The 144,179-nt window shown below is 44.8% G+C and overlaps 2 protein-coding genes across 4 annotated transcripts; one reads left to right on the top strand and one right to left on the bottom strand.

Moving 5' to 3' along the window:
* Positions 1-6,121: 6,121 nt before the first annotated feature.
* KYAT1 (kynurenine aminotransferase 1) lies at positions 6,122-64,582 on the bottom strand. Of its 3 annotated transcripts, none has more exons than XM_068248509.1 (14): positions 64,444-64,582; positions 63,426-63,455; positions 37,345-37,403; positions 35,419-35,566; positions 32,597-32,746; positions 29,484-29,570; positions 27,848-27,976; positions 23,430-23,550; positions 22,442-22,518; positions 22,259-22,348; positions 19,968-20,154; positions 17,224-17,300; positions 13,972-14,058; positions 6,122-11,621 (listed from the first exon to the last, which is right to left on the bottom strand). In XM_068248509.1, exons 3-14 carry the CDS (start codon positions 37,395-37,397, stop codon positions 11,541-11,543), a joined length of 1,287 nt encoding a protein of 428 aa, XP_068104610.1. In that variant the 5' UTR covers positions 37,398-37,403; positions 63,426-63,455; positions 64,444-64,582; the 3' UTR covers positions 6,122-11,540. The 3 variants fall into 3 exon arrangements, with proteins under 3 accessions (XP_068104610.1, XP_068104609.1, XP_068104608.1); XM_068248508.1 differs by lacking the exon at positions 64,444-64,582 and adding an exon at positions 42,922-43,050; XM_068248507.1 differs by lacking the exons at positions 63,426-63,455; positions 64,444-64,582 and having other exon boundaries at positions 37,345-37,645.
* A 13,931-nt stretch (positions 64,583-78,513) lies between these two features.
* LRRC8A (leucine rich repeat containing 8 VRAC subunit A) lies at positions 78,514-133,508 on the top strand. Its single transcript, XM_068248505.1, has 4 exons — positions 78,514-78,688; positions 91,936-92,048; positions 123,647-125,804; positions 130,903-133,508. Exons 3-4 carry the CDS (start codon positions 123,654-123,656, stop codon positions 131,176-131,178), a joined length of 2,427 nt encoding a protein of 808 aa, XP_068104606.1. The 5' UTR covers positions 78,514-78,688; positions 91,936-92,048; positions 123,647-123,653; the 3' UTR covers positions 131,179-133,508.
* Positions 133,509-144,179: the final 10,671 nt, after the last annotated feature.

The following is a 144,179-nucleotide window of genomic DNA, read 5'->3' as shown; positions in this document are numbered from 1 at the left end:
GCTTTCGGGGACAATTGCAGGTGACAGGAGGGGCAAGCAGCCTTAACAGGTCATAAGGAAGCCCCAGATACGTATGGAACTTGAGACACTTCTCGCCCCAGGTAGCCCTCCAGTATAGGAAGCTAGCAATACCCCCAACAGTTCCAGGTAGCCCTCTAGTATATAGAGCTACAGATAACCCCCACTGTTAGGTAGCCCCAGTATAGATAGCCACAGTATAAGTAGCTAAATGTTCCCTCAATATGTATAGCCAGAGGTAAAGGGGACAATTGCCCCATGGTCCAAGAGCCTATAGGGGTCCTCCAAGATTCCCCCCCCCCAACTTAACTATTGCTCCCTGTGGCCCTTGCAGAGTCTTCAGCGCTGTAGTGTCTCACCTGTCCGGGCTCCGCGCACTCCGGTTTTCATCCACCGCTGGCTAAATCTTCTCTGTGATCTGCAGCATTATATTACGTAATGGCATGCGCCAGGTCGTGGAGGAGACGTGCCCCTGTTAGGATGAAGACAGGAGTGCATGGAGCCACAGACTGACAGAGGAGTGTGCCCCCAAACAGGTGAGATGCTACTCTGCCAAAGACTCTGCAGGAGCCCCATGAACCACAGTTTAGTTGGGGGTAGGGGAAGGGACAGCAGCCGGCTCAGGGGGGAAATTTGGCTTCAAAAAAAGGCCCCTCATGTCTCTTTCCAGTTTAGGAGTGTCAGATTTAGTTTGCCTGGGGCCCCATTGTTACTAGAACCAACCCTGTAGAGGGGCCACCAGTATAGAAAGCCAGATCATGCACCTCACTCTCCCCACCAGAGAAGCCCCCCTCAAGTATAGGTAGCCAGAGTAGCTACCCCAAAGTATAGGTAGCCAGTTTAGCCCTCCATGTGCAGAGTAGCAAGCAGAGCTCCGTCGGCAATCTACCTTCCCCATGCGCCCAAGCCTTTATGATTACAGCACCTTCTCTCGTCACGTAACCCACAAGACTAGAGAGGCACTGAAGTCATGAATATGAGGGTGCTACAAGGAAAGAAGCTCATAAGTGGTACCCTAGAGGTAAGTCACTTCTCTCTAGTGCTCCACTGGCTACTATGCAGATCAGGGGGACCCCTGAATTGCATAGTAGCCAAAAGGAGCCCCCCGGTCGCAGGCCGAGACCACTGGGCCTTCCGTGGTTACAGGCCCCATAGCAGCTGCTATGGCTCCCTATGCCACTGTACAAAGCTTTTTACAACCACCCCCCTCCCAACAAAATAATTTTAAAAAAACACCATAGTACAGTAAAATCCACTTATATTAAACTTCCAAGGGACCTGGTTAAGTAGTTTACTGCATCAGAAGTTTACTATATCAAATTCATCATATATTGGCTTCAATTTACCAACCATACACATACAGAAAATCATACACTGTTCTATCAGGTAGCTGCCACAACAAATATAAAAATATCAAAAATATAGATATTGATAACTTGTGTTCACAAATACTGTATTTTTTGGACTATAAGACTCACTTTGTATCCCCCAAATGTTGGGGAAAAAGTCATTGCATTTTATTGTCCAAATACAGGAAGTTCCTGACTTGTGAACACCTGCCAATATGAACCTCCAACCCACCGCAATTGTGAGGACTCCCTGTACTGTGGCCATGCAGAGGAGGACACAGGGGGACAAATGGAGGACAAAGGGGCATAAAGGAAGACACAAAGGGGACACGAAGGGGCATAGAGGAGGACACAAGGGGGACAGAGGTGGGCAAAAGGTGGACAGAGGAGGACACAGGGAGACACAAGTGGTACAAGGGGGCATGAGGTACAAATGGGGCATAATCCACAAGATGCCCCTTCACCATGGATGCACCAGGTTTAGTATATATATTTTCCCCTCTGGTTTTTGTCCTCTAAACCTAGGTGCATCTTATGGTCAGGAGCGTCTTATAGTCCGAAAAATTACAGTATATAAACTGGGGTAACACTCCCTCTATATTTAGCACCACTCAGTTTTCTTTTATAACCCCACTTCTTTTAACACTGTTAAACACTATATCCTCTTTTAAACATATTTTGTACTTAATGTTATTTATATATTTGTTGTGGTACGTACCTTATAGAACAGTGTATCATTTTATGTATAGGGTAGATTCACCTTCATCCCACATTATTACATGGTTATTGATTTAATCTTGCAAATTAACACAGACAGTTTTACAATATTATGTTGAATATTATTACGGTATATTACATCGGTAGCTTGGGCAATTGTTTTATGCCTCCCAGGTACGGATTTAATTCCCTGAAGAAGCAGGACAGCCCCAGTGAAACACGTTGCACCGTAGAGTAGTGGAATAAAGGTTTTATTGAAATAATACCGACATGTCTTCAATTAGGGAGGCAAGTCCACCACTACCTCACTTTTTATAACTCTTAGCAAATATTGCTTTTATCCTGGTTGGTGCCACTGTTCAAACATTATTAAAACAATTTGGTCCACGACTGTTTTAGATTTTGGCCCAGCCGTCAGGTGATTGAATGTGACACCCCTGCTATAGAGAGCTCTAACAGTCAGAAAGGTAATGAAATATTGCACCTCAGCTGACACAGAACAGTCCCTCAGAGGATCTCGCTATCTAATTCCCTCCAGTGTCACTGCCTTATTCCCCTACCATAGATTAGGGCCAGTTTTGTGGGAGAGCTAATTTTCTGGGATGTAGGAGGAGAGAGGACAAACAAACTTCATGCAAATATAGTTCTGGCCCAGGTTTTGATTTATTTCCAGCTAACTGGGAGTGAGCAGGCAGTTGTAAGTCACTGAGGGGTAGAGAAATTATGAATATTTCAGCAGATAGTTTCCCCATTTTACTTTTTCAAAACTATAAAGCTTTTTTTTTTTCTTTAAAGTATAATTTAAAATAATGTTCTGTTTGACCTTCATCTCATTCAGATAGGCCTTAAAGACCTACCGGTATCTGTTCACCATTGCTTACCTACCATCTTCATCCCCCTTCCTTGGACTTGCACCTCCCTCCCCTCATATGTCCCTCTTCCCCACCCCTTAGATTGTAGGCCTATTTGGCAAGGTCCTCATCCCCGTGTGCTTTTCACCACTATATGGACCTGTGCTATAGTTTTTAAAAAAAAATCAGAATAATGTATTTCACCAAGTACAAAGGGGAGGGCTGTACCCGGGATTCATTTTAGCCCATACAAGTTCTGGATTCTCTGGAGGGGGGTGGGGGGGTTGGATGGTGAGAATAAGGAGGAAAAATGTCCAAAAGCCAAGAGCCGTGGCTGCCATGCTGCGGCGGCACCAGTAACACTTGGCAATCATCTGTTATCCCTAAGGAAACATCGAGGGGGGGTGGGGCAGAAGGAAGTGGAGGTTCAGCAGTGATGGCCCAATTCTTCATGAAAGAAACCTGTGGTGATGAACTGCTGAGAATTCCGATTGCTGGCATCTGGCAGAGCTGGCCAAGGTGTTCCAGTTCAAAAGGTGCCCTAGTGTTCATTGCTGTGGTGGGCCCCGACTCCTGGGCAGCATTCAGCAGGGCTGGTGAAGATAATCTGGCTGTCACAGAAGTGTTCGGCTGCGTGGCCCTTACTTCCGGATTAGCAGCTAGCATCATGGAGGGGCTGAACCAAAGGTTTCCCTGCTGCAGTGGAGCAGCAGAAGCCGATGGACAGATGAAGCCGGCATCCAGTGAGGCTAAAGGTGTCCCAATTGGCGAGGTGTCATCCCTACGTTGTTAAATCACTATTTTGTTTAGCATTGCTGAACGCTATAGTGTCCAAGTGTAACATGGTTTGGTCCTATAATGTCTTCTCTATATATTGTGCATATAATGCATAAAAGTTAGCACATATACTGTACATAGCTGATGACCCGGCATTGCCCAGGTATGTATTTGGCTGGTGTTGGCTCCATCCATTTTTTCTAACCCTAACACACAATGACCAAGTTTGTGAGCATTGCGGTCTTTGGCATCAATAATTTGCATTGAAATGAAACAAATCTGATTGGCTGTTTTTGGCTCCACACCCTTTTTTGAATTTTTACCCCTGTCACCCAATGACCAACTAACAGGTTTGAGGCTTGTGTCATTAACGGTGCAAGAATGGCAGCAATTAAATATTAAAATACTGACATACTTAATTTGATTTGATCCGAGCATTCTGATCCAATTTTCCAATTGATCAGACACTTCGATCAGAATCTTCGAGTTACCACACATATTTTCAAGATTAGGATAAAAGATCTTAAGCTCCCAAAATATTGTAGCAGTAGTTGGGAGTGAAAGCTTACGCCCTAAAAGGTAAAAACACAGAGACCATGGGAGCCCAAATGGTGCAAAGAGGGGATGGCTGAATAATACTCACAAAGGTGGGTTGCAGAAGGGCAACCAACCACAATAGGCAGGTGGAGATGCATAACCCCGACTCCACTCGGGTTTTCAGGTAGCCTGGAGGCAGTCACACTCTTGTAAAAACAACACACACTCTGATAGTGTGGCTTACTTCAATGAAGACCAATTCATATGTGAGATTCATTTTTATTATAAAGCACAGGCAACGCGTTTCGTGGGAAAATAAAATATGAAATATTTTTGGACACAATCTATTTTTAATTGGTAGCAGGAAAAAAGGGCGCCAGCCGAGGGTGGACGAAAAGGGCGCCGCCATAGACTTTAATGCAATTATCGTTAATACGGCAAAAAAAGCAGAAAATAGGGCGCCGCGATAAATATCATTAACAACATTAGAACAATAAAGTTTTTGAAGTATGTTATCGTTTTAGAAGTTTTCAACATTATAGTTTTTTATCCTATTTCGTTAGTATGTACAGATTTTATCATATCAAAGATATTATCATTTCTTTGTGGAAAAGGGTGTTTCTGCCGAGGTAGTGGTTAGGGTGAGGCACCACCAGGAGAAGTGGTTAGGGTTAAGCACCACCCAGGGCAGCAATTAGCTTTAGGCAACACCGGGAGGGGGAGTGATTAGAAATACACACCATTGGGGGTGGTTAGGGTTAGGCACCACCGGGGGGAGGGGGGGGGGTAGTTTTAGGCACCACCAGGGATAGGTTCTGTGTGAGAGTAGGGTTGGGTTAAGCTGTATTGTTGAATTACGAAATGATTTTTAACTTCCATTTCCCATCTGTTTTATCAACGGTATTTATCGTTAACTAAGTTTGACAACAATGTTTATCATTATCAAATTTCATTATACACCGGCGCCATTGCGTTATCCACCCAGGCCCTTTTTTCACGACGTCCTTTTTTCATGCACGCTTTTAAATTTGTGTGTGTGTGGAGTGTTGAATGCAGGGCAATGCTGCAGTGGTGTGCATCTTTTCATCAAACTGCATATCACCCAGTCCCATGCACGCCTCCAGGACTTCTCAAGAGCTGCTCCAACACTATGGAACTCCCTACCTCCACCCATTAGGGCAGCCCCCTCCTTCAACATCTTCAAGAAAGCCCTCAAAAATCACCTTTTCACTCTGGCCTACTACCCCTCACAAGTGCTCTAAACCTACAGCTGAACTCTGGTCCCCTACCGTTCGTGTCCTTACCTCTCCCTCTAGATTGTAAACCATTGGGCAGGGTCTTCCTCCTTCTGTGCCCTACCTGATCATGCACCTCCATTACTGTGAACCCATGCTATGCATCTGAGTGAACCTAACTTGCCTAATCTACATGCTCAATCCAATGACTAAGCATTACCTGGTACTCATACTGTGCCGTGGGATCTGGTTTTCTATTATTCCTGTATTGTCATAGTGCTGTATGTCACCCCTAAATATTGTTTTGTTTAACCTAAATTAATGTTCAGCGCTGCGTAATATGTTGGCGCTTTATAAATACAATAAATAAATATATTGTGTTCCAAATTGTGCTGGTAAATCATTGCTTGCTATTATAAGGTGATTTTCTGCTAATTATTATTTTCTTATATTAAATTTGCCTATTTTATAAAATAAATTAGGAATTACTATTTACACTCTGTGTATTTTAACTGAATTGTATTGATTATCATTATAAGATGGGTTTGCAATGCACCCCCCCCCCCCCCCCCCCCACCTCCTTCATATGAAAGAGACACTGAAGCACAAAAAAAAAAAAAAAAAAAAAAACACAAGATATAATGAAATAGTTGTATTGTACGGATAATTACTAGAACATTAGTAACAAAGAAAATAGTCTCATTTTTATTTTCAGTTAGATCGTTTTTTTTTTGTTTTTTTTATAACATTGCATCATTCTCTAATATTTTCGGTTTACACACTACTCAACATTCTAAATGTTTTCACAGAGTACGCCAGTGAACTTTTCTCTGCAGGAAAAAAAACAATACAGTGCCAAACACTTGAGATAATAAGCTTCAGAAGAAAGAGCTCTCTGCGACTGGAGCTCAATGGCTCTTTTGCATAGATAACTGGAGTATCTTAACTCTTCCTGTACTGGAAACAATATTAGACTTGTGTCTCTGCTCCTAATGTTTTATTTCTTAGCTGTACTACACATTCAAATCATTATATCATAATGTTTTTTTTTTCGCTTCAGTGTCTCTTTAAAATTCATGCAATTTATACCCTCAAAAAGATCACTCTCTCCCTAGCTAATAGGCCTGACAAATTGCTGAATATCTGGAGGGCCTGGTCCACCTGGCTCACGCTCCACACAGTACACGAAGGGCCTTTTTCCACTAGCCTGCGATTTGCGATTTGCTTCTGATCGCAAATCGCAAGGTACATTAAACTAATGGAAACTGCAGCAGCAATTTCCATTAGTGCGATCCGATTGCGATGCGATTTTGGTCAAAGCGCAATCGTTGTCCTGCCGCGTTTTGTATGCGATTGAGCTGGACTATAATGAGTATAGTGGCTCAATCGCAATCGCATAATGGAAATTGAAACGCGATCGGAATCGCGATTGCAATCGCGATCGCATTTCATAGTGGAAAAGAGCCCTAAGGGAGGAACACACAAGGCAGAAACGCATACGTTTTCCCCATAGTACATAGTGGAAAACACATATGCGATTCTGCCTTGTGTGTTCCTACCCTGACTCACACTTCTGTCTATCCATTATCTCACTCTCCTCATAGTGGTATATAACTCTCCATATAACAGGTTCTCTTTAACTGTCCCTTGTCTGGGTAAAATAGAACATCTTTGGAGTTTTGCGGCTGGGGCACCAAAATAGCCAGAAATGGCTCATCTTTTTGTTTGGAGACACGATTACCTGGATAAAAAGGAGACCCTTCACAAAATAATACATAAACCCAGTGGTGTGGCTAAGGAGCTATGGGCCCCGATGCAAGTTTTGCATTGGGGCCCCCCCAAGCATGTTATACATAACAACTGATACGGTTCATCAAAACCAATAGAGGACAACCACAGTGTCAGAAGTGCAAGAAGGACAGCTTGTTAATGATCACTACTATTCAAAGCATCTATAGAAGTGATTATTATCAGCACAGGACCAATGAAGAGCTAATACTGTGGTTGAGGGAAGGCCCCACGGGGCCCCTCTAGCCTAAGGGCCCTGATGCGGTCGCTACCTTTGCACCCCCTATTGCTACACCATATCTTTAATCAAAACACTGGAAGTTGTGGAGACAGGAAATGAGGGATAGCGATAAAGATGTGATGGATTCTAATGGTGGCCACTAATGATCCAATCTTTTTCATCCAATCTTATGCTGGATACACACGGTGCGTTCCCGCACTCGATGCGCCACTCGATTCCTGTCGATTCGCGTCGCGCTCGGAAATAATCGAGCGGCCGGAAATCGAGCTGCGCATCGAGTGCGGGAACGCACAGTGTGTATCCAGCACAACCAAATCTATGTAGTAGAAGGGTAAATTGAGTGAATATACTAAAATAGATACTTCAGGCAGTTACCTTATATTACATAGAAATGGTAAGATTGGATGAAAAAGATTGGATCATTAGTGGCCACCTTAACTCTTTCCCCTTGTACAACAAGTATTTGGTGGTGTTTTTCCATCTGGACCAATTCAGCTACTTTCAGAGTTCGAGAAAAGTAAATACGATTTCCCACCGGCATCAGAGAGCAATAATAACCCTAATATTAGTTCCAAAATGTTTTTACACTATTTAAAACTAAAATATCTTCTGGAGTCAGTCAAAAAGGATAACTGCGCAATCAAAACATTTCAGTTTTTCAAATTAGCAGGACAACAGCTTTACAGCAGTCAGGCCTGGGACCCTCTGAGGGCCCATTCACACTTGTGCATTTTCAGAGCGATTTCAGCTTTGCTGAAAATCGCTAGCGATTTGAAAAACCTGTGCACAATGAAAGTGTATGTAAGTGTTCTCATCTAAGCATTTAGCGATTTGCTGAAACGCAAACGTGTTGCATGCAGCGTTTTTTGAGCGATTCTGGAGCGATTAGCGTTTCAATAAAAGTATTTGAATTGAACTGCAAAACGCTAATCGCTGGAAAAACGCTCTCTATATAGTGAAAAATCGCTAGGAAAAAACGCCAGAAAAACGCTCAGCGTTTTGCGTTTAGCGATTTCTAGTGTGAATGGGCCCTAAAGGTTTTTTTTTGAGCGTGTAGGGATCGCTTCCCATCAATAGCGATTTCCTCAAACTCTCTGCCAATGTGAATGGATGGGACAGATTCCACTAGAGCGATTGCGAAAATCGCAGTCGCAGGGCGTGCAGTATTTTGGGAGCGTTTCCATCCCTATGAATTGTGTAGGAGGGCAATCACTCCCAAAATCGCTTGCAAAGCACTACCACAAATCCCTAGCGATTGCGATAGTGCTTTGTGCTTTCTAGTGGGTCACACGCCTAAAACCAGGTGGTGTTTTTCAAGAATCCTAAAAACCCTAATCCAGTGTGTGGCCCTTGCAAGAAGTGGCAGCTTTAACAGCAAAAGCTGCCTCCTCCAGACACTAGAGGCCCCAAGTGAGAGATCTTCTAAAGTAGCCGTGCATTGTTGATCTTTCTGCAGTATATTTCTAGTGGCCAAAATAGAACAAGTCTGCTGGTTGTAAAAAAAAAATCTCCCAGCATTTTTTAGGGTGCAAACAGACATCCAATTTTGACTGGCCATAGATTGGGCCATTTTGCCACTTCCATGCAGTAGAACGGCTAACACATTTGAAATATTGTGAACAGATTGTATAAATAAGCTTTAATACTACATGAAGGTGGTAAAATTGGCCAATCAAAAGTGGATGTATGGACCCTTAAAGGGCTAATAAAGCAATTAAAAATCCAACACACCAGTTTAACTTACCTGGGGCTTATTGCAGCCCCCTGGAGTCATCCTGTGCCAGCGCCATCCTTCTGTGAGCCTCCAGCGAGCAGCAGTGACCCCTCAAAGCTGGCCAGTTGGAGGCTACTGCACATGCCAGGGCCTGGAGCCGCGCGCACCCTGATCGCGCTGCCGCTCGTGTTCTGCGCATGTGCAGTTGCAATTTTTCTGTACTGCACATGTGCAGAATGCGTCCATGCACGAGGACGCAGTGATAAGCGCGTGGCTGACCAGCTTTGCGGGGGCTGCAAGAAGCCCCAGGTAAGTTAAACTGATCCCCCCCCTTTAGATTTCCTTTACGCCTTGTACATGGGCTAGATCAGAGATGGCGAACCTTGGCACTCCAGCTGTGTTGGAACTACAAGTCCCATGAGGCATTGCAATACTCTGACAGCTCTAAGCATAACTCGGGGAGGCATGATGGGATTTGCAGTTTTGTCAAAGCTGGAGTGCCAAGGTTACCCATCACTGTACTAGATGAACGTTGGCCAACCGCCTCTTCTAGCGGGACTAGAATCGGCCCCTGATGCCTCAGCCAGCAAACAGCCTAGAGGAACGACTCGGGCTGAGCGCTGGTCGAGTGCACACAGTGTCGGCCTTGCATTGCCGCCCGACGGATCTGGTCCCGCTTCCTGCTGGGCAACTTGCATGTTAGGGACACAGATGTGTGGCCACGTAGCGTCCAGGACGAAATGAGACAATCAGAACAAATGTGGGGTTTGCACCGACGAGAAAAGCTGGTACCAATGTTTAAAAAGCTCTGTCCATTCATTTAAATGTACAGCACTTGAACGACAAAAAGCCAAGTGCCAAGGTTAAAGGAGAACTGAAGAGAGAGGTATATGGAGGCTGTCATGTTTATTTCCTTTTAGACAATACCAGGCAGCCCTGCTTGTCCTCTGCCTCTAATACTATTAGCCATAGCCCCTGAACAAGCATGCAGCAGATCAGGTGTTTCAGTGGTTCAGACTTAGAAGTCTGATCTGACAAGACTAGCTGCATGCTTGTTTCTGGTTTTAATCAGATACTACTGCAGAGAAATAGACCAGCAGGGCTGCCAGGCAACTGGTATTGATTAAAAGGAAATAACCATGACAGCCTCCATATACCTCTCTCTTCAGTTCCCCTTTAACATCGGCCCTATCATGTGTATGAGTTTTTAGTTACTAGAGGTGTTAAGGATATGTCAGAATAAAAAGAACCAGCTTTGAAACTCTCTAAAATCCAGCAGCAAGATTTTCAAAAATATACAAATAGCATTCCAGGCAGATGGGAGTCAGTGCTCGTCCTCTCATAGCTGTAAATGGGTCATACATGGGACAATTTCAAATGGTTGTTCAGACAATTGGAAACAATCGCTTTGAAATCAAATCCTACCCAAAAGTGTAACTGGATTTCAACTGGATTTGCAAATCAATCGGATTGAAACATTGACTAAATCTGCTAACCTTTTGTACTGCTCTGCGCAATACAAATGAACGGATCTGGAACAGATTCGATCAAAATTTTCCAACCTGTTTGTTCAATCTAAAGTGCAGTAGTAGATTTTGGGTAAATTCAAACGATATGATAAACTCAAACCATGTATGGCCAACTTAAAGGGAACATTAACAGAGCGGGATATGGATGTTTCCTTTTAAACAATATCAGTTGCTTGGCAATCCTGATGATCACTTTTGCTGCAGTAGTGGCTGAATCACAAACCCGAAACAAGCATGCAGCTAATCCAGTCTGACTTCAGTCAGAGCACCTGATCTGCATGCTTGTTGAGGGGTTGTGGCTAAAAGTATTAGAGACACAGGATCAGCAGGAGAGTCGGGCAACTGGTATTATTTTTAAAGGAAAAATCCATATCCTTCTCAGTTTAGGTTCCCTATAAAGCTTAGTACACGCATTCAATTTTAATTGGCCAATCATACCACTAACATGTAGTATGAAAGCTTACCAACAATATTTTCATAGTATTCAGAATCTGTTGGCCCTTATACTACATGGAGGTGGTACAATTGGCCAATGATTGGACAATCAAAATTGGATGCGTGTATGCAGCCTAAAGCCTGGTACACACTTTCAGTTATGATTGGCCAATCACTGACCGATTTTATCACTTTCATGTAGTATGAGGGTTTACCTGCACAATCTGCTCATACTATTCAATATCTGTCGGCTCTCATACTACATGGAGGTGGTAAAAATGGTCAGTGATTGGCCAATCATAATTGAAAGTGTGTACCAGGCTTACGTTTTACAATGAGCCACTGTTCATTATTCCTTCTTCATCTGTGCAGAAGACTCGTTGCTCCACTTCTTTAGAATCTTCTCTGCAGCCTCCAGTGTTGCATCCTCCTAAATACAAAAGACACGAGTCACTTTCTAGTTCTGGGTGGCTTTCATATGGCACTTACATAGAGAAATGGATAACAGACACATCACAGCCTCACACAGGCAGCAGCTGAAGCAACACACCCTCCTTGCCCAGTGGCCGTGTGCATCTGGAGGCTCCATAGGTGTGGGCGGAGCAACTGGTGTTTCCCTAAGTGAGCTGGTGATATTAAGGTGGCCATATGTTGTTGATCTGCTATCAGACTACTGCCTGGCCACATATGGCACTGCGATTTCCAATACATAGATATTGAGCCTGGGAGTAGCACCCCGTAGATCATACATGTCAAACTCCGGCCCGCAGACCAAATCTGTCCCTTAGAGCCATTCAATTTGGCCCTCAAGGGGTTTCCCTACTTTGCATTATGTTTGGCCCATTCTAGACCACCAGTGAAGCTATATTGGAGGTGAAGCCCTAGAACACCAGGGAAGCAGTATGGGGGAGGTAGGGGTAAAACACTAAACACCAAGGAACTGTATAGGGGAGGGTGGGAGCCACTAGAAACCAGAGAATTGTATAGGGGAGGGAGGGAGGACCACTAGACACCAGGGAACTGTAGGAGTTGGAGGGGAGCAATTGGACACCAGGGAACTTTATAAGGTGGCCAGTAGATATTTTAGGTTGGCCGGCGAGTAAGTCCCAGTGTTTCATTTAATGTTCTCACATTATATGCTGCAGCTCAACACAATAGCACACTGGCTGGCTGTGAGTCTGTGGCAAACAAACTGCTTACCCTCAGCCACTCCATTCCTCCTCAGTCAGGACAGCAGTGCCACCTCCTCCCTTCTGTTGTGCAAGTCAAATGAAACACTGCTTCTCTCCTGCCTCCCCCCTCCTCACTCACTATCAGAGTCCTCACACAGCACAACAAGCTGCTTTTCCCCAATGATGACCTCTTCACCTTGCTCGCTCTCCTCTCGCTTCTCCTCCTACTCTGACTGCATGCTGTTAGAGTAAACACAGTACAAAAATGCTGTCCCTGTAATCTCCACGCCTAATACAAATGTTTCACCTTGCTTCATGAGAGAGCCGGCCCTGACAGGATGCCATCCAGATTCGCACCGCAGTGTTACTTGAACAAGAGAAAAGTTGTAAGGTGAAGCCTGCACTTCACCCCCTTGACATGAGGGTCCTTTGCTACTGCATGAGCCAGAGGTGCGGGTAGCCAAAGAGGTAGAAGGGAGCCACATCCTCTCAATGCGGTGATAGATTCCTGTAGTAAGAGTCTGTCCGTTCAGTGAGTTTGGTTTGGTTATAAATCCTTTGGTGGGGGAGTAACTGAATGTGAGCACAGCTTTATTGCAGTTTTGGAAATGGATTTTAAAGTGATAGTGAGAGGAAGACCTGTCAGGTTTTATACATACTAGGGGCTTCTTCCAGCCTCCTTGAGGCCGCTTGGTCCCTTGCCATGTCCCTGGGCTTCTCCTGTCCACGCAATACGTCCTGGTACTCTGCACAAGTTGCGCTTCATCATGATTGCGCGTGTGCCCCTGTCGGGAGCGTTCTGCGCCGTAGTTATTGAACAAGAGCAGAACACTCCTGACCACGGGAGACCGACGGTGACGAAGCAGAGTAGCGGGCCATCCTGCGGGGAACAGAAGCAGCCCAGGGACACAGCAAGGAACCAAGAGGCTGGAACAAGCCCCAGGTAAGTTTAAAACCTGACATGTCGTTCATCTCAGGTATCCTTTAAGACTGGGAAGCGCTGTGGATGAACAATTAAATTTGTTTGAAAAAGCGTGAGCGTGATCTTTTGAACAATAGTTTTATTTGTACAGTAAAGTCTCATTTATCCGGCACAGGTGGGAATTGCCTAATGCCAGATATATGTGCTTGCCGGTTGCTTGAGAAGTCAAGCAACCGGTGTTACAAAATAACTAACTTCGCCCCAACAGATTCACTGCACTGCAGGGTGCAGCAAAAACTTCTCACGAAGTTACGAATCCACCGGGTGCCACCCTTTTCAGTTTCTGCAGCTCCCAGCTGTGTCCTTCTTGCATGGCCCCAATGCGTCATGTGACCAGTTGCGGGTCAGGTGACGTGCTGGTGAGCCAAAAGAGGATGCCGCAAGTAGTAAAAAGGACGGTGCTAGGAGGATTTGTAAGTATCTTTTGCTGCAGACCACTGTGCAATCTTAGTTAGGAACGCCCCCATTGGAATGCTGGTTAGTTAAGACTGCCGGATGGCCTGAGATCCGGTTAACCAGAACTCTACTGTATTGCTTTGAATTGTAAAAATGACATAAGGATATTGTTTGTATAGGAGTAGCGCAGTGGAAATTGTTGCCATTCTTAGCATCTCTCTGGCACTCACCTTCACAAAACAAAACCTGATATAGTTGTCAAACAGCTTCTTGTGCGGGTGGCTGTAAAAGGCCGACACAGGGATCGCTGCTAGTTGCTGCAAAGGGGGAAAAAAAGATAGATTTTTAATATAATGATTTGATTATTAAGGGTTATAATGATAAAGAGATGTTAAATATGCACTAATACAGATGCTGCCATTGCTTTTCATTTCATCTGCTTCCTTTTTATATTTCATATTTCCTTTTTACTAAACTAATATTTTTGCTTTATGAAACTTTCCACTTTTCTCTCTAAGTTCTGATAAGGATACCTCTTCTGCTAGTTGAATACGGATTAATTTATGAGTAGCACGGTACCAACCCATAATTCTGGCAATAAGAACACCATTAGGGATGGAGGAAGGTGGAGACGGAGAGTTTTTACTAAACACTTGGATCAATAACCTCCTCATCAGATTTGGATATTGGCTGTTAAAGAGAATCTGTATTGTTAAAATCGCACAAAAGTAAACATACCAGTGCGTTAGCGGACATCTCCTATTACCCTCTGTCACAATTTCGCCGCTCCCCACCGCATTAAAAGTGGTTAAAAACAGTTTTAAAAAGTTTGTTTATAAACAAACAAAATGGCCACCAAAACAGGAAGTAGGTTGATGTACAGTATGTCCACATATAGAAAATACATCCATACACAAGCAGGCTGTATACAGCCTTCCTTTTTAATCTCAAGAGATCATTTGTGTGTTTCTTTCTCCTGCAGTTCTCATGCACTGAAGTTTCAGGCTGCTCCTTTCTTCCTGCAAACAGCTTTGCCCTTGTCTGAATTTCCTCAGTATGTGAAAGCCCAGCCAGCTCAGAGGATGATTTATCCAGCTTGTAAAAGATAAGAGAGAAGCTGCTCTAATCTAAATAATACACAGGCAAGGTGCAGAGAGGGTCCAGGAAGGGTGAGTTCATAGCAGAACCACAACACTGAAGAACTTGGCAGCCTTCCAGACACAGGCCGACAAGTCTGACAGGGGAAAGATACATTGATTTATTACAGAGACAGTGATAGTATAAAGTGCTGCAGTAAGCCAGAACACATCAGAATAGCTTTTGGAACTTGTAGGATGATAAAAAACAGGATGCAATTTTTGTTACGGAGTTTCTTTAAGCATTTAACACATATAAGGGCAGCACGGTGGAGTAGTGGTTAGCCTTGCAGTGCTGGGTCCGCGGTTTGAATCCCAGGGGACTATCTGCATGGAGTTTGTATGTTATGCCCGTGTCTGTGTGGGTTTCCTCTGGGCACTCTGGTTTCCTCCCACATACAAAAAACATACAGAGAGATTGATTGGCTTTCTCCTAAATTGTCCCTGGACTACGATACATACACTACACGATACACACATAGACATATGACTATGGAAGGGATTGGATTGTGAGCCCCTCTCAGGGACAGATAAAGAAGCACTATGGCGAAAAATTGTAAAATTTAAAATATGTGCAAACATAGACAAATAAGAAGTATGTTTTTTTCCAGAGTAAAATGAGCCATAAATTACTTTTCTCCTATGTTGCTGTCACTAAAGCCCAATCGACACGATATGATTCTTTGTACGATTCGATTACGATTCTATTTATGATCTGATTAAATCCGGCATGTCCGATCAGGATTCGATTCGATTCAATTCAATTTGACATTGCAAAACAATGGCAAATTGAACTGCAGGTAGGTAGTAGAAATCTTACAGAAGCGACAGGTTTTGGACTAGTCCATCTCTCCATAGGGGATTCTCAGCAAGGCTTTTATTCTTTATAAAGATATTCCCTAAAAAGGATTTAAACAATGATGCTGCCCAGCTTCCCTGCTCGCTACACAGTTTTTTGGCAGTTGGACAGAACAACTGCCATTCACTAAGTTCTTTTGAAAATAAATAAATCCCTGGGAATCCCCCAATGAAGAGATGGACTAGTCCAAAACCTGTAGCTTCTGTCAGATTTCTACTTCCTACTGTAAGTGACAGCAACATAGGAGAAAAGTAATTTATGGCTCATTTTAATCTGGAAAAAACATACTCCTTATTGGTTTGTTTGCACATATTTAACATTTTACAATTTTTCACCATAGCGCCTCCTTAAAGAGACTGTAACAACATTTTCAGCCTTATTTGTTCTATCCTATAAGTTTCTATACCTGTTCTAATGTGGTGTGTCTAACTGCAGAATTTCCTAGTTGCACAGTGGCTGTATTATCTCTGTTATATAATCTAATCTTCTCTCCTCTGACGGCTTTGTCAGACTCAGGCAGGAATGTGCAGCTCTGTTTGTAATCGGATAGAAGCTATACACACCCTCTCCACGGCCCCTGCAGGCTCTGTGTGAGTCACAGACTGAGCTCCTCTCAGCCTATCACATGCCATGTCTTTTGTTTGTAAACACTGCCTAAAACTGGCAATTACAAGCCAGGATTCCAGCAGGGAGTGGCAGAAACAGCACAGAGGGGACCAGGAGAACATAATGAATAGAATGGTGGAAGCCTCCGGTTCTAGGTTTGTTTGGTTTTTTTTGTTTAGTGCCTCCACGGGTTTCCTTTTAAAGGGCAACTGAAGTGAGAGGGATATGGAGGCTGCAATATTCATTTCCTTTTAAACAATATCAGTTGCCTGGCAGCCCTGCTGATCTATTTGGTCGCAGTAATGTCTGAATCACGGCACAAGCAAGCATGCAGCTAATCTTTTCAGATCTGACAATGTCAACAACACCTGATCTGCTGCATGCTTATTCAGGGGCTATGGCTGAAAGTATTATGCTGGGTACACACGTTGAGATTTCCCGCTCGATTCGCGGGATCGAATGGATCGATTTGAATATTTCAAACATGCTCGATTGGATTTCGATCGTTTTTTTTAATGTTAAGTATGCAAAATCGACGGCAGGAACGATCGAAATCCGATCGAGCATGTTTGAAATAATCGAATCGAACCACGAATCGAGCGGGAAATCTTAACGTGTGTACCCAGCATTAGAGACAGATGATCAGGACAGCCAGGCAACTGGTATAGCTTAAAAGGAAATAAACATGGTAGCTTCCATATCTCTCTTGCTTCAGTTGTCTTTTAAAACACAACTAGTATTTGACTTTTAGGCAGGATGGTGTGTTAACCCTTCATGTGATCCTGCTGCTGTGGACCTAGGCCTATGCTGCCTGCTCACTCCATGCTGCTAGTTTACAGTCAGCATTAAATATATGTGTAATCTCAGTAAAATATTCCTACCTTGTTTTTCATCATCCACTTCACAAAGTGGTTATCGTAAGGAACATTGCTGTCTGCTGGAGGTGGGACGTCAGCCTCTGAATCATACAAAAGAGAAAACCTCATCAGAACAACAACAACTTTGACTCATTACTGCTGTCTATTAGATCGGGCTTTCTCTCTGCCAGTCCACATCAGTGCAATGAAAACTGGAGCAAGAGTGGAGCAGCTGAGCAGAGCAGCCAATCAGAATCCTTGTTTCATGTAATAGGTGATGCCTCATTGGCTCTCCTTGGTTTCTGCTCCACTATTGCTCCAATTTTCCTTGCATGGATCTTAAAGTGCAACTAAACTCAGAACTTCCTCTATGCTCTAAAAGATTAGCCACAGCATGATAACCTTTGATAAAAAAAAAAAAAAATCATTACAATTTATGAAAATCCTAAAATAAAATCCTGACATTTGACTTGGTTTTACATATGCAGGGAGCACTGAAAGAGTTAAGCTGGCCATACACTAGGCCGATTCCCCGCCGATCGACAGCAAATTTGATCACTGGGATCGAAATCTGCTGTCAAATCGATAATGCTAAATTTCGATCTATTTCATCCCGTCGATTGCTCCGTGCGGGAAATTATCGTCGATTGCCCGCAGGTAGGGAGCGCGTCCTTAGAGGGCGCTCTACTGTTTAAACTTCCCCCAGACAGGAAGAAGTGAAGCCTGCCGGACCCGGAGACCAAACCAGAGCGGAGAAGAAGACAGCAGAGGACGGGGGAGTCGCGCCGGCGGAGCAGGCAATGTATGCTGGGCGGGGGGAGCGGCGGCAGCACCACCACCACAGATTGTGAACGGTTTCAGGCTGAATTCGGTTCACAATCTGTTTGCAGTAAAGGCAGCCATACGATCCCTCTCTGATCAGATAGGGATCTATCTATTGGTCGAATCTGATGGCAAATCGACCAGTGTATGGCTACCCTTAAGCCTCAGAGTTTACTATATGGAGAGCTGCCTAGCCAGAGCTCCTGCAGTCTATTCACAAGTTCTGATAAAACCCAATTACATACTTTGATCTCCCTAAACAAACGCAGAGAAGTTAATTTCTTCAGCAACTTTATGTGGAAAAAATACGTGTGCAGTCCAAGAGTTTGTGTCCGATTTAATGGCTGGATAGTGTAATGGTTAAGGGCTCTGCCACTGACGCAGGTGATCAGGGTTCAAATCTCGGCTCTTCCTGTTCAGTAAGCCAGCACCTATTCAGTAGGAGACTTTGAACAAGTCTCCCTAACACTGCTACTGCCAGAGCTGGATTTACAGCTCAGGAGCCTATAGGCACAGAAGTTCTGGCGCCCTAAACTCCACCCCTCTGTGCAGACCACACCCCCTTTTCAGCAGCTAATACAGGCAACAGAGTCTTTAATAAAACTGGAGAGGACAAACACAATAGAGACTAGACGTTCCCCAGGCAGACAGCAGCCTGGACAATAATCAGTCTATAGCCCCCCCATATAGCATGTCTTTTTAAAGGAAAACTGAGACTTTCTAACTGCAAGCATTTATACCTACCTGGGGACTCCTCCAGCCCTTGGTAGGCTGCGGGCACCATTGTGTCCTCCTTGTCACGTCCATTCCTTCAGTATCCAGTTTGGTGGTTTGGGACTACAATGCATGCGCGGCTATGGTCGCAAGCATCTGACCCGCACACGCGTAGTGGAGCGCAACTAAGCCCAACCGCGGCTTTAACTGCAGCAGACAGGGGAGGGATGGACGAGCACAGGAGGATGACGTGGAAGCCCCAGGTAAGTATGAACGTTTGTAGTGTTATACTATACACTCAGATGTACACTTTTATGAACAGGATGCTTCCGTCCACGGGAGCACAGCTGGCAAAGGGGCGCTGTGGGTGACTGGAGGATCGTGAAAGCACCTTGAGGGCACAGGATGACTGCAGGGGGCTGAAAGGCACCCCAGGTAAGTTACACTGCTTTTTTCCCCCATTTTAGGTTACCTTCAATATAGGTAGCCCCCCTTTCAATACAGGTAGCCAGATGCCCTCACCTTTAAAGTAATACATGTAAATATACAAATAAGAAGCATGTTTCTTCCAGAGTAAAATGAGCCATAAATTACTTTTCTCCTATGTTGCTGTCACTTACAGTAAGAAATCTGACATTACCGACAGATTTTGGACTAGCCCATCTTCTCATGGGGGGTCCTTAGGGTTTACTTTATTTTTAAAAGCACTTAGTGAATGGCAGTTGCTGCGTCCAACTGCCCAAAAAGTGTGCAGCGAGCAGGGAGGCTGGTCAGCATCATTGTATAAATCTTTTTCAGGGAAAGCCTTTATAAAGAATAAAAGCCTTGCTGAGAATCCCCCATGAAGAGATGGACTAACCCAAAACCTGTCGGTAATGTCAGATTTCTATTACCTACTAGAAGTGACAGCAACATAGGAGAAAAGGAATTTATGGCTTATTTTACTCTGGAAGAAACGTACTTCTTTTGTGTATGTTTTACATTTTAAGATTCTAGCAACAGTTCCTCTTTAAGGCCCAAGGTCATCCATAATTGTATAATGCACATAATGGGACATCATTTTATTATAAAAAAAAAAAAAAAAACAGTTTGAGAACAAAAAATAAAAATATCAGTTTAGCAAATTAAAGTGAGAAACAGATGTGCATAAAACTTTGGAAACAGAAGACCTACTGCCCCACATCATCTACCATGCCATTATATAAAGTACTGCACTGCACAAGCAGACTTACTGAAATGCGAGATGTCAGCGATCATAAAGTAAGAGCCTTGGGAAATTACAGGATTCATCCCCACCTCTGTAAGGCAGCGGTAAAGGTGATCACGCTTCCTCTCCAGCTCATTCCGTAGCTCTACGAAGTAACAATCTGGCTGCTCCAGCCTTTCCAGCTCCTTCTGAAGACCCTGCGCTACTGCCTCCTGGTGGACAAGCAAGGTGTCAGTCACAGGGAACTCCTAAAACTAAATGTAACCCTGCACTACTGCCTCCTGGTGGAAAAGCACGGCATTAGTCACAGGGAACTCATAAAGCTCCATGTAACCCTGCACTACTGCCTCCTGGTGGGCAAGCAAGGCATTACATCACAGAGAACCCTAAAGGTAGCCATACATCTAGTGATGATGGGCAGATTTGACCAAGAGACAAATCTGTCTCTTATCGACTCGGATAAGAGAGAGAGATCTGTCAGCTGCCCATACACCACAGGCCGATTCCCAATCAATTTCATGCTGAACTCGATCCGGAATCGGCCCTCGCTGCCGTGCCCACCTATTGTAATGTCTCCCGTACCAGTAAATGTATACATTACCTCTCTGCGGCCTCCGCTTGTCCCCCGCAGGCTTCCTGCATTCCTCTTCCGCATACACGCACACCCCATGTGGTCTCCTAGTAAGGGGGCGCTTGTGGCATCACATGCACTCTTACCAGGAAACCACGTGGGGTGTGCGTGTATGCAGAAGAGGTAATGCGCCTGGAACAGAGGGGGACAAGCAGAGGCCACAGACAGGTAATGTATACTTTACATGGGCACCGGGGGGGGGGGGAGGGGGGGGGGCGACGACGACATTAGGGGGGCACAGCGGCGAGGTGGCGGATGGTTCTGTCGGTCGTTGGGAAATTGCAAGCCGCACCCGACCAGCTTCGGGCCGACATCTTGCGGTGTGCACGATCGACCATGCGACCAATTTCTGTCCCGAAATTGGTCGCTTTGTCAGTCAGGCATGCACCTGGCGGCACCGATTTTCATCCAATTCGATTATAATAATCGAATTGGATGGTCAATCGGCCACCAAGTTGCCTGATCGATGGCCACCTTTAGTCCAAGAAAACTCATAGAACTACATGTAACCCTGCACTACTGCCTCCTGGAGGACAAGCAAGGTATCAGTCACAGGGAACTCATAACTAGGGATGATCAATGAGATGCAAATTTTTCCGATATTATGCACATTTTTATGCAAATGTATACAGTTTGGAAACAGACCAATGAATTTAAACCCAGGTTTAAATTAATTGGTCCATTTTCAAGCTGCATATATTTGCATATATCCCTATTCATAACGCTACACATAACTCTGCGCTACTGCCTCCTGGAGGAAAAGCAAGGCATTACATCACAGAGAACTCATAAATCTACATGTAACCCTTCATTAGTCACAGGGAACTCATAAATCTACATGTAACCGTGTGCTACTGCCTCCTGGTGGACAATCATGGCATTAGTCACAGAAACCTCATAAAGCTCCATGTAACCCTGTGCTACTGCCTCCTGGAAAACAAGCAAGGTGTTACATCACAGGGAACTCATAAAACTACATGTAACCGTGTGCTACTGCCTCCTGGAGGACAAGCAAGGCATTAGTCACAGGGAACTCATAACACTACATGCAACTCTGCCCTGCTGCCTCCTGGAGGACAAGCAAAGTGTTAGTCCCAAAGAACTCATAAAACTACACATAACCCTGCACTACTGTCTCCTGGAGGAAAAGCAAAGTGTTACAGAAAACTACTCTGCACTACCACCCCCTGGAGGACAGGCAAGGCCCTAGTCACAGAGAACTCCTAAAACTACATGCAACCCTTGGCTACTGCCTCCTGGAGGACAAGCAGTGTCTTATGCTAGGTACACACAATGCAATTCCCCAGAAGATCGACTAGTAATCTGATGGGAAGTTGATTCATGTGTACCTGGCCAAACTGCTCCTGATCAATAACGAGATTGATTTTCAGATGATTACTTTACAAAATCTATCCAGTTGTTGATCTGTAGCTAAATCGGACAAGTCAGAAATAATCAGTGCGACCCATCAATCTGATAGGAAACCGCAATGTGTGTACCTGGCATAAGTTTACAGCTTAGCATGAGGTGCAGGTATTAGCATGCTATAGAATATGGATAATGGCCACATTTGATAAGTATTGGTGTCTGTAGACCAGCTTTCACCTACTGCTTTAGCTATGAGATCACATTACGTTTTCTCTACCTATTTTCAGTCCCAATGAGTCTCTGTCAGGCTGTCTTACCTGGGCTCCAGTTGCACAGTGATATACAGAATTCTGATGGACAGTTCTGAGGTGTTTGAGGAGATGATCAGGCCCCAATGCCCAGCCAACCTGTAACAGAGAATGCCATATTTACCAAGGTAGGTAACAAGCAGATCATTGGCAGCACCCCCCCCCCCCCCCCCTTACACCTAATAATGTCACCTTCCATCCTGTGGCACTGAATGTCTTCCCCGCACTTCCGATAGTGATGGTACGATCCCACATGCCAGGCAGGGTAGCTAAGTATAAGGACAACACAGAAAACACAGAAAATGTGTTTATTGGGAAAGGAAGCAGGAAATTTGGGCACCCCCACGGGCACTAATGCAAAGAAATTGCGGCTTTTGGGCGCCAAAAGCAGAAAATTGGGAACCCGATAAATAGTGGGTGCCGGGCCTGTCCAAAATTTTTTTTCTCATTTTGAGAATTATCGTTTTGAAACTTATCGTTTTGCCATTCATTTTAAGAATTATTTTGTAAATTATAGTTTTGAAACGTATTGCGAAATGTGTAATTTTTGTATTTATGCCATTCGTGATGAAGAAAGGAGGTTTTAGGGTTAGGCATCAGAAATGGGGGTCTTAGGGTTAGACGTAAGGAAGGGAGGGGGGTCTTAGGGTTAGACGCCGGGAAGGGAGGGGGGGGGGGTCTTAGGGTTAGACGCCGGGAAGGGGGGGGGGTCTTAGGGTTAGATGCCAGGAAGGGGGGTCTTAGGGTTAGACGTCAGAAAGGGGGTTTTAGGGTTAGGCATCAGGAGTATCACATATCACATCCACACATTTCACACTGCAGTCGCCTTTTCACCGATCTGCTGATCGGCTGCAAATCAATAAGTGCTTTGACTAAGTAACCCTATGATAGTTTTTACTCTAGTGACTCAAAACCACTGCAGAGTCGCTGTGAGATCACTTGCATTAGAAAACAAATTGCGATAACATTTGGCGATTTTTACTGTGAAGGAGCCCTTACTACCGGCAGCCTGTAGACGCACGATCTTGCTGTAATACTGCCTCATGGCTTCCCTCTTTTTGATTAATTTTGCCCACTCACTCCTGACACATACACCCAGCACTCCTCTGTGGCCACGAAATCATGAAATTCATAAGATCCTCCCACAGGAAAGAAGGCCCATAGCAAGTGCTGAGCTCACCAATCCGGACGTGTTGCCTCCCATCATAGACCAGCCATTCGTAGACTTCATCGGAGATGCAGATTATATCGTATTTCACACAGATGTTGGCTATATCCTCCAATTCCTCCTTACTGAACACCTATACAAAGCAAACGTGCAGTGAGTTCGGCGGCCAGATACTGAATGCTCATTCCTAGCTGAACTCGTACAATCACCCCAGACCCAGCCATCATTCTTGCAAACAGGAATGCCAAAATGTTTTTTTAATGAGTTTTAATGAGGAATGTTTTTAATGAGAAATTCTGAGCAAGGTTTTTAGGTGAAGCGTTTATGAAATTTTTCTACTTCTGTTTCCTACCCCACTGCGTGAAGCAAAGTGTACAGATGAAAAACAGAACAAAATGCTATTTTGCCCCCATACACCCCCCCTCCCCCATCACAAGATCTCAGGCCTCTTGCACACCGCAAGTGATTCCGATTCAGATTCCGCTTTTTAATCAGTTTTTACATCCGATTCAGATTCCGATTTGCAGTTTGCTCCCTGCACACTGCAAATCGGAATCTGAATCAGATGTAAAAACTGATTAAAAGCGGAATCTGAATCGGAATCGCTTACAGTGTGCAAGAGGCCTCAGAAAATGCCTGTGGCAAATTTATATTTAGCATAGCTTTCTTAAAGCACGCATTAATGGTACAATTTTTTCACCAAATGCGATCTTTCGCTGCAATTTCTTTCGATCACATTGTATAGAAAATTTGCTGTTTATGAAGGCAATCTATGATGAACGATTCTTTGGTCGAACGCTAAATAGGATCACATCAATCCGAAAGTTGGAATTTATGATCAAATTTGAAGAAAGAATCGTTCAGTAAATGTGAACAATCAATAATTGCCTTCAGATTACTTACGATCATTCAAATCGAATCGAAATATCACATTTAGTGAAAAAATTGTACCGTTAATGGGTACCTCTAGTAAGAGTGCTTTTTGGTCTCTTTAAAGCGGGATTGTCACCATAAAAATCAAATTTCAACAGCAACTGGTCTGAGTGTATTAAGTGGTAAAGATGCTAATCCTGCATTCAAAACTTTTTCTGCAGTGGGGGTTTGGACTTATCACATACCATAGGAGCACTGGCCCTTTAATAGCCATTGCCATTCAGTTGCATGCTGGGAGTTCTTTTTATCTATAATATATTCCTCCTCTTCCCTTTATTTCCCTGCCTAGCTGAAACATGTTCCTCTGCTCACTTGTGTTTACAAAAAAGGCTGAGGTGACTAAGCGATTGGAAGAGAAAAGGAAAAAAAAAGTTAAGGGAAGAAATGACATCAGTATTTAGCCTCAAACTGTGGGCAAAAAACATGGCCCCACCAGGAACAGAATTCTCTTTATTTACTATACAACATTCACGGAAATCAAAACGTGGACAGTACAATACATGTGTTATGTAAGTAGATCAAGTATTTATCTACTTATATGTGTGGTTTTTTCCCTGGCATAGTTTGGCTAATCTTCCTGCTTTAAAGTGTATCCAAGGCGATTCGGGGGGGGGGCAATGGGACACAGAGGCATGTTCCCATCTACATGCCATGCTTGTGACTCCCTCTACACCACTCTTAGACCCCCTTGCCCAGCGCTGCACTCCCTGCACCTGGCGATGACACAGGCTTGTCGACGACTATCAGGGAGTTTATTCACCGTCAATTATTAATGGTCGTGCTGTAGCTGCGGGAGGCCGCCCACTCATGCACAGTAGCACGGAGCCCGTGTCTCCGGCTCACTGCGCATGCGGCCTCAATCAGCTATTGCGCGGCCATGAATAAGGAAGAGGAGCTGCGGGGCCCTGCTCTGATTAGCTACAATGCCTTGTCGCTAATCTTCCCGGGGGCCGTGCTCAGTAACGTGGCACGGCAGAATAGAGAGGGAAAACTCAATCAGATCCTGAAGCTTCCCTCTCCCTATGTCCCACTGTGGTCTCACTGTGCCCCTCGTAAGCCACAGCAGACAACTTGTCAAGCTGTTGCTGGCTGTGGTGCAGGAGTAGTAGCGCCTGCAATATTTACCTTCCCCGACTCCAGCGCAGGTGCAGTAGCGGCTCTCGGCTCGGGATCAGGCGGAAATAGCAGATTCCAGATGGGTCCACTCTACTGCGCCATAGAGTGGACCCGACTGGGATCGGCTATTTCCGCCTGATTCCAAGTCGAGAGCCGTTACTGCACCTGCGCTGGAACCTGGAAGGTAAATATTTACATGGCTGCTGTTCGGAGTGGCCAAGCGAGACTTCCGTGGGATGGAGCAGCACAGGGGAAGCCTCAATAGGATCCAGAGGCTTCCCTCTCCCGAGTTAAAGGGAACCAGATAGGAACGGTGCTAAAAAAAAAAAAAAAAAAGAGAACAAGCTTTTATACATACCTGGGGCTTCTTCCAGCCCCATAAGCCTGGATCGCTCCCACGCCGCCATCCTTCGCTTCCTGGATCGGCGGTACCGGGTCCCGTCACTTCCGGCGGACGCGGCCAATTGTCCGCATCACAGGGGCTCCCTCCATACCAGTACGCATGCGGCTGCGCAGTAAGCAGCCACACGTACCTGAATGGAGGGAGCGCCCTGTGATGCGGAGAATTGGCCGCGTCTGCCAGCCGACTGGCGTCCATGACGGGACTTGGTAGAGGTGGATCCAGGCAGCAAAGGACGGTGGCGTGGGAGCGATCCGTGCGTATGGGGCTGGAGGAAGCCCCAGGTATGTATAGAATCTTTTTCCTGGGGCCTCTGGTTCCCTTTAAGTACACCCCAAGGGCACGTTTTAAAGTTACAGATTCTCTTTAAGGAGTTCTACCTGATCTGGCTGGCACCCCTGATCAGGTAGTAGTTTTTTTTTATGTGTTTTACCCAGGCTCAGGTTCTCTTTAAGCCCTTTTATACCTTTCTAAAGTTTCTGGATCACCATGAGCTATCTAGGTATTGCGTAGCACCTGTATAAAAGAGTTCTCTTTCCTCTCTCCCCCTTGTGAAGTACTGTTGCTTTTGCTAGTTTCTGTAAACTGAATCACAGGAATTGCAGATAAGATGAAGAGAACGGGGCAGGACTTGAAAGACCCCATAGAGCTAGTATATTAATCCATGCTATGCACTGATGAGGATCAATCAGTCCAAAACAGGCTGTATGCATGTTGGTTTGTGGTGGCTCTGTACAATTAACAAAATGACACATCACTGCATTCCAATGGGTCTGGAGGTGCATTTAACTATCAGGGACAACAAAGAGATGATTTGAATATTCAGCAGTGATAGCTGTGGGAGGGAGGGAGTGGGGATTAGAAAATAAATTTAAAAAATAGGTAAAAATATTATTAAATAAAATAAATATACAAAATAAATTATCTGGGGAGCGATCAGACCCCACCGAGAGCTCTGTTGGTGGGTAGAAAGGGGGGGGGGGGGGGGGGTCATTTGTGTACCGAGTTGTGCGGCCCTGCAGCGAGGTCTTAAAGCTGCAGTGGCCCTTTTTGTGAAAAATGGCCTGGTCTTTAGGGGAGTTTAAAGTGGATCCGAGATAAAAACTTTTACTCATTGCACAATTGTGTTCTTTCATGTAGTTTATAGGGCATTCCTAAAGCCAAATAGTTTTTTTGTTTTGTTTTAATACTCGAATTCCCTATAAACTAAACAAGCCTCGCCCACAGCTCCTTGGCACTGTAGCAAGGGCTTATGGGAGCTCAGTCTGGGCAGGAGGAGATTACTAGCCAATAATTTGAGAGGCAGAGGGGAGGAGGGAGGAGGAGAGGGGATTGAATTTACACACAGGTAAGCTGATAGCATCTCCAGCCCTTAAGGCCCGTACACACGCCCGGCGGATCGCTCAGAAACAGCCGTATCAGTCCGCCGACAGTGCGTACACACGCCGGACTGTTGTTGGAACGCCCACCCAGCGGGAGGTGACGACGGACCCGTCGTTGCCTCCAGTCCGGCGTGTGTACAGACCTTTAGCCTGTGGCAATGTGACAAACAGAACGTGGCTGCCCTCAAACTTTTGAAGCTGTTTGCAGCTAGATTTGCTGTGTAAACTATCTAAACTTTAGATAAGATATATAGATAAGTTACTTGTTATAGTTCGTTTTTCATCTCTGATCCTATTAAAGCCCTTAAGAGGTTAAATAAGTCAAACTTCTGTTTTGCATAGCATTTTTAGCAAGGAGGCTTTTTGGTCCATTTTAGCCCCTTACACAGTCCTAGGAGCTGTTTAGTGTAGTTTTCGGTCCAGGAAATTTGAGAAACACCTGATCTGCACACTTTTTCTGAATTAGGTGAATTATGCTCAGAGCATCACCATTACATCCAGGTAATTATTTTATGACCGTTTAGGTCTGCAAATAGTCAGCAAGGCATTTCCTGTGCAAGTGAATGAAAAGGTGTATAAATAGGACTCTACTCACTCACTTTTCCAAGTGGATTATTCGGAGTGTTTAACACAAGGGCCTTCGTATGTTTAGTGACCTTGGCTTCCAGCTCTGCGATGTCCAACCTCCAGTCGCCACAACTCTGTGGCTGCCCCGCCTCTGTCACCCTCTGTGGATCAGTAACGGGAGAAGTTGTACAAGATCAAAAATTAACTTTACACAAAGCAGGACTAGATTAATCAATTGCATGGGAGGCTCTCTGCAACCCATTCATTTAATATTCTGGCACACTTCTCATTGGCAGGGCTCCAGTTAAAGGGAACCAGACGTGGAAAGGATTTGGACGTTGACATATTAACTGAACTTTTAACAATACCAGTTCCCGGGCAGCCCTGCTGATTTTCTGTCTCTAATCCTTTAGCCAGAGACCGGAACAAGCATGCAGATCAGGTGCTCTGACTGACTCTGACTGGATTAGCTGCATGCTTGTTTCAGGTGTGTGCTTCAGATACTACTGATGCTAAAATGACCAGCGGGACTGCCAGGTAAATGCTGTGTCACAGCTTCTGGACGTTGGCAATTAAAATCTATGCCCTGTATGGGACCGGTTATCTCTGCCAGGGCGTAGATTTCAATTACAGCACCGCACGCTCCCACAGCTCTCCTACCACTGCAGCCCACTCGCTCTGTTGGTATGACAGAAGAGCTCCGTGAGCCGGTCAGGAGCTGATTTCATTGGCTCCTGACCCAGTAATCACAATGAAATCAGCTACTGACCGGCTCACAGAGCTCTTCTGTCATACCAACAACAGAGCGAGTGGGCTGCAGTGGCAGGAGAGCTGTGGGAGCGTGCGGTGCTGTAATTGAAATCTATACATCCCAGTGGGAAGCTGGGTGACAGCTTAGCCATATTACTTCCGCAATATATTTGAAAGGCAGTGAATGGATTATGTGGGACATTTCAGCCATACACTCCTCCCAAAAGAATCCTCTGCTTGCATAAGAGAGGGGGCCAACCAGCAACAGTGTGAGTCATGTGATCAGAATCCCAAAGATAGAAATCAAAGTATTTTGTGATTCTGTTTACAAATAGCTTACAAGTCTGAGTCACTAGAATGGTAGGAATCTCTGGGCTGGGAAGAGACAAAAAAATGGCATCCAAAGCATTAGAAAACCATAACCAGGGACAATGTTTGGAAACGTTTGTTGAATAAGAATCCCCCCCAAAATCAGACTACATTCTCATTCAATCTGAATAAATCTGAATGGCAAATCACCTAGCCAAAATGTCACAAGAATGGCAATGTAAAAGCAAACTTGACATGAAAATAAACGTATGATATAATGAAGTGTATGTGTAGTACAGCTAAGAAATAGAACATTAGTAGCAAAGAAAAAAGTTTCATGTTGTTTTCCAGTACAGAAAGAGGTAAGAAAAAACAAAAAAAACTTTAGTTATCTATGCAAAAGAGCTTCTCTGAGCTATTCGACCTAACTTGGGTTGAATACAGTTCTATTTTCTGAAGCACTTAATTAGCGAAGAAACCATAACAGACAGCTATCGGCTTATTTAGCCACAAGCGAAGATGCGGCAACACTAACAGATGATACCCACAGACGTAGCAATAATCATCTGAAAAAGATGTGGTGGCCAATGATGATAAAATGACACTTACAGGTCTTAGGGGAATACAGACACACTTCCCACCGGCCATCTTTGTCATTGGCTCATAGCAGTCAAAATATGGTTCTATCAAAATCACCTGGAACACAAAAAGATTAACAACAAAAATAATGAAATTCAACAAAAAAAAAAAAAAATACTTATTTTTTTTTTAAATGACAGTTACATAAATGGAAACACAGACACCGACACTGTATGTCATTCATAGCTAAGGATCCAGTAATATTTTCTAGCATTACATGTTCATAGGCGTACAGTAAGTATAATGAAAGTTGACAGAACTAAAGACTGCAAACTAGACATTACAGGGACTGGAAATAAGAATAAGCAGAGATTTACAAAAGGTGAAAAGTGTAAAGGCCAGTTTTGTGCAGCTGTAGGGCCCAGTCACACTATGGGCCTGGTGCAATTGTCAGACTCGCCAGTGTTAGGCTGGGGAGTCCGATAATCAGACAACAATAACGATGCCTGACTCATTTGCACTAAAGCCGCAGGTAGGGTGTTAAACTCGCTAGGGCAATCCTATCGCCCAGCAAGTTCTTTGCACCCTATCCTATTGCACTTTTCATGCTGCGGGGAAGTGATGCTTACCATCAGACATGAGCGTTAGCTTAGACCAGCAAAGAGCAGGTCTAAACATGCTAACGCACATCATTGCTGCTGCATCTGGGGATGTCTTTTACTAGAGCCCAAGAGCACCCCGTCAGTCTTTTAGTCTTTCCGCAGTGGCAAACCCTCCCGCGCACCGCCAAACATCTGCCGCCTTTAGCAACTCCTGTCACTGTAATTGTAAAGGCGTCCTGGCAAAGCATCTTTGAAGCTACCGATGGGGCTACCCATTGATTTATGGTCTGGGCCAATGAGGATTTTCATTGGTCCAGACAATAGACCAATGGGGAGCACCGACAGGAGCTTCAAAGATGCTTTGCCAGGACTTAAAGTCAATTACAGTGACCGGAGTAGCGGCGGATGTTCGTCGGCATGTGCGGGCCCTTGCGACAGATGCGCCAACAGCTCCTGGAGAAAAGCACCAGAGTGTGAAACTGCATTGCGTTACAGTGAGCTGTGTTGTTGCACTGCTGCCTGCATTATTGTGTGCTATGAACCACAGCTCTGTCTAACTGTCACATAGCATAATAGTACACAGGAAGGTGTGCTAATTTTGACCCGAAGAAGCAGGTAAGACTTGTGAAACGCGTTGCCTCTTAGAATTCAATAAATATTTTATTTTGGGGCGCCTTCTCCCACCTATCTCAATTTTATTTACCCTTGTTAGGGGTCTCCTTCTGTGATCTACATCCAGTAGATTTTGTTTGATTAGAGAGCGGCCAACAACATCAGAGAAGATTCTTCGACAGGTCTGCTTGGAGGTGGCAATTTAGCAACCCAGTTTTGTAAGTAGAGGAGAGTCCTAGTTATCTGGAACTTAACTAACCAGCAGTCTCAACCAACCTGCACAAATCGCAACAGTACTCAGTGATGAAGGCCAACTTCTTAGGCTCTTTGTGGGCTCTGCTGTGCTTAAAGACTGGGTTCCATGGCTCCCTCAAGGTTAATATACTTTCAATCACTGTATTTTTACATTTAATACAGAGTTCATGTATGTATATAGAGGTGGGGTATAGTACTGTATTAGCTGGGCCTATTTTTAAAATTGAGTCTCAAGCAACCAGAAGGTACACTTATTTGGCATTAGCCGATCCCCATTTGTGCCGGATACCTAAGACTCTAGGTCAGTTGGCTGAGGAAATTCATCATGTGCTAGGGGCAGAATGGTAATAATTATGGAAGCAAAAGTAAGGTGACTTAGTAGAACATTTAATTTCAGGAAACAGCAGTGTAAAGCCTGTACCTAGCTTTTAGAAAGTAAATAACCTGGTCTAGTTATTTAGGGGGACATTTATCAAGAGTGTCTGAGACAAAATATTTTGGTAGGTTTTTAGAAATCCGTGCAGAACTGTCTCAGGCATCCAAGAAATCACTAAATAGTGCAATTGCCTTCTTGAACTGTTCGGAATTGGAGGAATTAGGAAGGTCTCTCAGACAGTGCAGTGTGTGAGGGGAAATGCTGTTGCTGAGGTAACCAATACATCTGCTGTATTGCATCAATGCCCAGCACTGGAAGGGTTAAGCACAGAACAGCTTCTCAGGATTCAGCAGGGGGAGGAGCACTTCACAAGTCTACGCTGCACAAGGCAGCTGTGTGAAAGTGCTAATAAGCTGCAGCAGTTTAGCAATGCATTTGCACTTTTCTTAACTGTAGTGCAGTTCTAGAAATTCACGCTAAACTGACGCTATTCAGCAGGGGCGTTGCTAGCCCCAAAGATCAGTGGCACGTGCCCCAGATCTATTCTGGGGTGCCCTGGATGTCTCCCAGGCAGAGTAGAGGCGCCACAGCACCCAGCATGGCACCACACAGTACCCAGCATGCCCCGCAGGGGCACCACATAACCCAGCATGGCATTAAAGCACCCAGAGTGTCCCATAGAGACACCATAGCACCCAGCATGACACCATAGCACACAGCAATGGGGGGTATGCAGGGAGCTGTGGTTCTTCTATGGGGCATGCTGGGAGTTGTGGTGCCTCAATGGGAGGCCTGTGGGAGCATGGAACCCCCTTCCATGCTTCCACCCGTCCAATAGAAGGTCAGGGAATGCTATGGGGGATGGGGGGACTGGCAGTAGGCCGGCTCACCCAGCAGAAAGCCAGACCAGCCAGCACAGAAGCCAAGTTATGTTTTGAAGTGACACTTGCTTATTTAGGTGATATGCTGCATTTTTTTTTAATGGAGAGGGAAGCTTCATCCAACATTTTGTTGGACAGGCTTACTTAGACCGCTGTTAAGTACGTGTAAATTTGGCTCCACCCATGACCACACCCACATTGCTGTGCATGGCCACACCCATTTTTCAGCTGGAGTGCCAAAAAGTGCCTCATATCTCTTAGGATCCTAGCAACGCCACTGCTATTCAGTAGGATTTCTTATTATCATGCAGAACTGTCCCTCTTGCTTGTTAGAACTGTTTAAGAAGAAAAAAAAACGGTCGGTAATGCTTTGATAAATCTGGTCCTTAGAAACATCTCTTGAGCTCAATGTGTTACCTCATCACCTTCATCCACCAGTGCCTGGAAAGCACAGGACAGAGCTTCGTAGGCCCCAACCAGCACCAGGACATCAGTGAGAGGGTCCAGCTCCTTCCCGAGAAGTTGGCCATACAGCTGGGCGAGGACCTTCACCAGAGGAGGATGGCCCTGAAGCACAGAAACATACGGAATGAACAATAGAAATAGTGTTCTCTACGCTTATAGAAAAACCTACAGGTCTCAAGTTTGTATTTTACTCATGTTCTTCTTCATCAGCCAAAACACATTTTACCTACATTGCTGCAGCCAGAGATACCCATGAGGATTTCACATAGATATGCCTCCGATCGGTACATAGTTGCGATTTGTGATGTGTTACAGGGAAAAGTTATGTGAACATACAGTAAATGCCAGACTAAACAGATGGCTTTTTTAGTTTAGATTTAAAAGGACCCCAGGGCTGGAAATGTCTTGATTAGGTGTGGCAAGGCGTTCCAAACTGTAGGGGCAGCATGACAAAAGGTTCTGGCTCCAAAGGTTTTGAGTTGGGCTCTGGGAGTAGTTATTAGATCCTGTTGATCTGAGGTTGTGGGAGGTGTAAAGCAGCTGCAACGAATCCAGGGCTTAGGTCGTGCAGCGATTTGGATGTTAGCATGCCAATCTATTATTCAGAATAGGCCTGGTTTAGGCACTGCTTTTTATATGCATTTAATGGAAAATGGTTTGAAAATAGCTATAAATAACAATGTAAATAACATTGCAGATTTAGCAGGGTAAAGAAGGTAAATAGCAGCTAAATAATTTATCCACCCACATCTACTCCTTCAGCTGCCTGCTCACTCTCTGGCCTGGCGCCCATTAGATTGCTTCCAGCAGCATTTTGCAATAGTTGAGGATTCCAAAAGTGCTAGGTTAATAAAAGTCAATGGAGGTGATCTCACAGTAACGAATGCGATTTCATGATATCGCCGTCACGGTGCCTGCAGCATTTTTGAAGCTTTTCAATTGCTCTACAAAGCACTTTTGCTGCGCTTTAAATACCTAAAACCACTTGCTGTACCCATAAAGTCGTGTGCTAAAGGAAATCGCAATCACTATGCAAATCACTGGCACTAAATTAAAACCGCTTTAAAATCTCCAGAAATCGCTCTGGAAAACAGTGCAAAAGTTACTAAAACCGCACTGAAGTGGTTTGAGCTTTTTGGTGGGCCCAAGGCACTCCCTCTGTAGTCACATGGACTTGAAGTTCACACTTTCCTTCAATAGGCAAAAGGACATATATATACCATATTAATATGCAAGTAAGCACTGGCTACACTGTTAAAGAGGAACTTTAACCCAGGATTGAACTTAATTCCCATCAATAGCTGATACCCCCTTTCTTACAAGAAATATTTACCTTTTCTCGAATAGATCATCAAGGGGGACTGTATGGCTGATATTGAGGTGAAAAAAAACCCTCCCACAGTGTGATGTCATGACTATGGTCCTGACCGTTTGCTGTCTGTGAACCTTGTTGCATCGTGGGAAACAATGGCTTTTTCCAACTGCCAAGCAACCAGCATCTCCCTCTGTGCATAGAGCTCTAAATCATGAAAATTCCGTACAGATCACCTGTCAGGACTAAAGAGGTCACAACTAGTGATAAATTTCAGAGAGGAAAGATTTTACAATGGGCAAACACTGACTAGATAAATCTATAAATAAATATTGTAAAAAATAAACAATTTTATTAATTATGTTATTTTGACTGCAGTTCCTCTTTAAACGAACAGCCCCCTGCAGCCGCCCTGTGCCCGCACCATCACTCAATGAACCTCTGGTCGCTTGCAGTGGCCAAGTTTCGTTTTCCAGCGACTGGCCAGTTGATGGCCACTGTGCCTACGTGGTCCTGACCGGCTGCGCGCATGCTCAATCATGCTCCCATCGCCGGAAGTGTCCTGCGCATCCGCAGTACTAGAAGATACGACGTAGTGGAGGCTGCTAATCAGTGGCTGTTACTACTGCTGGCACAGTGGCTGCTGCTAATCAGTGGCTGTTACTGCTGCCGATGTAGTGGCGTCTGCTAATCAGTTGCTTTTACTGCTTCCGGTGTAATGGCGGTTGCTAATCAGTGGCTGTTACTGCTGCCGGTGTAGTGGCGGCAGCTAATCAGTGGCTGTTACTGCTGCTGGCACAGTGGCAGCTGCTAAATCAGTGGTTGTTACTGCTGCCGGTGTAGTGGCGGCTGCTAATCAGTGGCTGCTGCTAATCAGGGACTGTTACTGCTGCTGGCACAGTGGCTGCTGATAATCAGTCGCTGTTACTGCTGCTGGCACAGTGCTGCATGATCGGATTTTTCTTGTATTCCTGTATTGTCATTTTGCTGTATGTCATCCCTAAATATTGTCTGTAACCTAGACTAATGTCCAGCGCTTATAAATACAATAAATAAATAAATCAGTGGCTGTTACTGCTGCTGGCATAGTGGCGGCTGCTAATCAGTGGCTGTTACTGCTGCTGGTACAGTGGCAAAGGCTAATTAGTGGCTGCTACTGCTACAGCAGTGACTGATAACCTGCAGGTGATGATACAAGGCGGTCTCTGCATGTGGCACCACAGCTATGGTCCACGGACCACATGGAATTAACAGCTGTAGAGAGTTTCGAGGCCACCACAAAAGGCTTGGTGGGCCGCATTTGGCCCTTGGTCCGAACTTTGGACATGCCTGGTTTAGAACGATACTAGTCTATTATGTGTGCCTTTCCTGTGCTGACTAACCTTAGGCTAGCAACCAACAGGCAAGCCATGTAGAACAGATGGACCCGCGCATGAGTGGCACAGTGAGGTGTCATACTTACAAACGCCCGAGTGTACTGATTCAGCAAGGTGCTCTCAGTGATGGTTTTTGCAAAGACTTCTCTTATGAAACGTGGAGGAGGAAAGTCTGGAAATCCTTGTCCCAGGTTCACAGTTTTATACTGACTAGCAAGAGTGACAAACTCCACCCTGTAAGAAAAATGCAACAGATGAGCAATGTTAAGTATAAAAAAATAAAATAAAGCACTTACAAGAAAGTGGCCCTATACAGCACTGGGCACATATAAAAAACACCTTTTAACAGGAGGTTAGGGGTACTGAGGCTGTATCAGTTTCCATCATGTTAAAATAGGAAGCAAGGTTATTAAACAAACACCAGTGAAGGGAAACCCTACATGTTTCAGCTCCTATGGAGGCTTTGTCGGGGGTGCTGTACAAAATGTATGTGCTAGTGCATTTTCAAAGACAACAATCATTAATGTAAAATACAAGATAACAGCAAAGTAGCAGCCATTATGGTTCTAGCCAATTCCAGTACTGACAATACTTCACTTCCCCTGCTTGGCTAATGCATGTGTAGCTATTAGAATCAAGTTTAATCCTTTTTCTGACATCAGACCCCCATTGTGAACAAAATACTTAAAGTTTTAATCATTACTGTAATAGTAAACGCTTTTAAAACAGGCAAAGCTATTTGTTGTTAAGTTTGAATAATAATTTGTTATTGCTCAGTCTACATATTATACACAGTGCATGCATCTTATTAAACCCATAAGCAGCTTCAATAGAGTTACCGTATTTTGTGTAAGATAAGCGTACTGCTTTTGACCTCAGTCGCAGAACTCGTTGTGCTGCAAATCCTTGGAATGCTTTGATCTCTCTTTTCCAGCAGAAAATATAGAAACTGGTGGTTAGGGTGTGGTGCGTTGAGAGGGTATACCTGCACGTAGTGCCCCAGCTGGTGACAGTCTATGAATATGTCTGACTGAACCCTCTCACCTGAATTTTGCTGAACTTATGCAATTCCTGCTAGATTTGGTACTGCAGACACGGCTGAATACCATTTCACGTGATTGGCTGACTGGCAGTCTGTGGACCAAATAAAATGACAGATTGCTGGCTGGGAGTGAGCATTTGCTTCTCGTGTGTTTTCATTTCAGTATTTAGACAGGCAGTGTGGGTGAATCGCCTGGTGGTGGGAGTACTGGGGCTCACCTGCACTCCCCCTCTTGGTGTGTCGCATGGGGGTCTGGGGGTCCTGGGTTGTGGCAGAGCCTGGGGCCCCCGTCTGTCATGTGCACCAGTGTTTCTATGAGAATATATAGAAACTGAAAGCAGAAGTCCTCTATTATTGTCTCACCCTGTCCCCTGGTGTCAAGTGGCCATTAATACACACTAATTAGAAGCAAGGAAATACAGATATGTAACAAATAAAAAAAAAAGTGCTGAAATTTTTTTTTGGCCTGGAGCACTTGCAAGCCTCTAAATAAACTGGCTGCTAAATGGTTAAACACCAGCAGCTAGTGCCTAGTTGAATAATCTGTTCATTTCTGAAATGACTTAGCAAGCACCTTCTGCTTTTTCAGGTAAAGCGTTGCCACCTGGCTAAAATTGTACAGGCAAGACAGGTAAAAAAAAAAAAAAAAAAAAAAAAGGATACATTACGTTATTAATTTAAAAAGAAAAACAACAAAACCCCATAATAAGGCTGGCAACTCTAGATTCCCACCTCAATGTTTCCAGTGGCTGCCTAGCTGGTCATGTGACTACCTTCAATACCATATCAGTCGGCAAGCTTTTCTCATGCCAGAACTTGCATTAGGGTTTTCTTTATGGATATTGTCCAGAAGAGGACAGCATAAGTACGCGAGTGACATGGAGATTTTGGCTGTGTGCCGAGAAGTACTCATTGACTTTACATTTCTTATCACACCCTGATAGGTCTGTGGAAAACGCAGACAACTCACCAAATGTTCTCGTCCACCCCCTCCAGCCTCCGGGCCGCAATGCGTTTAGCCATTCTATCCTGTAGGTGGGGAGAAGAAGGACAGAGAGGTAAGTAGGAGCTGGCAATCCTTCTCACTAGGGCCAGTAATTTACAGCAGTCTGTAGTGGGGAGAAGCAGTGGGTCCCCCCAACCTCTGCGTACAGAAACAGGCTGCAACAGCAGTGACTGGACTTTGTGCTTAATAAACGTTAAAGAATGCGTGTGCATCCTGGCAGCTTTCAGGTTTAGTATCTGTTTAACAGAGCGTGCCACTTTGAGCGCTCGATTGGGCACCATACAGCAACAGACAGAAATGCGGAGTTTTGAAACACAGAGCTGTAGTCCAGGGACCAAAGATTTGAGAAACAGGGTTAATTAATAACAAAAACAGCAGTGACTTATTACACAACTTCACACTAAGCGACAGCAGGCATCAGAACTGCTAAACCCCAAACCATTATTTCCACATAAGTAAAGCAGGGGTTAGTCAGTGGAAGTTGTGACGCTAACGTTCAACATGTTTTTCCGGTCACAGCAATAGGACAGCATTGTGTGGCTAGAATGAAATCTAACGGACAACTTTTATAATACACTGTATCATAGCCTAAAATTTGATTTACTGTACAAGTGGCCTCTTTCTTCCTGTGCGACTCCAAAATCTGCCCTTGGTATATGGAGCGCATGCAGATTCGCTCTAGTGGAAACGAGCCCTTAGAGACAGAGGATCATCAGGACAGCCAGACAACTGGTATTACTTAAAAGGAAATAAATATGGCAGCCTGCATATGCCTCTCACTTTAGTTGTCCTTTAAAATGTAGTCACTTGAAAGGATCTTTAGAGCTTGTTTTGGGTGAGAGTTCACTAATGAGTCCTGTACAGGCATGTTGTCTGGCTACCGCATGAGCAGCGAGTTCTGCTCTAGAGAGAGAGGAGGGGAGAGGATGATAGAGAAGACCTATGCTGGAGGAAATTCAACAGCACTCGAAGAATGAATAGTGGTTGGGAACAGCAATGCAGCCCTCTGAATCGCTTACAAATCTTTAAAAAATTTTTGCTCTGAAATAATCATTTATTCCTTTTAATACCAGTTCCCTGGCTATCCTGCTGATCCTCTGCCTCTAATGCTTTTAGCCATAGCCCCTGAACAAGCATGCAGCAGATAAGGAGTTTCTAACATTGTCAGATCTGACAAGATTAGCTGCATGCTTGTTTCTGGTGCTATTCAAACACTACTGCAGCCAAATAGATCAAGAGGGCTGCCAGGCAACTGGTATTGTTTAAAAGGACATGCATATGGCAGCCTCCATATACTTCGAGCTTCAGTTGTCCTTACAAATGAAAGTGTTTATGCATGAAATAAAAAGAGCATAATCTGGTAAATGATCACACTCTCGTTGATTGCCAATCAATCAGGAAGAAATTGTCACTTTAACAAATTGCTCAACTCTATTTCAATCAGATTTCAAAAAGAACATGTACCAAATTGTACCAGTGGATGCCTTACACAGTCACAGTATTCTTCGGACTATAAGATGCACTTTTTCTTTCCCAAACATGGGGGAAACGTCAGTGCATCTTATAGTGTGAACACTGCATTTGTTCCCCTGTCCTCAGCCCCCTTGTCCTCAGTTCCCCTTTCAACTCCGGTATCCGCTGTCGCCCTGTCTTCTGTCCCCAAGCCCCCTCCGGTGCCCGCTGTCCCCCATGGTATCCTCCGTCCCTTCTACATATTGGCTCTCTGCTCCCAAAACCACTAGCGTTTTGACGATCTGCTAGCGGTTTTGGTGTGCGCTGGGCCTAAGTTGGAAGAGAAAGAAGACTAGGTTCACAGTGAGCACTGTGTTGCCTGTAACAGCAGAAACACAACGCAACAGAATGGGCAAGTTGCACCACAAGTTATGCACACGTTGCATACAGTGAAGCATACAGTCAATGAGAAGTACACTTCACTGTCACTGTTAACGCACACGTTTTGCTGTAACACACTGCATGCAGTGCTTTGGGAAGCCGCATGCTATTATAAACCACAATGCACCCGCCGCACTGTGAACATTGCATAGGTAAGGCATTGCAGTGCAACGTTCCAATGCAGCAGTTATGTCACACCGCAATGCACCACGGTGAACGTAGCCAAAAATCTACAGACCTTTTCTAAACTTCCTATCATGCAATATTTAGTGCACTAAAATAGCATGTGAGAGTGCTATGCATACGACTGTTGGTGCACTCTGCTGCAGGGTCATATGAATGAAGTTTTTTGTGGTGTGATGCGATGGGATCAAAATCAGTAGTAGACATGACTCAAATTTCCAAACGTTTCTTAAAACCCCAAAGTTTTGGGTTGTGTGCATGTGAGTCTTTAAGTTTTCGAAATTAATCATTCAATCCACAACTTCATGATTAATAAAGAAAGAGTAGAAGGACTGGCCTTTTCCCAAATGGTAGTTGTAACAGCAGAAAGAGGCGCTAGGACCCTTTTATACTAACCCCATTTGAAGTTTTCAGATTGCACATGATCTGCCAATTGTAAGGGCAACATGATAATTCTGGTGCCCTTTCTCCACCAGTGCGCCTTGACTTTTAGCCAATGGCAAATGCCCTGCATGCTGTATCTTTCCTGGGTTTACCCAATAATTTGTTTTTATAAAGGGGAACTGAAGAGAGAGGTATATGGAGGCTGCCATGTTTATTTCCTTTTAAGCAATACCAGTTGCCTGGCAGCCCTGCTGATCCTCTGCCTCTAATACCATTAGCCATAGCCCCTGAACAAGCATGCAGCAGATCAGGTGTTTCAGACTTGAAAGTCAGATCTGACAAGACTAGCTGCATGCTTGTTTCTGGTGTTATTCAGATACTACTGCAGAGAAATAGACCAGCAGGGCTGCTAGGCAACTGGTATTGATTAAAAGGAAATAAATATGGCAGCCTCCGTATACCTCTTACTTCAGTTCCTCTTTAATTCCCAATGGTAGCAAACATGCTCTGTGTAATTCACAACCGTGATTTTTAGGTGTAAAAGGACCCTTAGGATTAGGTTCCAGGTGACAGAGGTTGTAGGAAGGGCTGGCAGTGGTTTTGGTCAGGGCTAGACAACATATAGGAGAGGTTACTGTTGGCACATGGAAAGGGGAAGGTTGGTTGAGTTAAAGAGTTAGTCTAGATGTGGGTCGGGGTCTTAAATTAATCCTTAAGGCCTCGTTCACATCATTTAGCGCAGATGGCTGTGCGATTGGAACGCAACGCGTCCGATCGCACGCCATCTGCGCTCCTATGCGCTGCGCTGCAGATCCCATTCATTACAATGAATGGGATCTGCGCTGCGATTCACAAAAATGCGTGCGGTACGCGATAGCGCAATCGCGCGATGGGAACGTTAGAAGGGCTGTCTATGCCCTTCTACCGTTCTTGCGTGTCGCACACTATACGCGCTGCCAAAATGCGGACGGCAGCGCGTATAGTCTGAACGAGGCCTTAATGAGGTATTGAAAGAAATCTAAACTACTAATACTAGGTACCCAAATTAAGCAGGGTCTACTACTAAATCAAACACATGGAAGCAAATTCCCTAAATTGCTGTATACATTAAAGAGGAACGTTAACCAAGAATTGAACTTCATCCCACATTAGTAGCCGATATCCCCTTTCCTGTGAGAAATTTTTACCTTTTCTCGAATTGATCTGGGAGGTCTGTGTGGCTGATATTGTGGTGAAACCCCTCCCACAGTGTGATGTCATGACCATGGTCATGACAGTTTCCTTTCTGTAAATCCTGTTGCATTGTGGGAAATAATGGCTGTTTCCAACTACCAAGCAACCAGTATCCCCCTCTATGTATATTTACTTCCTTAATATGTATTACTTCCTTAATAGCAGGAAGTAGTGAGAGTATAAGCGGCGCGGCAGACAGAGGAGCCCGGCTTGCGTGAACATCGCTTGGAGCCGGTAAGGAGGAGAGTTGTTTTTAGAGGCTTCCGTTAGGCGCATACTCCGCAGTGGAGGGGATGCACAGCGAGGAGCCCTCGTGGAGAGGGAGGGAGGGAGAAGTCGGCCACCTCCCCGCGGCTCCCCCCTCCATCACCTATATGGGAGCATCTATACTTAGCTAACCTATACTGGGGGCACCCATGTCTTGCTACCTATACTGGGGGCACCTATGCCTAACTACCTATACTGAGGTGTAGTTTCGGTTCACTAGTCCACAAGGGTAGGGGGGGTTGAGGTTTACAAGAAACTGTCCTGGCTATCGAAGAAGAGTGGCTCCGTACTGAGCCTGCACAAGCGCGCTCCCTCACACGGTCACTCATGAGCAGTACAGAGCCGCTCCTCTTCGAGAGCACTCAGGCACCTAAAGACTACCGAAGCTTCCCGCAGTCAGGGCCGGTTTAAGCAACAATGGGGCCCAAGGGCAAAATAAACCTGGGGGGCCCCCACCAACATATACCCCGCAACAAAAATTGGCATTAGGGGACCTTTTTTGCAGCTGGTATAGTCAGGGTGTGAAGTCCCAATCGGTCGGAGCTCCACATTCTGGCTATCCCAGCCTGCATGGGGGACAAGGGGTTACAAAGTTTCAGGAGGGGGGACCCCACATAATTTAAAAAAAAAAAAAAAATTCCCACACTCTAAACATAAAATTTTTTTGGGGAAAATAGAAAAAAATGCCAGGGATCTTCATACAGCCATATTGCGGCTGTATAGCGATCCCTGGCCAAAGCGCTGCGGCTGCGTATAGACCTCCTGGAAACCCTGTCAGGAAATTTATTGCGCTGTCGTTTGATGCATGTAAAATTACACTACCGTTAGGTTTGCTACCAAAAGTGACATTTACCGCATTTAAAAGTATACTTTTTTCCTTTGAAACTTTAAAATCGATTTTCTCAAAAACTATAAGGTCTTTTTGCAAAATTGTTTTTTCCTCTTATTCCTAATGATCTCCTTAACATATCCTGCAAATTTAGGGTTTCTAGCATTTAAGGTGGATTTGCTATCAACCATTAAAGTCGGCAGGTTTTTAAATGTGTATTTTTTTTTCCTTTGAAACTTTAAAATCGATTTTCTCAAAAACTATAAGGCCGATTTGAATTTTTTTTCCTCTTGTAGCCACTGGGGGCGCCTACAAGCTCTGGGCCCTGGGGCAGCTGCCTCCTCTGCCTTTATGGTAGCGCCGGCCATGCCCGCAGTGGTAAATTAGAACAAGGTGGCAGCGAGAGGAGCATGAGAGGATCGGGAAGGCTCTCTCTGTAGGACCCAGAGACTTCCCTCTCCTTAGCTAAGTATCCGTTTGTTTTTTATTTCAGTTTACATTGGCTTTAATATTCCTAAAATAGCTATGTGGCTAAACGGCTCTAAATGATGCGTCTATTCCTGAAATCACTTTATTACTTACAAAAAACAACTATTCTATAGAAGAAAAGTTGAAACTAAGAGAAAGCCTAGGCTTGTGCCCAAAGTACACAATACATTAGGACACATATAATAGGTAAGTAGAGGAGGTTGTGTCTGGATAGGCAGAGTTTATTGGCGTGAAATAACAATGATGAGGTTTGAGCTACTTACATGGATGTGGTTGGCGGTGGAGCTGCAGAGCGGCTGTCTGTTAGACAATTGTCTGAGTGCAGTCACCACGTATTCAGCCACCCCTCTGTTCCTCATTCTGGCCATCACTGGCAGCATTGTGTTCATAGGCTGAGGGCACATAATTGTGTACATTCTGCTGTCAGTGACTGCACCATTCTCAATGGCTTGCTTTTTTTATAATTACTATTTAAGTTACTAGAGCAGAAATATAGACAGTGTTATTGGATTGGGCATTTAGACGACATTACATTTTAAAGGGCAACTGAAGTGATATGTAACATGAAGAGATAAACCATCCTTTTTCCTTACCGCTGTACACAAACAAGATTTTCAGCAGACGAGGTTGTTATGGGCCAAATTAAATGCAGTATGTGTATAAAACTTAAGGGTTAAGAATCCAGGGCTCTAAATGACTGTTTTTCTGCAGTGGGGTTGGACTGCAGCATAACTCTCACTGATAACTCATAAGAGTTGATAAAACTCCTGTATGGCTGAGAAACACTCGTGAGGCGTCATTTACCGCACACAGTCAAATCATTAAACTTAGATTTTTTTTTTAACCTTTAAAAGTAAAATAAGACTATGAAGTTTCAGGAAAGTCCTATTTAGGATTAGGTTCAATTACTATTGGTTTATTTTCACTTAAGGTTTGCTTTAACCACTTACAGACCGCCCACTACCAATTGCAAAGTGGCACCCCCAGGACCACCTAACGTCGATCGGCGGCGGCACCTGGGGGACTGATCAGCCGGGGTTCGCGCGCATACGCCGGCATTAGGCCCCACCCACCCGTGACGTCAACCCGCCGGCCAATTAGCAGCGCCAGCGGTTGTTAACCCCGATCTGCCACATACAATGTGTATAATACACTTTGTAATGTATACAAAGTGTATTATACAGGCTGCCTCCTCCCCTGTTGGTCCCAGTGATCGAGGGACCACCAGGGGAGGAGTCAGCCCTAGTTGTAAGCACACACATACACACACTGATCCTGCCCCCCTTCCCCCTGATCGCCCACAGCACCCCTCAGACTCCCCTGATCACCCCCTCAGACCACAGCTTGCACCCAATCACCCATCAATCACCCCCTGTAACTATCTGTAAACGCTATATTTTAGATTAGGTCCTAAACTGCCCCCTGGGGGCTCCTGATCACCCCTCCCCCCACACCCTCAGATACTCCCCAGACCCCCCACCTCCCCCGTGTACTGTATACATCTATTCTCCCCTGTAATCACCCACTGATCACCTGTCAATCACCCATCAATCACCCCTTGTCACCACCTGTCACTGCTACCCATCAGATCAGACCCTAATCTGCCCTCAGATCGGCAACCCCGATCACCTCGCCAGTGCATTGCTTGCATCTATTCTCCCCTCTAATCACACCCTGATCACCTATCAATCACCCCGTCACCCCCTGTCACTGCTACCCATCAGATCAGACCCTATTCTGCCCCTTGCAGGCACCCAAACACCCGCCCACACCCTCAGACCCCCCCCCCCCCCTTATCACCTCCCCAGTGCATTATTTACATCTGTTCTCCCCTCTAATCACCCACTGATCACCCATCAATCACCCCCTATCACCACCTGTCACTGCTACCCTTCAGATCAGACCCTCATCTTCCCCTTGTGGGCACCCAATCACCAGCCCACATCCTCAGATCGCCCTCAGACCCCCCTGATCACCTCGCAAGTGCATTGCTTGCATCTATTCTCCCCTCTAATCCCACACTGAGACACCCATCAATCACCTCCTGTCACCACCTGTCACCCCCTAGCACACCTACCCATCAGATCAGGCCCTAATTTGCCCCGTGTGGGCTCCTGATCCCTCGGCCAAACTTTCAGATCCCCCTCAGACCCTCTTCCGATCACCTCCCCAGTGCATTGATTGCATCTATTCTCCCCTCTAATCACCCTCTGAGATACCCATTAATCACTTCCTGTCACCCCCTAGCACTCCTACCCATTACATCAGGCCCTAATCTGACCCCTGCAGGCTTCTGATCACCCGATCAAACCCTCACCTGCCCCACCGCAGTGACAGAAATTATTTTTTCTGATCACTGCAAAAAACAATGTACAATAACTGTGGCGCTGTAAAGATTGGTTTTGATTTTTTTTTTTTAATCAAAACTCAGTGACCACAGCTTTCTACTTCACAAGTACTCCCTTTTGCTAGGTAGGTGCTCTTTTTCCTGGGTAGTCTCAGAGGAATACCCCCTAAATTTAGCAGTCCACCATGGCAAAAAAGGGGTATTCCGCTGAAGAGGCCGCCGAGATTCTGGCCCAGTGGGATGAGTGCGATTGGGAAGCTTCATCTGACTAATCACCCGGGTTAGAATACGAACCGGTGAACAGCAGTGGCTCTCTGACCGATAGCAATGATGAGGTTGAGGTCCCGGCTAGAGCCAGGCGTCCCACACCCCATGTCACTGGACCGCAGGATCAGACTCAAGGGCACCCATCAGACTCAATACGCTGATCCGAGTTTTCTTGGTGAGGCATGCACCAGCAGCGTAGCATCTCCTGGACCTAGCACTAGTACTACCGTAGACCCTGGTGAAGTGGCGAGCACCAGCATGGTAGTAGAAACTGGTTCGGTGGCACGCACATTAAGACCAGAGTCGCAGCCACCAGCAAAACGGGCCTGTACTACCCATAGTCTCCCAGAGGTGCTGGCAAATCCCAATTGGCAATCCCCTGGTTCCGCCGCACCCGTGCTGCCCCCTTTCACCGCCCAGTCTGGAGTTCAGGTGGAGACAGATAATCTAGTATGGGCCCTAGACTTTTTTCATCTGTTCTGCACCGTGGATCTCTACGACTTAATTGTGGCTGAGACCAACCGCTATGCTACACAATATGCAACCGCCAATCCGAGAAGCTACCATGCCCAGCCTTTTCGATGGAAACCACTCCAAGTTTCCAAACTTAACATTTTTTTGGGCCTTCTCCTTAACATGGGTCTAGTCAAAAAGAATGTATTGCGGTCTTATTGGTCTACGCACCCAATACATCACATGCCCATGTTCTCTGCTGCCATGTCCAGGTCACGATTTGAGAACATCCTGCACTTCAGTGCCAATACAATCTGTCATCTAAGAGGCCACCCTACTTATGACCGGTTCCACAAAATTCAGATCCTCATAGACCACCTGTCATCAAAATTTGCAGATGCTTATACCCCTGAACAGTCATTTTGAGGCATTTGGTTTCCCGACTACTCCTCGCGGTTTAGGGCCCCTAAAATGCCAGGGCAGTATAGGAACCCCACAAGTGACCTCATTTTAGAAAGAAGACACCCCAAGGTTTTCTGTTAGGTGTATGATGAGTTCATAGAAGATTTTATTTTTTGTCACACGTTAGTGGAAAATGACACTTTGTGAAAAAAAAAAACAATATAAATCAATTTCCGCTAAATTGTGACAAAAAATAAAAACTCACCATACTCCTAACGGAATACCTTGGGGTGTAATCTTTCTAAAATGGGGTCACTTGTGGGGTTACTATACTGCTATGGCATTTTAGGGGCCCTAAATCGTGAGGAGTAGTCTAGAAATCAAATGTCTCAAAATGACCTGTGAAATCCTAAAGGTACTCATAGGACTTTGGGCCCCTTAGCGCACCTAGGCTGCAAAAAGGTGTCACACATGTGGTATCGCCGTACTTAGGAGAAGTAGTATAATGTGTTTTGTGGTGTATTTTTACACATTCCCATGCTGGGTAGGAGAAATATCTCTGTAAATGGACAATTGTGTGTAAAAAAATCAAAATGTCATTTACAGAGATAGATCAAAATTGGATCGAATTTAAATTCAGTTAGAAATGCATTTGTATTCATTCTTAATCCATTCAGAATTCTTCTGACATAGGCACATCCAAGAGAGTATGCACTTTTATAAATGGGAAGTAATCAAACTCACTGCATTAGCTACATATGCTTAGGGAGTAGCTCTTAACAGTTATACTTTCTAATAGTAACCAGGAAGGGAAGTGGTGTGCACCACCCTGCCCCTGCCCAGAAGACACTGCAGGTTATCAGGCTTATGTGACGATGGTCAGCTCTAGGAGAAATCATGGAGAAGCATGTGATCAGTGTGGTCAGGTGATAGATATGCAAGTCTCTGATTTGCAAGTCATGATCATGTGCTAAAGCAGGATGTAATCACAGCAAATCAGAGCTTTGCAAATCTACGAACTGATAAAACAAATCACATGCTGCTCCAAGCATTCTCCTAGACAAAACCATCTGCCAGAAGATACTAGGATGCCCACCAAAGGGGGTCACATAAATTTAGTTGCAATATACATAATTCCATTTGGGCACAGCTTCCATTGGCTCTTGTTAAAAGATCGGCTATTTGCAGCACAAGTGGATACAGCACACAATTATTTTTTTTTTGGGGGGGGGGGCGGCAAGTCCGGTGCCCAAATTTACACCCACAGCCAATCTTTTAATGGCCGCCTACTGCGTTTCTGCTAAAATAAGACCTACCCTGAAAAAAGGACCTAGCTTACATTTGCGGTAAGATGCGGTAAGAAGGATACTTTTTAATTGTATATGTTTACACATATTTTACATTTTAAGATTTTCGCAACAGAGGTCTTTAAAAGGAGGAGAGTCGCGCATATGGCACCCAGAAGTTACCCACATGAAGGCGGACACAAAACAATGGGACTGTGTACTGACATCTAGTAACCTCAGGAGGGTTAGAGCCTCATAAAGGCAAGGCTGATTGGTAAGCTGTATACAAGTACCTTAAATGCTGTCTGCTGCGAACCAGTGCATTATGCAAACAACTGGCCTGCGCAATTTTTCCAAGTAAAGGCTGATTGCTGGCTGTACTTGAACTAATTCTTTGGTTTATGCAACATTTCCAACTATTAGCTAGTTGATGACAGTACTTGAACGTTGCTAATTGCTTGGCAGTTTACAGACATCTTCTTGGGACAGACCGGTTGCACTTTCTGAACAATACTGTGAATTCACAAATAGAGTCAGCCATTGAACACACAGGACTATAGTGTTTTATGGAATCCTATCATTGAATGGTGCTATAAATGCAGCCGTATACTATGTGTGAACACAGCCATCTGTGTGTTATTAACATCTGGCTCTAGTAAAGCTCGCGTTGTATTTATTAGGGTTTTTATTGATACTGTTTATTTTACACGGTACTTACGGAATAACGATTATATCTATGTGTTGAAAATGAAATGAGCCTAGACGTGTTTCATTTTTGATGGTAGCGTTTAAAGGGAACCTGAACTCTTGCACAGGACAAAAGGAAAACAGAGAGAAATGACCCCTGTATGTATTTAGAGGGTTTAGCCTGTCTAATTCCCCCTCATCAGTGTCTAATCACAAGTTGTAATTTAATCTCTCCCCTGTTTCACCTGACAGCCATGGCAGATAAGCTAATTTGAAAGCACAGGATGTTGACAATATGTTTGTTTTTTGAAAGCAGGAAGTATACACACTGCAGATTTTCGGCAGGATTTGTATCAGCTGTAACAAAGAAATGTTTTTCTTTAAAGGCTTTTATACTGTTGCTTATCTTTTAGAGCGTACAGGACATTCTGAGTTCAGTTCTGCAGCGACGCGTTCATTCCTCCAGGTGGAGGGTTCCTTATAAATAGATTGTAATTCTTGAATTGAATAGACATTTTAAAAAATTACCGTATATGGTGTGTTGCCACCTTTACTGAGATAGTAGTAAAGGTGGCTACACACCATACAATTTAAAAAAATTCTATTCAATTCAAGAATTATAATCTATTTTTCTGAATGGATTTGAAAAATCTGACCAATGTAACACACACACCTGTGTTCAATTTTCCCCAATTATTATTATTTATTTATAAAGCACCAACATATTCCATGGCACTGTACAAAATAGAAAAACCAACAAAGGGTACATAATGATACAATTATAAAAAATAAATGATTGAAAACGCTGAAAAAATTGCTTGGGTCTGTACAATCTACCCTACACCATTCAATTTTTATAACAATTCTACAGAAATTTCCACCACTCCCGATCGACATAACGATAATAATGGGAAATCCTCGCACAAAAAAAAAAAAAAAAAAAAGTTTGATTTTTCTGTACAACCGATCGTTTTAGGGTGTTGCTGTAAAATTGAATCATTTTATTGTATGGGGTGGGGCCACCGTAAGGCTCAGTTCCTACTCAGAACGGGTCTGTTGGGCAAAGAGCAGACAGTTCAATGCCCTTAAAGAGACACTGAAGCGTAAAAAAAAATATGATATAAGGAATTGGTTGTGTACTATGAATAATTACTAGAAGTTTAGCAGCAAAGAAAATATTCTCATATTTTTATTTTCAGGTATATAGTGTTTTTTCTAACATAGCATCATTCTATAATATGTGCAGATTACACAACACTCAGCATTCAAAATTATTATTTCAGAGCAGTCTGTGAACTAATGACCTCTCCTCTGGAAGAGTATAAGTAAATATTTCAATAACACTTGAGATAATAAAAGTCAGATAACAGCCCTCTCCAAGACTTTGAAAGTCGTAGAGCTTAATTGCTTTTTTGCATAGAGATAACAACTGGAGTTTGTTAACTCTTCCTGTACTGGAAACAGTTAGACTGATGTATCTGATCTTAATGTTTTATTTCTTAGCTGTACTACACATACAAATCATAATATCATAATTTTTTTTTTCGCTTCAGTGTCTCTTTAAAGGATACCCGAAGTGACATGTGACATGATGAGAGACATGTGTATGTACAGTACCTAGCACACAAATAACTATGCTGTGTTCCTTTTTTTCTTTCTCTGCCTGAAAGAGTTAAATATCAGGTATAAAAGGTAAATATTTACATGGCCGCTGTTCGGAGCGGCCAAGCGAGACTTCTGTTGGATGGAGCAGCAAATGGGAAAGCCTCAATAGGATCCAGAGGCTTCCCTCTCCCGAGTTAAAGAGACTCCGTAACAAAAATTGCATCCTGTTTTTTATCATCCTACAAGTTCCAAAAGCTATTCTAATGTGTTCTGGCTTACTGCAGCAGGTTCTACTATCACCATCTCTGTAATAATATCAACTTATCTCTCTCTTGTCAGACTTGTCAGCCTGTGTCTGGAAGGCTGCCAAGTTCTTCAGTGTTGTGGTTCTGTGATGCATCTCCCCCCTCCAGGCCCCTCTCTGCACACTGCCTGTGTATTATTTATATTAGGGCAGCTTCTCTCTTCTCTCTTATCTTTTACAAGCTGGATAAATCCTCCTCTGAGCTGGCTGGGCTTTCACATACTGAGCAATTACATACAGGCAGAGCTGTCTGCACTCTGCAGGAAGAAACAGCCTGACACTTCAGTGGAAGATAGCTGCAGGGGGAAAGAAACACACAAATGATCTCTTGAGATTCAAAAGGAAGGGTGTATACAGCCTGCTTGTGTATGAATGTATTTTCTATGTGTGGACATACTGTACATCAACCTACTTCCTGTTTTGGTGGCCATTTTGTTTGTTTATAAACAAACTTTTTAAAACTGTTTTAACCACTTTTAATGTGGCGAGGAGCGGCGAAATTGTGACAGAGGGTAATAGGAGATGTCCCCTAACGCACTGGTATGTTTACTTTTGTGCGATTTTAACAATACAGATTCTCTTTAAGTACCCCCCCAGGGCACTTTTTAAAGGATACCCCCGAAGTGACATGATGAGATAGACATTATGTACAGTGCCTAGCACACAAATTACTGTGCTGTGTTCCTTTATTTCTTTCTCTGCCTGAAAGAGTTAAATATCAGGTATGTGAGTGGCTAACTCAGTCCTGACTCAGACAGGAAGTGACTACAGTTTGATCCTCACTGATAAGAAATTCCAACTATAAAACACTTTCCTAGCAGAAAATGGCTTCTGAGAGCAAGAAAGAGATAAAAAGGGGAATTTCTAATCAGTGAGGGTCACACTGCAGTCACTTCCTGTCTGAGTCAGGACTGAGTCAGCCACTTACGTACCTGATATTTAACTCTTTCAGGCAGAGAAAGAAAAAAAGGAACACAGCATAGTTATTTGTGTGCTAGGCACTGTACATACACATGTCTATCTCATCATGCCACTTCGGGTATCCTTTAAGGCCCACGGCAAGCAGAGGCGTATTTGGGTAATATAGAGCCTATGGCAAACACTGAAACTGCGCTCCCCTCTTCCCGGTCAGAGCCCCTTTGCCCATTGAAAACAGCATCCTTTCTCATATACATGCGTTATGGTTGCCTGTGTTTTCTGACTGGGGATTATTATTATTATTATTATTTATTAGATTTATATAGCGCCAACATATTACGCAGCACTGTACAATAAATAGGATTACAGACAATGATAACTGGGGTGACAGAACAATACAGGTAACAAATCATAGATACAATACAGGTAATAGCAATAAGATACACAACACAATGCAGATAGTAGTACATACCAGATCATAAACCGGAGTGGTAATGGTAAAAATTACCAGTTCCAAATTCTGGGTAAAGTGCACACAGTCAAGTAAGATACACAAGGGGAGAGGGCCCTGCCAAAGGCTTACAATCTAGAGTGAGGGGTTGGTGACACGAAGAAGGGGGTGCAACAAGAAGTTATTGGCAGAAAGGATTAGGGCAGTGTTGAGTTGATGTAGGCCTCCTTGAAGAAGTGAGTTTTGAGTGCTTTTTTGAAGGTGTTGAAGGTGGGAGCGAGCCTAACAGGCAGTGGGAGAGAGTTCCACAGGATGGGGGCAGCTCTAGTGAAGTCCTGCAGTCGTGCATGGGAATGCGAGATGCGTGGGTTGGTTAAGAGGAGGTCGTTGGAGGAGCGAAGTGGACAGCCAGGTGTATATCTGCTGACCAGGTCAGAGATGTAGGTTGGGCAGGACTTGTGTATGGATTTGTATGCCAAACATAGGATCTTGAAGCTGATTCTGAAGTGAATTGGAAGCCAATTAAGGGATTTGCGTAGTGGAGTCGTGGAGACAGAGCGGTGGGAGGAGTAGAGGAGTCTGGCTGCTGCGTTCATGATGGATTTTAGGGGGGCGATGCGGTTTTGAGGAAGGCCTGACAAGAGGGAGTTGCAGTAGTCCAGGCGGGAGATGAGGGCGTGGACAAGGAGTTTGGCAGTGTCTGGGGTCAGGAAAGGCCGGATCTTGGAGATGTTGCGCAAGTGGAAATAGCAGGCTCTAGCTACGGTTTGGATGTGGGAGGTGAAGGAGAGGGCTGAGTCCAGGGTGACACCCAGGCAGCGGGCTTGTGTGGTAGGACGAATGATTGTGCCATTGACAGTGACATAGAGGTCAGTGGGGGGTGAAGCAGCACGTGGCGGGAAGATTAGGAGTTCAGTCTTATCCAGGTTTAATTTTAGGAACCTGGCAGACATCCAAGATGAAATAGCCGAGAGGCCAGAGGATACCTTCTCCATGGTGGTGGTGGAGAGGTCAGTGGTATGGAGGAAAATCTGGGTGTCATCTGCATATAGGTGATAGTTGCAGGGCCGGCCCTAGACTATTCGCCGCCTGAGGCAAAAAAAAAATTTCCGCCGCCACCCTCCCCCCCCGCGCTCTGGGGGGCCGCCGAGCTGGAGGGGTAGCTGGCAGGACGGGGGTATTGGGCCTAGCGGCGGGGAGGGGGTCGTACCCCCCCCTCCCTCGCCTGGGTCCCCCGTGCTCCGCTCCCCTCCAGCCTTAAATACAAGCAGCCGCTATGTGTAAGACGCACGGGCGGGGAGGACTCACCTCTTCCCAGCGTGCGCTCCACTGACATCACTTCCTGCAACGCTGCAGGAAGTGACGTCAGTGGAGCGCACGCTTGGAACGAGGAAGAGGTGAGTCCTACCCGCCCGTGCCTCTTACACATAGCGGCTGCTTGTATTTAAGGCTGGAGGGGAGCGGAGCACAGGGGACCCAGGCGAGGGAGGGGGGGGTCCGACCCCCCTCCCCGCCGCTAGGCCCAATACCCCCGTCCTGCCAGCTACCCCTCCAGCTCGGCGGCCGGCTCCCCGCACCCACGGACGGGCGGGTGCCGCCCCTGGAATTTTGCCGCCTGAGGCAAAAGTTTCACCCCGCCTCATGAGCGGGCCGGCCCTGGATAGTTGAAACCCAGAGAGGAGAGGAGTTTTCCGATGGAGGCGGTGTAAATGGAGAACAGCAGGGGACCAAGAACAGAGCCTTGGGGGACCCCAACTGAAAGTGGGAGGGAGGTTGAGGAGGAACCATTAAAGGAGGTCTTGAAGGAGCGATTTGAGAGGTAGGATGAAAACCATGCTAGGGCAAGGTCTTGGATACCCACAGATTGCAGGGACTGGAGAAGCAGGGAGTGATATTGGTGAAGTCACTTTTTTTTCAGAAATATCTCTTTATTTCCTCTCTCTGCTCTTTTCTACACTATGCCAAGTGCCTTCTACATACATAAGTTAAAGGACAACTGAAGTGAGAACAATATGGAAGCTGCCATATTTATTTCCTGTTAAACAATACCAGTTGCCTGGCAGCCCTGCTTGTCTATTTGGCTGCAGTAGTGTCTGAATAAGACCAGAAACAAGCATGCAGCTAATGTCAGATCTGACAATAATGTCAGAAACACCTGATCTGTTGCATGCTTGTTCAGGGTCCACAGCTAAAAGTATTAGAGGCAGAAGTTCAGCAGGACAGCCAGGAAACTGATATTGCTTAAAGGGAACCTGAAGCAAGTAAAATTATTGAAAATAAACACGTAGCTGCAAATGAATATTACATACTAACCTCACCGTCAGTTCCTCTCAGAGGCTCACCATTTTCTTCTTACAGTGATCCATTCCAGTTCTGAAAATATTTTGTCAGAACTGAAATATACCAGTTGCTGTCAGTTATATATCAGCAGGTGTCAGTTACAACTGAATGTGCAAGGTAATGTCCATGTTTTCCTATGGCTCAAGTGGGTGATATTACAGTTTAACAGTGTGCTGACCAGGAAGCGGTTATGGGGTAATGGCCATTTTTAAAATGGACGACGGAGAATTCCACTGATCACAGTGGACAAATGGGACCCAGGAGAGGAGAAAGAGATTGAGAAGTAGACTACCCATAATGTAAGTATGACCTGGGTATGGTTATTTTGACTTTTCAGTTCAGGTTCTCTTTAAAAGGAAATAAATATGGCCGCCTCCATATCCCTCTCACTTCAGTTGTCCTTTAAGGAGCCATGTTCCCCAGATAACAGAATTAATCTGATCTGAGGCCTGAGTGACGGGGAGACACGGCAGTGCAGCACAGGGGCAAGCATTGTGGCACAGCACAGGAGCAGACATGACAGAGCAGCGCAGGGGCAAGCATGGTGGTGCAGCGAAAGGGCAAGCATAGGATTGCAGCATGGCAGTGCAGCAAAGGAGCAGGCATGGCACCCTTGGTGCTGTGGCGCCCACGGCATGAGCCATGCCTGCGCCCCTCCAGATACGCCTCTGCTGGCAAGCAAGAAAATGCTCAGAATAATTTAGTACTTTTTCACCTACTTTTTAGTACTTTTTCCATTTGTAGGGTGCTGCAAAGTTATATTAAACAGAAGATGAAAAATGGCCCATGTCTACTCGCCATTTACACAACAGACACCTTTAGCGATAAGAGTACACTAATACACTGTAAGATGAAACAGAAAGATAAATACCGGTATATATGCTCCATGAACATACATTTGGCTATTGCAGAGAATTCAGCATCTCACCTTCCTCTCCTGACTCTTCTCAGAAGAAGAAGAATTTGGCCGTCTGGGTCTTATGTTAAGCGCTACACCTTTCCCAGCATACATCAGTGCTGCTCTGTGTCACTCATATAGGGACGCTCTTAAAAGTCAATCAAGACTCCAGGGGATTAAACCCTTTACAGCAACCTATTACACAGCTAAGTCTTTAAGTAGGAAAACATTAGTGAAAATATTTAAAGGAAACCTTAGAAAAGATAATTGGGTGTATTAATACTTACCTGGGGCTTCCTCCACCCCATGAGGTGCGTGGGCTCCCCCGTCATCCTCTCCAGTCACTAGATATGCCCCCTGGTAATCTGGCCAGTGTGCAGCCCCATTTGTGCTCCTGCAGCCGGGAGCGTTCTTCGCCTGCACAGTAGTACTGCAGAAGCAGCGACTGGCCAGATTACCGGGAGTGATGTCAAGTGAAAGGAGCGGCAGCGAGGAAGGTGAGGTAGCCCACGCACCTAGGTAAGTATAAATACACCCACGTATCCCATCTCAGGTACACTTTAAAGGAGTATTGTAGAGTGGAAGGGGAAAAAAAACTAGTTGAACTTACCCGGGGCTTCTAACGGTCCCCTGCAGACATCCTGTGCCCGCGCAGCCACTCATTAATGCTCTGGCCCCGCCTCCGGTTCACTTCCGGAATTTCCGACTTTAAAGTCGCAAAACCACTGCGTCTGTGCGGCCGTGTCCTCGCTCTCACTGAGGTCACCGGGAGCATAGCAGTAAGCTCCTGGTGACATCAGCGGTAGAGAGGAGACGGCCACGCAGGCGCAGTGGTTTTCCGACTTTAAAGTTGGAAATTCTGGAAGTGAATCAGCGGCGGGGACAGGAGCATTGGTGAGTGGCTGCGCGGGCACGGGATGTCTGCGGGGACCATTAGAAGGTAGCCCCAGGTAAATTCAACTCTTTTTCCCTCCACCCCCCTACAGTAGTCTTTTAAGACCTGAATGTGATAAAAATGTCTCACTGCCAATAGAACGATGAACCTTCTGAAACCTAACTCTAGGGACAAATGTTTTTCCTAAACCTGTGTAGACTATCATAGCTCCCAACTGGCCCTTTTTCAGAAGGACAGTCCCTCGTTGGTAACCAAATCCCCCATCCCTTTTTCTTCTTCATTAGTCCCTTTTTTAAAATGGACCGGAACTCTTGCACAGGACTGAAGAAATACATAGAGAATGCACCCTAATGTAACACAAGTTGTAATCTGATCTCTCACCTGTGTCACATGACTGCCTGGCAGAGATGGCAGATAAGGCCATTTGAAAGCACAGGAGGTTAACAATATGTCTGCTTCTATGATCAAGAAGTAGAAACAGTGCAGATTTATTTTAGGATTTGTATCATCTGTAACAAAGAAATGTTTTTTTGTTTAAAGGCGATTATGCTGTTGCTTATCTTTTAGAGCAGAGAGGAAGTTCTGAGTTCAGGTCCGCTTTAAAGACTGATCTATATACTATACATTTATCTACTGAAAAATGTGTTTAATTCACTTTAAACTTTATTCCCAACCTTTAAATTGATATACGGTATTTCTTATTTTCAAATGCTAAAATGAAGGAAAACTAATGACGATAGAGAGGACCAGGGTGGTTTGAATGATAAAACTACATCTTTGGCTTCTAAATTCTTTGTGGTATGCATTACAAGGGGTGTGGTGGGGGTGTGGTTAGAGGTGTGAAAGGGGTGTGTCTCAAAGTGTCCCTCTTCTTATCTCAAAAGGTTGGGAAGTATGGTATAGCTTATTATTAAAGACTTGAAATAAAGAACAAAGAAGACAGAGAGCCTAATATGGAGTAGTATTTAGGTCAAAAGGTAGGTGAATATAAAAACAGTAATTATACTCACAGAGGTCGCCGCAAAGGCAACCACTGGAAAGGCAGGTGGGGAGAATTAGAACCTGACCCCACTCAGGTTTAAGAAGTCGCTCTCTGTAGACAGGAAAAATTGGGGATACAGCCCTCCACCAAGGTAGGTAAGTAAGTAAACAGAGGCGCAGATAAGGGTAAAACCGTTTAAAAACCATTTAAAAGGGGGAAGCTTGGTGGACTTACCTCCCTCGTAGAGAAAACAGCTTCTGGCGTTTGGCCACGATACAGACCCGACTTTGCATTCTCCAATTTATTGCCTGATGAAGCAGGATTGAGACCTGCGAAACGCGTTGGTACGTTTGGAGTATCTAACAAATGTTACTGTGAATTATAGTAACGTCTCACAGTCTGTTTTCTCTACGAGGGAGGTAAGTCCACCAAGCTTCCCCCTTTTAAACGGTTTTTAACCATTTAATGACACCCTAACGTATTAAAACGTCATGCTTTACCCTATTAACAGCAACATGACGTTTTAATACATCGCGCGTTCCCGCCGCTGCTACCGCCGTGTGTGCGCCGCTACCGCCGCCGATTCCGCCGGGATCCCGTGCTGAGTGATTGGGAAAGAGGACCGAACGGTCCTCTACCGAATCGCAGTGCCTGGAGTGAATGGACGTGACCGCAAACAGCGGCTACGTCCATTCACAAAAACAGGAAATTGTTACTGTTCAATAAAGTGTAAAAAAAAAAAAAAAAAAAAAAAGTGATCACTTCCTAAAACGGAGTGTTCACTAGCGCCATCTTGTGGCCAAAAAGTATATTACACATACAAAATACATACATACACATCATTAATAAAATTACACTTACAACCGTCCCACCCAAAAAAAAAAAACACTTGTAAAAAAAAATTCAGCTTAAAATAAATAAATAGTTTCCTTATGGACTCAGCTTTTTTTTTAATCTATATTTTATGGGGTAAAATTAATTTTAATTTATTACATTGGGGCTGGTAATTATGGCCAGAACAAAAAAAAAAAAAAAAAAACAGAAAAATAACACCTTTTTTTTCAAAATAATATATTGTCGCCATACATTGTGATAGGGACATAATTTAAATGGTTTAATAATCGGGACAACTGGGCAAATACAATGTGTTTGTTTTATCCACAGGAAAATGTTTAATTTTAAAACTATAATGGCTAAAACCTGAGAAATAATGATTCTTTTTCTTTTTTTCTCATTAAAACGCATTTAGAATAAAAATATTCTTAGCAAAATGTACTACTCACAGAAAGCCTAATTGGTGGCGAAAAAAACGAGGTATAGATCATTTTCTTGTGATAAGTAGTAATAAAGTTATTAGGGAATAAAAGGGAGGAGCACTGACAAGTGAAAATTGCTCTGGTCCGTTAGAGTAAAAACCCTTGGGGGTGAACTGGTTAAATAGCTTATTATTAGCTCCTCGATTAGCGGCCTTAAAATAAAATCATTAAAAAAATTTTTTTTTTTAAAGAATCTCCTTGCTAGCCCCTTCCTGCAGCACAGACTGTGTGTGGATGCTGGAGGACCTTGCTTGTCCATTTTTCTAGCTATAATACTGCACAGCAAATATTCAGTATATGGTATGTCTTCCACTCCTCCAAAGCTTGGATGATTTCTGGAATATTTTCTGGTAGGTAGCTGTGAGCAGTGTTACACATTCAAACGTCAAAGTTACTCCTGACGTGTTTTATTGGGGTGAGCTTTGGATTGAAAAGGATCTTCTTATAAAATTTCACACATTATCTGCTAGGGCTAAAATTTTTGACTAGTTTGCTACTAATCCCGTAATAATGCTAAAATACTGCGAAGTACTGAGAGAGCTGAAATAAATTTGATAGCTTTGTCATTGCTTGCATTAATTATATCATCTGCATGCAAGCTTAGACTAAATTATATCTGTATATGATTAATCTAAATCGTATCTGTATACCTAAAGATGAACTGTAGTGAAAATAACAATGATTAAAATTGCTTATTGCTTACAATATTCATTTATAGATTAGTAAAATCTTTGCTCTCCCTGATTTACGTTCTGAAATGTATTGTGGTGACATCTTTAGTTTTGCCAGGTGATCTGTGTGGAATGTTCGTTACGGAGAGTTCTATGCACAGAGGGAGAAACAGCTTGGGTGCTGAAAAAGGCCGTTATGTCCCACAATGCAACAAGGTACACAGACAGCAAACTGCTAGGACCATGGTTATGATATCACACTGTTCACGTACAGAGCAAACAGGTCCCTGACAATGCCATCAAAATTTGCCTGGAGCTCATCAGCTAACACCTAGATTAACCTGACTTGTATGCTAGGATCCTGCTATTGGGGTTTAGCTTAACCCAATCAGCCCCATTATTCTACAGAACAATCTCACAGCACTCTACATCCCACTCTATGGATCACAGACCTCCTGACCAACATGTCCCAAGTCGCCAAGCTGGATAAGATCTCCTCTCAACAAAAGGTCATCAACACAGGTGCCCCACAAAGCTGCATCCTGTCACAGATGCCATTTTTCTTCTACAATAACAACTGCAGATCCAATGGCAGACTCTGTCAAGGTCATCAAATTTGCGGACGTCACTACCATGGTTAGCCTTGTAACCAAAAAACAAACGAGCAGGCCTATCATCAATATAGATCAATAGGCCTCTGGTGCAGGGAGAACAGGCTGATCCACCCCACCTTCAATCTACATTAATGGCACTAAGGTTGAAGGGTATCCTGCGTCCACCTCCTAGGTACATACTTCTCCAACGACCTGAGCTAGAAGGCGAACAATGCTTCTACCCAGAGGAAGGTCCAGCAAAGACTATTCTTTCTTCGCCAACTGAGGATGCCCAGTAGCTTTACTAGCATTACTGGTATCTGTCTGGCCAATACCTCTACTGCCAAAGTGAATATGATCAGTATTGTACAAGCGATAGCATAGTCCTGACTCAGCCTCTGCCCCCAAAGGGATCATTTTATTCAACAAGTAAGTTTTATTAATATTCTGCACGGGTGAAAATCAAATGAACTTTGCATATTAAATAGACAATATATAAGCCTGATCATTATTCAGGCATTCAGGGGCATAACTAGACTAAATAGGGCCCCCCTGCAAAGATGAGCATGGGGCCCACTTTGTCCCTGAACCCCATAGGATTGAAAGCTGGCGAATGGCAGCAGTGAGTGCTCTGCTTTGAAGCAGGAAAATTACACACACTCCCGCACATGGTTTTTGTGAGTGAATAGGGAGGTTTCTCTGCTAATTGGCTGCACTTGAGGTTGGGTTAAGGGAGGTGGCAGGGCCCCCAAAGTCTCTGGGCCCCTGCTATGGCAGAGGTCGCAGGGGTGATTGCTACGCCCATGTAGGTATAGTCTTAATCAGAGCATAATATGCATAACAATAACTTACTGAAATAAAGTTCTGTGGCCCAGAACCTGGCTCCTATGTTATGACAATCACCTAAGATTGTTTTTAAAAACGCATTTCAAAAACGCATGAAAACCACATGCGTTTTCAAACATGCAGCAGTGGGCTCAGGACCTCATGGGGAGTTTCAATATTTTTTGTTTGTGTGTTCAGTTGCCTTTGCGTTCACACTATGCACGATGTGTAATGCTTGAGCTACAATGCAGGCATAGTGCAATGCACACTCTGCATGTTATGACAGGCACGTTACTTTTCATAGCATGAAGATTGCTATGGTAACATGCTTGTCAACGCACCTTATCCAGAAACACAGTGTAGAAAATGCGTTTGGATCAGGGCTATGGAGTCGGTACAAATATCATCCAACTCCTCAGTTTATGAAACACCCGACTCCAGATACCCAAAAAACGTTCAGACTCCTCAACTCCGATTCCACAGCCCTGGTTTGGATAATGTGGTCTATCATGCAGAGATGTGAATATGGGCATTCACATGCAGAAATACAGCAACACACAAAGTATGATCGAAGTCTTAGGGCCAGTGCACACCAAAAAGCGCTAGCGTAAATGCTAAATCTCAGCGCTTTTTGAAGTCATTTTTCCTAGGCGATTCTAGGCATGTGTCTAGCGATTTTCTAAGCATGCCTAGCAATTCTTAGAGCATTTTGGTGTAGCGTTTTTTTTATTTCTTCTTACAGTAGAGCTGGAACTGAACAGCTTCTGTGACAAAAAACGCTTGGAAAATCGATCGGATCGAGCACTTTTCAGAGCGCTTTTCATCTTTTCTATACTTAACATTGAGGCTGAATCGCCTCAGAAATCAGCAGAAATGTTGCAGAACCCCGTTTGCGTACGGGAGAAAATCACATCGCTCTGGTGTGCTCCCTCCTATTCAATTACATTAGCCAAGCACTTTTTTTTTTGAAAGCGCAAGTATTTTAAAAAGCACTCAGAAGCGTTCTTGGTGTGCACCAGCCACAGAGGCTACTTTCACACTACATCTATTGCACTGCACATCCAGGAGAAAAAAAGAAAAAGGATTGTAACGCAACATTGATAGAAAACCGCACGTGGGCTCTATTCACAAAGGATTACCGCATTCAGTAATTCTCAAAACAGCTGATTTTACTGATCACCTTCCGAAGTTACAATTCACTAAACCTGTTACCGCACAGAAAATCACAGTTCCCGACTAGTGAGGTAAATTACCGACTTGTGCGGCAAGTACCTCAGGAAATGTCAATTCACAAAGATTTCCGCATTTCATTTACCGGCTAAAAGTGTTAGGTAATTTTCTCCAGCCCACAGCAGCCGATAACTGGCTCTCCCCGTGCGGTAATTTAACAGACAGCCTTTGGGGAAAGTCAGGCAGCCAATAGGGAGAGTCACACAGCCTGCTTCTCACGGTGATTGGATGCGACAGGGATGCCAGTGGGTCTTTCACTGTATCAAAACCAGTGTTGCCAACTCATCCCTTTAATTATTGACATTATACAGGTTTTGTGGCTAGGTAGATGCAGTTAAGGCAATGATTATGCGCAAATAACCTCAGAACCTGTATAACTTAGATGTGTCAGTAATTAAAGGGATGAGTTGGCACCACTGATCAAAACAGAACAATCTGAAAATCCTGTGGGCATCCCTGCATCCCTTTAGATGTGCATATTTGTATTGTAGCAAATAGAAGAGCTCCCCCTGGTAGCTGCAGCACATCTAAAGGGATGACCATATGCACAGTACGGAAAACTTCGAGTCACACACACAGCTCCCTGCCTGCCGGTGTTGTGTCTGATTACGCTGCCTGTGGATTTGCGCTGCCCCGCAAGCGCAGTAGGAGACTGTGCGGCCACAGTTCCTATAGAATGATGCTGCTGGAGGTAAAATACTAAATATCTCTGCTCCCACACCTCTTACACTCCCCAAATTTTCAGGGTAGGGAGGGGACCCCCCGAACGACCTCTATGCCAAATTGCAGCCCCCGAGACCCGCTGGTTCCCGAGATAGATTTCTCTAATCTATCTCCTGAACTAGCGGGTCTCGGGGGCTGCAATTTGGGCAGCGCAATCAGACATTACACCGGCCGCCCTGCTAGAAGGCTGCTAAGTGACACTTACCGAGCAGGGCTTAGTGAATTGAGGCCTGTTTGTTTGGTAAATTACAGAACTTCTGCCGAATGGGGTAAAACTTTTGTGAATTTGGAAAAAAAAAGTGTAAAATACAGCAGGAGGCATTTTACCATCCAAAATGATTTTTCCGACCTGCTTATTGTGAATAGAGCCCATACAGTCCATAGACACATTTAGGGGCAGCACGGTAGTGATTAGCACTCTTGCTTTGCAGCTCTTGTTCCCCGGTTCAAAACCAAGTCAGGGCACTATCTGCTTGGGGTTTATATGTTCTTGCCATGTCTGCATGGGTTTCCTCTGGGAACTCCGGATTCCTCCCACATCCCAAATTGGCCCTAGACTATGATACATTCACTACACCATACATACATAGACGTATTTATACAGTAGGGATTAGATTGTGTGCCCCTCTGAGGGACAGTTCAGTGACAAGACAATATATTCTGTACAGCACTGTGGAAGATGTTGGCACTGTATAAATACTAAATAATAATAATGTTTGCATTATTACCCGTACAGCAAGCTTCACCCGGGTAACGCAGTGCATTATCCCGATGGAATGCATCACAAACATGCAAGTGTGAAAGCGCCATTGAAATATAATTGCATCGCGTTTCGCTGTGATTATATTGTCTGCTGCGATGCAATGGACATAGTGTTAAAAAATCCTTAAGAGGATAGCCAAAATGTTTTTTTGACACCAAGGCCCTGTTCAGTGGTCAGTTGCATTGCAGAAAAATTCTGCATGCCAACTCACTGCCCATACAATTCTATGGTGCTGTTCATAGTAACGGATTGCGTTATTCTAACTCGCTGCATGCAGGCTTTGTATTAAAAAGTCTATGGCCAGTCTCCACTGCAGTTCACAGTCATAACGCATGAGTTATGCAACTGACCACTGTGAACCCAGCCTGATTCTCATTTCACAAAATACTCTCAGGCTAAGTTCACAGTGGGACGTTAAAGTCGCGCGTTAAAACAGCATTTAACGCAAATTAACTCACTGCAATGAAAAATCAATGCCCTGTTCACAGTGCACACATTGCGTTGGTGTCTAACGCTGCACGTTAAGTAAAAGTACTGCATGCAGTGCGTTATACACGTTATTAGCTGCGTTGGACTGTTTGCACATGCTCAGTAATGACTTGGAAGCATACTTTTCATTGCCTGTATTTTTTACTGTATCTGCTGTATGCAACGGTAACGCTGCGTTGCCACTTTTTGGGCGCGTTGCGTTGTAAGCTTGCGGTGCGACTTTAACGTGGCATCAAAACGCAACGTCCCACTGTGAATCTAGCCTCAAACTAAATAATCCTGGAGACAACATGAACTGAACAGCAACAAAATATATACTGACCTTTCAAGATTACATCAGGACAGTCAGTAGCTGGAAAAGGAAAAAAAAAAGAAAGAAAACAGCACAAAGTTACTAAGAGTGTGAATAATAAGCATGAATTCTGACTTTAGGGGACTCTTTTGCTCAACGGGAAGAAAAATCCCCCTGCAGTAAAGCATAACTTTGCGATTTTAGGTGTAAACTAGCCCTTAAAGGGAACCCGAGGTGAGAGATATATGGAGGCTGCCATACTTGTTTTCTTTTAAACAATACCAGTTGCCTGCCGGCCCTGCTGGTCTATTTGGCTGCAGTAGCGTCTGAATCACACCAGAAACAAGCATGCAGCTAATCTTGTCAGTTCTGGCAATATTGTAGGAAACACCTGATCTGTTTGCATGCTTGTTCAGAGTCTATGGCTGAAAGTATTAGAGGCAGAGCACCAGCAGGGCAGCCAGGCAACTGGTATTGCTTAAAAGGAAATAAATATGGCAGCCTCCATATAACTCTCACCTCGGGTTCACTTTAAAAGACAAATAATTACCTGACAGATGATTCCTCAAACTGACAATCATTAGCCTTTTGACTTATTTAATGCCCGGTATGCACCATGCTTCCCTCAGAACAACGGGTGAGGTTGTATCAATAATTTCCAACAGGTCTGGTTTATGAGCAATTTTCTAATCACTACTGCACAAAATTGATTGGAAACACGATTGGACCTGTCGGAAATCATTGACTCAATCCGTCGATCTGACAGGAAATTGCATGGTGTGTACCAGGGATTATTTCTGAGCAAAGATCCAGTGCAGCTCATTGTAATACAAAAAAAGAAGGAAAAAAAAAAACAGCCTTGTGGAAACTCATATCATATCTATTGTGTAAATCACATGATTGCCTGCAGTCTACGTGCTGAAGACATCAGCTGTTGCTGGAATAAGCTGTTTTACAAACTTGCTACTAACATTAGCATCTGCTGCAATCCCCATTCACTTCCTCTAAGTCCCCTTGAATGCATTGTGAAGCCCCTGGTTTTCCATACCTCACTTCTGTGCCTGGTGACCCCTGTGATAGTGTGAGATCAGCAGCAAGAACGAGAGGACGTCTCTAGCACATCATGCGGGTATAAACACAGGCGGCCATTTTCCTGGCTACCACTGTCTAATCTCAGCTCAGGCAGCTAGCTAGAGCAACGTGGTGTCTATCCTGAGGACAACAATCAATGCCTCTAGTGTTCAAGATCTTGCAAAACTTTATTTAGACAAGAGAAGACACAGAAGATTTATATCATTTACACTCACTAAGGAAATCAGTAACTTTTAGCTAAGAGGTAATGGGAGGATATTTCATTACAAGGCATTGCAGCTTTTAATAATTGTAATTATCATATCTAAAGATTTTCAAGCCATAATTACATAATAATAATAATAATTATTATTATTATTATTATTTTCTAGCAATTTCATTCTGGGGACTCAGTACTCTATACAATATAGACTCAGGAAAAGCCTTTATTGTAAACATTGAGGATACTTTCAGACTGGGTTCACAGTGGGATGTTGTGTTGTAAAGTTGCAACGCAACAAAAAAGCGGCAACGCACAAAAACGCTGTGTTACGGTCGCATTAAAGGAGTATTGTAGGGGGAAAAAGAGTTGAACTTACCTGGGGCTTCTAAGGAGCCCCAACTGACGTCCTGTGCCCACGTAGCCACTCGCCAATGCTCCGGTCCCCGCTGCCGGTTCACTTCCAGAATTAGCGATTTTAAAGTAGCAAAAAGCCTGCGCGACCAAGTCCTTACTCCTGCTGATGTCACCGAGAGCAGACTGCGCAGGCGTAGGTACAGTAAAGCATACAGGCAATGAAAAGTATGCGTTCCTGTTCCTGTTAACGTGTGCATTTAGAGGTAACATACTGTAGCAGTGTGCGTTACCATAACTCTTTACGTTACAATGCAACACTAACGTGGCACAGTGAACGATGCATAGCCTTAACATTGCAGTGCGGTAAATTGCGTTATAACACTTTAAAACACAGCAGGGCGAGGTCCCACTGTGAACTTAGCCTCACCCTTACACATTACGTTGCATCACACAAAAGCGATGCAACGATATTATAATGGGACATTCACATCAGGGCAGTGGCGTAGCTAAAGAGCTGTGGGCCCCGATGCAAGTTTTACAATAGGGCCCCCCAAGCACTCTATACATACCAATTTATACGGCGCACCAAATCCTGCCAAGGACAACCACAGTGTCAGAGGAGCTAGAAGGGGATGGGGAACAGTTTGTTAGTGATCACTACTATTCAAAGTATCTATAGAAGTGATTATTACCAGCACAGGACCAATAGAGAGCTTATACTGTAGTTGAGGGAGGGCCCTTCGGGGCCCCTCTGGCCCAAGGGCCCCGATGCGGTGGCTACCTCTGCACCCCCTATTGCTACGCCCCTGCATCAGGGCGTTAGCAGTAGATGTACAGAGGTATCTATCGGAATAAACGCAATTACAGTTGCATCACAGCATACTCTCCACAATGCATGGCGTGACTTTTCCCCTCTGCTGCAATCATGTTATTTCAAATTATGCAATAAAATGCTCCAGTGTGAAACTAGCCGGAAACAAGTCGGCAGATGGAATTTAGCGGATCCGAGATGAAAAATTAACTATAACAAGTAACTTGTCTATATATCTTATCTAAAGTTTAGATAGTTTACACATCAAATCTAGCTGCAAACAGTTTTAATCGAAAATGATTATTTCTTCCTGTGATACAATGACAGCAGCCATGTTGTTTGTAAACATTGCAGAGGCAAGCTTATCTGCATCTTGATCAAACAAACCTAATCCACCCTCCTCCCCTCTGCCTCTGAAATCAATGGCTAGTAACACCTCCTCCCCCTGCCCAGACTGACCTCCCATGAGCCCTTGCTACTGTCTGAAAGTGCCTTGGCTCTCTGAAAACCTGTGGGCGTGGTTTATTTAGTTTATAGGGAATTAGAGTATTAAAACAAAAACAAAAAAGTATTTGGCTTGAGGAATGCCCTATAATACAGTGACCAGATTTTTCTTGGCTCAACCTGGGACAGAGGTGGTGTGTGTGTGGAAGGGGGGGGGGGGGGAGGGTAGTACACTGCACCAAAAAATGGGCGTGTCCCTGATCACAGTAGGAAAATGTGGATGGAGTGAACTGTAATGTAACTCTGAGGCAGTGGGCCAGAGTTTCCTCCTGAAACCCAGATAGGCAATGTGACCCTAAAGGTAATTAGGCAATGTTCCCCAGACTCATGAGTAAAAGCAGTGTTCCCACAATGATGTGGTGAAATGGGAGATTTGCATCATGGATGACAGTCCATGACATGACATGACATGACATGCAGGGCCGAGCCTGGGCGGGTGCTGCGGGTGCATTGCACCCAGGCGCCTGTCTCCGACAGGCGCCGCCCAGCCTCCGCTCACCCCATCTGGCCGCCGCTCTCTCCCTCCCTTCCTCCCTCCCTGTAGCCGCCGCCGCCGCGTCAGACCTCGATCAGGCGGCGACCAATAGTGCGGGAGCTAGGACCCAGCGCCCGCACTGATATGCGGAAGTGACATCACTTCCGCATATAGAGCGGGTGCGTCCGGCGCCCGCACTTACTGGTCGGGTCGCCGCTGATCTTGAGGTCTGCTGAGTGCTGGCTGACTGACTGCCAGGTAAGGGGGGAGCGGCGGCGGCTAGAGGGGGGCTCCCTATCACTCGCTCACCAATGGGGCTCCCTGTCACTCACTAACGGGTCTCCCTGTCACGGCTAGAGGGGGGCTCCCTCCCTGTCACTCACTCACTAATGGGGCTCCCTGTCACTCGCTCACTAATGGGGCTCCCTGTCACTCGCTCACTAATGGGGCTCCCTGTCACTCGCTCACTAATGGGGCTCCCTGTCACTCGCTCACTAATGGGGCTCCCTGTCACTCGCTCACTAATGGCGCTCCCTGTCACTCGCTCACTAATGGCGCTCCCTGTCACTCGCTCACTAATGGCGCTCCCTGTCACTCGCTCACTAATGGGGCTCCCTGTCACTCGCTCACTAATGGCGCTCCCTGTCACTCGCTCACTAATGGCGCTCCCTGTCACTCGCTCACTAATGGCGCTCCCTGTCACTCGCTCACTAATGGCGCTCCCTGTCACTCGCTCACTAATGGCGCTCCCTGTCACTCGCTCACTAATTGCGCTCCCTGTCACTCGCTCACTAATGGGGCTCCCTGTCACTCGCTCACTAATGGCGCTCCCTGTCACTCGCTCACTAATGGCGCTCCCTGTCACTCGCTCACTAATGGGGCTCCCTGTCACTCGCTCACTAATGGGGCTCCCTGTCACTCGCTCACTAATGGGGCTCCCTGTCACTCGCTCACTAATGGGGCTCCCTGTCACTCGCTCACTAATGGCGCTCCCTGTCACTCGCTCACTAATGGGGCTCCCTGTCACTCGCTCACTAATGGCGCTCCCTGTCACTCGCTCACTAATGGGGCTCCCTGTCACTCGCTCACTAATGGCGCTCCCTGTCACTCGCTCACTAATGGGGCTCCCTGTCACTCGCTCACTAATGGCGCTCCCTGTCACTCGCTCACTAATGGGGCTCCCTGTCACTCGCTCACTAATGGGGCTCCCTGTCACTCGCTCACTAATGGCGCTCCCTGTCACTCGCTCACTAATGGGGCTCCCTGTCACTCGCTCACTAATGGCGCTCCCTGTCACTCGCTCACTAATGGCGCTCCCTGCCACTCGCTCACTAATGGGGCTCCCTGTCACTCGCTCACTAATGGGGCTCCCTGTCACTCGCTCACTAATGGGGCTCCCTGTCACTCGCTCACTAATGGCGCTCCCTGTCACTCGCTCACTAATGGCGCTCCCTGTCACTCGCTCACTAATGGCGCTCCCTGTCACTCGCTCACTAATGGGGCTCCCTGTCACTCCCTCACTAATGGGGCTCCCTGTCACTCGCTAACTAAAGGGGCTCCCTGTCACTCGCTAACTAAAGGGGCTCCCTGTCACTCGCTAACTAAAGGGGCTCCCTGTCACTCGCTAACTAAAGGGGCTCCCTGTCACTCGCTAACTAAAGGGGGTCCAGGCTGGCTACATATACTGGGGACACTGGCTGTTTGTCATTATGTGCATTTACTGGTGAAAAGCTGTCTCTTATGTGCATTTGCTGGTGAAAAGCGGTCTCTTTTTATGTGAATTTACTGGTGAAAAGCGGTCTCTTTTTATGTGCATTTACTGGTGAAAAGCGGTCTTTTTATGTGCATTTACTGGTGAAAAGCGGTCTCTTATTATGTGCATTTACTGGTGAAAAGCGGTCTCTTATTATGTGCATTTACTAGGGAAAAGCGGTCTCTTATTATGTGCATTTACTGGGGAAAAGCTGTCTCTCATGTGCATTTACTGATGAAAGGCTGTCTGTCATTACGTGCATTTACTGGTGAAACGCTGTCTCTTAATTTTTAGGTATTTGTCAGTAAAAAAATAACGTGAAAGGTTGGCAACACTGGCTGGCGGCGCAACGGGAAAGATACAGGCAGCCCACCTCACGCTTGGGCTTGGTGGGGGGAGGTGCCAACAGCGAGCGAAAGTAGGGTGGCCGCAGGCAGCCAGAAGTACGCAGTGTGTGACTGCGTCGCACTCGCAGAGCCTCTCAGCCTGAGTCAGTCCAGAGACTAGCAGACTCGCAGGCAGCCAAAGCCAGCCAGGAGCAAGCTCATGGAAGAGGGGTAAGAATGGGGTATCACATGCATGCGTAAAGAGGTGGAAGGTGTGGGTGTGATTAGGCAGGACATGGGTGTGGTTATGTGGTTGGGCGCGGTTAATTTAACCACTCCCATAGGCGCCAGAAAAAATCTTGCACCCAGGTGCCAGGCACCCCAGGCTCACCCCTGATGACATGACATGACTATTTAGTCTGTAAAGTGCTGCAGAAGATGCAAGTGCTACATAAATACATAATGATATGGTGGGACATTACACTTTGACTATGGCTGGGATTGGATTGTAAGCTCCACCAAGGACATGACTACATTCTCTGTCAAGTGCTGCCTTAGATGCCAGTGCTATATAAATACATAATAATATCGTAGGACATTAGACTATGACTATGGTGGGATTAGATTGTGCATGTAATCTGCAGAAGCTGCTGATGCTATAGTATTAGCATACCATTTAATAACCATGAGCCCACAACATGCAAAATGCTGCAACAATAACCCCAAAGTAGAAAATGCAGTCTCTATGACCATCAAATAACTGCAGCAACTGTTACCTCTGACACAGGAACTGCAATAACCGTTACTTCTGACACATGAAATGCATTAGAAAACGATTACTCCGACTCCGCAAACGGTAAATGAGGCAAACATTACCTCATGCGGCCACAGAGTCTCACGGCTGGGACACCCAGCAGCCAAAAGTGGGACATAACCTGGGACACATTGCAGCCTGGGACAGGGGACCCTGAACCTGGGACATGTCCCAGGTAAAATGGGACATCTGGTCAGTGTACCTATAAACAATAGGAAAGGAACACAATTATACAATGAGTAAAAATTCACCTCGGATCCACTTTAAGGCCTCTTTTCCACGAACTGTTTCTAGGCAGTGAAATGCCTCTCAAACTCTCACAACTGCTTACTGCTGGTAATTGCTTGTCGCTGCCTGGTAACTGCTTGTCGCTGCCTGGCAACTGCTTGCTAAGCACTCAGCTCAACAGTTCGTGGAAAAGAGGCCTAACTGAACAAGCATGCACACAGTGGAAGGTCTGAGTCACACAAGCATGCAGCTAGTGGAGGGTCTAGGCTCTGTATACACATCCTATTTTAATCTGCAGATGACTGGCCAATTTTACCACTGCCAGGTAGTATGAGGGTCAACAGATTTACTATGAACAGTTTGAGTAGGTAAGTCCTCATACTACAGGGAGGTGGTAAAATTAATCAGTGATCAGCCAATAATAATTGAAAAAGTGTGTATCAGGCTTTAGTCACAACTGGAACAAGCATACAGCCAGTGGAGGGTCTGAGTCACACCTGGAACAAGCATGCAGCCAGTAGAGGGTCTGAGTCACACCTGGAACAAGCATGCAGCCAGTGGAGGGTCTGAGTCACACCTGGAACAAGCATTCAGCCAGTGGAGGGTCTGAGTCACACCTGGAACAAGCATGCAGCCAGTAGAGGGTCTGAGTCACACCTGAAACAAGCATGCAGCCAGTAGAGGGTCTGAGTCACACCTGGAACAAGCATGCAGCCAGTGGAGGGTCTGAGTCACACCTGGAACAAGCATGCAGCCAGTAGAGGGTCTGAGTCACACCTGGAACAAGCATGCAGCCAGTGGAGAGTCTGAGTCACATCTGGAACAAGCACGCAGACAGTGGAGAGTCTGAGTCACACCTGGAACAAGCATGCAGCCAGTGGAGGGTCTGAGTCACACCTGGAACAAGCATGCAGCCAGTGGAGGGTCTGAGTCACACCTGGAACAAGCATGCAGCCAGTGGAGGGTCTGAGTCACACCTGGAACAATCATGCAACCAGTGGAGGATCTGAGTCACACCTGGAACAAGCTTGCAGCCAGTGGAGCGTCTGAGTCACACCTGGAACAAGCATGCAGCCAGTGGAGGATCTGAGTCACACCTGGAACAAGCATGCAGCCAGTAGAGGGTCTGAGTCACACTTGGAACAAGCATGCAGCCAGTGGAGGGTCTGAGTCACACCTGGAACAAGCTATCAGCCAGTGGAGGGTCTGAGTCACACCTGGAACAAGCATGCAGCCAGTAGAGGGCCTGAGTCACACCTGAAACAAGCATGCAGCCAGTAGAGGGTCTGAGTCACACCTGGAACAAGCATGCAGCCAGTGGAGGGTCTGAGTCACACCTGGAACAAGCATGCAGCCAGTAGAGGGTCTGAGTCACACCTGGAACAAGCATGCAGCCAGTGGAGAGTCTGAATCACACCTGAAACAAGCATGCAGCCAGTAGAGGGTCTGAGTCACACCTGGAACAAGCATGCAGCCAGTGGAGGGTCTGAGTCACACCTGGAACAAGCATGCAGCCAGTAGAGGGTCTGAGTCACACCTGGAACAAGCATGCAGCCAGTGGAGAGTCTGAGTCACATCTGGAACAAGCACGCAGACAGTGGAGAGTCTGAGTCACACCTGGAACAAGCATGCAGCCAGTGGAGGGTCTGAGTCACACCTGGAACAAGCATGCAGCCAGTGGAGGGTCTGAGTCACACCTGAAACAAGCATGCAGCCAGTGGAGGGTCTGAGTCACACCTGGAACAATCATGCAGCCAGTGGAGGATCTGAGTCACACCTGGAACAAGCTTGCAGCCAGTGGAGCGTCTGAGTCACACCTGGAACAAGCATGCAGCCAGTGGAGGATCTGAGTCACACCTGGAACAAGCATGCAGCCAGTGGAGGTTCCAAAGTTAGACCTGGAACAAGCATGCAGCCAGTAGAGGGTCTGAGTCACACCTGGAACAAGCATGCAGCCAGTGGAGGGTCTGAGCCACACCTGGAACAAGCATGCAGCCAGTAGAGGGTCTGAGTCACACCTGGAACAAGCATGCAGCCAGTGGAGGGTCTGAGTCACACCTGGAACAAGCATGCAGCCAGTGGAGGATCTGAGTCACACCTGGAACAAGCATGCAGCCAGTAGAGGTTCCAAAGTTAGACCTGGAACAAGCATGCACCCAGTAGAGGGTCTGAGTCACACCTGGAACAAGCATGCAGCCAGTAGAGGGTCTGAGTCACACCAGGAACAAGCATGCAGCCAGTGGAGTGTCTGAGTCACACCTGGAACAAGCACGCAGCCAGTAGAGGGTCTGAGTCACACCAGGAACAAGCATGCAGCCAGTGGAGGGTCTGAGTCACACCTGGAACAAGCATGCAGCCAGTGGAGCGTCTGAGTCACACCTGGAACAAGCATGCAGCCAGTAGAGGGTCTGAGTCACACCTGGAACAAGCATGCAGCCAGTAGAGGGTCTGAGTCACACCAGGAACAAGCATGCAGCCAGTGGAGGGTCTGAGTCACACCTGGAACAAGCATGCAGCCAGTGGAGCGTCTGAGTCACACCTGGAACAAGCATGCAGCCAGTAGAGGGTCTGAGTCACACCAGGAACAAGCATGCAGCCAGTGGAGGGTCTGAGTCACACCTGGAACAAGCATGCAGCCAGTGGAGCGTCTGAGTCACACCTGGAACAAGCATGCAGCCAGTAGAGGGTCTGAGTCACACCTGGAACAAGCATGCAGCCAGTGGAGGGTCTGAGTCACACCTGGAACAAGCACGCAGCCAGTGGAGAGTCTGAGTCACACCTGGAACAAGCATGCAGCCAGTGGAGGGTCTGAGTCACACCTGGAACAAGCATGCAGCCAGTGGAGGGTCTGAGTCACACCTGGAACAAGCATGCAGCCAGTGGAGGGTCTGAGTCACACCTGGAACAATCATGCAGCCAGTGGAGGATCTGAGTCACACCTGGAACAAGCATGCAGCCAGTGGAGGATCTGAGTCACACCTGGAACAAGCATGCAGCCAGTGGAGGTTGTAAAGTTAGACCTGGAACAAGCATGCACCCAGTAGAGGGTCTGAGTCACACCTGGAACAAGCATGCAGCCAGTAGAGGGTCTGAGTCACACCTGGAACAAGCATGCAGCCAGTGGAGTGTCTGAGTCACACCTGGAACAAGCACGCAGCCAGTGGAGGGTCTGAGTCACACCTGGAACAAGCACGCAGCCAGTGGAGAGTCTGAGTCACACCTGGAACAAACATGCAGCCAGTGGAGGATCTGAGTCACACCTGGAACAAGCATGCAGCCAGTGGAGGGTCTGAGTCACACCTGGAACAAGCATGCAGCCAGTAGAGGGTCTGAGTCACACCTGGAACAAGCATGCAGCCAGTGGAGAGTCTGAGTCACACCTGGAACAAGCACGCAGCCAGTGGAGAGTCTAAATCACACCTGGAACAAGCATGCAGCCAGTGGAGGGTCTGAGTCACACCTGGAACAAGCATGCAGCCAGTGGAGGGTATGAGTCACACCTGGAACAAGCATGCAGCCAGTGAAAGGTCTGAGTCACACCTGGAACAATCATGCAGGCAGTGGAGGATCTGAGTCATACCTGGAACAAGCATGCAGCCAGTGAAGCGTCTGAGTCACACCTGGAACAATCATGCAGCCAGTGGAGGATCTGAGTCACACCTGGAACAAGCATGCAGCCAGTGGAGGTTGTAAAGTTAGACCTGGAACAAGCATGCAGCCAGTAGAGGGTCTGAGTCACACCTGGAACAAGCACGCAGCCAGTGGAGGGTCTGAGTCATACCTGGAACAAGCATGCAGCCAGTGGAGGGTCTGAGTCACACCTGGAACAAGCATGCAGCCAGTGGAGGGTCTGAGTCACACCTCACACAATAACATTTGTAAAGCGCTTTTCTCCCATAGGACTCAAAGCGCATAGCTGTGTCTCGGATTAATACAGGGTTGCAGGCTGGGTTGTGTTACAGAGGAGATAGTCAGATGTTCATGAATGCCAGACTGAAGAGGTAGGTTTTCAGTTTAGACTTAAATGCTTCCAGGGATGGAGCTGTCCTGATTGGGTGTGGCAGGGAGTTCCAAAGTGTAGGGGCAGCATGACAAAAGGCTCTGTCTCCAAAGGTTTTGAGGTGGACTCTGGGGGTGACCAAGGTGTTACGTCCTTTTGATCTAAGATTGTGGGGGGGGGGGGGGGGTGATGTAGTTGCAACAAGTCCTTAAGGTATCCAGGGCCCAGATTGTGCAAGGATTTGAATGTCAGTAAGCCAATCTTAAACAGAATTCTCCATTTTATCGGTAGCCAGTGGAGTGAGCTCAGGGTTGGTGTTATGTGGCAATGGCGGGGTTGGCTCGTTAACAGCCTTGCGGCGGCATTCTGTACTAATTGCAGGCGGCGTAAGTCTTTCTTATGCAGGCCTGTGTAGAGGACGTTGCAGTAGTCTAACCTTGATGTGACGAAGGCATGAACTAGGGTTGGAAGATCCACTGAAGGAATTAGGTGTTTAATCCTTGCAATATTCCTTAGGTGAAAGAAGGAATGTTTCACAACAGCTGAGATTTGATTCCTGAAGCTTAATATCCCATCAATCAGTACTCCCAGGCTGCGCACACAGTCTGAGTTGTTTAGGTCTGAGCTCCCTATCCTTAGCGGTGTTGGTTGAGACTTGGGCTGCTTTGCTGTTGAGCCCTGGCCCTCGATAACAAGAACCTCAGTTTTGTCAGCATTAAGTTTTAGCCAATTACACCTGGAAAAATCATGCAGCCAGTGGAGGATCTGAGTCACACCTGGAACAAGCATGCAGCCAGTGGAGGGTCTGAGTCACACCTGGAACAAGCATGCAGCCAGTGGAGGTTCCAAAGTTAGACCTGGAACAAGCATGCACCCAGTAGAGGGTCTGAGTCACACCTGGAACAAGCATGCAGCCAGTAGAGGGTCTGAGTCACACCAGGAACAAGCATGCAGCCAGTGGAGGGTCTGAGTCACACCTGGAACAAGCTTGCAGCCAGTGGAGTGTCTGAGTCACACCTGGAACAAGCACGCAGCCAGTGGAGGGTCTGAGTCAAACCTGGAACAAGCATGCAGCCAGTAGAGGGTCTGAGTCACACCTGGAACAAGCACGCAGCCAGTGGAGGGTCTGAGTCACACCTGGAACAAGCATGCAGCCAGTGGAGGGTCTGAGTTACACCTGGAACAAGCATGCAGCCAGTGGAGGGTCTGAGTCACACCTGGAACAAGCATGCAGTCAGTGATGGGTCTGAGTCACACCTGGAACAAGCATGCAGCCAGTGGAGGGCCTGAGTCACACCTGGAACAAGCACGCAGCCAGTGGAGCGTCTGAGTCACCCCTGGAACAAGCATGCAGCCCGCGGAGCAGTGCTTTTCAGCGCTGCTAGATTTGGGCGCAGCCGGCGCCTCCATAGACTTCAATAGGAATCATTCCTATTGAAGCGCTCAGTGAGTAACGTCGGCTCCGTCAGAAGACAGAGCCGAAGTTGCTTAAAAACATAATAATTCGGCCTCTAGCAATCGCTGGAAGCCGAATTATTTCATTCCCCCACTATCCATGTCGGCCTGGAGGGGGAATAGTAATTAAATCGGCCCGGACTTGTGCAGAAGCAGGATCAGCCGTATAGCACTGTATCCTGCGCCCAAGTCTACCGGCGCCGATTTCAAATGTACGCTGCAGCCCGTGGAGGGTCTGAGTCACACCTGGAACAAGCATGCAGTCAGTGGAGGATCTGATACACAGATGATACAAGCACGCAAGAAAGGAAGGGTCTGTGTCACACCGGGACTCAAACACCCACAACAAGCTGGAATTCTGGTAATAATAAAAAAACGACTTAAATGCAAGTTTTTTGAGGGGTATTTGCTTCCAAAATAGTTTAATAGTTTGCATGCAAGCGCATTCTGTACTAAACCCTTTCACCAGCGTTGAGGTTCCCACCAAGTTGAAAGGGTCCCTACTCTACCCACACCAGTCAGCAAGCAAGCAATGATTTTATGCTCTAAAACCTGGGATTCATGCTAAGGCTGAGGCACAGGAGCTCTCCTGCTCCTGTGCCAGTGCAGCCTATTTATATAATGTTGTGAGAAGTGCAGTTTGTTGCTTCCCGGAGATCTTATACTGATTTATGTGCATGTATGTGTTCACTAGAATGGCAGAACCAGAGAGGGCTCAGCATGCATCCCAACAAGTTTAAAGTGAACCTAAAGTCACAAAAAAAAGAGATGAACTCACCTGGGGTTTTCCTCACCCCCCTGCAGACGATCGGTGCCCTCGCAGCTCCGCTCCGATGTCCCAGGACCCACCGGCGAACACTTCCGGTTTCGCCGTCACCGGCCGACAGGCATGGGAACGCGAGTGATTATTCGCGTTCCCAGCCTGTATATCGCACCCTATGCTGCTATTGCGGCCAGGAGGTCGCAATAGCAGCATAGGGGGCGATATACAGGCTGGGAACGCGAACAATAACTCGCGTTCCCATGCCTGTCGGCCGGTGACGGCGAAACCGGAAGTGTTCGCCGGCGGGTCCTGGGACATCGGAGCGGAGCTGCGAGGGCACCAATCGTCTGCAGGGGGCTGAGGGAAGCCCCAGGTGAGTTCATCTCATTTTTTTTTGTGACTTTAGGTTCACTTTAAGAGCATGAAATGTTTACTTGCTTACTGGCTGGTGTGGGTAGAGAGGGGACCCTTTCGACTTGGAAGAAACCTCAACGCTGGTGAAAGGATTTAGTATAAAATGCTCTAGCATGCAAACCATTTTGAAAGCGAATATCCTCCAATGCCATTAGTGCAACCGAATGCAACTTGCATATCGTTGTTTTTATCACTACTAGAGTTCCAGCTTGTTGTGACTGTTCAAATGCAGAGGATTACCGTAATAATTTTTTTTAGGGTCGCTGTACATACACTAGAGGGGCTATGAGTGACCACCTGTGCCACGTTTCATCTAGCGTGTATGAGCTTTAGGTTGGAACCACATTTATCAAAATCACATGTTGTTTTCCGCATACAACATTGCATTACAACTGAAAACCAAAGTAATTTAATGGGATGGTTCACAGTTGAATGCAATTTTCACATTGAGGAAAAAACGTATTTTTTGTAATATAAAAATCACACATTCTGTGCATTTTACCATTGAAAAGCTACAGCTGCTGTAGAATAAAGTTTAAATTCACACAAATGTGTGCGAAATTCATGTGCAAAAAAAAACCACACATGGACAAATATGGTACCGACATTGGCTATCATTCATGAACAGCTTGTCAGTAAAAAGAATGGCTGGCGGATTTTTAGACTTCTGGGTGGGCATTCATAAAAAAGTATTCAGGTGCGGTAGCAGTGCGGAGATTCCCCGAACTAGGCTGGCGGTAGGCAGGCGGTAGGCAGGCGGAGACACGGAAGCTGCCGAGTTGATACATTTCTCCGTGTTCCGCTCTGCTGCAGCTGCCTGGGAGGTCTGTGTGTCTCCATTCACTTGCATTGGTATCGCCACATCAGAGGGAGCGGTACTTCCCGACCTCACACCGATTGCGGTGATCTTCATGAATGAACATTTTGCTACATTTGTTCCAATAATCACACTCTGCTCGGTAGTGTCATTTTTGCATGCGGAAAGAGCCTTTATGAATGCTGACTATGCTGAGTGGTCGGTAAAGTCAGCTGTTTTAAGCATTTCCGCATGCGGAAATGCTTTATGAATGATAGCCATTATGCATTGGATTTGCACGTTTTGCCGCACAAGGCAAATTGCACACTGTTGCACTGACCATAATTAAGGGTCGGTTTCCACTAGTGCGGTGCGATTTCTTTGCGGAAAACGCATAAACGAATTCACATGCGGATGCGAATTGTTACGCGTTTTAAAATTAAAATGTCTTAAAATTTGCATCTGTTTGTAAATATGCGATTTTAACCATGTCAGTACCTGTGTCCTTTTACATGGATTTTACACAAAAACGTATGCGAATTGCGCATGGAAAATTTCGCATAAATAATGGGCCCGTTTCCACTATCACGGAAACCGCCGCGATTCTGAACATAAATTGCACGGGGAAACTCTGCCATAGGGGAGAATGGCGCACCAGCCAAATTTCTTGCGGTAGCGATTCGGCCGGAACCCCCCGCAGAATTTGCTCAGAAGGCTGCGATTCCCATAGCCGTGCATGGCACGGCTCATGGGATTCACCTGCGATACCGCTGACCCGGAAGAGCGGCCGCGCGTCTCGCAGACGCAGCGCCGCTACAGTGGAAACGGGCCCTAACGTTGCATGTATTTCGCGTTCCATGTTCAAGTTTCTCTCTGCGAATTTAAACTGGACAGCATTCTGCTTTTTTTCCGCACAGCGTATACATAATAGTTGTCATTCAGTTTTTAAAACTGACATTTACTTACAAAAAATGTATTTGAAATAATTTGCAAAAGCACCAATACTGCTCTCATATACGTTCACAGCAACTATGAAAAAAGGAATTTCTTTTGTGCCCCATTTGCCAGGAAGAAAGATGGCGGCGGCTGCTTCTAGCCACGCCTCCTCCTCCCATCCCCTTATGCTGCTTGTCCCAGCCAGGAGCACGCGATCCGCCCTCTGCCGCCGGATACCGGTTCCCAAATCAGACCCAGCCCTCGGGATACCGAGCTGGTCCCGGGAGAGACGTCACTTCCGGGGTGGGGATGTGAGAACCGCAGCGAGGAGAGTGCGGATAGGAGGCGCCGGCCGCTTCCCAGGGATCAGGTGAGAGTCGGGAGAAGGAGGAGGGGTGCGGGGAGGCATGGGCACACTACAATAGCAGCATACATGGGCAGATAGGGCAATGTATATGTCATCTTCATGATGCCACTGTAAACAATAACACTGAGTAGCCTAATAAATACACATAGGTAGTCATACTAATACTTTATAACATATCCTATATAGTCAAAACACATTACCATACACTCAGCACAAGGCTAGAGATTGCCATTGAATGGTTTGGCTTTTTTGATTGACAGGAAATGGAACTAGTGGGGGAGTGAACTGGAGCTTTGGGCTAACCAGATTTAGAAGATAATGAGTGATAGCAATTAAGCTGTCAGTAATCATTAGCTATCACTAATTACCCTTAGTGCGAAGTTCAAGTGCAGTTCCTGCTAATTCTGGTTGTGAGACACATAAATAATTTTGTTTTTTCTTCTGTAGCTGAAAGTAAATGTTAAATCTCCATACAAAAATATATTGCAAGATATGAAGCCACAATTGTCATTCCTACACCATACATTGACAACTCTAGTATTTTGTCAGCTCTTACTACTCCTTTGAAACATCAGGGGGGGCTTAGATGCTTTCCTTGCGTTGAAAGACATCCATGGCTACAATTACTAGGTAATGCCTAATGATGTTGATCCAGGGATTTTATCTGATTGCCATCTGGAGTCGGGAAGGATTTTTTCCCTTTAGGGGCTAACTGGACCATGCCTTGTAAGGGTTTTTTCGCCTTCCTCTGGATCAACAGGGATATGTGAGGGAGCAGGCTGGTGTTGTACTTTGTACTGGTTGAACTCGATGGACGTATGTCTTTTTTCAACCAAAATAACTATGTAACTATGTAACATCAGGGTGTAGTACTTAAAGAATCATCTGTTCAAAGTATATTTACACTTATACTACATACATTTAGTAAAACTGGTCATGATTGTACAACCAAGATTGTGAGGAGGAGGAGGAGTTTCTGTAATGCTGGGCATACACGGATGGATTGCTTCTTATCAAGTCGAGCCGCTGATGGCTCGATTGATCATTTCCGACGTGTCCGATACCCCATCGGATCGATACTGCGCTCCATCCCCGCGGGCGGACAATGGGACAAAAACGAGCGGAAGATAAGAAGCGCCCGCGGGGACGAGCGGGAATTGATCTGGGTGCACACGGGGACGCGGCGGGATCGAGCTAGCGGCTCCATACGGCGCATAATTGCAGCCGTGTATGCCCAGCATTACATTTACCTGCCAGATAATTTCCAACATGTTGGAAATGATTTATCTAAATATCTATCGGCCTAGCAATTAACCTCCTTGGCGGTAACCACGTGTGTGACACGGGGTAAGCCACCGGAGGGTGCCGCTCAGGCCCTGCTGTGCCGATATACATAATTTGTTTTTTCCAGTAACCTCCAGGACAGGTCCACCATGAGACGACATAGGCTCCTCCCAGGAACAGGAAACGTCCAATTGAGTACTCTATAAATTTTATCCGACACCCTCACTCGCCAGTTGACGTTTCCTGTTCCAGGGAACAAGAGTGCTCTATATCGCTCGCCGGTCTGTCAGGCCAGGTGTGCCAGGGACTTGGTTGGCGGCGTATGGTGGACCTGCCTGGAGAGAATTTAGGATCCGTTTGGAGGGGCTGATTTGTTTCTTCCCTCCTCCAGAGGCTGTCTCTGCTGCCCTTGGTGCGGTGGATCCGTGCACAGCGTGCGGCGTCTGTGACTCCCCGCGTGGCAGAGGCCGTTGGTCGCGCCGGAAGTGACTGGGTGGGCGGTCCTGAGCCTCCGGAGGGTTGGCTGGATGTTGCCCATAATGGCGGCGCCCTAGCGGAGTACTTCCGCCCTTGCGTGACGTCACTTCCGGTCGCGAGCACTTTGCTAGCTGCGTGTTTGGTCTGATCGCCGCCGCCGATGCGCTGCTACCCGCCGCCATACAGCCCCCCCCCCCCCGCATACCCCTTGCGCAGCCTGGCCAATCGCCGCCAGGCTGCGCTATGGGGTGGATCGGGATTCCCTGTGACGTCACGACGTTGGCGACGTCGATGACGTCACTCCGTTCGTCGCCGTGGCGACGGGGGAAGCCCTCAAGGAAATCCCCGTTCAGAACGGGATTTCCTTATGGGCAAGCGACGCCATCGACAAGTACGGGGGGACGCTGCAGAGAGGGGGGAAGCATGCTAAAATGTTTTTTAAAAAAAACCTCCCGCGGCCGCGCAGCCGCATTTATCATACTGCCAGGGAGGTTAAGCATTGTTCTACTCAGCAGGAGATAACCAGAAGACAATACACCAGAGATAATGACCATTCTCTACAGAAAATAATCTAATTATGCATTCTAACAGAAAATCTTATGCTGGGCATAGACGAGTCGACCCGGTGGCTCGATTAGCCTCCGGACCAACTCCCGCTGCGTCCCCGTGGGCTGCAGGATTGATCCACGCGGGCGCTCCTTATCTTCCTCTCGATTCCCCGCTGTTGTCCGCCCGTGGGGATCGAGCGGGGAATCTATCTGGCGGGTCATCGGACCTGTTGGATATTATCAATCGAGCCATCAGCGGCTCGATTGATAAGGGACAAACGCTCTATGTATGCCCAGCATAACAGAAAATTCTAAAGCCCAATCTACACAATACGATTCTTTATGCGATTCGATTACGATTCTATTTACGATCCGATTAAATCCGACATTTCCGATCGGGATTTGATTTAATTAGATTTGCCGTTGCAAAACAATGGCAAATCGAATCCCGATCGGACATGTCGAATTTAATCGGATCGTAAATGGATTCGTAATCGAATCGCACAAAGAATCGTATCGTGTAGATTGGGCTTAACAGAATAATCTAAATTGTATGGTGTATTCCCAGCATTAGAAACCTGTTACACACATCCAATTTTGATTGCCCAATGACTGACCAATTTTACCACTTCCATGTAGCATAAGCACTTACCTATACCATCTGTTCAAAGTATTCAAAATCTGTTGGCCTGCATATTATTGGGAGGTTGTAAAATGGGCTGATCAGAAGTGGATGTGTACCAGGCTTTACGGCTGGAACCCACAAGAGCGCGTTTCAGAGCATTTAGAGAGCGCTTGAAAACGCTAGCGATTGTGATTAGCGATAGTGTTTTTCTAGTGGGTTCCAGGCCTCAGTTTTGGGGATTTGATGGGTCACCAGTAGTGATGAGAAGGTGGGTGGAGTTTTACGTGACATTGTGAGGGGCGGTGTCATCTGGCATTACTGGGATAAGCTGTAGGTGACTGCTGATAGCCCAGAGCTTGGCAGAGGAGATTACACACCTATATTAATAATAATGGAAATAAATAGAGGAGATGGATGGACCAGGTGCTGAGTATGGGCCCCGAAGTGGACTACCCCGAAGTGATCTTTCGTTTCAAGTTGCAGCGCAGACATGCTACTGGCATATTTGTTCAGCCTTTTCTAATTTGGCTAAATGCAATAGACAAAGGCGTCGGTATAAAGGTGCCCATACACTCGTCAGATTGGCAACAGATAGATAAGAAATGCATCTGATGAGCTATCTGATGCGTTTTTTTAGAACATTTTTTACCAGGATAGAATTCCAATAGATTTCAGTTTGAAATCTATTGAAATTCGATCTGATGGCATTTTTTTTGCCATCAGATTTCCATTAAGGCCAATGCAAACTGATAAGCAATCTCATCAGATCGACCTAAATTTTCCACCCTGCCAGTTCGATGGAAATCCATCGAAATCGCCCATCGATCGGTCGATTGGCCAACCGATTTACAATCGATCGATCGGCCAGAAAATCTGCTGAGTGTATGGGCCCCTTAAAGGGTTAAACACTGGTAAACGCAGTAGATTGTCACACAAAATAATCATGAATAGTTTTTCCAGGGAAGAAATATTGTTTATACACAGTATTTATCTTTACCAGTATCTTTGGTCACAGATGTGCAACATTTTTGCTTCCTGTGCGGTCAGGCAGAAATCCAGTAGTCTATTATTAGAAACTCCTTTAATTACATCCAGAAATTTTGATGCACAGATTACTATATAGATGTCTTTTCTCCTCTTCCTGCCTGACCTGTTTTGTTTTACATCTAATCTCATGTTAGACTGAATCATATGGAGCGCTTATCTAGATTCAGCTTTTGAATGCTATCACTTGTCTGTACAATCCTCCTTGCTTATCGCCTGGCGCTGATAAATCCTTTTACATTTGTGGGGGTTAGCATTCTAGGGCATACACGTCTCGTTTCTTCTTATCAATCGAGCCGCTGAGGGCTCAATTGATGACTTCCGAGGTCCGATTGCCCACCGGATCGATTCCGCGCTAGATACCAGCATGCAGAACAATAGAAAAAACGAAGCGCTGATTAGAAAGCACCCGCAAGGACGAGCGGGAATCGATCCGCGCGGACGAGCGGTGACGCTCCGGCGTCGAGCTGCTATCTAGCCATGTATGCCCAGCATAATAGGTAACAGGCTGTCACGTGACATGCGTCACATGACGCGCTAGCATATCACACGCTGGCACGTCCCTACGGCGTGTCGTGATGAGCCCTTTGCCATGATGACACAACACAGGAAACGGAGAGTTTTAACCTCCGCTAATCGCCTGCTCACGTCTCTACAGGGAGGGAGGAAAGAGAGGAATCCGGCCGCCTATTGACGCGCTAGATGTACAGCGCACGCAGGCCAGATACGGCCCGTAGGCCGTAGTTTGCCCAGCGCTAATTCTCCCACATCTGTGACTAATTATCACTGCAATTTGATCTCTCAGCTGTGTCAGCTCAGGAATCTCCTCTGCTACTGCAGTGCAGCTAATTTGTAAACACAGGATGTTAACACTCTGTCTGCTTCCATGAAAGCAGGAAGTAGACACACTAGATTTATTGCAGGATTTGTATCAGCTGTAACAAAGAAATTGTTTATCTTTAAAGGTTATGCGGTTTCTTATGTTTTAGAGTAGAGAGGAAGTTCTGAGTTTAGGTCTGCGTTAAGCAAAACGGTTGATTTTGCAGTTCTCTTTTCAAATAGGTGGAAAATAACAACCCCATGTATATTATATGCTAATGAGGGGGCAGCTCATGGGTGCAGGGAAGGGACTAAAACGAATGTTGTATTGCCAGCAGGGGACACATGAGACATCGCTTATTTACACAAATGGTTTATGTGATATGCTTTGCACTAAGACATTCTATCCCCAGGGATTCTGTGTGCTGGTATAAATGTCAGCACTGAAACCCCAAATTCCCACCGCTATATGAAAATCTGTGTCGTGTTTTTAAAGTGACACTGAAGCAAAAAAAAACTTATATAATGAATTGTATGTGTAGTAGTAGCAAAGTTAAATTAAAAAGGTCACAACTATGTAGTGTCGCCTGCGCAGAGTGCTCCCGTGCGTGGCCACGTAATCAAGGGCGCGCACCTCTGGGTAGCTGGTCAGCTGCAACCACCCTGACCAGGAAGTTCGGGAGGTGGGTAGATAGTACTGAAGGAGAACGGGGGGAGTGGTGGACATGAGCCCACTAAACATGCCTGCCCCCCTCCCCCCATTTTTTATTTAATTTTCTGCTAAGTGATCCTTTGATAGAATATTAGTAGCAAAAAAAGAGTCCCGTCGTTTTTATTTTCAGTTATACAGCTTTTTTTTTTTATATAACATTGTATCATTCTGTCATATTTGCAGTTACAAACAACACTGTGTATTTTAAACCGTGAAACAGAGCAGAGCTAATGACCGTTTGAACTTCCCTGCAGTAAAACCTTGTCTGAAGCTGTCTCTTGCTGTTTCTTTGATGCATAAGTGCTGCAGAAAATAAGATGGTCTCTGACCCAAGTTGGCTCCTAAAGCTCAGAGAAGCTCTTTTGCATAGATAACTAAAGTTTTGGTTTTTTTTAACTCTTCCTGTACTGGAAACAATATGAGATTCTTTCCTTTACTACTAGTGCTCTATCTCTTTTCTTAAGGTGGCCATACATTTATAGATTTGCAGCAGATTCGACCATCAGATTTCTGTCAGATGCCTGTCAAGTCGAATCTGATGTGGGCCACACACTAGAAACAGATTTCAGAATGAAATCTATTGGAAATTGATCTAAATGCATTATTGGACCATTAGATCTATTGCAACTCTATGGGCCATAAAACTGCGTCCAGCAGCAGATTGACCTAGATTTTCCATCCTGTCAGATCGATCAAATCGATCAATTAGGGAATTTGAAAGAATCTATTTCTGATCGATCCATTCAATAGAATTGATCCATCGATCGATGGCTGAAATTGACCAGTGTATGGGTCCCTTAAGCTGTACTACACATACAATTCATTGTCTCATAAGTTTATTTTCACTTCAGATTCCCTTATTCCCTTTAAAGAAAATCTCTGAGAAAAAACTCCCCTGGGGGGTACTCGTCTGCGGTGGGGGAAGCCTTCGGATCCTATCGAGGCTTCCCCCGTCCTCCTCGGTCCCACGGCGGCGGAGATAAAGCTCCATGAACAGCGGGGATGTAAATATTTACCTTCCCGGCTCTAGCGCAGGCGCAGTATCTGCTCTCCGCATGGAGATAGGCGGTAATAGCTGATCGCTGTCGGGCCGCTCTACTGCGCAGGCGCAAGTCTCCTGCGCAGTAGAGCAGACCCAACAGAGATCGGCTATTTTCGCCTATCTCCGTGCTGAGAGTCCCAACAGCGCCCCCGCTGGAGCCAGGAAAGGTAAATAAATCGGTGCTTGTCGAGGGAGAATTGCCGGACACTTCGGGGGAGCCAGCACTGGACTGCCTGCAGCTACAGTGGAGGGGGAAGCCTCATTGGGACCCTGGTTGTTACAGGTTCTTTAAGTAGGAACTATAGTCATAATAGGTTTCAATATTTTTTATTGGGTTTTTTAAAGAAAATTATTACAGCCAACTTTCATAAAACGGCCTCAAAAGGAATTATGCAACACAGTGATGTTTACATTAGAGTATTTAAAAACATATAACTTATAAAATTAAATTCTCAAACGTTACATATGAGTGCAGCTTACAGAAACAATATATTTAAATATAGATATTTCAAATTATAAAGCTATAACTATAGTCAAAATAACATGATGAAGAAAACAGTTTTTTTTTTTTTTTTTGTTTTTTTTTGGTTTTTTTTTCAGTATTCAATCATAAAGGATTTAATCAGTGTTTGCCCATTGTAAAATCTTTCATAACCCTGATTTACTTTCTGAAATTAATCAGAGGCTGTGGGGGGGGGGGGGGGTTTGGACGGAGGTCTGGCAGGTGATCTCTGCATTCCAATTTGCAGCAGCAATATACAGGAAAATTGAATACTTACCTTCCGGTAATTTTCCTTTCCTGGAACAGAAGATGGCGGCATACAGATGGGTTTAGCTCCGCCCCCTGAACCCGATAGGACAGCCCAGTTTATAAATTAAAAGAACCCGCTCCCCCCCGCCATTCTCATGAAAATCAGTCCTCGAATGGACGAGAGGGAGTGATTCGTATGCCGCCATCTTCTGTTCCAGGAAAGGAAAATTACCGGAAGGTAAGTATTCAATTTTCCTGTTTCCTGGACAGAGATGTCGGCATACAGATGGGATATACAAAATCAGACAGAGAGGGAGGGAGAATGCATAAACACACAATTTATTTACATGCTGAAAGAACAGCTTTCCCAAAGTTAATGGACGTCAAAGATGCAGGATTGACATGGTAATGTCTCAAGAAAGTATGTGGTGAGGACCAACTGGCTGCCTTGCAGATAATGTCCATAGATACTTTCGAGAAAGCGGCCCATGAGGCTGCTACACCTCTGGTCGAGTGCGCATGCACCTCTTTTGGCACCTCCAGACCCTTTGCTCTGTAACTAAGCTGAATAACTTTGACTAACCAGTTTGCCAGAGTTCTAGCAGTTGTTGCTCCACCTTTCCTTGGACCTTGGATGTTGACAAATAGCCTATCTGAATTCCTAAAAGATTCGGTTGCTTTTAAGTATGCTTTTATAGAACTGCCTACATCTAATGGATGCAAATCCTGATTTTCCAGGAAGGTTGGTAAAGTCAGTTCTTGATTGATATGATAAGAAGACGCCACTTTAGGAATATGACTTAATACCGGCCTAATAACAACCCTGTCCGGATAAAACTGTAACAGGTTCTCAGTACATCCTAAGGCCTGCAAATCTGACACCCTCTTAGCCGAGGAAATGGCCACCAGAAAAATAGTCTTTAGAGTTATATTCCATAGATTAGACATATCGATAGGGTGAAAAGGAGGGTTTGATAGCACCTCTAACACTATACATAGGTCCCATTGTGGAAAGAAGGATTTTCTTGGAGGCCTTATTTTCTGTACTGCTTGGATAAACTGTACAATCAATGGATTTACTGCCCATCTGTGGCTAGTTAAAGCAGAAAGGGTCGAAACCTGCACCTTGATTGCTGAAAGGCTTAAGTTCATATCTACTCCCGTTTGCAGAAAGGCAAGCACATCTTGCACCCTGGGAGTCAACAGGTCAAATTTATTGACTGTTGCAAAGTCTGCAAATTTTGACCATATCCTGTGATATGTAGAATTGGTTGACACTTTTCTAGCCTTCAATAAAGTAGCCGCAACTTCTGCCGAACATCCTAATTCCAAGAATTTCCTCCTTTCAATTTCCATGCCATCAAATCTAGACTGCTGATGTTCGGGTATAACAGATCCTCCTGGTGAAGTAGATTCGGTAGCTTCGGAAGCTCTAACGGCTCCTCCATGCTCATTTCCAATAGCAGAGTGAACCAGGGTCTCCGTGGCCAATGTGGCACTACAAGGATGATCATGCAATCTTCCGATCTCAGCCTCTGCAAAAATTTCAGGATTAGGGGAAATGGAGGGAACGCATAGCCTAGACTGAAGTTCCACTGACACGTAAGACAGTCCATCCCCTCCGCTGCCGGGTGGTAATATCTTGAAAAGAACCTCCGGACCTTGCGATTTTCTACCGTGGCAAACAGGTCCAGGCAAGGCACTCCCCACTTCTGCACAATCCACTGGAACACTTCGCTGCACAGGTTCCACTCGTGTGGATCTGAAAACTTCCTGCTCAACTGGTCTGCAAGGGTATTCTGTATTCCTGGCAGATGAACTGCAGTCAGATCTGATAAGTATTTCTGAGCCCAGGACATCACATGTGCCGTCTCTTGCAAAAGGGCTTGACTCCTCGTACCCCCCTGCCTCCTTATGTAACACACTGCTGATACATTGTCTATTTGGAGAATCACCGACTTCCCCATGATCTGGTGTTGAAATGACTTCATAGCCAGAAACGCTGCTCTTAATTCCAGAATGTTCGAGGGAGTCTGAACTGGAGCAAGTCTCCATCTCTGCTGCACACAGCTGTCTCCGCAATGGGCTCCCCATCCTGTCAGGCTGGCATCTGATGTTATCACCACTGGCACCATTGGTTGTATTTGATGACACAACTTCAGGTTTTCTTCCGACATCCACCAATGAAGTGAATTGCTGACATGCGCAGGAAGAATCAACTTTTGAAACATATCTCTCTTGTTCCAATGCTTCAGGAAGAATATTTGTAACGGCCTCAGATGGCAGTGTGCCCACTTTACCATCGGTATTGTTGAAGACAATGTTCCCAATAGGCTCAGGCAATCTCTGGAAGACAGGCATCTTCTGGAGAGCAATGATCTGACTCTCTGCTGGATTGCTAAGATCTTCTGATCCGGAAGGCAAACTCTGTTTTGACAAGTGATAAACCTGGCTCCCAGAAATATCATGTCCCTTGAAGGAGTCAACTGGCTCTTCTGAAAGTTTATTATCCACCCGAGTTCCTGCAGGGTGTCCAGCAATATCTTTTGATGTTGTACCAGAATTGGCAACTTTTGATTTACCAGTAGGATGTCGTCTAGGTAATGGAAGACTCTCAGAGCTCTCCGTCTGAGGGTTGCTATTACTGGAAGGAGTACTTTTGTGAATGTCCTTGGTGCTGTGGAGAGACCAAACGGAAGGCTTTGGAACTGCCAATGCCTTCCGTTCACTGCAAACCTGAGGTACTTTTGGAAACTGGATTTGATTGGAATGTGAAGATACGCATCTGACAGGTCGACTGTTGTCATCCAATCGTTTACTTTCAACACTTTTATAATGGTCTGTAGGGATTCCATCTTGAATCGACGGACCTTTATATGCTTGTTTAGAAACTTCAAGTCCATAACCGGTCTCCATCCTCCTGAAGTTTTTGGTACCATAAATAGAGGGGAATACACCCCCAAGAACCGTTTCTTCTCTGGAACTGGAATGATAGCCTTTGATGATGCTAGTGAGTCTACATAGTCTAGAAGAAGTTGAGATTTCCTTCTGCTCTGAGGCAACTTTGTTTGCACATACTTTGAACTCGGAGGTGGCTTTTTGAACCTCCAGAAGTGACCCCTTCTTAAAGTTTTCGAAACCCATGCCTCCCCAATGACATCCACCCAAACGGTCCAGAAGGAACGTAATCTTGTCCCCACTGGAACCGCCTGAGCGGACGCACCCTCAGAAAGGCTTTGGGTTCTGACTTGTTCCTGGTGCCGGCTTGGATCTGGCTGTTTTAAGAAAGGATGATTGCGTTCCTTTCCAGTTTTTACTAAATTGCTTGGACGGCTTGTAGGAACGAGCTTGCTGAAATCTGTTAGTTGACTGTCTCTTATTTCCCTGCTGACGAAAGGACCTCGATTTTCTATCCTGAGGCAATAAGCCTGATTTCCCTCCAGTCACTTTTGCAATGGCTGAATCCATTTCTGCCCCAAACAAATGTTTCCCGTCAAATGGAATCTTGCACCAGTTATTTCGTGACGACTGATCGGCTGACCACGGTTTCAGCCATAAGGCTCTTTTTGCCGTGACACTATGTAACATGGAACGGGCTGACGATCTGATGGTATCAATTGCAGCTTCGCCAATAAAATCACTTGCTAGCTTCAGTTCATCTAGAGCCTTAATGATGTCCTGCTTGTCTGCGTCTGAATTAAGCGCCATTTCAATATTCTCCACCCATACTTTAATAGCTTTTGCCAGGGATGTCAATGCCACAGCAGGTTTACAAGCTGAACCCGCTGCTAGAAAAGCCTTCTTAATGTCTGTGTCGATTTTCCTGTCCAAAGGGTTGGAAAATGAAACTGCATCATCCATGGGGAGGGTCACATGCTTCGCCAACCTCATTATGGAAGCGTCAATCAAAGGGGCAGTGTCCATAATTTTTGAATCTTCTTCACTCAAAGGGTAAAGTTTTGTAAATCTATTAGCTAAAGATGGCTTTTGCTCAACTTTTCCCCATTCCTTAAGAAAAATGTCCTTTATGACCTTCATAAAAGGAAAGTTTGTTGGATGTTTATCAAGATGGGGATAGTATTTATCTGGTTCTTTGGCTGTGTCCTCATCCTCCTCCCAGGCTATAGCTGCCCGAATTTGCGCCACAAAAGCTGGGATCAGAGAAAAATCAAAGCCAACTGGTGGTAGACCTCCTACCGCCATGCTGTCCTCAGATTGAACCTGTGCTGAAGATGAAGGCGGCTGTGCCGCTGCCAACTTCTCGAAAGTTTCTTGAACTGCTTGCTGAATAAATGACATAACTTGTTGAGACTCTGCCTCCTTATCTTTACCAAGCTCTAGGAAGCATGCTTCGCAGACCATCTTATCCGGCAATGCCGGTTGCGCACAGGACCAGCATAAAGACTTATCCGGCTGAGAATGCCTTCTCGGCTGCATAGGAGGTGATCTTGGAGACCTACTCCTACTATATCTAGCATAAGACCTCCTTTTTGACCTATAATCATGATAGTCATTATACGGAGAATATCTCCTTTCACGAGATCTGCTTCTTGAATTATGCCTGCGCCTTGGTGAGCGGCTTCTATGTGATCTATGATATGAGTAATAGGGATCAGGTGACCGCCTTTTGCTTGGAGATCGCCTTTTAGAAGAACGTCTCTTGGGAGATTGCTTCTTCTCTTTACGAGATTTCTTATGCTTGGAAGCTGATCTTCTTTTAGAAGAGCTCGCATCATAAGAAGTGCCCGCTGCGGACTGGCCCCTTGCAGACTCTGATCTTGAGTGTGACTGGCTCAAATTAGAGGACTGGTGGCTATTAGCCCCCTGCTGCCCCTCTTCTTCCTCATGCGGACTGTGGAGACACAAAAAAAAGAAATGTTCCACGAAAAACATCCGCTTTGTAGAAGGAAGAAAGCTCTCTTTTAAAAACACCCTGTGCTTTTAAATGCTTCTAATATGACACCCAAGTGCTCAACCCCATAATAGAGAAAAGAGTGACAATCGACACTCTTTTACCTGTCCTGTGATGCAGTATCTTGCATATGCTGAGCATCCTGCTCTCTTTCCATCTATGCAATAAATACAAATGCTGACATTAAAACCACAGTCATTAGATGTAAAAATAAAAGATATCACCTTATCCAGAAGTAATACCTCCGCCCCGGCTGGGAATGGTTTGAAGAAAATCCAAGTTTGGAGCTCCAAAGCACTCTGAGGATAGCTGTGCTGTCTGGAGAGCGGTACCGCAGCTATGACGCCGCTACCCGCTCTAGTAGTTTGAAAATACAGCGTCCCCGCTCCGGAAATAGAAATTTCCACTTCATTGGCCAATCAGCGCAGAGCTGCAGGTCGCGCGAGACTCTGACCCGACAGGAAGACGGGCGGAAGCCATAATCTCAAGCGGAGAACACTGGCAAACACCGTGCCAGTCTCCGCTTTGGGGGAGCACATCAGCGCTTGTCAGCAAGGGAAGGAGGAAGACCCTGCCGCATATATAAACCCCATTTAGAGGTCGCAATGCTCGCGCTGCCTGACCGGGAGAGGCTGAACCCGATCAGAAAAAGGTACGCCCAGACTTTATCAAATAAAAAACGGCGCACAAAATGTAAAACAAAAAAGAGGAAAAGAAAAACCTGATAAATAAATTGAATAAAAAGAACAAACTGAACTGTCCATTCGAGGACAGGAATAGAGAATGGCGGGGGGGAGCGGGTTCTTTTAATTTATAAACTGGGCTGTCCTATCGGGTTCAGGGGGCGGAGCTAAACCCATCTGTATGCCGACATCTCTGTCCAGGAAATCGCTATAGGAAGTGTTTCATTAGGATAATTGACGTAAATTTGGGTTTCCTAAATAATTTACTGCATTCGACTATACTTCCTTACACTTTCACTTTAAGTTCTCATAGATTGATTATTTTCCTATTGTTTTTTTTCTTTTTTTTGAAGGTAACTGTGCTCCCATGGAGTTAGGGACCTGTGGATATTGCTGCACTGATCACACCTCCCAGCTCTGGTTCCAGCTTCAGTCCCAGCACAGATAGCAGCGCCTCTACATCAGGGTGAGTACCTGCATAGAGGCTGCAGGATGGGGGACACTGTGCCAGCTTATGTGTTAGATATGAGCGCAGGCTTGCTGCACTGGTGTGTGTGTGTGTGTGTGTGTGTGTGTGTGTGTGTGTGTGTGTGTGTGTGTGTGTGTGTGTGTGTCCGCACTTACAGCTGACTCTGCATTGGACAGTGAGTCACCACACCTCCATCACCAGTCAGTGCCTGCTGAGATAGAGCTGTGTGACTGCCAGACTGGCGCACCTTTCAATTACTGCTAATAAACCTTTGGCATAAATTCCACTGGCATGCAAAGACAAAAAAAAAATCACACAAATTCAAAAGAGAAATATTGCAAAAAAATAAAATTCTAGTGTTATAATAGGCCTGTATTTGCTGGCAAACTAATACTGTGTGTGTGTTTTTATTTTTTTTATTTTTTTCTTAATACATTTATTTTCTTCATAATCTATGCAGAAGGCTGTCATTCATTGCTTAAGGCTGCTTCCACACAGGGACGTTACAGGCGCACGTTAGTGCAGCCTGTAACGCTCCCAAACTCACAGCAATACAAAGTCAATGGGGCTGTTCACACTGCTCACGTTGCGTTACATGTAACGCTGCAGGATCTTCAGAACGTGCAGCATACTATAGTGTTCCAGCGGCTTAAGCCGTGTTAGACTGTTTGCACATGCTCAGTGTTGGGGCGGAGAGGAGGCGCGGAGAGGCCGCTACGTAGCCGCGCACATGGCTACTCAATATGCACTGCACTGGTGGCCGCTGATTGGCTGGCCGTACCACATGATGCGGAGTGTTTCACTCCGCATCACGTGGTCCCGCCGGCCAATCAGCGCCACTCTCACTGCCCTAATGCGGAAAGAGCCGCATAACGTGGCTCACTCTACCAACACCGGCAGGCGTTGCGTTAGGGGACGTCCACTATAACGCAATGTCCCGGTGTGTAACTAGCCTCAATACTATGGATGTTTTACTGACCTAATCTGTTCATACCCTGAAGGAAGGGTTCTTACTAGGGCTGATCAATGATATGCATATGTTTCCAAGTTTATGCAAATTTGTATGCAAATATATGAAGCTTGAAAATTGACCAATCAGTTTAAACCTGGGTTTAAATTGATTGGACCATTTTTAAATTGCATATATTTGCATAAAAGTTTGCATAAATTTGCATTAACTCAGAAAATTCACATATCATTGATCATCCCCAGTTCTGACACTGACTTTTTTTCCTGAATTCTTTTACCAAGATTAGCCATGCATGGGTTGCTACTGGCCCGATCTGGCAAGCGATCAGTATGAACATATTCAGTGCCACCCAGGACCGGTTGTAGACTTTTTTTTCCACCTGAAGTGATACAATATGAGGACCCCCCAAAGTGTGTGTGTGCAAAGCCAGACCGGAGAGGAGAGACACATTGGGCTGTGCATTGCAGCACTGGCACTATGCTTGCCTCCCTCTGCTTCCTTCAAGACAGCATCTCCTCTCTGCTGGCCTGCAGCATATGTTTCTCAGAATGCCGGGTATGTGCTGCACCGACGACGCATCACTCACCCGTTCTCAGCAGATTAGCAGTGGGATTACCAGCCACATGTGACCCGGCAGCATGTAACAGGTCCCATGATGCTCCGCTGTAACCATGGATACAGGTTGCTAGACTGGTGGATGGAGATCCCATCGCTGGAACACTGAGAGCCGGTGAGTAAAGTGACACCACTCATCATGGGGCGGAGAGTGTGAAGAGGTGCACATTTGGGTATTGGAGCTGCCCACTAATTGTTGCCACCCTGAAGCACATGATTCATATTCCTTCGTGGAAGAACCACCCCTGGTGCCACCTTTAAAGAGTCCCCAACGTACACTATAAAACTTTTGATAGCATAAGGGGAAGGAACAAAACAAGGTGAGGGTTTAGAGGTCGAGGAACTAACAAGCAAGTATAAAACATTAACATAGCTAGGAATTACAGTATTCCCTAAAAGGTCAGATATGACCTAAAGAGTCCAATAGTCATGTGATGGTAGTTTGGCCTAACACGTTTCGCTGCTTTTAACCTAGCTGCTTCTTCAGAGCGAAAGGGGAAGAGGCACCCAAATATTGATAAAACTGTTAAAAACAGCTAGTTTATAAAAAGGTTGAGGTGGCTTACCTCAATGACGACAGTTGTATATGGAATAATAAATACATTTTATTAAGCACTAGGCAGCGCATTTCGTGAGTCCCTGCCCACTTCCTCAGGCCAAATACAGCGCTTAGGAACATCAAATGAGGGGCGCTCAGTGCTTCTTCAGAGGCATAACATCATTTCAAAAAGTCATGACCAATGATAAAAACATCTGCAGTATCAAAAGGTAGAAACAAATAGGACAATAAGCTGGTATCCTAAACACGTCTGATGCAATAAATACATTTAGTAATTTTGGCTCACTCTCAAGTTATGGAAACTAGTATAGATCCATGTCATCGATGCTGCAGGTATCCTTTGCGTCTAGTCAGCCCGTTATCTAGCAGTGTATGAGTACCAAAGTGGTCAACGCTGGGATGGAAAACCCAAGTAGAAACAAAATCCATCAAACTGGGCCTAAAAATTGAAAAATGCCCCGAACTAAACCACAGGAAGAAGAGAGGAAGTACAGGGGGCATCCAGGTGAGAGTTACTGTGATTAGTCTGCCAGAATATTCAAGCAGTTGCCCATAGAAAGGGTATCTAGGGCGCGTACCTATGAAATCGCCGCTGGGAGACTTGGGCGCAGGATACAGCCTTTATACGGCTCACCCTGCTCCTGCACAAGTCCCGGTGGCTTTAATTACGATTTCCCCTCCAGGCCCACGTGGATGGTAGGGAATGATGTAATTCGGCTTCCAGCTATTGCTGGCGGACGAATTACAGTGTTTTAAAAGTAACTTCAGCTCCATCTTCTGACGGTGCCAATGTTACTCAGTGTGCGCTGCTATAGCCGCAATTCCTATTACGGTCTATGGTGGCGCCGGCTGCGCCCAAATCTCCTGCGCTGTTATTACAGCGCTCAATCTAGGACTACACTAACACCCGGAGTAGTGAAGTTAATGGACACCACAGAGCCTAATGAGTGGGACCAAGAGCTAGTCAGTGTATAAACAGTCACGCAGCCTGACATTGTGACGGGGGAGGGGGGTGAAATTGAAACATAAGTAAAAATAGTTTCTTTTTTTTTCGGGACAATCTAGGCTTTTGGTAATATTTTTTTTTTCCAACTATTCGTTTTATAGGCATTTTACAGGGGAAAAATAGGTGTAAAATTCAGATTTTTTTTTTCTAATTTCAACATAAGTGCCACAGCGCCTCGAAATACATTGTCTGTCCCATTTAAAATGATACCCTACATGCCATACATAATTCATAAGTGGTTTTGTAAGTAGTGTACCATTATCGCCAGCCTGTAGTGATTGGATGTGATCACTATGGTGCACAGTTTGGGGACTCCGTACTATACAGATGCATTGCTAGGCAACAGCACAGTGATGTTTGGACGGTGTTGGGTCAAGCAGGGCTTTGGAGTCAGTACAAAAATCTTCCGACTCCTCAGTTTATTAAACCTCCGACTCCGGGTACCCAGAATGGCTCTGACTCCTCGACTCTGACTCCTTAGTCTAATACTTACCAGGGCTGTGGATTTTGTACAAAATCATCCGACCCGACTCCTCCGTTTATGAAATCTCCAGTCAAGGAACTGCTGCCTTAGTGATGACATCCAGGAGTGGGACCTCAGAGTGTCTTGATAACGGTTGCCAACCTAATCTATATGCACATCACTACAAACAAATGCCAATGCTCTGAAAGGCATCTGCTGCCAAGGCCATGCTGGGAGTGGTGTCTCTTGCCACAGCCGTGCTGCAGGTGGCCTCTGCTGCCCCAGCCCTTCAGAGAGCACAATATTTCTGATCACTGTAAGGGCCCGTCACATCACTTCCGCTTGCAGTTGCATCTCCCGATGTGGAAGAGACTGTGCACAGATGCGGCTGTGCAAAAATCTGCAGCATGCTGCAGATTCTGGGATCGCTCCGCATAACGAGCATACAATGGAAACTGTTCCATTGCCGTGCATTGGTTATGGTTCGGCCGCGGTGCGATGTGGCTATGTAGCTGCATCGCACCGCGTCTAGTGGAAACTGGCCCAGCCTTGAAGGTTTTCTTCCTTTGGGTTGGAGAGAGAGAGAGAGAGAGAGAGAGAATTTGTTAGTGGTTTCCACCTCTGTTTACTGTAGTCACTGACTTGTGAAAGATCTTGCAGTCTGAACACTGCGGTATTGTGTGCATAGTATGGTGTATGTGGGATATTCTGCCAGCTGTGGGAAGCTAATCTTCTGTCAAACTATAGAGACGTGAGATTCCTTCTAGAGTAACTTCACTTTCCCATAGAAAATTAAGTCCCTACCAGCTCATTGTTCCAGCAAGTATTTTACCAAACAGTCCCCTACTTACAAACAGGCTCGGTTCCAGGAGATTGTTTGCAGGTTGAGTCATGTTATACATAGGGAAACGTGGATACATGATTTACATTCGGACAATTCTGTGTTTGGATCTATAGTATAAATACAGTAATGTTTTTTTGTTTTTTGTTGTTTTTATTTACAACAGTTTATACAACGCTGTAACTTGTAACAACAAATGTATGTACTTAAAAAAAAAAACTGTAATGTCTATTGTGAACATGGAGACCATTTTGTATGCATGGAAAAATGTAACTTGAGTCGTTTGTAAATAGCGATCTGTTTGTATAGTTATACCTGTGTTTAGTCTGGTGGTTTCCCAAGTAATTGTTCTGTAGCTCTGCATGTTTCTGTGGGAAGGCTGCCATGCTATGTGCTCGGGGAAAGTGGACCTGAACTCTTGCATAGAAGGACAATATAGAAAAATGCACCCTGTATGCTTAGTTCTTCCTCATCTGTGATTAATCACAACTGTAATTTGATCACTCAGATGTGTCAACTGAGTGCCACGGGAGAGCAGCTAATTGATAAACACAGGATGTTAACCCTATGTCTGTTTCCATGAAAACAGGCCCAGCCCTTGTGCAAGTGGCAAGAAGACACAACCCCATACTCTGCCTTTGTAAATATCCTTTGAAGGCTAGGAGTGACTTTACATCACTTTTATGTATACTGAGCTGCAGTGATCTGTGAATGTGCTCATTGAAGCGCTGCGTTGGTCCCAACTGGTGTCATAAAAGCCAGTCTGTTGTAGAGGAATAATTGGTCCGGGACACATCTGGGCTTCCAGCCTGTTCTGTGTCACAGGAATGCGAGCTGTTTATATTGTCAGCCCTCTGCACTGCTGTCACTACCTTGCAATGTCTGGATGCCTCCTGTGTGAGCACAGACTGCTGCGGAGACATTCCACAGGTGGCCTCAATCTGCTCACTGCATTTACAGTGGAACGCCAGCGGTACTCGCTCAAGATTCAACCACCATGTTTGTTTGTTTTTTGTTTTGTTTTTTTATAGCGGCCTGTGTTCCATATTGGCAGATTCCTCTTAACCCTGCAAATGTTGTTGTCTGCCACAGGGTAACACCACTGTGTATCAAACGCTGACTCGTGTGTTGCTAAAAATGCGTCCATTTTAATTGTACTCGAATGGTGCTCATGGGCGGCAGACAGGACGCTGAATTGTCCAACAGGCTCACAGTTTAGCTGTCCGTCTGAAAGCGGTTTTAACTACTTACAGCATCTTGTGCAGTATATTCACAGCCCAGCAAAACTTCAATTGAAGTACCAGGGCCATCAAAATAAGTCTATAGCGGCGGGCGGCCGATGCGTGCTCCCGTCATCACCTGTTAGTGGAGAGATGAATGAGAGGGAACGCAGTTCCCATTCATGAATCCAAGTCCCAGGTTCGATGAACGCCGGCGTCTATTAGATGCCTGCATCATTGTATCTTCCGGGTGTTGCACTGCCACACATTTCCGATTTTACGACCTTACGTACGTGAATAGGAAATGACTGAGGACATCTTGTGGCAAAACAGTAAAACTACATCAAAACACATTTTATTTAAAAACTCTCTGAATGAGGTGTGTCCAAACTTTTGGTCTGAGATATCTCCCTGGCTCTCTATCTATCTATCTATCTATCTATCTATCTATCTATCTATCTATCTATCTATCTATCTATCTATCTATATATATATATATATATATATATATATATATATATATATATATATATATATATATATATATATATATACATATATATATATATATACAGCACGCAGCACAGGAGGTCCCCAAACTCCATAAGAAATATATAATTACAGAGGGGCTGCAGCACACAACAGGAAAGCACTGACAGGGGCTCTTGGTTACGCTTTAACGCACTTAAGCTCACCAACTGCGCCAAAGTGTCCCCAATCTGGTGAGTCCTACTCTACCATGCAAAATGCCAGTTTTTAGAAGCAGTCTAGTGGGAACTAAACCAAAAACCCAAGAGTCCTTTAGTTGAGTCATTTAGTTGACTCTTGGGTTTTTGGTTTAGTTCCCACTAGACTGCTTTTAAAAACTGGCATTTTGCATGGTAGAGTAGGACTCACCAGATTGGGGATACTTTGGCGCAGTTGGTGAGCTTAAGCGCGTTAAAGCGTAACCAAGAGCCCCTGTTAGTGTTTTCCTGTTGTGTGCTGCAGCCCCTCTGTAATTAAAGATTCTATCTATCTATCTATCTATCTATCTATCTATCTATCTATCTATCTATCTATATCTCAGACCAAAAGTTTGGACACACCTTTTCAAAGAGTTTTTTCTTTATTTTCATGACTATGCACATTGTAGATTCACACTGAAGGCATCCAAACTATGAATTTCCAGGGCTGTGGAGTCTGAGTCGGCAATTTTGGGCACCCGTAATTGGAGTCTGAGTCATTGATTTCATAAACTGAGGAGTCGGAGGATTTTAGTACAAAATCCACAGCCCTGTTAAGTATTAGACTAAGGAGTCGGAGTCAAGGATTCAGAGTCTGAGCCATTTTGGGTACCTGGAGTCGGAGTTGGGGTCGTGGTTTCAGAAACTGAGTCGGAGTCCGAAGATTTTTGTACCGACTCCACAGCCCTGGAATTAACACATGTGGAAGTATAGTACCAAAAAGTGTGAAACAACTAAAAATATGTCATATTCTAGGTTCTTCAAAGTAGCCACCTTTTGCTTTGATTACTGCTTTGCACACTCTTGGCATTCTCTTGATGAGCTTCAAGAGGTAGTCACCTGAAATGGTCTTCCAACAGTCTTGAAGGAGTTCCCAGAGATGCTTAGCACTTGTTGGCCCTTTTGCCTTAACTCTGCGGTCCAGCTCACCCCAAACCATCTCGACTGGGTTCAGGTCTGGTGACTGTGGAGGCCAGGTCATCTGGCGCAGCACCCCATCACTCTCCTTCCAGGTCAAATAACCCTTACACAGCCTGGAGGTGTGTTTGTGGTCATTTTAATGTTAAAAAAAAAAATGATGGTCCAACTAAACGCAAACCGGATGGAATAGCATGCCGCTGCAAGATGCTGTGGTAGCCATGCTGGTTCAGTATGCTTTCAATTTTGAATAAATCCCCAACAGTGTCACCAGCAAAGCACCCCCACACCATCACACCACCTCCTCCATGCTTCACGGTGGGAACCAGGCATGTAGAGACCAATCCGTTCACCTTTTCTGCGTCGCACAAAGACACGGTGGTTGGAACCCAAAATCTCAAATTTGGACTCATCAGACCAAAGCACAGATTTCCACTGGTCTAATGTCCATTCCTTGTGTTCTTTAGCCCAATCAAGTCTTCTGCTTGTTTCCTGTCCTTAGCAGTGGTTTCCTAGCAGATACAGTGGCTTGCAAAAGTATTCAACCCCCTTGAAGTTTTCCACATTTTGTCATATTACTGCCACAAACATGAATCCATTTTATTGGAATTCCACATGAAAGACCAACACAAAGTGGTGTACACATGAGAAGTGGAACGAAAATCATACATGATTCCAAACCTTTTTTACAAATCAATAACTGCAAAGTGGTGTGTGCATAATTATTCGGCCCCCTTTGATCTGAGTGCAGTCAGTTGCCTATAGACATTGCCTGATGAGTGCTAATGACTAGAGTGCAACTGTGTGTAATCTAATGTCAGTACAAATCCAGCTGCTCTGTGAGGGCCTCAGAGGTTGTCTAAGAGAATATTGGGAGCAACAACACCATGAAGTCCAAAGAACACACCAGACAGGTCAGGGATCAAGTTATTGAGAAATTTAAAGCAGGCTTAGGCTACAAAAAGATTTCCAAAGCCTTAAACATCCCACGGAGCACTGTTAAAGCGATCATTCAGAAATGGAAGGAGTATGGCACAACTGTAAACCTACCAAGACAAGGCCGTCCACCTAAACTCACAGGCTGAACAAGGAGAGCACTGATCAGAAATGCAGTCAAGAGGCCCATGGTGACTCTGGATGAACTGCAGAGATCTACAGCTCAGGTGGGAGACTCTGTCCATAGGACAACTATTAGTCATGCACTGTACAAAGTTGGCCTTTATGGAAGAGTGGCAAGAAGAAAGGCATTGTTAACAGAAAGCATAAGAAGTCCCGTTTGCAGTTTGCCACAAGCCATGTGTGGGACACAGCAACCATGTGGAAGTAGGTGCTCTGGTCAGATGAGACCAAAATGGAACTTTTTGGCCAAAATGCAAAATATGTGTGGCAGAAAACTAACACTGCACATCACTCTGAACACACCATCCCCACTGTCAAATATGGTGGTGGCAGCATCATGCTCGGGGGGGTGCATCTCTTCAGCAGGGACAGGGAAGCTGGTCAGAGTTGATGGGAAGATGGATGGAGCCAAATACAGGGCAAACTTGGAAGAAAACCTCTTGGAGACTGCAAAAGACTTGAGACTGGGTCTGAGGTTCACCTTCCAGCAGGACAATGACCCTAAACATAAAGCCAGGACAACAATGGAATGGTTTAAAACAAAACATATCTATGTGTTAGAATGGCCCAGTCAAAGTCCAGATCTAAATCCAATCGAGAATCTGTGGCAAGATCTGAAAACTGCTGTTCACAAACGCTGTCCATCTAAATTGACTGAGCTGGAGCTGTTTGCAAAGAAGAATGGGCAAGGATTTCAGTCTCTACATGTGCAAAGCTGGTAGAGACATACCCTAAAAGACTGGCAGCTGTAATTGCAGCAAAAGGTGGTTCTACAAAGTATTGACTCAGGGGGCCGAATAATTACGCACACCCCACTTTGCAGTTATTTGTAAAAAATGTTTGGAATAATTTTCGTTCCACTTCTCACGTGTTCACCACTTTGTATTGGTCTTTCACGTGGAATTCCAATAAAATTGATTCATGTTTGTGGCAGTAATGTGACAAAATGTGGAAAACTTCAAGGGGGCCGAATACTTTTGCAAGCCACTGTATTCTACCATGAAGGCCTGATTCACACAGTCTCCTCTTAACAGTTGTTCTACAGATGTGTCTGCTGCTAGAACTCTTTGTGGCATTGACCTGGTCTCTAATCTGAGCTGCTGTTAACCTGCGATTTCTAAGGCTGGTGACTCGAATGAACTTGACCTCCTAGGTAGAGGTGACTCTTGGTCTTCCTTTCCTGGGGCGGTCCGCATGTGAGCCATTTTCTTTGTAGAGTTTGATGGTTTTTGAGACTGCACTTGGGGGCACTTTCAAAGTTTTCCCAATTTTTCGGACTGACCGGCCTTCATTTCTTAAAGTAATGATGGCCACTCATTTTTCTTTACTTGGCTGCTTTTTTTCTTGCCATAATACAAATTCTAACAGTCTATTCAGTAGGACTATCAGCTGTGTATCCACCTGACTTCTCCACAACGTAACTGATGGTCCCAACCCAATTTATAATGCAAGAAATCCCACTTATTAAACCTGACAGGGCACACCTGTGAAGTCAAAACCATTTCAGCTCATCAAGAGAATGCCAAGTGTGCAAAGCAGTAATCAAAGCAAAAGGTGGCTACTTTGGAGAACCTAGAATATGACATAATTTCAGTTGTTTCACACTTTTTGGTTATGTACTATACTTCCACATGTGTTAATTCATAGTTTGGATCAGGGCTGTGGAGTCGGAGTCGTGGAGTCGGGCAATTTTGGGTGCCTGGAGTCGGAGTCGGGAAAAAATGCACCGACTCCTAATGAATTTGTAACTGTAATTAAAATAGAAAATATGATAAAATGTTCTATTTCTCAGATAATAGTCATTAAAAATAATGTGTATATATACAGTATATATACAGTAATAGCTGTGCTTAGTCCACAAAAATGAAATAAACCAATCAAAATTAGTTACTTGGTCTGCTTCAATAAAGCAGTCCCCGTATTTTTAAGGTCAGAGATATACATATCTGATTGTGACTGTATATATGAGGTGTACACAGGAATCTCTTATACTGTATATACTAAACAACATCTATGCTGTAAGAATAAAGCCTGATGTGTAGCTGTGTCACTAATAGAGATGGTCAATGAGATGGAAATAATTCTGCATTGATGCTGATTTATGCAAATGTATGCACTCCCTTTGCTGATGAAATCAAATCATTTGATATGTTGTTAAAATTTGGTTTGGTGACTACAAATTAAAGGGTAACTGAGACGGATGAAAAGTAACGTTTTATACATACCTGGGGCTTCCTCCAGCCCCCTTCAGGCTAATCAGTCCCTCGCTGTCCTCCACCACCCGGATCTTCTGCTATGAGTCCTGGTAATTCAGCCAGTCAGCGCTGTCCGGCCGCATGCCGCTCCCACAGCCAGTAACATTCTGCACCTGCGCAATAGTGCTGCACAGGTGTAGTATGCTCCTGGCGGCGGAGTGTGTGCATGCGCACTACACCAGACTGGCTCAAGTACCTGGACTCATAGCAGAAGATCCAGGTGGTGGAGGAGGACAATGAGGGACTGATTAGCCTGAAGGCGGCTGGAGGAAGCCCCAGGTACGTATAAAACTTGAATTTCATCTGTCTCAGGTTTACTTTGTTACACAGTAGTACTATACTCTACATATGCACTCCCCACAGAGCTGCAGGGAATCCACTGAGAATGCTGTGCACATTGAACACAGAGGTGTTGTCTGTTTACAATCTACTCATTCCCCTGCAGAGTACCTGCACATCATTCTTACATGTACCCACACTTACATTGCCTAGGGCATGATAGATGTTCTTTGTTCCGGTTTGTACCTTTTTACAAGTACTCTTACCAAGGACTAGTTTTAGTCTAAAGGGAATAAATATAGTAGTCTACGTATCCTTCTCACTTCAGTTGTCTTGTAAAATTCCTAAGCGTTGGCAGTTAACCACCCTGGCGTTCTGATTAAATCGCCAGGGTGGCTGCGGGAGGGTTTTTTTCAAATAAAAAAAAAACTATTTCATGCAGCCAACTGAAAGTTGGCTGCATGAAAGCCCACTAGAGGGCGCTCCGGAGGCGATCTTCCGATCGCCTCCGGCGCCCAGAATAAACAAGGAAGGCCGCAATGAGCGGCCTTCCTTGTTTTGCTTATATCGTCGCCATAGCGACGAGCGGAGTGACGTCATCGACGTCAGCCGACGTCCTGACGTCAGCCGCCTCCGATCCAGCCCTTAGCGCTGGCCGGAACTTTTTGTTCCGGCTGCGCAGGGCTCAGGCGGCTAGGGGGGCCCTCTTTCGCCGCTGCTCGCGGCGAATCGCCGCAGAGCGGCGGCGATCAGGCAGCACACGCGGCTGGCAAAGTGCCGGCTGCGTGTGCTGCTTTTTATTTGATTAAAATCGGCCCAGCAGGGCCTGAGCGGCGACCTCCGGCGGTGTTGGACGAGCTCAGCTCGTCCAGACCGCTCAGGTGGTTAAGAGACGAATTTCATGTTACATACTTTTAATCAACAAAATTGTAATATGCAAATTAGAGGAGTCGGAGTCGGTGGAATCCTAAACTGAGGAGTCGGAGTCGGTGGATTTTTGGACCGACTCCACAGCCCTGGTTTGGATGCCTTCAGTGTGAATCTACAATGTTCATAGTCATGAAAATAAAACTCTTTGAATGAGAAGGTGTGTCCAAACTTTTTGTGTGTGTAAAATATATTCCATCTCTATCAATCATAAATAGTTGCCTTAGGGACTGAATGTTTAACCACTTGAGGACTCAGCCTTTACCCCCCCTTAAGGACCAGCGCTGTTTTTTCCATTCAGACCACTGCAGCTTTAACGGTTTATTGCTCGGTCATACAACCTACCACCTAAATGAATTTTGGCTCCTTTTCTTCTCACTAATACAGCTTTCTTTTGATGCTATTTGATTGCTGCTGCGAGTTTTACTTTTTATTATATTCATCAAAAAAGACATGAATTTTGGCAAAAAAATGATTTTTTTAACTTTCTGTGCTGACATTTTTCAAATAAAGTAAAATTTCTGTATACATGCAGCGCGAAAAATGTGGACAAACATGTTTTTGATTAAAAAAAACCCATTCAGCCTATATTTATTGGTTTGGGTAAAAGTTATAGCGTTTACAAACTATGGTGCAAAAAGTGAATTTTCCCATTTTTAAGCATCTCTGACTTTCCTGACTACCTGTCATGTTTCATGAGGTGCTAAAATTCCAGGATAGTATAAATACCCCACAAATAACCCCATTTTGGAAAGAAGACATCCCAAAGTATTCACTGAGAGGCATAGTGAGTTCATAGAAGATTTTATTTTTTGTCACAAGTTAGCGGAAAATGACAGTTTGTCACAAAAAAAAAAGGTTTCCATTTCTGCTAACTTGTAACAAAAAAAAATGAAATCTGCCATGGACTCAACATGCCCCTCAATGAATACCTTGAAGTGTCTATTTTTCAAAATGGGGTCATTTATGGGGTGTGTTTACTGTCCTGGCATTTTGGGGGGTGCGGAATTGTAAGCACCCCTGTAAAGCCTAAAAGTAGTCATTGCAATGTGGGCCCCTTAGCGCAGTTTGGCTGCAAAAAAGTGTCACACATATGGTATCGCCATACTCGGGAGAAGTAGTACAATGTGTTTTGGGGTGTATTTTTACACATACCCATGCTGGGTGGGAGAAATATCTCTGTAAATGACAATTTTTTGATTTTTTTTTTTTACACACAATTGTCCATTTACAGAGTTATTTCTCCCACTCAGCATGGGTATGTATAAAAATACACCCCGAAACACATTGTACTACTTCTCCTGAGTACGGCGATACCACATGTGTGGCACTTTTTTGCACCCTAACTACGCTAAGGGGCCCAAAGTCCAATGAGTACCTTTAGGATTTCACAGGTCATTTTGAGAAATTTGGTTTCAAGACTACTCCTCACGGTTTAGGGCCCCTAAAATGCCAGAGCAGTATAGGAACCCCACAAATGACCCCATTTTACAAAGAAGACACCCCAAGGTACTCAAGTAGGAGTATGGTGAGTTCATAGAAGATTTTACTTTTTGTCACAAGTTAGCGGAAAATGATTTTTATTGGTTTTTTTTACCAAGTGTCATTTTCCGCTAACTTGTGACAAAAAATAAAATCTTCTTTGAACTCACCATACTCCTAACGGAATACCTTGGGATGTCCTCTTTGTAAAATGGGGTCATTTGTGGGGTTCCTATACTGCTCTGGCATTTTAGGGGCCCTAAACCGTGAGGAGTAGTCTTGAAACCAAATGTTTCAAAATGACCTGTGAAATGCTAAAGGTACTCATTGGACTCTGGGCCCCTTAGCGCAGTTAGGGTGCAAAAAAGTGCCACACATGTGGTATCGCCGTACTCGGGAGAAGTAGTACAATGTGTTTTGGGGTGTATTTTTACACATACCCATATTGGGTGGGAGAAATATCTCTGTAAATGACAATTTTTTGATTTCTTTACACACAATTGTCCATTTACAGAGATATTTCTCCCACCCAATATGGGTATGTGTAAAAATACACCCCAAAACACATACTACTTCTCCTGAGTACGGCGGTACCACATGTGTGGCACTTTTTTGCACCCTAACTGCGGTAAGGGGCCCAGAGTCCAATGAGTACCGTTAGCATTTCACAGGTCATTTTGAGAAATTTGTTTCAAGACTACTCCTCACGGTTTAGGGCCCCTAAAATGCCAGGACAGTATAGGAACCCCACAAATGACCCCATTTTACAAAGAGGACATCCCAAGGTATTCCGTTAGGAGTATGGTGAGTTCATAGAAGATTTTATTTTTTGTCACAAGTTAGTGGAAAATGACACTTGGTAAAAAGAACCAATAAAAATCATTTTCCGCTAACTTGTGACAAAAAGCAAAATCTTCTATGAACTCACCATACTCCTAATTGAGTACCTTGGGGTGTCTTCTTTCTAAAATGGGGTCATTTGTGGGGTTCCTATACTGCTCTGGCATTTTAGGGGCCCTAAACCGTGAGGAGTAGTCTTGAAACCAAATGTTTCAAAATGACCTGTGAAATGCTAAAGGTACTCATTGGACTCTGGGCCTCTTAGCGCAGTTACGGTGCAAAAAAGGGCCACACATGTGGTATCGCCGTACTCGGGAGAAGTAGTACAATGTGTTTTGGGGTGTATTTTTACACATACCCATATTGGGTGGGAGAAATATCTCTGTAAATGACAATTTTTTGATTTTTTTACACACAATTGTCCATTTACAGAGTTATTTCTCCCACCCAGCATGGGTATGTGTAAAAATACACCCCAAAACACATTGTACTACTTCTCCCGAGTACGGCGATACCACATATGTGGCACTTTTTTGCACCCTAACTGCGCTAAGGGGCCCAGAGTCCAATGAGTACCGTTACCATTTCACAGGTCATTTTGAGAAATTTGGTTTCAAGACTACTACTCACGGTTTAGGGCCCCTAAAATGCCAGAGCAGTATAGGAACCCCACAAATGACCCCATTTTAGAAAGAAGACACCCCAAGGTAAAAAAAAGTAAAAATACACCCTAAAACACATTGGTCTACTTCTCCCGGGTACGGCGATAGCACGTGTGGCACTTTTTTGCAGCCTAACTGCGCTAAGGGGCCCAACGTGCAATGACTACCTTTGGGCTTTACAGGGGTGCTCACAATTTAGCCCCCCCCCCCCACATGACAGGACAGTTAACAAACCCCACAAATGACCCCATTTTAAAAATAAGACACCACAAAGTATTCCATGAGGGGCATGGTGAGTTTATAAAAAAAATTATTTTTTTGTCACAAGTTAGCAGAAAAGGATACTTTGTGAAAAAAAACATAAAAAAAACAATTTATGCTAACTTGTGACAAAAAACAAAATCTTCTATGAACTCACCATGCACCTCACGGAATACTTTGGGGTGTCCTCTTTCCAAAATGGGGTCATTTGTGGGGTCTGTCCTGGCATTTTAGGGCCTCTGCAATCATTACATGTATGGCCAGTATTTCTGCTATACTCCTTATATTGGGCATACAGGTAGTGCATTCTGGGCTGAAAGGAAAAATGAACGGCAAACATCCCTTCATTCGCATCGATCAATGTGGATGAACAAATATCTGCCAAAAAATGTGAAACAAAAAGAAAAGAAAGAGGGACATAGGAGCTGCCACCCCAAAAATCCAAACCCACCAGCTCGTATGCCCAGGCAAACCTGATTTATTCATCCACATCGATCGATGTGAATGGAGAAATCATTGCTTGAGTTCTTTTTTGATACAAAGTGCTTGCCAAAGCATATGAACCCCAACACCGCTCCTCGGCCCATATGCCTCGGCAAACGTATCTTTTTTACTGTGGAGGAGAAATCTCGTCCTACAGCGCTGCATGCACCGATTTTGTGTATCCTGACAGAAGCGCAATGCTTCTGTCAGGATGCACCATCAGTGCTGCAGCTGATTGGTTGGTCGGTCTGGATAGAAAAAAGAGAGAAGAAAAACGAAAAAAACAAAAAGGAGGGGAAGGCGTCCGCCTGGACATAGGAGCTGCCACCCCAAAAATCCAAACCCACCAGCTCGTATGCCCAGGCAATCCTGATTTATTCATCCACATTGATCGATGTGAATGGAGAAATCATTGCTTGAGTTCTTTTTTGATACAAAGTGCTTGCCAAAGCATATGAATCCCCAACACCACACCTTGGCCCATATGCCTCGGCAAACGTATCTTTTTTTACTGTGGAGGAGAAATCTCGTCCTACAGCGCTGCATGCACCAATTTTGTGTAACCTGACAGAAGCGCAATGCTTCTGTCAGGATGCACCATCAGTGCTGCAGCTGATTGGTCGGTCGGTCGGTCGGTCTGGATAGAAAAAAGAGAGAAGAAAAACGAAAAAAACAAAAAGGAGGGGAAGGCGTCCGCCTGGACATAGGAGCTGCCACCCCAAAAATCCAAACCCACCAGCTCGTATGCCCAGGCAATCCTGATTTATTCATCCACATTGATCGATGTGAATGGAGAAATCATTGCTTGAGTTCTTTTTTGATACAAAGTGCTTGCCAAAGCATATGAATCCCCAACACCACACCTTGGCCCATATGCCTCGGCAAACGTATCTTTTTTTACTGTGGAGGAGAAATCTCGTCCTACAGCGCTGCATGCACCGATTTTTGTGTAACCTGACAGAAGCGCAATGCTTCTGTCAGGATGCATCATCAGTGCTGCAGCTGATTGGTCGGTTGGAAAAAAAGAGAGAAGAAGGAAAAAAAAAAAAAAAAAAGCAAGCAGCAAAGCACTTCAATAACATTAACTTTTTAAACTTTATTAAATATGTTCAAACCAAACAATAACATTGGTAACCAAATATTAACTTTTTTGCTTACCTGTTTTTTTTTTTGTTTTTTTTGTTTTTTTACCTGCGAGCTGAGGATAAACTTCTCCTCCCCCATGGGTCAATGTGCAAAGTGCAAATCGCACAGATATGTGGCGAAGTACATTATGCATTCTGTCCCAAGTGAAAGGAGAGGTTTCTGGCAGGCCAGTGTATTTGGATCTCTCAAAACCTGATGTTTGGGTTCACACTGCATACTGGCCTATCCGGTCGGTCGAGCCCGCCGCACCGTCTCGCCCAAAATAGATCTTCAGGGAATACCACAAGAGTAGCATTCGGCCTAGTAATTAACTGCGTCGCCGTAGACTAACATGACTTCCGGGCCGACCCAAATTGCCGCAGAAGCCACGCAGTAACGTAGGCATGCACTAGCGTTAAGTCAAGCACTTCCGGCGTAGGGGGGGACCGCAAAGTGTGACTTTTGCTAGGCAATTTGCCCTAACGCATCGCGCCAGTGTGAAATAGCACTGAGAGACCCTTGTGCCTACTGCTGTGTCTGTAGTTCCCTAGGTTCTAAAAGTGTGTCTTCTCGTGGTACCTCTCATAACACTCCCCTAGGCATAGGCCAGGCTGGTCAGGACAGCGGGGACAGTAAACGGGGGTGTCACGCCTTATTCCAGCCTTGCTGCAGACACGACATCTTTTTCTGGGGTTGCGTTGAGTTTGGGTACTGGGAATCGGGTAGGCGTAATGCCTTCCATGCAGCCTGCTAGTTGCATTTGGGGGTTGGGCTCTGGCACCTTCTGGATAGAGGAGTGCCGAAACAATGTCTTCCTGGAATTGAAGGAAAGATCCAGTTCTCCCAGCCTAACTGTAGAGAACAAAGCTGTTGTACATCGCCAATTGAATTAAATACACAGACACTTTCTTATACCAGCGTCTGGTTTTCCGGGAAATTAAATAGGGCCCTAACATCTGGTCATTGAAGTCCACCCCTCCCATGTTGGCATTATAGCTGTGGACGGCGAGGGGCTTTTCAATGACCTCTGTTGCCCGTGTAATTTGTACTGTCGTGTCTGTGTGAATGGTAGACAGAAGGTAAACGTCCCTCTTGTCCTTCCATTTCACCGAGAGCAAGTCATCGGTACACAAGGCGGTCCTCTCCCCCCGTTGAAGTCTGGTCTTAACGAGCTGTTGGGGGAAGCCCCGGCGACTAGGCCGCACGGTGCCACAGCATCGGATTCCTTCTAACTTTAAGTGCTGAAAGAGGGCCACACTTGTGTAAAAGTTGTCCACATAAAGATGGTACCCCTTCTGGAACAAGGGTGACACCAAGTCCCACACAATCTTTCCACTGCTCCCCAGGTAGTCAGGACATCCGACCGGCTCCAATTTTGAGTCTTTTCCCTCATAGACCCTAAAACGAGATGTATAGCCTGTGGCTCTATCACAGAGCTTATACAGTTTCACCCCATACCTGGCGCGCTTGCTTGGGATGTACTGTTTGATGCCAAGGCGCCCGGTAAAATGTACGAGGGACCCATCTACACAGATGTTCTGTTCAGGGGTATAAGCATCTGCAAATGTGGATGACAGGTGGTCTATGAGGGGCCGAATTTTGTGGAGCCGGTCATAAGCTGGGTGGTCTCTTTCATGACAGGTGTCGTTGTCATTGAAATGCAGGAAGCGCAGGATGATCTCAAATCGCGCCCTGGACATGGCAGCAGAGAACACGGGCATGTTATGTATTTGGCGTGTAGACCAATAAGAGCGCAATACATTTTTTTTTTAGTAATACCCATGTTGAGGAGAAGGCCCAAAAAATTTTAAGTTCGGAAACTTGGAGTGGTTTCCACCGAAAAGGCTGGGCGTGGCAGCTTTTCGGATGGGCGGTTATAAATTGTGTGGCATATAGGTTGGTCTCAGCCACAATTAAGTCAAGGAGATCCTGGGTGAGGAACAGTTCAAAAAAGTCTAGGGCCGATCCTAGTTCAACTGTCTCCACCTGGACTCCAGACTGGGCGGTGAAAGGGGGCAGTATGGGTGCGGCGGGATCAGGGGAATGCCAATCAGGGTTTGCCAGCACCTCTGGAAAACCAATGGGAGTACGGGCCCGTCTACTTGGTGGCTGCGGATCGGATCTTAATTCACGTACCACCGAACCAGTTTCTACTTCCAGGATGGTGTCCGCCACTTCATCAGGGTCTTCTGCGGAAGTACTGGTGTTGATAGGTCCAGGAGATGCTGCGCTGCTGGTGCATGCCTCACCAAGAAAAATCAGATCAGCCCCACTCTGCTGCCCTTGAGACTGATCTTCCGCCACCTGCAGTCCAGTGACATGGGGTGTGGTACGCCTGGCTCTAGCCGGGACCTCAACCTCGTCATCGGAACTATCGGTCAGAGAGCCACTGCTGTCTACAGGATCGTACTCTGAACCCGAAGATTCGTCGAATAAGTCGACCCAATCATCCTCATCCGACTGGTCCATGTACCTGTAGATGTCTTCATTGGAAAACCTCTTTTTTGCCATGGTGGCCTGCTAAATTTAGGAGGTATTCCTCTGAAACTACCCAGGAAAAGAGCACCTACCTAGCGAAAGGGAGTACTTGAGAGGTAGAAAGCTGTGGTCACTGAGTTTAGATAAAAAAAATCAAAACTGATGTTTACAGTGCCACAGCTTGTGTACAGTGTTTTTTGCAGTGATCAGAAAAAAGAAATTTCTGTCACTGCGGTGGGGCGGGCTGAACGCAGTGCAGGCGAACGATCAGGTCTGATCGGGCAAACACTGCGTTTTTTTGTGGATCCTAGAGACCCTAATATAGATCTGACTGTGATCACTAATAATCACTTACAGATACTATATAGTACCAATGCTGATTAGCGACAGTGATGACGCTAATTAGTGACTGTGGTGCAGTGGGCTGAGCACTAACTGACACTAACAACCCTTTTGCTTAGCTAACTGGCCTAACTGTTTGTTACCACTAGTGATACTAAAAAAGTTTTTAGATCACTAGGATAGTGATGGTGAGGGGGGGGGGGGGGGGGTTGGGGATCAGAGAGCAATCACAAATAATCAAAAACAATCACGAGACAATTACAACACAATTACAGCAATCGGCGCAATCAAAGCCAATCACGGACCAATTGAATCCAATAACGCGACAATCAAAAACCAATTACGTGACAATTGAAGCCAATCACACGACAATCGATGCTACTCACAGGGCAAAATAGCCAATCAGTGGGTAATTGGCAAAATCAAAACCAATTACGGGCAATTGAAGCCAATCACGCGACAATCGAAAACAAATTACGTGACAATCGAAGCCAATCACAGTGCAATTGAGACAATTGTAGCCAAACAAAGCACAATCAAGCCTTACAGACAGGAGATAAGATGCACAGTGGCAGGGGGGAGAATATACGCAATCAATGAACTAGGACGGTATGTGGAGGATCGGAAGGGGTGGGGGGTGATCAGATACCCCTAAGGGGTAGTTGGGGGTCTAATCTGATGGATAGGAGTGACAGGTGGTGACAGGGGGTGATAGATGGGTTATTGACGGGTGATAAGTGGGTGTTTACAGGGAAAAACAGATGTAAACAATGGACTGCTGATGTGATCAGGGGGGGTGTCTCGGTGGGATCTGAAAGGGTGGGTGGGTGATCAGAAGCCCCTAAGGGGCAGTTGGGGGTCTGATCTAATGGGGGGCAGTGACAGGTGGTGACAAGGGATGATTGACAGGTGACTGATAGGTGATTGGCAGCTGATCGCTGGGGAGATAGACAGATGCAGGGGAGATAGATAGGTTCAGTATACAGGGGGGGGGGTCGGGGGGAGATCTGGAGGTGTGGGGGGTGATCAGATACCCCTAAGGATAGAAGTGACAGGTGGTGACAGGGGATGATTGACAGGTGACTGATAGGTGATTGGCAGCTGATCGCTGGGGAGATAGACAGATGCAGGGGAGATAGATAGGTTCAGTATACAAGGGGGGGGGGGGGGTCGGGGGGAGATCTGGAGGTGTGGGGGGTGATCAGATACCCCTAAGGGGTAGTTGGGGGTCTGCTCTGATGGATAGAAGTGACAGGTGGTGACAGGGATTTATTGATGGGTGATATGGGGGGTGGTTAGGTCTGATCTGCGGGCTGCAGGGGGGTACAGGGGGGTGTCTGATGGGTGCTGCGGGTGATCGGGGGTCTGTGGGGCTCCTAATATGTGTGTGCGTGCACTCTTACTGTGCCTGCTCTCCTCGCTGGTGGTCGATCGCTAAGTGTGACCACCAGCGGGAGGCAGGCAGTATAATACAGTTTGTTACGTAAACAAACTGTATTATACTCATTGTATTGGCCAATTTAAAAAAGTACAGCCCGCCGGCGCTGCTGATTGGCCGGCGGGCTGAAGTCACAAGGGTGCCCAACAGTGTGACGTAGCGATCGCGCGGCTACAGCCGCGCGATCGCTCGTTAATTAGGCTGCAGCTGGCGACGCAGTACTGCGTCGCTGGTCCTGCAGCTGCCACTTTGCCGACGCGCGGTATGAGTGCGCGGTCGGCAAGTGGTTAATAGGTATGTCAAGAGGGTATATTACTGTCATTTTTTTAATTTGCATGCTTATAGATAGTGATGGACGCAAAAATACCTTTATTTCCAAATAAAATATTAGCGCCATACATTGTACTAGGGAAATATTTTAAACGTTGCAATAACCGGGACAAATGGGCAAATAAAATGTGTGGCTGAAAACTGAGAAATAATTAACTTTTTTCCATTTTGTTTCTTATTATTCCAATTATGTGTTTAGAATAAAATAATTCTTAGCATAATGTACCTCCCAAAGAAAGCCTAATTGGTGGCGAAAAAAACAAGATATAGATCATGTTGTTATTTGTTGGCGAAAGTATGGGAGGAGCGCTGATAGGTGAAAATTGCTCGGTCCTAAAGGGGTAAAAACCCCTCGGGGGCAACTGTGCCATGAGTAGATGTATGGAAGCTTTTTCACTTCCCAACGAGGTGTGTGTGTGTGTGTGTGTGTGTGTGTGTGTGTATATGAGTCATCGATGCTAGAGTTGAACAGGTGAACATCTGCTGTGCAGGTTGGTACAGGCCACGCAGCACGCTGCAATGTTCTCACCAGAATTGCGCTTTTCCAGCCGGGAGGCATGAAAAAGTAGCCGGGCGGGACCCGACGGAAGTATGCAGGGACGGGAGTATGCAGGGCCGGCGCAACTCTACTTACAGTATAGGAGGAGGAGGATGAGGAGGCGAGTCTATGACAGCTGGGTGCCCACCAAAATTAGCCGGGTGGAGCAGCATTGCTGGGTCCTTGATTCAAATCCCAGCCAGGGCACTATCTGCATGGAGTTTGTATGTTCTCCCCGTGTCTGCGTGGGTTTCCTCCCACATCCCCAAAACATAAGTTAATTGGCTTCCCCCTAACTTGGCTCTAGACCACAATACTTACTTAGACATAGGACTGTGGTAGGGATTAGATTGAGAGCCACTCTGAGGGACAGCTAATGACAAGACAATATACTCTGTACAGCACTGCAGAAGATGTCGGTGCAATATAAATACTGAATAATAAGTATAATGCTAGAGGATGTTTGTACGTAGTGGTAGACCAGTGGCTGCTGCTGTGTAATGGAAGAACTGGCAGTGTGCAGCCATTACATCCCTGCGGTCTCTGCTGGGAGACATCTGGGTGGGCTGATGCTTGTAAACAGGCTATTAAGGATGCTTGGGTTATTTTTTGCTCTTGGTGGCTTGGCCCTCTGTAAGGTGACCTTCTGTGTGTCTCCTAATGGAATGATTCAGCATGCCTTGGGGGGGGGGTTGTATTTGAAGGATGCTTTACTAACCCCGCCCTTTCTTGCTTTTTACTGATCTGCTCCCACGTCCAGAGTGCCAGTCCAGTGAGTATGACAGACTAGTGCATTGTTAGAGAGAGGCCAGCCGTATGCATCAGCCTGACTGCCTGGGAGATTTCATATTCTATACATTCAGAGATATCTATCTATCTATATATCTATATATCAAAGTCCGGCATGCTGCGTTTTTTTTTCTTGTGTTGCTAGCATCCAGTGAAAAACAGAAATCATGATTGCAATTTGCAGTGTAAAATAAGCCAGAGGCTGCTTTCTGGATGCTGCACATGTTTTTCCTATTAAAGAGACACTGAAGCGAAAAAAAAAAAAAAAGATGATATTATGATTTGTATGTGTAGCACAGCTAAGAAATAAAACATTAAGATCAGGTACATCAGTCTAATTTTTTCCAGTACAGGAAGAGTTGAGAAACTCCAGTTGTTATCTCTATGCAAACAAGCCATTAAGCTTTTCGACTAACTTAGTCGTGGAGAGGGCTGTTAGCTGACTTTTATTATCTCAACTGTAAGTGAACTGTTTACTTTTTCTCTGCTAGAGGAGAGGTCATTACTTCAGACTGCTCTGAAAGACTCATTTTGAATGCTGAGTGTTGTGTAATCTGCATATATTATAGAATAATGCAATGTTAGAAAAAACACTATATACCTGAAAATAAAAGTATGAGAATATTTTCTTTGCTGCTAATCTTCTAGTAATTATTCATAGTACACAACCAATTCACTATATCATATTTTTTTTTTCGCTTCAGTGTCTCTTTAAGTACTGTACAATATTATTATGATTTAGTATTGTGCTGACCTCTTCTGCAGTGCTGTACAGAGTATATTGTCTTGTCAGTTAACTATCCCTCAGAGGGGCTCACAATCTAATCCCTATCATAGTCATATGTGCATCATAATCTAGTGTCCATTTTAGGGGTAAGCCAATTAATTTATCTGTATGTTTATGGGATGTTGGAGGGAACCAGAGTGATCCGGAGGAAACCCAGGCAGGCACAGGGAGAACATACAAACTCCATGCAGCTAGTGCCTCGGCTGGGATTCAAACTGGAGACCCAGTGCTGCAAGGCGAGTGTGCTAACCACTACTCCACCATTGCCTCAACTTCTATGTGTTTACATCCAAATGCGCATGGTGTCTGGGAAACAAAATCCGTAGCTGTAGTGAAAATAACATCATTAATAAAATTGCTTATTGTTTACAATTTAGTCAGTGTGTGCCAGACCCGGATTTACATCACAGGAGTCTATAGGCAAGCGCTGCCCATAATTATTCCTACCCCTGGCCAATTTTGACTTTTTATTCACCCAGCAACCAGTGTTTGATGGCTGTAATAGCCAATAAAGGCTTTTCTATTGATTATTGTGAAGGGTATGAATAATTTTGGACTGGACACTTTTTGCTCAAATGAAAATAAAAGCTGAGAATTTTTTTCCCCCACAATAATGCCTCTTGTACTGTACATCATCTTATTATGTTTTGGGAGACACCAATGTCCTTTCCCATCAAAAAATTACTTGCTGGTTGAATAAAAGTAACTTTAAGTCAAAATTTGCCAGGGGTATGAATAATTGTGGGCAGCACTGCACTGTCCTTGCGCATCATAGGTAGCTACAGGTGTCCCTTAGTATTAGGAAGCCAGAGGTACCCTCAGTATAAAGTAGCTAGTGGTGCCCCAGACTAAAGGGAGATCTCATCAGTGGAATGCCGAGAGCAGAGTGAGTAACCTCTCATTTACACTCTCATCGGGACTCTGCATAGAGAAGGAGGGACGGAGGCGCTAGGGGAGAGGAGTGAGCCGCCTTTCCATCATCAGGCGCCTGTAGGCACGTGCCTATAGTGCCTTATGGTAAATCCAGCCCTGGTGTTTACCCATTGTTAAATCTTTCCCCTCTCTGATTTACATGCTAAAATGTATCACTGGTGGTGACCTCTTTAGTTCTGCCAGGTGATCTGTATGCAATGTTCGTTACTGAGAGTCCTATGGAGATACTGCTTGCTTGGCAGTTGGAAACCGCTGCTATTTCCCACAATGCAATGAGGTTCACTGACAGCAAAGTGTCAGGACCATGGTCAAGACATCACGCTGTGGGAGGGGTTTCACTACAATATCAGCCATACAGACCCCCCAATTATCTATTTGAGAAAAGGTAAGGATTTCTGGTGGGAAAAGGGGTATCAGCTACTGATCGGGATGAAGTTCAATCCTTGAGTTCCTCTTTGAGTGGAAGTGACCTAAGCACTGGATTTTTTTTTTCTTTAAATGAACCTCACTAGGCTCGTAATGGTGTCTGTTGGGGGGAGCAATGTTACTTACCTCCCCCAGCCCCTAAGACATGTGCCATGTTCTCCACCCAACCAGCAGCTTCTGACGGCCTTTGTAGCTTCCGGCGGGTTCATGTGCATGCTGGGAGATGTAGTCCATGGATGCAGCACACACCATTACAAATCTCCCTTATGGGGAGGTTGTTTTGTTTTTATATTTGTTTTAATCAGGTTGTTTTAATTTTGTAATTGGTGTATCTGTCACTGCAGGAACATGATCCTATCCTATTGTTTTCACTTTTGTCCTGAGTATCTTTTATTTTCCTGCCTGACCCTGATTTAGGCTCATGTAGCCTCTTTGCAGCACAGTCAGAGCAATGCATCTCTAGATTCTCCTTTTGAGTGGTTTCTCCTGTAAATCACATTTTTTGCTCCTTATCACCCATGTGATAAATCATTGGGATTGCTTGCTTAAAGTGTATCTCTGTGCAAAAATAAGCTGTGTAATGCAGGGTACACACAATACAATTTTTTAAAATGTACATGTCCGATCTGAATTTCGATTCATTTATTTTTATTTCCACGCCCCCCACCCTCCAGATTGATTTCCGTTCACTGTTATGGAAATTGATCGAAAAATCGATCAAAACTCAGATCGGACAGGTAAATACTGCCAGAAAGTTGTATCGAGAGTACCTAGCATCAGGGCTGTGGAGTCGGGCAATTTTGGGTGCCTGGAGTCGGAGTCGGGAAAAAATGCACCGACTCCGACTCCTAATGAATTTGTAACTGTAATTAAAATAGAAAATATGATAAAATGTTCTATTTCTCAGATAATAGTCATTAAAAATAATGTGTATATATACAGTAATAGCTGTGCTTAGTCCACAAAAATGAAATAAACCAATCAAAATTAGTTACTTGGTCTGCTTCAATAAAGCAGTCCCCGTATTTTTAAGGTCAGAGATATACATATCTGATTGTGACTGTATATATGAGGTGTACACAGGAATCTCTTATACTGTATATACTAAACAACATCTATGCTGTAAGAATAAAGCCTGATGTGTAGCTGTGTCACTAATAGAGATGGTCAATGAGATGGAAATAATTCTGCATTGATGCTGATTTATGCAAATGTATGCACTCCCTTTGCTGATGAAATCAAATAATTTGATACGTTGTTAAAATGTGGTTTGGTGACTACAAATTAAAGGATACCTGAGACGGATGAAAAGTAAAGTTTTATACATACCTGGGGCTTCCTCCAGCCCCCTTCAGGCTAATCAGTCCCTCGCTGTCCTCCACCACCCGGATCTTCTGCTATGAGTCCTGGTAGTTCAGCCAGTCAGCGCTGTCCGGCCGCATGCCGCTCCCACAGCCAGGAACATTCTGCACCTGCGCAATAGTGCTGCACAGGTGTAGTATGCTCCTGGCGGCGGAGTGTGTGCATGCGCACTACGCCCGACTGGCTCAAGTACCTGGACTCATAGCAGAAGATCCAGGTGGTGGAGGAGGACAACAAGGGACTGATTATCCTGAAGGCGGCTGGAGGAAGCCCCAGGTCTGTATAAAACTTTAATTTCATCTGTCTCAGGTTTACTTTGTTACACAGTAGTACTATACTCTACATATGCACTCCCCACAGAGCTGCAGGGAATCCACTGAGAATGCTGTGCACATTGAACACAGAGGTGTTGTCTGTCACCCATAAACCTGGTTCAGATTGTGCATGAAGAATGTGTAATAGAGGAAGAATCTCCTCATTCCCCTGCAGAGGACCTGCACATCATTCTTACATGTACCCACAGTTACATTGCCTAGGGCCTGATAGATGTTCTTTGTTCCGGTTTGTACCTTTTACAAGTACTCTTACCAAGGACTAGTTTTAGTTTAAAGGGAATAAATATAGTAGTCTACATATCCTTCCCACTTCAGTTGTCTTGTAAAATTCCTAAGCGTTGGCAGTTAAGAGACGAATTTCATGTTACATTTAATCAACAAAATTGTAATATGCAAATTAGAGGAGTCGAGGAGTCGGAGTCGGTGGAATCCTAATCTGAGGAGTCGGAGTCGGTGGATTTTTGGACCGACTCCACAGCCCTGCCTAGCATTAGTGTATATAGCAAGGCTGAAATCCAGCAGCCTATTACATGTGTTTTAATTACCGTAGATACCACAAGAGTTATCTTAAAGCACATCTGAAGTCCAAGGAACATGGAGGCTGAAATATTTTAAAAAATAGACATTTCTTGGCTGCCCTGCTGATCCTCTGCCCATTCGACCCTGAACAAGCATGCACAATAGATTTCTTGCAAAATATCTGACAAAATTAGCTTGTTTCAGGTGTGTGATTCAGACACTACTGACCAGAACAATTAGCAGGACTGCCAGGCAACTGGTATTGTTTAAAAGGAAATGGATATTGCATGCAGCCTCCATATCACTTTTGCTCCAGGTTCCTTTTAAATATGTGTAGAAATCTCCTATGCTATATTCTGACATCAAACTTCAGCTTGCATAGCGCCTGAATGAGAAGGTCAGAAAATGTATCTTCCATCTCATACACCCTTGAGCAGCGAGGGATAAAAAAAAAAAAGTCAGTGAGAGCCTTCTAGTGGCCAGTTAGGATTGGTTTACACATAAAAAGTTGTCCTGTCAGTTTTTGACAGTTGGCATCAGTTTTGCATGTGTTTCTATGGTTGTGTTCACACATAAATCTGTATATTTCTGTTCCTGTCAGTTTTGTATCAGTTCTGTATGTTTTTCCATGGATACCATGTAAGCATAATGTAAATGACGGTAGCACATTCCCATTAGTGTGATAGTGTTAGTATATTGCATACATATTACTAGTATACATAAGACAGGAGGAGAAGAGGCCTCTCTCCAGTCCACATTACAGTCTAGTTGCTGGTCAGCTAGTTTGTGTTGTTTGGTGTTTTTTTGCCATGTGAACCCTTGAAGAATGCAGAGGTTAATTATGAACCCAGTCCCCGGACAATAGACACCGTCTTCCCAGACTCTGCGCACAGTTTCCTGTCAATAAGTTCCCCTAAGCAGCTGTTTATAAGATAGAAGTTTTGTGGCTTACGCTGTCAGCGCTTCTAAACTTTCTTCCTAAATTTGGTTAATCGTAGAACTTCACACGCATTAATATCGCCGTTCATGTTTCCCAGGATGGGTAAAATTATACCATAAAATTCCCGTAATTTGGAAATAAACCCATGATGCATTGCTTCTAATAACTGCTGGCGGTTCTCAGGATATTCTGTAATTCCCTATCCTGCCGCCCTCCACAACTAGTGTAGAAATAAGAGAAACTCTTGCACAGTAAACAGGGAAACCAGAGAGGAATGCACACTGTGTGTGTTTTTAGAGTTTTCCCCCTTCATCTTCAAGTAATCTCAAATGTAACTGGATCTCTCAGCTGCGGCAGCACAGAAATTTGGTAGTCCTCAGCAGGCACAGCTAATATGTAAACACGGGATGTTAACCCTTTGTCTGCTTCCATGAAAGTAGGGAGTAGACACACTGCAGATTTATTATAGGAGTTCTGTAAGCTGTAACAAACAAAATGTTTTTCTGTAAAGGTTATGCTGTTGCTTATCTTTTAGCGTAGAGAGGAAGTACTGAGTTCAGGTCTGCTTTAAACAAACATCAAGAAGGATAAACTTTGATATTTTTGTCAGTGAGGACTGACAAAAATATCAGTTTGGGTTTTGGGTAACTAGAGATTTTCAGTGATATGCAATTTTTTCTGGTTTGCATGCAGATTTAAAGAGGCGCTGATAGTAGAATGCTGTCATTTTTTCAGGAAACCCACTTTTAGGTTAAATATCCTGGTTTCAGAAACTCTTCCTAACGCTTCATATTAGTATGTAGCCCCACCCTCTCGCTGAAGTTTAGCTTAGGCTGTTTATTATGCGGAATTCTCCCACCAGAGCTTTCTGGGAGACCAGGGATCTTTTCTGCTGGCTTCAGATCTCTCAGTAAAATAACATTCCGCAGAGATCACCTGATGGGACTTGTGATAAATTTCAGAATGTCGCCACTTGTGATACATTTCAGAATGTAAACCAGGGAGAAGAAAGACTTTACTATGGACAATACTGACTAAATCATTTATAGATTAATATTGTACTATTTAAAATAAGCAATTTTATTATGTTATTTTGAACACAGTTCCTTGGTTTAAAGAAAAGAACTATGACAGACACCATATGCCCCTCTTTTCAGTTTCCCTTTAAAGAGACACCGAAGCAAAACAAAATAAAAAAAATGATGAGATTTGTATGTGTAGTACAGCTAAGAAATAAAACATTAGCAGCAGAGACATAGTTTAATATTGTTTCCAGTACAGGAAGAGTTAAGAAGCTCCAGTTGTTATCTATGCAAAAGAGCCATTGAGCTCCACGACTTTCAAAGTCACAGACAGCTCTGTCTTCTGAAGCTTGTTATGTCAACTGTCAGTCACTGTAACTTCTTTTTCTCTCCAGGGGACAGTTAAAAAGTTAATTGGCCTGCTCTGTGAAATAATTTAGAATGCTGAATAGTGTGTAAACTATAAAATATTAGAGAATGTTATAAAAAAAACAGAAAATAAAAATGAGAATGTTTTCTTTGCTACTAAGGTTCTAGTAATTATCCGTACTACACAACTAATTATATCATTATTTTTTTCACTTCAGTGTCTCTTTAAAGCCCTATACTGACCTTAAAGGATCCCTGAAGTGACATGCTGAGATAGACATGTGTATGTACAGTGCCTAGCACACAAATAACTCTGCTGTGTGTGTTCCTTTTTTTCTTTCTCTGCCTGAAAGAGTTAAATATCAGGTATGTAAGTGGCTGACTCAGTCCTGACTCAGACAGGAAGTGACTGCAGTGTGACCCTCACTGATAAGAATTTCCCTTTTTTATCCATTTCCTGCTCTCAGAAGCCATTTTCTGCTAGGAATGTGTTTTATAGTTGGAATTTCTTATCAGTGAAGGTCACACTGTAGTCACATCCTGTCAGGACTGAGTCAGCCACTTACATACCTGATATTTAACTCTTTCAGGCAGAGAAAGAAAAAAAGGAACACACACAGCAGAGTTATTTGTGTGCTAGGCACTGTACATACACATGTCTATCTAATCATGTCACATGTCACTTCGGGTATCCTTTAATTGAAACTATTATTAAATAGCTTTTTTCAGTGGCTGTCTTTATCTATGGAGGCATCCTCTATAACTGACATAGTTGTTAAACAGCAGTCACCCAGGCTGATTTACTGATTGCCATTGTATTCACCTACAGCAGGTTGCCTCCTGCTTCTCTACCTTCCTACCATCCATAGGAACTGTCCATAGTGTTCAACCAAGTCCAGTGTGCTTTTCTGTCACATTGGTGGGCACGAACAGAATAAAATGGTTTTGAATGACGACAGAAGGGCTGTGCAAGCCTAAAGCCTCATGCATACGTACGAAAGCTGTGCCCAAGGATCAGAACCAGATCCCTCGGGTGACAGCTTGGATCTGAGACTGTACAGACTCATCACTAGCCTGCAGGCTAGTGTGGAAGGAAAACGGAGCAGCTTCCAGCAGGTGGAGTTAGTTGAACAGAACGCTTGGTGATCGCTCGGGCATCAAATGCCACTAGACTCGCCATGCCAGGGGCTGCTCTACACTCGCTAGAGTCTCTTCCAAATCGATCTTTATTGGCTCCCCGGCCCAGCTTAATTTAGCACGTGTGTGTGTGTATATATCTTAGGGTATGGTTCACACGGTCATCTGGACAGCGGTGTAGTCATCACTTTTCAGCTACTCCTTGGAGTCGTGGAGCATCTGTGGGCGGCTGCATATTTCTAAACTAGTGGTGGGATGCATGCACAGACATATAACCACCTGTCACAGGCGACATATTGCAGCAGTCATTCACTGAAAAACTGCACTGATGCAAAGTACACATTAGCATTTGACAGAAACACTGCCGGTTGATTTCATTATACAGTTTTTTTCAATAAAAATCCAATCGGACATGTTGGAAAAATCTTTATATTCAATCTAACGGAATAATCTAATGCAATTATCTGACTGAAAAAATTGTACCATGTATGGGGACCATTTGTCTTCCACGTGAACCAGGCCTTATGGGACAGAAAACACATGACGCAGACTAGCAGGTTGCACAGTTCCATAGAATTTGGCAGCTTAGAGAGAACTTTTCGCTGAAGCTTGAAACTCGATATGTGGTAAATAGTATGCCGGCACATACAGTACAACATATGATATTAGGTTAGAGAAGTAGTCAAGTACAATTGTTCAGCCCCCTTTTCTGGTGCCCACCTTCCTCTGGAGCAGCGTGATTTGATAGCACAAATCCTGTTATTGATCAGCGTGCATTGATTGTCTTTTTATAGCCTTTCTATACAGAATTGTAGCTGAGCTATTCTCCAGGGATGAAACCAACGATTGAGGAAGTATCATTGTGTCACTCCGATCCCTGAGGGGGTGGGAGGAGGATTTCCCGACCTGCTTCTGGGAAAGTGATTCTTCACATATATTTTTCTCCTGTGTGGTAGAATGAATCCCTCCCCACTGTGCCTCATCTCTTGTACTCAGCACTGCTGTCCTTACCTGTCCTCTCATGATATTAATAGATATAAGAGCTATGCTCTGGGATTCTGCTGGTTAGTGACACCTGTTCTGTTTCTTTGTGTTTCCAGGTGAGCCATGATTCCAGTGACAGAGCTGCGGTACTTTGCCGACACCCAGCCGGCTTACAGAATCCTGAAGCCATGGTGGGACGTTTTCACGGACTACATTTCCATTGTGATGCTTATGATAGCCGTGTTCGGGGGAACCTTGCAAGTCACGCAGGATAAGATGATATGCCTTCCTTGTAAATGGGTTACTCATGACAGCTGTAATGACTCCTACCGGGCTTGGATACCACCGGCAACTGAATACGCAAACTCAACCCTGGTGGCTCCAGACCTTCTTGGCCCCACTGGCATAAAGTATGACTTGGATAGACATCAGTACAACTATGTTGATGCAGTGTGCTATGAAAACCGCCTACACTGGTTCGCCAAGTACTTTCCTTACCTGGTGTTGTTGCACACCTTGATTTTCCTGGCATGTAGTAACTTCTGGTTCAAATTTCCTCGTACCAGCTCCAAGCTAGAGCATTTTGTCTCCATCCTTCTCAAATGTTTTGACTCTCCTTGGACTACTCGTGCCCTTTCTGAGACTGTGGTAGAGGAGAGTGATCCCAAACCCTCAGGAGCGAAGATGAATGGCTCGGTGGACAAGAAGTCTTCTACGGCCAGTGAGGATGTTGAGGCAACTATACCCATGCTCCAGAGAACCAAGTCCAGGGTGGAGCAAGGTATTGTAGACAGATCTGAGACGGGAGTGCTCGATAAAAAGGAGGGTGAGCAGGCCAAAGCTTTGTTTGAGAAGGTGAAAAAATTCAGGACACACGTGGAAGAAGGAGATATAGTCTACAGGCTTTATATGCGACAGACAATCATTAAAGTAATCAAGTTTATTCTGATTCTATGCTACACTGTTTACTATGTCAGCAGCATCACCTTTGATGTGGATTGTAAGGTGGACATTGAAAGCCTTACCGGCTATCGAATGTATAGATGTGCTCATCCACTTGCCACCTTATTTAAAATCTTGGCGTCCTTCTACATCAGCCTGGTGGGATTCTATGGTCTTGTCTGTGTGTATACGCTTTGGTGGATGCTGAGACGTTCTCTGAAAAAATACTCCTTTGAGTCCATCCGAGAGGAGAGCAGCTACAGTGACATCCCAGATGTAAAAAATGACTTTGCTTTCATGCTGCACCTTATAGATCAGTATGACCCACTTTACTCAAAGAGGTTTGCTGTCTTTTTGTCTGAGGTTAGCGAGAACAAGCTGAGACAGCTCAACCTTAATCATGAGTGGACGCTGGACAAGCTACGCCAGCGAATCACCAAAAACTCTCAGGAGAAACTCGAGCTGCACCTTTTCATGCTCAGCGGGATACCAGATACTGTGTTTGACCTTGTGGAGCTGGAGGTGCTCAAGCTGGAACTTATACCAGATGTCACCATCCCGCCTAGCATCGCCCAGCTCACAGGCTTAAAAGAACTCTGGTTGTATCACACCGCAGCCAAAATTGAGGCTCCAGCCCTGGCTTTTCTTAGAGAGAATCTGAGATCGTTGCACATTAAATTTACAGACATCAAAGAGATACCCTTATGGATCTATAGTTTGAAAAACCTTGAGGAGTTGCATCTGACTGGAAACTTGAGCGCTGAGAACAATAGATACATAGTCATCGATGGCCTGCGTGAGCTCAAGAGGCTGAAGGTGCTGAGATTAAAGAGTAACCTCACCAAACTGCCACAGGTGGTGACTGACGTAGGTGTGCATCTGCAGAAGCTCTCCGTAAACAATGAGGGCACCAAGCTGATGGTCCTCAACAGTCTTAAAAAGATGGTGAACCTGACTGAGCTAGAACTGGTCCGCTGCGACCTGGAGAGGATCCCACACTCCATCTTTAGCCTTCACAATCTTCAGGAGATCGATTTGAAAGACAACAACCTAAAGACCATAGAGGAGATTATCAGTTTCCAGCACCTCCACAGACTCACCTGCCTGAAGCTCTGGTACAACCACATTGCCTACATACCCATACAGATAGGCAACCTGGCAAGCCTGGAGCGCTTGTACCTGAACCGCAACAAGATCGATAAAATACCAATGCAGCTGTGCATGTGTCGAAAGCTGAGACACCTCGACCTAAGCCACAACACCCTGACCAGTATCCCGCCTGAGATTGGCCAGCTGCAGAATCTGCAGTATCTTGCTTTAACTGCCAACCATGTGAGTATTACTCATGTACTGTCCTGTTAGTGTATCCACTATCACAGACATAGGACAGTGTTGCCTTTTATACAACCAGGCTGAAATTCAGTACCGTCTTATTAAATATTGCTGTCATGAGGGTTGATGCACTAAGCTGTGCTGCTGTAGCAGCGAGAGTTAAGGATCACTATTGTGAAAAATCATAAAATTTAAAATACATGTAATCGCCTACAAATAAGTACATTCCATCTAGAGTAAAATGAGCCATAAGTTACTTTTCTCCCATGTTGCTGTCACTTACCGTAGGTAGTAGGAATCTGACGGAACCAACAAGTTTTGGACTAGCCCATCTCTTCATGGGGAATTCTCAGCAAGGCTTTTATTCTTTATAAAGACATTCGCTGAAAAGGATTTATACAAAGATGCTGACCAGCCACCCTACACACTTTTTTGGCAGTTGGATGGAGCAACTGCTATTCACTAAGTGCTTTTGAAACGAAACAAAACCCTGAGAATCACCCATGAAAAGATGGGGCGAGTCCAAAACCTTTCGGTTCCCTCAGTTTTCTACTACCTACTGTAAGTGACGGCAACATAGGAGAAAAGTCATTTATGGCTCATTTTACTGTGGGAGAAACGCACTTCTTATTTGTATGCGTTTTTAAATTTTAAGATTTTCGTGATAGTGGGCCTTTAAAATCAGCAGTGCGGGTTAAGAAATCAATGTGCGCACGTTACACGTGGTAGTGTGCGCTTCTGTTACCCATGCTGCTTTCAAGTACCGGGCGTCCCTTTGATCTGCCGCGAAATGTGAAGGATCGCAACCGCGGTACCTCACTAAGCCGCTCATGAAGTATCGTGATCCTTCACATCTAGCAACAGGTGGAAGGAATGCCGGTACTTGAAAGCATATAACATAGAAGCACACGCTATGAGCAGTTGAGCACTACTGTGTGTTTCGTGCACTTGTTGATTTCTTAACCCTCGCTGCTTTAGCAGCTTTGTGCATTAACCTCCTGATGTCCTGAAAGTGGAATTAAACTCTAAATTCTTCTGTGGTCTAAAACATTATCCGCTTCCGACCGCCTAACGCTGAATGGCGGCGGTCCGCGGCTCTCGCAAGGAATGAGATTTGATGGGAGCTCGCACGAGTGTGAGCTCCTCTGTTTGCGCAGCAGGCCCCAGCGATCAGCCTGCCAGCCAATGATCAGCACTGGCAAGCAGTTTTTCTTTTTAGTAATGAAAGTATTTATATAGCGCTGACCTCTTACGCAGCGCTGTACAGAGTATACTGTCTTGTCACTTATCTGTCCCTCAAAGGAGCTCACAATCTAATCCCTACCATAGTCATATGTCTATGTATGTATTGTGTAGTGTATGTATCTTAGTCTAGGGCCAATTAACTTATCTGTATGTTTTTGGGGGCTTTTTTTGTCTTTTTAATTAAAAAAAATAAATAAAAATGGCAGCAGCATTCAAATACCACCAAACGAAAGATCTATTTGGAAGAAAAGGAGGTTAAATACATTTGGGTGCTAAGTTGTATGACTGAGCAATAAACCGTTAAATTTGTCAAGTGCCGAATCGTAAAAAATGGCCTGGTCACTAGAGGGTATAAAACCTCTGGGGCTCAAGAGGTTAAACACAACATAAAACTAATAGCCAAAAAGGTATTTCAGTGCATATTTCTAAGTTTCAAACGTTTTGGTTCACTTGGAAGCTAATTGAGAAGATTGCAATGGCTGTACCAGAATCATCAGCTTGACTTGAGCTCTGCTTAGCATTTGTTTCTGCTCGCAAAAAAATGCATTCAGGTGTGAATTATCCCAAAGATTAAGTTCTCAGTTAATTTTTTGTGTACAGAAAACGTGCATGAAAACAGACAAGTATTAAGGCCTGTCCATATGTGAGGGCTGCTTGGTAGAACAGATGTGATCACACTAACTGCAGAGTAACAAAGCTATTGTATGACCAGGAGACATTTCCCTGAAAGGCATTTTAATAATTAATTGACTCTTCAATTTCACTTATTTAACTAGAAGCTACATTGTGCACAGTAGTTTTCTGAAAGTATTGATCCTGCTGGATATGTCATAATTATTCAGTTGCAGTTGTACAGTAAGGGCCTGTTCACACTATATGCGTTCCTAGCCGTTTTCAGGGAACGCGTACTGGAACAAAAAACGCATAGAAACGGCTTCTAATGCTTTTGAATGGGCTAGTTCACATGTATGCGTATGAGACGCATACGTTTCTCATCCGCATTGCTGCACGCAGTTCTGTGCGATACGCATAGAAACGGACGCAATGAAAGTCTATGGACGCGTATCAAAAACGCGTACTATTGCGTTTTTAGCGTCCGTTTTCCTCTGCGGTTCCCATAATTCTTTTTTTCCCCCTGGGTCACGTGTTTGTGCAAAACGCAATAGAAAACGCATTCAAACGCAAGAAAACGCATGCGTTTTTCAACTTGCGTTTCTTTGAATTTATACGCGTTCTACAAACGCAGCAAGTATGAACAGGCCCTAATAGTAAACAGTTAACTAAGAACGGTCATTGGGTTCAGTAGCTGTAAATGTTAACCCAGTGCTCTCCCCAAGCCCTATCAGCTGAGCGTTCCATCCGACTAATTTTGGTGAGCGCCCAGCTGTCATCGGTCCTCCTCTTCACTCCACTCCCCTCCTATCAGAATGTCCCCACAATTCTGCAAACCTGAATCATGTGATTCAGGCAGCATCCTCTAGGGGGGAAGTAGCGCTGTGAACTGGTACACTGTTTCTGCTGCTGACATGCAAGGGGAGAGCTGCCAGGGTGTGTTTTCTGCCTCATTAATATTCACTGCAGTCCTAGCTGGCCCCGCCTCCACGTTCTGCTGCAGTGCCCAGGGTAAGCTTTTCCTATATCTGAGAAAAGCCTACTATGCGGTGTGTGTAGTCTGTTTCTGTATGTGTAGTGTGTGTTTCTCTGTGTGTACGATGTGTTTCTCAGCATTTGTTTTTCCGTGTGTACTGAGTGTGTAGAATGTTTTGTGTGTGTGTTATTGTGTATTTTTTCTCTGTGTAGAATGTTTTTGTGTGTGTGTCCTGCCCAGGGCTGTGGAGTCGGTACAAAAATCCTCCGACTCCTCTAATTTGCATATAACAATCTTGTTGATTGAAAGTATGTAACATGAAATTCACCTCTTAACTGCCAACGCTTAGGAATTTTAAAAGACAACTGAAGTGAGAAGGATATGGAGACTGCCATATTTATTCCCTTTAGTCATAGACTAAAACTAGTCCTTGGTAAGAGTATTTGTAGAAGGTACAGACAGGAACAAAGAACATCTATCAGGCCCTAGGCAATGTAACTGTGAATACATGTATGAGTGATGTGCAGGTACTCTGCAGGAGAATGAGGCTATTCTTCCTCTATTACACATTCTTCATGCACGATCTGAACATGGATCAGGCCCTAGGCAATGTAACTGTGGGTACATGTAAGATAGATGTGCAGGTACTCTGCAGGGGAATAAGGAGATTCTTCCTCTATTACACATTCTTCATGTACAATCTGAACCAGGTTTATGGGTGATAGACAACACCTCTGTGTTCAATGTGCACAACTTTCTCAGTGGATTCCCTGCAGCTCTGTGGGGAGTGAATATGTAGAGTATAGTACTACTGTGTAACATAGTAAACCTGAGACAGATGAAATTAAAGTTTTATACATACATGGGGCTTCCTCCAGCCCCCTTCAGGCTAATCAGTCCCTCCCTGTCCTCCTCTGCCACCTGGATCTTCTGCCATGGGTCCAGATACTTCAGCCAGTCGGGCGTAGTGTGCATGCACAGCACTATTGCGCAGATCCAGAACGCTCCTGGCTGTGGAAGCGGCATGCGGCCGGTCTGCGCTGACTGGCTGAATTACCAGGACTCATAGCAGAAAATCCAGGTGGTGGTGGAGGACAGCCAGGGACTGATTAGCCTGAAGGGAGCTGGAAGAAGCCCCAGGTATGTATAAAACTGGTCTTTTCATCTGTCTCGGGTACTCTTTAATTCATAGTCGCCAAACCAAATTTTAACATATCAAATTATTTGATTTCATGAGCAAAGAGAGTGCATGCATTTGCATAAACCAGCATCAATGCAGAATTATTTGCATGTCATTGACCATCTCTATTTGTGACACAGCTACACATCAGGCGTTGTTCTTATAGCATAGATGTTATTTAGTATATATGAGATTTCTGTGTACACATCATATATACAGTCACAATCAGATGTGCATATCTGACTTTAAAAATACGGGGACTGCTTTATTGAAGCAGCACAAGTAACTATTTTTTGATTGATTTATTTCATTTTTGTGGACTAAGCACAGTTATTACTGTATACATATTTATGATGACTATTTTCTGAGAAATAGAACATGTTATCATATTTTGTATTACAGTTTACATTCATTAGGAGTCGGTGCATTTTTTTCCCCACTCCAACTCCAAGTACCCAAAATTACTCCGACTCCTCGACTCTGACTCCACAGCCCTGCCTGCCACCCGGCTGGAAAAAATATCTGGGGACTACACTGTGTTAACCCATCATGTAGTTGGGAACAACAGAGAGTATTGAAAGCAATGTACACACGTGCGAGGCATATCCCAGCGGGGATCGGGACTAGATCCCCAGGTGACATTACTATTATTAGGGAGATTGTGTTTGGGGCATGTGTGCAATGCTAGGTACACGCCGTACGTTTTTTCGGCAGATAGATGGTTCGATAGATAAATTCCGATATGTCTGATATTTCCGATCGGTTTTCTGGTCGATTTCTCATAGAAGTGAATGGAAATTGATGAGAAAAGATAAGAGAATCAAGCGGAAGTAAAATCGAAAAAACGCATCATGTGTACCTAGCGTTAGTGTGTGATTTAGCAGCTACAATGATGGAGGTTTTTTTTTTACTGTTTACAATGATGCACATTGGAAGCTCTTGAGGGCCACATAGAATGGCAATGAGTCTAACACCCGTGCTGTACAGGATCCAGAGGCTTTCCTATTCTTTGACCATAGGTTCGACTTGGGTCCACTTTAAATGATCTGTTTGATCTGACCTCTTCCATTACCTTCTTTCCACAGATTGAGAACCTGCCCCCAGAGCTTTTCCAATGCAAGAAGCTGCGGACCCTCAACCTGGGGAACAACGCCCTGCAGTCTCTGCCATCCAGGGTGGGCGAGCTCACCAACCTGACGCAGATGGAGCTGCGCAGCAACAGGCTGGAGTGCCTCCCTGTGGAGCTGGGGGAGTGCCACCTACTGAAACGCAGCGGACTTGTGGTGGAGGAGGACCTGTTTAACACTCTGCCTCTGGAGGTGAAAGAGAAATTAACAAGGGCAGATAAAGAGCAAGTGTGAGGAAGGCCTGCGGACTCAGCCGAGGAGCCTGCTCCATTGCCGTTCACTGTTGGAGCTTCCTGAATGTCCCTGGCATCAAAGGAATGACAGGAGCTGAATCCACAAAGCCTGTATAAAGGCCCCGATGTTATTTCCTCCCAGAGAAATACACTAAGAGCAGCGAACAAGACCGCTTCTATTCTGTTACCGTATAGCCTGCCTGGAATGGCACCATTGCACAGAGACTATGCATATGGAGAATACCAGAAGAAACAAACGCCCCTCCCTTTCCTGTTCCTGCATAAACTCCCTTCATGGGCAGGAATCTCTCTTACTACCCTCATCCTTAGGTGCACTTATCAGACACAGCAGTTGCTTTCATTTAATGAGACATTATTTTGAATTATGCATATGAAGGGAATGAGGGGAGGAGTGATTGCTCTGTCAGGTGAAGCCACACCTCTTTTCTGACTGGTAACCTATCAAAACGCATTAAGGCAGGATTCATTTAAAATAATGTTCTGAGAAAAGAGTATGAAAATACTGAGGTCCAAATGGAGGCTGTGACACAGGCCATTATGCTTTTAGTAGAGATAGTCAACGAGATGAAAGTACAGTAATTCAAGCTACATACATTTGCATAATGCAGGTTTTCAACCAACCATGACTAAGTACAGTTCATCATCAAATTTAGGCTTTCTTGGGTCAAGACCGTACTGATCTGGCAAGCCAGTGAATTTTCCCTGACCGCATTCGATCAGTTAGTGATCATTTTTTTTAACCACATTGCATACTCAATCATGATTAGATTTCAGCAGCTTGATGCAGTGCGAAGCTATGATGCTATTGATCTGAGATTTTACCAACCTGTCTGGTCACGCTTTAAATACTTAAACTGCCCTAAATTAATTAAAAAGTTGATTGATGAGATACGTTGGGGGCGACAGATTTTTGACCTAGTCAATCGAAGTCATTAGACAAGACAGAGAACATTTATATCACGCTTTTCTCCTGGTGGACTCCAAGCACCAGAACTGCAGCCACTAGGATGTGCTCTATAGGCAGTAGCAGTGTTAGTGACTTGGTCTCCTACGGAATAGATGCTGGCTTACTGAACAGGAAGAGCCGAGATTCTAACCCTGGTCTCCTGTGTCAGAGGCGGAGCCAGTACACTATCTAACCACAGCATTATATTGGTCAGAAAAATTGATATGCGTTTCCCTAGAGTAAGAAGCTGAAGATGAAAGGATGATCAGCTTTCGAATCAGGTCATTTCGGCACCTGGTGCTGTTGTAGCACTAGTGCTATGCTGCGCACCCCGTACAAGAGTAATTTGGGGATCCAGCTATCGCCAGAGACTACGAATTACATCTCCCTCCAAGTTGCTACAACTCGGAGGGCGAATAGTATTTTACGCCCCCGGGGATTTGAGCGGCAGCAGAGTGAGCCGTCCTTTTGCTCACCCTGGGCCCAGTTCACCAGTGACGTGTAATACGTACGTATCAGATTTTGTTCCCTGGTGATTAGTGTTTTTTTTGACTGCTGTACTGTATTTATCCTAAAGTGGCATTCCTAAACTCCATTCACCTCAGTAAATTTAATGAACCTCTAGCCATGACTGGTGAGCGCAGTGGAAAAAGTTCCAGTTCACAGCACATTGAGTGACATCGTGGCTGCATACCGCCACATCTAAAGTGGCATTTGCAACGATCTCCTGTGGTCTCTGTTATTTACCACTAGTATGTGGTCTTGGATATATTGACACATTTCCACTAACATAGGGATCAGTGATGATTAAAATTGGCAATCTTTTCAATGAATCGCCAATTTGATAAGCTCTGAGATGGAAAAAAGGCATTATTTTAGCAGAAATAACTTTCATTGTTGCACAGGCTGTTTATCCATTTATAATTGTACTGCTTAGTGTAACGGCTGATTTTTTTCCTGCATAAAGCACACTTGTGTTGACCTGTTACCTGATGAGATAAACATAGGTACAAATAGCACTAGCCCTATTAAGAAATTCTTACGTTTCTGTTTTCCCATACAGCAAGTATTAAAAAAAAGAGATATCTATGCAAATGAGCTTGTTGAACAGCTTGTCGAATTCAGTCCTGTTTCCTGAAAAGTAAAGGAAAGATTACTGGCAAGCTTTCAAAACCAAAACGTTCAAAAGGTCATTACGTAAATTTATTTTTTTTCATTTTTTTTTTTTTTTTGCAGCTCAAACAAACAGATTTTTGACAGCTGTGGTTTAGTGTGTAGTCTTAAAAATGAAACCTGAACTGAAAATAAAAATATGAGGCTCAGCTCTATGTTCTATTTACCTTTAGTAAAATACATACAATGAATTATCTCAAGTTTATTTTCACTTCATGTTTGCGTTAACCCTTTTAAAGGGAACAAGAGAGGAATGTTTTATTAAAATAGAAAAAAGATTTTATACATACCTGGGGCTTCTTCCAACCCCATAAGCCTGGATCGCTCCCACGCCGCCATCCTCCGCTTCCTGGATCCGCCGGTACCGGGCCCGTCACTTCCGGCGGACGCGGCCAATTCTCCGCATCACAGGGGCTCCTGCCATACCCTTACGCATGCGGCTGCGCAGTAGGCAGCCACACGCGTAACTGTATGGAGGGAGCCCCCTGTAATGCGGAGAATTGGCCGCGTCCGCTGGCCGACTGGCGGTAATGACATTTATAAATGAACGTTTCAAGTCATGTGGCTTCACCTACTGGTATGGCTGGCAAAGGGAAAAAAACCTTCTTTGTTTTATTGTTTTGAGCAATCACAGATGACTCGCAGCTTATTTACTAGTCTCCAGGTCCAGAAACCTGGTGATTAATGTTAGTCTTGTTTCTAATTACAGTAAAGCAAGACACTTTTCTACTTGCAAAGTTTGTCAGTCAGACCAGCAGATGGCGCTGTGGTCAGGAACAATAAACTTTCATTTGTAATGTTTCAGGTATGAACAAAATGTTTAATAAGAAATGTAATTCTTTGGTAGAAGGGCGGGAGGTTTGTTCAGTTTTCCAGAATACTGTAAAATCTTCATAACTGGATAGAGAAGAACAGTGCCTGCCCTCCCTTGTCCTTTGCAGCATTTTATCTCCAGCTCTACAGGAACACGCGACTTGTCTACAATATATTTCTTAACTTTTATTGTATTATTTTTTAGGATTGCTCTTGGTGCTTACAATTGCTTTGCTATTATTTTCTCCATTAGCATCGATAAACTTATTTTTTTATATTATAATTTTGCTTTGTTTACAAATCAAAGTTCTCTTGGAAGACTTATTTATATTTTATTTTCGCCTTCCGCTTTACTGTTTAGTAGTGATGGTAATGGCTTATTCGCTGTGCGAAGTTCACCAATCCAATCCTTTTCCAGTCCATACTCTCCACACTCCCTGGCTAAGGTTTACTGCTTGCACTCAAACTTCATGTACACTGTTTGCTGATGAGAACTGGGCCAGTCAGAATCTACAGGAAGTGCATTTATCCGGTCCAGTTGCACGCAAACCATAACTCTTAAGCCTCATACACACGCCTGACATAAGTTGGCTGAAGGTGTGTGTGCGGCACCAGACAACCCCCGATGCCTAAACCGTGAGCAGCCCAACCCAACCCAAGTGACGCCGATCCCATCGTTTTGCGCTGCTCCACCACCTGCCACGTGGCGTCCATGCGCAGCTCGTCCCTCCATTGTCCACCCCCCTCAGGTGCTGATCACCGACGGGCGACGACAGTTAGCAGTGTGTACAATCCCTTAGTGGTCCCATTGGCCATCCTTGTTTAACTGGTATTTGGCTGTAAAGCTGATGTGCTGGTTTCTACATACCAATCCTAGAACAAGCAGGCAGGCAATGGAATTGGATGGGTCAGCACCTAATCTGTGTACTGGTCTGACCCAGTGAACCTCCCCTCCCCCCAGACATGGAAAAAGATGATCGCTGAAATGCTAACAATTCTGAGTTGATGCAGATTTTATGCAGATGGAAATAGCCCAATCACATACAGCAGCGGTTCCACATGATTTGTCCATTTCCAAGCTGAATACATTTGCACAATGCAGTGACATAGTGAATAGCACTCTTGCCCTTCAGGCAAACCCCAGCCAATGCACTATCTGCAAGGAGGTTGTATGTTCTCCCCTTGTCTGTGTGGGTTTCCTCCAGGCACTCCAATTTCCTCCCACAACCCAAAAACATACAGATAATTGGCCTCCCCATAAAAATTGGCCCTAAACTACGATGGACATATGACTATGGTAGACATCAGATTGTGAGCCCCTCTGAGGGATAGCTAGTGACATGATTATGCTCTCAGTACAGCACTGCTGAATATGTCAGTGCTAAATAAATACTAAATAATAATATCTGAAGCAGCTTGGAATTAGCTTCTCACGGTCTCCCAAAGTCGCGGAAGGCAGTTACAGATGCACGTCTGTAAACGTTTTTCTTGAACTGCATTGCGTGTGGCTTTGCCTTCTGACAGCTTGATGTAGGTAACGCCCTGCAAAATCTGACTGTTGGTCCATGTCCTAGTGTGTCCACCAACACCAACCAACAAGCTATTTTCCCCACTTCCATATCCTAGCAATCCTTTCTACACACCTACACACACACCCATACACACACACACACCTACCCACCTACCTCCCTCCCGAGCCAACAAAATTCCCAAGCAAAAAAAGATTTTTAAAAAATTCCCAAAATACTACTTCTACACACTTACTGTTTTGTAGTAGTGTATTACTGGCCAGTTTTCACACTTTCCTTTTTGAATTCATTTATAAACTCCTGTCATACACATAAGAACTAGATTACCTGACAAGGCAGCGAGTGCAAAATCTTTTTATCACTGTAGCTAGGCAGGCATCTGAGCATTTTGCTCACATGAAAGGATTCCGGTGATAGTTACTCTTCACTGTCGCAAGCAATAACCACCACTTTCACAGGCATATTTAGCAATGTATAACCTGTCCAGTGCCAAAGACAAAATCAATATTTGTGAATGTTGTGCTGGGATCTAGGCCTGTACCTCGCATGCCTCTGATGTTCTTCATAACCTCTGCTGCTTCTGTTAGACGTAGCAGCCAACTAGTTTGTATAAATTGTATGCTGTTTTTATGGTTTTATCATTGCACCGGCACTCTGCTCTCATAATTGATCCAAAGATGGTTACAGGATGTCAGGAAGAGGATCAGAGGATCATACATCTGGTTTTGTCCTTCCTGAAGGAAATATTACACCAAACACCATATTTGTTGGTGGCATTGATGCAATAAGGGCCAGCTAGTATACGTCTTGTTAACAGCCCAATTTTTTGAGTCAGCTTTTGCTATTTAAAGTGGTTTGAAACTCCGACATAACATTCAATAAAAATGTGTTTTCCTACTTTTTATTACTCATACAATTATCATATTTGCTTTTGTGCTTAAGTAATATTGTCTGTTTACAAATTACAAGTTTCCAAAGTGTAGTTTATCTTGCCCGGAAACCTGCCATTGCATTTTATTCAAACTGCTTTTTTTATATATTAACATCTAATTAGCTGTTCTGAGCTGTTTGTGTGCTTAAAGCACAGAGAGCTTCACAGAGAGCTCCTTTTCACTTGTTACATTGTATTTACACACATGTATCAACATTGGAATGCAAACAAAGATACTGTTATCTCCAGTTTGGATGCAGATTTGATGTTTGTGGGATAGTAGCTTTCAAGCTGTGAGGAATCTTTTAGAGCAAAGTAGAAATGCTGACTTTCAGACCACTTTAACCTCCCTGGCGGTAAGCCCGTGCTGAGCACGGGCTATGCCGCCGGGAGGCACCGCTCAGGCCCCGCTGGGCCGATTTGCATAATTTTTTTTTTTGCTACACGCAGCTAGCACTTTGCTAGCTGCGTGTAGCATCTGATCGCCGCCGATCCGCCGCAATTCCTCTCGCCGCGGCCGCCCCCCCCCCCCCCCCCCCCCCCAGACCCCGTGCGCTGCCTGGCCAATCAGTGCCAGGCAGCGCTATGGGGCAGATCGGAGTCCCCTCTGACGTCATGACGTCGGTGACGTCATCCCGCCCGTCGCCATGGCGACGGGGGAAGCCCTCCAGGAGATCCCGTTCTTTGAACGGGATCTCCTGATCTCCGATCGCCGGAGGCGATCGGAGGGGCTGGGGGGATGCCGCTGAGCAGCGGCTATCATGTAGCGAGACTTTGTCTCGCTACATGAAAAAAAAAAAAAATTAAAAAAAAAGATTTGCTGCCCCCTGGCGGATTTTTTGCAAACCGCCAGGGGGGTTAAAGCGGTTTAAAACTCTGACAACATTTTCAACAAAATTGTACCCATACAAATATAACCCATACAATTATATTTGCTTTTGTGCACAAGTATTAATATTCATTTAGATATAACTTCCCAAAGTTTAGTTAATTTACTTTGAAAGCTGCTGGTGCATTTTATTTATAACTGTTGTCATTCTGTTGTAAATGCTGCCAGCAGTTATTTCTGATCTGTTTTTCACTTCCGCACTCATCAGCTGAAGTCCTGCACAGCCAGAGAATGTTTACATAAATGTATCACGTAAAGAATGTGTACACAAGATAAGATTATAAGCAGTTCGGATGCGGGTTCTCCCTGCAGAAGAGTCAGCCCTGTGATGTAACCCTTTGAATGCTGTTTTACTAAAAAAAACATTGTTAGTATATTGTATGCTGTAAATAATCTTTTAGAGCAAAGAAGAAAATCTGGGTTATATTCTACTTTAAATGGGGTACAGAGGTGCCCAGATTTTAATGGAACCAGGTTAAAATGAATAATAAAGAAGGGGCTAACCTCAAATAATACACTGAATGGACTGTAATAAAGGGAAATCATTTTATTAGACACGGTTTCTAATAAATTATTTTCCTTTATTACATTTGGTGTCATTAAACAGAATCTGCTGTAAGAACAACTTGCTGCCTGTTGTAGCTCTAAGAGTTTTATTGGTTAGTTGAGCAGCTACAGGGGGCGTGGACATGACTGTTACCTCAGACAGCAAAAGCTGATTCATTAGTCATTTTCAGGAATGATGCAACAAGTCAGATTGCTCATTTACAAGTACCTGAACACTGACGGCTGATGGCAACACAGGAAATACATCTATAGTATGCTATAGGTATATTTTATGTAGTGTGGACTTTCATTTTGGGGACCGATGATGTTTAATGGGTCTCTGCTGATCTTTTGTTTTCAACTGTTTTTTTTTTTTTCCTAGTAGAATGTAGAATGTCACCCCAGTATGCAAATTTATTTATGGCCAGATTGGAGGAAAACTTCCTTTCAACGTGTGAAATTAAACCATGGGCTTACTTCAGATTTATAGACGATATCCTATTAATTTGGACAGCATCACAGGAAGAATTAATCAAATTCCACAAAAACTTCTCAGAATACCACAAGAACATCAAGTTAACGCTCAACTTTTCATCCTCCCATGTCAGTTTCCTGGATACTACAATTTACATACAAGATAGATTTTTAGAAACATCCATCTACCGTAAACCAACTGACCGGCATATTTACCTCAAGTGGAATAGTTTCCACCCGGAACACACCAAAAAATCTGTTTACAGCCAGGCTCTGAGGTATAACCGAATATGTTCGGTTTCAGAGGACAGAGACAGACAACTTATGTCACTACGTAATATATTCATAGATCAGGGATATCGTCCACGAATCGTTGATGATCAAATACACAGAGCAACTTTAAAATCTAGAGAGGAACTATTGAAATACACCCCAAAGACTGAAAACAACAGAGTCCCAATAGTGGTCACCTACAACCCAAGATTAAAGACACTGAGGAAGATATCGAAAGCCCTGCAACCGATACTTCATAAAGACAAACGCCTGAAAGAAGTTTTTCCTGATTTACCAATGCTTGCTTTCAGACAACCTCCCAATTTGAGACAAATGATTATCAGAAGTGCATTATCTACACCAGAAACTCCAGGCACATTACCCTGTAATAACGCAAGGTGTGAGACCTGCCCTTATATCTTGTGCACAAGCCAAATACAAATACCAAACTCACAGAAATCTCATCAAATACAAGACCAATTTTCCTGCGAGTCATCCAATGTTGTATACATGATACGCTGCATGAAATGCCCCTCAAGAGGTATCTATATAGGAGAAACAGGACAAAAACTGCGCACAAGAATGAACCATCACCGCTTTAAAATTAATGAGGGTAAAATGGACACACCAGTGGGCCAACACTTCTGCGAACCAGGACACAGCATGCAAGATCTAAAAGTATTTATTCTTAAGGGTAACTTCAAAAATGAACAAGCAAGAAAGATTTCTGAGTACAAATTTATGAAAATGTTCAAGACATTAACAGAAGGTTTAAATTGTGGAATGGGATTCATGACTCCTTATGTAACATGATTGACTTGGCTTCACTATCTTCAGAAACCTGCTAGATTTCATGTTTGCTTGCATAAGCTCACTGGCTCCAGCCTGCTGATCACCTGACATCTAACTTCTAAACAGCAACCAGTACAACTGCCATCTTCATGCAGCTTCCCTGCATCAGTGTTTTACTACAGCTAACATCTAGAAATATGCCTGAAGAAGGGGACTAGATCCCAGAAAGCTTGCATTATTTAACTTTATCAGTTAGCCATTAAAAGGTATTACTTTTACAAGACTTTGTTTTTTTCTACCTACATATATTTTTTTTTCCTACAAATGCACATGTTGAATCTTGTCAGAGAACCATATTGACACGATTTATAATCTGCAAGGATTAGCTACCATCACTATTGTACAGTAACGCTATAGAAAGTGGACCACTGTGCCAAAGTGCGGGACTAATAAGCCAGGTGCTACTTTGTACCATGGGAGGCCTTCTTATGCCTTTCCATTGTAAAACGCAGTGTAAGGCATGTGCTGTGCACAGACTAAACACACACAAACACGCACCCATAGATATATATAGATGTTTGGTACAGAGCTTCATTCCACTTTGACCTGTTAATACTGTATAGAAGGACTTGGACTGTCCCAGCTTCCTTCACTGAGAGTCCAGGCACGGTCTCTACACACAAACTGTGCTGCTGTGTGGCAGTTGCCTGAAGGGCGTGGCTGGTTGATATCAGGAAACCTCACCTTGCATGTTAGTAATGGCTTCATTTTATCTCCTCTGTCCTACACTAGATAAGTGAGGAAGTGTTTTGTTCACGAAAACCAACCAGTCATGAATACATTTTAACCCAGCTGGTAAAACAGGAAATTTGGTCAAGCACCCGTTTTTAATATCTTTATTGCTATTGTAGAGCCTCACATGAGACTGAGTGGACAAATAGCATTTGCCCCAACCTTCCTTACTAAAGCTGTATACTCTCCACCCGACGGAGGAAGATGGATCCGGCGACGTCCCACTCTCGACTAGCGCTCATGATCCAGCTTCCAGCCGGAGGGACATGTGCAACGTCACACAACGAGTGCGAACAGGAAGTCAAGTGATTGCAGTACTTTGCGCAGAGTTGTCTGATCTTAAAGATCTGACTGTCGTTATCGCCGCACGATGCTAAACGACATTAGCATGATTGCTTGTGCGTTTCCCCCAGAGTAAAATGAGCCATACATTACTCTTCTCCTATGTTGCTGTCACTTACAGTAAGTAGAAATCTGACAGAACTGACAGGTTTTTGACTCGCACATCTCCTTATGGGGGATTCTCAGGGATTTCTTAATTTTAAAAAGCTCTTAGTGAATGGCAGTTGCTTCGTCCAACTGCCAAAAAGAGTACGGTGCGCATGGAGGATGGCCATCCTCTTCGTATAAATCTTTTTCAGGGAGTGTTTCTATAAAAAAAAAAATAAAGGCCAATCTGAGAATCCCCTATGAAGAGATGGACTAGCCCAAAACCTCTTGGTTCTGTCAGATTTCTACCACTTACTGTAAGTGACAGCAATATAGGATGGCTCATTTTACTCTGGAAAAAAAAATTACTTTTTGTATTTTTTATTAGCATGTTTTTATATAACGTATATTTTAAGATTTTTCACGACAGTGGTCCTTTTAAAATTGAGTTGCAATCACTAGCGAAAAGCTGCATGCAGAGCGATTGCGTTTTGGCCAAATCGCAATTGCTCCAGTGGGCTCACCTTCATCCACTTTCATTGACATAGCAATTTTTTGGAATCGCCAGCAATTCCAAATCACTGCTGACAAGCGGTCTAGTGGATCCTAGACCTAAAGTATTTTTGTTTTGTTTTTTTATCAGAGCCTTAACTTGAACCAATTTTGTTTTTTAATGACTTGTGTTCTTACAGACAGCAGCCTTTAGCCCAACATGGCAAAAAAAAACTTGAAAATCCTTGTTTCATTGCTTTTACATGACTTGTAGTGCTAGTTACTGACCAGTTCAGTCATCAAACACTCCCTTGTGGAGGAAATTCTTCTGCTTGTGTTTACTTGGCAGCTGCTACAGGATATGTTCTCAAACTGCCACCCAAACAGTCCTCAGCATCAGAATCCTCCCTTTGTTTGGCCTGCTGAACCAAGACGCTTGGAACTTAAAGGACCACTGTCGCGAAAAAAAAAAACTTGAAAAAATACTTGTAAATACATGAGATGATATGAATATTTCTTCCAGGGTATAATGAACACTAAATTACTTTTTTCCTGTGTTGCTGTCACTTAAAGCGGAACTGTAGATACTTTTTAAACACACTGTTTCGCTTACCTGGGGCTTCTGCAAGCCCCCAGCAGCCGTCCTGTCCCGCAACGGTCCTCCACAAGTCTCCGTTCTCCCGCCACCGCTCCGTTCCGTACCTTTACTAGTAAGTCGAGGCCAGCGCAGCCCTGCCAGGCGTATCTTTTCTTTGCACTCTCCTTTGCAATAGCGGGGAATGCGAAGAAAGGTTTCGCGTGGCCAGAGCCGTGCAGACGCAGTGGCCCGGCGGCGAAACCGAAAGTAGCTGGCAGGGGGAGAACGGAGGCTCGTCGAGGACCGGCGCGGGACAGGACGGCTGCTATCCAGTGACCATTTGAATTTGTTTTTGATATTTACTGTCGACTAAAAACTTACATTGCGATCAGGCATTGGATAAATTGGATACATTTTAGCCCAAAATGACAATGGTGATATAGCAAATTTTTTAATCTGCATCAGTTTATGATTTGTAAAGCTGAATACCCACCAGAAGACCTCGGAAGATGGATTGGGGGATATGCGGTAACGAACGATCATTCTCCGATCCAACCTCTGCAATCATGTACCGTGGGAACAAACAGGAGCGAACGCTACTTTGAGCGATTGCAGTAATTAGCAGTAATTAGCGTGGGGGGTCAATGGGGATCGGAACGACAGTCAATTATGGGATCCGTCATGATGGTTACGCAAAAAGAACGATTGTTGTGGGTAATCTGTCGTCGTTGAACATCGATTAACAAACTTTGGTTAAACAATGTTACGCAACATCTTGCAAACTGTTGTTTGCCGTTAACGATTTGACGTGAAAATGTTCTGGTGGGTATGAGCCTTTAGATGTTTGTCTGATTGAATCTCTAATTGGACAAAAAAAGTTAGTGTACAGTTACCTTTACAGTAGTAAAAATCAGACTGGTGATGAAAAATTGCATTGCACGGTACAAGCGCGATGCATACTGTGAAGCTTACAGTACATAGAAGAATGCTTCACTGTATCTGAAAATGCCCAGGTCTGGTAAACGCAGAACACGCTGTGCATTATTCCAGCGAAAAACTGCTGGTGCGCCTATCTGAAAGTACCATTGAAATCTTATCACAATGTGATTATATTGTCCATTGCAATAGATGTGGTGTAAAAGGACGCTTATTCTTTACAAACGCACTCCCTGGAAAAGGTAAAGCTGCCAGACAGCCAGTCTCTCTGCTAGTTGGTTCACTATTTTGGCAGTGGAACTGAGCAACTTTTGTTCACTAAGTGCTTTTAAAAGTAAAGAAACCCCTGAGAATCCTGAGGAGGTAGACTAGTCCAAAATTTGTCAGATGTTTACTACATACTCTGTGTCAGAAACATAGGAATCCTGGTGGACTCAAAGCCCCAGAGCTGCAGCCACTAGGACACGCTCTATAGGCAGTAGCAGTGTTAGGGAGACTTGCCTAAGGTCTCCTACTGAATAGGTGCTGGCTTACTGAACAGGCAGAGCTGAGATTCGAACCCTGGTCTCCTGCGTCAGAGGCAGAACCCTTAACCATTAAACCATCCAGCCATTGCTCCTAGGCCAAGTATGTTGTGGTTCCCCTTTTCTAGTGCAGCAGCGCCCCTCCCATTCCATGTACTGCCCCTCTTCCATGTATCATCAATGTACTGTAGCCCCTCTCTTTCATGAACTGCTCCTTTGGGCATCAATTTCTCTATTTCCATGTGGTGCATCCACTTTTCAGCCTCCTCTTTGCTAAGTAGCAACCCCTCGTTTATGTTCAGGTGTCCCCTTGGCCTACTGCCGCCCAAGGCCTGGGCCTTCGTGGACTTTTCAGAAATCCGTCTTTTAGGGATAGGATGTAAATGGCCTGTCTGAAGCATTATGGCTAACAGGAGATTTTCAATGCAAATTTTTTTTCTGACTCTAAGCTAATTTTGTTACAAACAGTTCGATACTGGACCAGTCCACGTTCATAGCAATTGCATTCGATTTGCACGATTTCAATCCGCATTAGAATTTTTGGGAGTTAATTGCTACTGTATGCACTTGCAGCAGGAGACTAGGATGGATAGACTAAGAGTGCATGTCTGATGCGAGACACACACGACTACATCTTGTGATTGTTTCAAAAAAAAAATCTATTCTAAAATGACTGAGAAAACGAACAAACCCTGAAGTGATTTTCACCTTAAAGCAGTCAGTTTCATTCAATCTGTTCAATAAATGTGTTGCATTTGACCAAAAATAATAGCTCTTTAAGAATTAGTGCACTTATAAAGTGTAGCTATCAAAATACCTTCCTTTGCCACCCCTTAACCCATTACCCTGCCCCCTCTGCACCCAG

The sequence above is a fragment of the Hyperolius riggenbachi genome, chromosome 8 (assembly GCF_040937935.1).
Source record: "Hyperolius riggenbachi isolate aHypRig1 chromosome 8, aHypRig1.pri, whole genome shotgun sequence".
NCBI classification, from domain to species: Eukaryota; Metazoa; Chordata; class Amphibia; order Anura; family Hyperoliidae; genus Hyperolius; species Hyperolius riggenbachi.
The sequence above is the reverse complement of the archived record's forward strand: the minus strand, read 5'-3'. Positions and strand labels throughout refer to the sequence as shown.

Excerpts from the sequence above, each read along its gene's own strand:
- KYAT1 (XM_068248507.1), bottom strand. The coding sequence starts at position 37,592 with ATGCACACGCATTCTTTAACGTTTATTAAGCACAAAGTCCAGTCACTG. Across the intron at positions 32,747-35,418 it reads ATCAGTACACTCGGGCGTTT|GGCCATCCTCCTCTGGTGAA; the intron begins GTAAGTATGACA and ends TCTGTGCTTCAG. Across the intron at positions 11,622-13,971 it reads TCAGGTTTTGTTTTGTGAAG|GAGGATGCAACACTGGAGGC; the intron begins GTGAGTGCCAGA and ends TTTTGTATTTAG.
- LRRC8A (XM_068248505.1), top strand. The coding sequence starts at position 123,654 with ATGATTCCAGTGACAGAGCTGCGGTACTTTGCCGACACCCAGCCGGCT. Across the intron at positions 125,805-130,902 it reads TTGCTTTAACTGCCAACCAT|ATTGAGAACCTGCCCCCAGA; the intron begins GTGAGTATTACT and ends TTCTTTCCACAG.